Raw genomic sequence first — 144179 nt, forward strand, 5'->3', positions numbered from 1 at the left:
ATGCCACACCCAAATCATGCCCATGCTCCTCCCCTTTTTAGAATCTTTTCACTTGTGCGTGCAGTGGGAGATATGTACATCCATGGGTGGCTTATAAAATCCACTTGGTGTGTATCGGCCCAACTTGTGCGTGTATATCTCAGTTTTGGCAAGCACAGGGCTTTTAAAATGTTCCTTTTTTTGCGCAATTGCGTGCATGATTTAAAATTCCAGTGAATCTCCACTCACAAGCCTATACATGCATGTATGGGTGCACATGCACTCATTTTAAAATTGGCCTGAAAAGAATTTTGACACAGAGTAACAAAGTATGTATCTAACAAATGGAAACAGCAGAGCTAGTGCCCACCTCAATTTTCACTTCTCCTAATCTACCTTTTGTCAGTCTTTTCTCAAATTTTCTTCACCTCTTAGAATTTAAAATCCAACTGCCCTCTCTCATTCCACCCAAAGACAAAAGAGCTCAAAATTGTGTTGCCTGGCTGTTCTAACTTTCAGTATGAAAAAAAGAGGAAGTTACTGTCAATCATGTCAATTATGTAGATGCCAGCTAGAATAGGCTGGTTAAAAAAATGCCTCCTGACTTGTTCATTCTACCTTCCCTCCCAGGCTTTGATCAGTTTATAGTCAAGTGTGAAATTACTGGGTGCCTGCTGTCTTGAGAAGGCAAAAATCCCTGCAGTTTTGCTTGTCCCATAAACTTTATTGGGAAACAAAAATGAGTGGAAACATACTGTAAATGTTGGTTAATATTTGGGGCACTGGCCATTCGTATTTGTTTTCCACAAACTGAAACAAATCTGCCTGATTCGGTTTGGATTCCTTATTCATTTTAAAATAATGCTGATTCCTACTAAATATTCTCAATTTCACTAATAACATTAAAACAAAACTTGACTGTTCCCATCTGTTCTTGACATTACTTCTGAAAATGTCCTTATTGTGCTCTCAGCTCACCTTATATTTGTGTGCTACCTTTACTGCAGCAATAAGGTGAATACAATAAATGAAAAGAGCATTTCCTACTAGGATTACAGTTCATTTCATTAATATAATTCTGCTAACAGTAATCTCCAAAAACCTCTTGCTGTTATTAGGACACAATATGCAACGGACACTTACTTCTATGAGATTACAAGCCTGTTACTGCATTATCAAAACTTGCAGCTGCTTTACTCTGCCATGCCTATGCATTCTTTCCAAAATCTCAGACTCTCCCAGGGTTCTGGAATCTTCCTCCTTTTCTCACCTGGACCTGGTCCATTTTTTAAGGAGTGCTTCACAAAGTTCATTGAATACAAACTTACACAGACTTGCATCATCTGTATCTCCAAGTACATTTCTGGCTTAGAAATTCTCATTGGAAATCTTGGTGAACTGCACACACACTTCAACTCTAAACTTGTCTAAAGTTGTCTCAGTGGATAACAGATATTCTAAAAATATAATCCATATTTTGATTGGCATGCTCTCCAGCATATATTACAATGATTTTTTTTTCTAAATTGGCATCATCTGACTGACAATGAGCTCTTGTCAATCAGAGTTACTCTGTTTCCAGCTTCTGCAGTTTGCCTATCTCCCTGAACTCAACAGCCTCAGAAAGACAAAGCAAAGCCCTGAGAGGGGGAAGGAAATACATTTCAGTTCTTCTCTAACCTGAGAGAAAAACAGTTTCTATATAAAGGAAAATCCACACCCTAAAATGCAAGCCTTGATAGTGGACACAAATATTTGTTGGTATTGCTTGACATTTCATTGGTTTTTGATACTCTTGATCACAAGACCTTGTGGGTCTTTGTGCTGGTTATCGAACTGATGCAGATGATCTGCAGTTTTTCATTCACTTACGGTTGTCATGGGCTGAAACATCCGTTAGGCTGTGCCTTTGTTTGTCCACCATAAAATACTGGATGTTTCATAATAAAATTTCACCCAGTCTACAAAAAGATTGAAATCATGATATTATGCCACTGTAGTTCATTTCCAGTACCATTCTCTCTCTTTTTGTTGTTACCACCATCTTATAGATAGCACCTCATGTAAGAAATTTGGGAGTGTGAGTTGATAATAAACTTTAATTTTGCTATCACATTAAAACAGACATTAAGTTTGGTTTCTTCAAGCTAAAAGGTAGATTTTGAGAGTCGTGCGCGGCATACATGTGTGCGCATTAGCCGGCGCGCGTTCATGGACGTGAGCGGATGATTTTATATCGACGCGTGCTAGGCGCGCGAATGCTGTCTCGCGCGTAAGTGGGTGGATTTTAGTAGATGCGCGCAACGACACATTAGGGCCTAATTCCCAGTTCGCCCCTGTAAAGGAGTGGACTTCCTAAACCCCCTACCTAACCTGCCTCCCTTTTACCCTACTAGCCCCGACCAATAAAACCCTGCTGATTACCCTAGATTTTTTTATTTTACTACTTACCCGCAGTCCATAGCAGCAGCAACTTAGGTGGTTGTTGGATGTGCGAGAGTCTGACTTAATAGCGCTGTCCCGGCCCACCCTTGCCCTATCCAGACCCCGCCGCAGCCTGCTCCTTTTTGTGACATCCTTTCCAATGCGTGTACCGGGAGATAGGTACATGGCTGTGGGCCTTTTAAAATCTGTGCGGCCCGGTCACGGATTTGCCGCAAGTAGGGCTTTTAAAATTCGCCCTTAAGAGTTTTACATAGTCTGAACCCTTTATTATCATATAGTGACTTTCAGTCCTTATTCTTCCACTGTTATATTTCTGCAAAGCTGTATACTTGGACCTCCCAGACCATTATAACTACTCCAGAATTCGACAGCGCATCTTATTACAGGAAAGTTCATTAGGAAGCACATTACTCCTATTTTATCTGATCCTCATTGGCTGCCTGTCTTTTGGCGGATCCAGTATAAAAGAGCTATAACGGTACGTAATCTATTATGTCTTACCTCATCCCTTTGGGCTAATGCATTACTGAGAAAATATTGCCCCCCTCATGCATCGCGAGAACAGAATACAGGAAGTGCTAGCACAGCTAGTGTTGAATTACCACGGGCCTAGCATGCAGGAGGAGGTGTAGACAAAGAAGATTGAGGCTGACAGCGGAGGAGGAAAGACCCATGGACCCTGCCTGCCTGGTCTGCCTGTGTGTGTGTGTGGGGGGGGGGGGAGGCTGCCTGAGATGGGGTGTGTGTGTGAATGGGAGCTTGTCTGGGGCGTGTGGGTGTGAATGGGAGACTGCCTAGGGTGAGAGGGTGTGTGTGAATGGGATGCTGCCTGGGATGGGTGTGTGTATGTGAATGGGAGGATGCCTGGGACGCATGCATATGTGTGAATGGGAGCCTGCCTGGGATGGGTGTATGTGTTAGAGATGTGTATCGTGTGATCGATCGTCTTAACGATCTATTTCGGCTGGGGGGGGAGGGAATCGAATCGTCGCGGTTTTGTTTCTGTAAATATCGTGTAAATTATAAATCGGGGAGGGCGGGAAAACCGGTACACTAAAACATCCCTAAAACCCACCCCGACCCTTTAAAATAAATCCCCCACCCTCCCGAACCCCCCCCCACCCAAATGTCTTAAATTACCTGGGGTCCAGTGGGGGGGGTCCCGTTGTGATCTTCCACTCTCAGGCCACGGGTGCGTTGATAGAAAAATGGCGCCGGCGCTACCTTTGCCCTGTCATATGACAGGGCAAAGGTAGCGCCGGCGCCATTTTGGTTCCTATCCCCTGACGTCACGAGCGTAGGAGATCACTCTCGGACCCCCGCTGGACCCCCAGGGACTTTTGGCCAGCTTGGGGGGGCCTCCTGACCCCCACAAGACTTGCCAAAAGTCCAGCGGGGGTCCAGAAACGACCTCCTGCACTCGAATCGTGTTGCCGTACGGCCGGCGCCATTTTGCCGTACGGCAATATGGCCATATTGCAAAATCTGGCCCATTAGTTTTAATTTTGGGGTGTTATTTGCTGTTTTGAAATATTTTAAAGGTGTTTTGGACATTTAAAACAAATTGTATATTTTAATTATTGGATCTTTCATTCATCAGCTGTTTTGAAATATTCTTTTTATTAGTATGTTTATACTATTATGATTAATATATTTATTATATTTCTTGATTTTATTGTTTAATGGCTGAGGATTGAAGATAGTTCTGTTTTTTTCCATTGTTGCACTGCATACAGAATTTGATATAGGAGTGGGGAGGGGGGGGAGGGGGAGCAAAAAAGCTAGCACCTGCCCTAATGGGGACCTGCCTGGGATGTCTGTGTGCACATGCATGCATGGGCACTTTCCTTGGATGGCCTGGGGCTGTGTGTGACAATGGGAGCCTGCCTGGCTCCTGCCTGCGACCTACCTACTCTGCTCCGGACTTACTAGAGGTACCCGCTCCTCGGGGGCCTCGCTTTCTTCTTCTTGATTTCAGATTGCCAGAACACTTGGAAGACTCCTCATTCCCGGAAGCGATCGTGGACGTGAACACAGTGAGTTCTATTACATAGGAATCAGTACTCAAAATGGCGCCGATTGCCTTTGCCCTCACTGTGTCACAGGTACTGACGGTCTTGGGGGGTCAGGAGGGTGGGGGGTTGTAGTTAATTTTAATTTTAGCTGGGACATGAATAGAAATCGCCGTATTAATGCATCGGGGCGCCATACGGCCAAATGCAACGTATCTGCTCCCCGATGAATCCGAATCACAAATGCAATGTATGGTGTCCCTCTGCACATCCCTACTAAATATGTACACCTTGGAGGAAAGAAGGAGCAGGGGTGATATGATACAGACTTTCAGATACTTGAAAGGTTTTAATGATCCAAAGACAACAACAATGACAAACCTTTTCCGTTGCAAAAAAATCAGCAGAACCAGGGGTCATGATTTAAAACTCCAGGGAGGAAGACTCAGAACCAATGTCAGGAAATATTTCTTCATGGAGAGGGTGGTGGATGCCTGGAACGCCCTTCCGGAGGAAGTGGTGAAGACCAAAGGGGCGTGGGATAAATACTGTGGATCAATAAAGCCTAGAGGATGTGAATGAAGAGAAGAGGCATGGGGGTGGCTTGCGGGAATAACGGCTACTACCTGGAGATGAATATTCTTATTCAATAAACATATACACTGTTAATGTGACTCCAACATTGCTCTATGCTTCAACGGCAAGAGGAAATGTGGAAAAAAGGATTTGCATCCACACAAAAGCAGGGGAGTAGCTTGCTTGTTACAATCTTCAAAATGGCGCCGGCGCTACCTTTGCCCTCACTATGTTATATGGGCGACGGTCGCCCATATGACAAAATGGCGCCGGCGCTACCTTTGCCCTGTCACATGACAAGGGCAAAGGGCCACCGGCGCGATTTCTCAACGCAGCGGTGGCCAGAGAGCGGGAGGAGATCGCGTCGGGACCTCCCCACTGGACCCCAGGTAATTTAAAATATTTTGGGGGGGTTCGGGAGGGTGGGGGATTTGTTTTAAAGGTTCTGGTGGGTTTTAGGGTTTTTTTTGGTGTGCCGGTTTTCCCGCCCTCCCCAATTTACGATTTTTAACGATTTTTAGGAAAAAAACCTCGACGATCAGATTTCCCTCCCCCCCAGCCAAAATCGATCGTTAAGACGATCGATTACACGATTCACACCTCTACACAGCGCTACCACCCCCTATTTTACATTTATCCCGCCCACACTCCGCCCACTTTAATATTAATTTTCAATTTGCATACACATTTTGCAATGTGCTGTTTATCGTGTGTGTTACGGCATTATCGGCGTTATCCCTACTTGTTGGGAGAAAAGTCATTGTATCATCATCGCCCCTTACGTTTCATGCTACCAAGCAAACAAAAATTCGTTAAACTTTTTGGGGCTGATTTAAAAGCTCTACGAGTGCCGGGCCTATTTTATAAAGGCCTGGCGACATGCTTAATTTTAAAAGCCCACCCCAGTCATGCTCTGACTGGGAACCTTTTTAACTGGGTCATTTGCCAAGCAGCATTAGGCATTTACCTTGAGGTAAACACCTAGCGGAAGCGATAATGCACAGTATTTTAAGTACCACGTGCTGTTTTCCCCCCAATAACACTAAAATGGTAGTGAATTGCTTTCCATGCAAATGCATGCAAAGCAGCTCATTACTGGCTAACTGCATATAAATAAAATAATGCGGCTTGCCTGAAAAAGCACAAGCCGCATTATTTTCATGAAAGTAGCTACAACTCGGGAACTGTAGCTAACTTTCCCTGGGAGTATCGGAACGCTAATGCGGACCCCAATGCTCTCATGTCAGTGAGTTAAAGGATCCGATCAGCCCAAATTAACCACCCCCCCACCACCCCCGTATGTCTCAAAGACCCCAGAGGTGTCGCAAGACCCCCTGAATCCCCCCTTTGAGGTGTCTAAAGGTAAACAAATAAACCTTACAGGCCTTAAATTTGTGGTGCATCCACCCTCAAACTCCTCCCATTTCTTAAAAAAAAGCCCCCTGGAAGCTGACTCCTGTACCCCTCACCCGATTCTACCCTTAAACTTCCCCTAGAATTACCAAACATGTCCTTGGTGGGGGGGGGGAGGGGGGGTTAATCTAGACTGATTGTCCCCTTAAATTCATGGCAACCCCACAGTCCAGGGATGCTATCATATGATTTTTGGCTCAGCTTAAGCCGTAATATATTTCCACGTGGTATTTTACTGCCAGGCAAAATACTGTGGGGTTTTCTAAGATGCAGGACTGAAGTGACTACCACAGCTTAGTTTAAATCTCTTTATTTTTAAACAGAATGTCACATGCTTATCAAAGATGTAACTGAGAGGAATTGAAAGTACCATAGCTTAGCAAATCCTGTGGTATTTTCCTCTGGGGGAATACCGTGGCTTAGCAAATGACCCCTAAATTTGTCTACACGAGTGATTTTTGTATGTGAAAATTTAGCAGGTTGTCAGGGGGTATTTTAACCAGTTAGATTTATGCAGTTAAAAAAACAATTTTAAGCACATAAATGTTTTGAATATTGTCCCCTAAGTTGTTGGTCAAATCATGCATCAGAGTGAAAATGACCTGCTGTCTCCTGGCATGTAGTAGGCTTGTTTTTATTAATTCTGTAATACTCAAACAGTTGAGAATAAACTGATCTGCAGTACTGGATTGCCACAACCATTAGTAGAAAAGGATAATTATGCAGTGCTGCAAGACCCAGTTTGACCACGTGGACCATGTGAAGTTGGCTCTTGCTCAGTGCAAACATAAACCTGCACAAAGTGGATTACTCCCACACATTTGTTTGTGAAATTGTTTTGTTAATAATTACCTCCACTAATAGGAATCTCGTAACTGGCATGTTTTACAGTGTACTATGAAAAATAAAGTTAATCTTGAAGGGTGAGATCTGAGTACTATAGGTCACTGGCCATTCGTATCCCAAGGAAGGCTCCTCCCCAAAATCTCCAGCGGTTCCAGCTGAAGTTACGTGGCATCAAAAATTCATGGAGTCATCTTCTTTTAGAGAGCAGCTTAGGGAAAAAAAATAAAAAAGATTCAAAAATGGCTCAGGGAAAGGTACTGACAACTTAGAAAATGAGGGAATTGACAGGGCAGAGTTCTGAGAATGGAAAGTGGTAGAAATGCAGCATAAGTCACAATTGAGCAAGCTGACAGCTAGACACGCTGGGATTGTAAAGTGGAAAGATCACTGAACTGTTACTGTGACTGACACTGATGGAAAATATGACTATAGGAGATGTCCAGCATATTTGGCAGTTATAGCTTTAGGAAACTCTTGGATGGGGAGATAGCAGCTGGTGGAGCTCCAACAGTGAAATGAATCAAAGGGAAGAGAGAAATAGAGATGGTTGGAAAAATAATGAGTGATTCAGTAGGGAAGGAAAAAACATAAATAACACTGGAGAATACAGTAGGGAGATGAGAAATGAGATGCAGAACACAAAGCTAAATTATTATCAAATTCCTACAGTGTGCACTCCAAACAAAATATTATTTAAAATTCTAAACATACTTGTTATAATCAAAAAGAGATTAAGGTATCCTTGTTGTCTGTAGGTATATACTCGGGAAGTGCAATTGTTTTACCTGAATGGGTAAAATGCATTGAATGAGTCAATTTTAGCTTCATTACAAAGTGAAATGAAAATCAAGCCTTTCCAAACATTTTCAGATTTTGTTTTCTAATATTTTTGGGCATCCCCAGGTGAAAAGCTCCACGTGGATCTAGTGCCTCCTCCATCCTCTGAACTCCCTCCTGAGGTTTACCGTAGTATCTCTGGGATCTAGTTGGGACAGGGAGTGATCCCCACTTGCTCCCACCATACCAACCACAGCCACGCTATTTTTCTAAATGGCACTGGTTGACATCATATACTACTTTGATCCACTGCATGGGGTGAAAGTAAAATATGACACCCACGGCCTAATTTTTAAAATGCGCAAGCACAGCAGGAGCAAGTGGAGATCATTTCTGCCTCTGCTAGACCCCAGGGATACTATGGTAAGTCTTAGAGGGAGTTCAGGGGGTGGAGCACATTTTTTGTACCTGGTTGGTGGTAGTGGTGGGGGGGGGGGGGCGTTAGAACCCAGGGATTTTTTTTTAACTTTGGAGTGCAGAGTGAAGGTGCTGTGGTAGGGTCATGCGGCCCTTTAAAAAAAAATGGGTAAATAGTGCATCTATTTGCTAATAGGGTGTACTATTAGCAAATAGATTCACTATTTACTGCACATCCTTAGTATATATTTAAGCAGCCACCACTCTTGGGATGGAACACAGGAGACAACCCACTCACCACTTCCTCCCTCATATGACACATGACTCACCCCTTCCTCCCTCATATACTAAGGATATTCACAACAGCTGGAGGAATATTCGCAACAGCTGGGTGAAATCCTGGATATAAGCATTTCTTGATTTGTAATTTTATGACTAAGCTAAATCAAGTCTCAGGCACAGTATGCTACCCTATTCTACAATACTTAAGATGCATGTACTAGTTTCAAGGGAAAAACAGTAATATGGAATTTTATGTCACATCTGGTTAAGTTTAATAGGTTACTTTTTGAAGATCACACTAATGTCAAAGTAGCACCTGAGGCACATGATGCTGAAGAAGTCATCCATGGTTGATAAAGAGAGTCCTCTATTTTCCTATCATTCCCATCACTTCCTTGGCATCCCTCATCTAATGCACAAGACCTGTCCAAAGTACAGCCTTCAAGTCATTTCACTCTTTAAGTAATGAATGAGGAGGTTACAGATATAGTTCCAAGATAGCTCATTCTCTTTTCCTGCCCCAAACACAGCCACTGATGGAACCCATACAGGACTCTGGTGATAGAATGCTTCTCTTTTTGCCTATATTTCAATCTTATTCGTCTCCTAACCCAGTCGAAATGAGAAGGAGTTATCTCAAACAGGTTAATGTTAGACAGTCCTCCCTTTGAGCATAATCTGGAGCAATTGTTGAATCTTCATACATTATGTGACCAACATTTGCAGGGTCATTGAAAGCAACAAGCTGTGTTCATATGCATTTTATTGACTGCTCAAGAAAACCAGCAAGCTCAACATTAATTGGGTTGTGTGTTATAAATAAAGTACCTGAGGGTAATGAGGCATCTTACTGGTCAAATGGTTGAATGATATTTGACTGCCAAATCACAAATGTTAGTTGCAACATAATGGGAACAGCAAAGTATAGCCTTTCTTTGGATTTCTGCAATGAGAATTAGCATGAAATCATAATCAATGCTAATGAAATCATACTGGGCTGGGTTTTCAAAAGGTTACACGTGTAAATCCGGAGGAGTGCGCAAGTTATAAAATCGGGTGTACATGTGCGCCCGCGCGCAACCTTTTAAAATCTACCCCAAAGTCTTTAAGGCTTGCAATAACTGAGCATAGAACTGAGCTGAGCCTTTCATGATAATCATAACATTTGAATGCTTTCTTCATTTTAAGGTATTGAGTTCAACATGACCAAACATTTATTCAGTGGTAGAATAGAATAATATTTAATGGTATTTGAAATTCTATTTTTGTTGACACTAGCCAGTAGGGGTGTACAGGAATAAAAATTGTTTCGTTTTTTTGTTTTGTTTTTTTGGGGGGGGTTCCCCAGATTTTGTTTTGTTTAATAATGTTTTGTTTCTTTAGATTAAAAAAAAAGGAAATAAAAAAAAAAAGGAAAAAAAGAAACAGGGCCTCCTAAGTCCTCCCATACACACCACATATCCATCCCACCCGGAAAAATTCTGGGGTCAGGATGCACTCTGGCACCAACTTATTCAGTTTGGGGGGATCCACAGATGAGACTTAGGCCCAGGCCAAAGCTTCAGTTTTGCGCAGGCCTATGCCATGCTAAGTCGATACGACCTCGGCCTAGGCCTAGGCTATATGCAAGGCCTAAGCCAGAGCCCGGGCCAGACTTGATGACCAGACCCAACCTGGTTCCAAATCCTGTGTTTTAGCCTAGACCAGGGCCTTGGGCCCAGGCCCAAGTCCCAAAGCCTGGGCCTCCTCCCAAACCCAGGACCAATACCAGGGGCCCAAACTGGAGGCCAGGTCCTGATGCTTGGGCATAAGCATAGGCCACAGCCCAGGCCCAGGTCTGATGCTGGGGCCACAGCCCAGGCCTGGAGCCTGGGTCTCAGAGGTTCTGGCAACATTTTTGTTATTATTTCTTCTTACTTGAAATGATGGCATCCACTTGGAATGCTCCGGAGTTAATTAACTTCGGTGCATCCTCCCCAGCAAAGAGCACTATTTTGATGTATGGCAACTAACTGAACTGCCATACATCAAAATAGTGATTTCCGAGGCCTGAGCTCTCAGGGCCGAGGTCCAGGCTTCGGGACCCAGCCTCCAGACTGGTTGTCACATTGGGCCTGGGCCTAAGTGTTGGGAGCTGGCCTCTGGGCTGGGCCCAGGCCCTGGCTTAAGCCGAGGGCCAGGCATCACGACCAGGCCTCCAGGCTTGGCAATGGCATTGGGCCTGGGCTTGGGCTCTGGCCTAGACCGAGTTCCAAATGTCAGGACTGGACCTCTGAGCTGGACCCCAGCATCAGGCCTGATTTTGGATCCCTGATTGAGAAGGTAAGTGAGGGTTGGAAAATTAATCGACTCCAGAAAAATCTTTTGGACCTAGGCCTTTGATCAGGTCTCAGCTGAATCACCAGCATTGGGTCCCGGTCTAGGCCAAGACTCCGGTGTTGTGCTCGGGCATAGGTCATGGCCCCTGCTTTGGGTCTCGGTCTGTTCCCTAGGTGAGGTCCGAAGGATGAATTCGTTTTTTTATATTTTCATATATTGTGCTTCGTAAGCTGATTTAAATAGCCAGGTTTTTAGATATTTTTTTAAAGGCTTTAATATCTGATGATAATCGTTGGGAGTCAGGCATTGAATTCCATATTCTGGGCCTGGCAATAGCAATCATTTATTAGCAAATATAAGCACTCTCTGAGGTTTGTTCCTATCCAGTCCGTGTCTGTGCTATAAAAAATTTTATGAACTAAGATCACTAAATTTTCAAAAGAGAAACTTTGATAAAATGAGGAAAATTGTAAGAAAAAAACTGAAAGGTACAGCTGCAAAGATTAAAAATGTGGAACAGGCGTGAACATTATTTAAAAATACCATCTTAGAAGTGTAGTCCAGATGTATTCCATGCATTAAGGGGTAGATTTTCAAAAACATGTGCGTGCGTCCATGTGCACATGGTTCCCGGCATGCACACATGTATGTGCTGATTTTATAACATGCGCGCGACACTATCAAGCCATTCACGGTTCCCTCCCAGTCTGCTTCAATAAAGGAGTGGACTGGGAGGGATTGCAAACTGGCTAAAAGACAGGAAACAGAGAGTAGGATTAAATGGGCAATTTTCTCAGTGGAATGGAGTGGACAGTGGAGTGCCTCAGGGATCTGTATTGGGACCTTTACTTTTCAATATATTTATAAATGATCTGGAAAGAAATACGACGAGTGAGATAATCAAATTTGCAGATGACACAAAATTGTTCAGAGTAGTTAAATCACAAGCAGATTGTGATAAATTGCAGGAAGACCTTGTGAGACTGGAAAATTGGGCATCCAAATGGCAGATGAAATTTAATGTGGATAAGTGCAAGGTGATGCATATAGGGAAAAATAACCCATGCTATAATTACACAATGTTGGGTTCCATATTAGGTGCTACAACCCAAGAAAGAGATCTAGGTGTCATAGTGGATAACACATTGAAATCATCGGTACAGTGTGCTGCGGCAGTCAAAAAAGCAAACAGAATGTTGGGAATTATTAGAAAGGGAATGGTGAATAAAACGGAAAATGTCACAATGCCTCTGTATCGCTCCATGGTGAGACCGCACCTTGAATACTGTGTACAATTCTAGTCGCCGCATCTCAAAAAAGATATAATTGCGATGGAGAAGGTACAGAGAAGAGCTACCAAAATGATAAGGGGAATGGAACAACTCCCCTATGAGGAAAGACTAATGAGGTTAGGACTTTTCAGCTTGGAGAAGAGACGACTGAGGGGGGATATGATAGAGGTGTTTAAAATCATGAGAGGTCTAGAACGGGTAGATGTGAATCGGTTATTTACTCCTTCGGATAATAGAAAGACTAGGGGGCACTCCATGAAGTTAGCATGGGGCACATTTAAAACTAATCGGAGAAAGTTCTTTTTTACTCAACGCACAATTAAACTCTGGAATTTGTTGCCAGAGGATGTGGTTAATGCAGTTAGTATAGCTGTGTTTAAAAAAGGATTAGATAAGTTGTTGGAGGAGAAGTCCATTACCTGCTATTAATTAATTTGACAGCCACTGTTATTACTAGCAACAGTAACATGGAATAGACTTAGCTTTCGGGTACTTGCCAGGCTCTTATGGCCTGGATTGGCCACTGTTGGAAACAGGATGCTGGGCTTGATGGACCCTTGGTCTGACCCAGTATGGCATGTTCTTATGTTCTTATGTTCCCTATCCCCCTACCTACTTTAACCCCCCCCCCCCCCAACTATTCAAATTTTTTTTGTTCTAAAACTTACTTCCTCTTTGGAAGTGAAGTAAGTCCTGTGCGCCAGCCAGCTGCCAGTGCGTGCTTCCCCGGTAGAGGGCCTAATGGCTGCTGTCCGGGTCGGCCCCCACCCCGCCCCCGGCCTGCCCCTTTCACAGACCCCAGCACTTTCGCGTGTACCAGGAGATACACGTGTGGCTGGGCTGTTTCGAAAATATGCACGATACGTGCACGGCCTGACCACGCGCGTATCTGCTGGTATTTGCACATGCCTGGCTTTAAAGATTTACCCTTGTGAAAGGTAGAAGGAAGGCCAAACGAAAAGAAGCTATTTTAGCCTCTCAGTGCTCTCAAAAATTGAGAGCACTGAGAGGAGAGGAGAGGATCACCTTGCTGGTGGCTGAAAAGAATCAATACGTAATGCTTGGGGAAATTTTTTAAATTTGAAAGTATTGGGGAGAAGTAAAACTATTGGGCTATATTATTTAGTGTGTTTGTGTGTCTGTATTGAATAGCTAGTCAGAGGGGAGTTAAAAACCAGGAGTTTTGTGTGTTTTGTATTAAATAGGTAGTCAGAAAGGCCACACCTTATCAATAGTTTAATCATTCCCTTGCAGGTTACTACCTACAGTGAACACACTAATACATTTAAAGGACCCTAATTGAATGCAGTCCTACTCCCATAGCAACCTAAAACCTAACTAGGAACTGAACAAATTTAAGATGAAGGCAGCAGTCCAGAAGCAAGAGGGGGGGCCTCCCAGTCTTTTGCATCAAATGCCATGTATGATTTTTTACCCGCCGGAGAGAACTTGTAATTGTGAATTTGAAGCAAGGAGCTCCTGACTCTCAGAGAACGAGCCTGATCTTTGGAGACTATAATGGCAGACCTGGAGGAGCCGAGGCAGACAGAGAGGTATATAGATGAGACTTTCAGGGATATAGTAGCCAAGTCCCAACTCCAGTCTGGCATCCCTAGTGCTGCCTTGGAAGAGTAAGGTCTCATGATCAGAAAAGATCAACCTGGTGCAGCAGGAAATGATCCTGTAGTAATGACCTGCTCTTCAGGTGGTGCATCAACCTCTTGCACTGAGGAAGTGTCTCCCAGGGAATCTGCAAAGGAGGGAAGGGTTAAGTTGGCCATCATAGTTGGTGATTCGATTATTAGGAATGTAGATAGCTGGGTGGCAGGTGGGAGTGAGGATCGCCTGGTAACATGCCTGCCTGGTGCGAAGGTGGCGGACCTCACGCGTCACCTAGATAGGATTTTAGACAGTGCTGGGGAGGAGCCGACTGTCGTGGTACATGTGGGCACCAACGACATAGGAAAATGTGGGAGGGAGGTTCAGGAAGCCAAATTTAGGCTCTTAGGTAGAAAGCTTAAATCCAGAACCTCCAGGGTAGCATACTCTGAAATGCTCCCTGTTCCTCATGCAAGTCACCAGAGACAGGCAGAGCTCCGGAGTTTCAATGCGTGGATGAGACAATGGTGCAAGGAAGAGGGATTCAGTTTTGTTAGGAACTGGGGAACCTTTTGGGGAAGGGGGAGTCTCTTCCGAAGGGATGGGCTCCACCTTAACCAGGGTGGAACCAGACTGCTGGCGCTAACCTTTAAAAAGGAGATTGAGCAGCTTTTAAACTAGAACAAAGGGGAAAGCCGACAGTCACTCAGCAGTGCATGGTTCGGAGAGAGATATCTTCAAAGGATACTAATGATGCATTAGAATTAGGGCATCCCGACAGTGAGGTTCCAATAATAAGAAAAGTAGTCCAAGTGCCTGTAACTAAAAACTCACCTGAGCTAAAAAATTCTAACTTATCCCTATCAATTAAAAAGCAGAATGAAAATACAAACAAAAAACAAACTTTGAAATGTTTGTATGCTAATGCCAGAAGTCTAAGAAGTAAGATGGGAGAATTAGAATGTATAGCAGTGAATGATGACATAGACTTAATTGGCATCTCAGAGACATGGTGGAAAGAGGATAACCAATGGGACAGTGCTATACCGGGGTACAAATTATATCACAATGACAGAGAGGAGCACCCGGGAGGAGGTGTGGCGCTTTATGTCCGGGATGGCATAGAGTCCAACAGGATAAACATCCTGCATGAGACTAAATACAAAATTGAATCTTTATGGGTAGAAATCCCTTGTGTGTCGGGGAAGACTATAGTGATAGGGGTATACTACCGTCCACCTGGTCAAGATGGTGAGACGGACAGTGAAATGCTAAGAGAAATTAGGGAAGCTAACCAAATTGGTAGTGCAGTAATAATGGGAGACTTCAATTACCAAAAGTATATCAGAAGCACCTTGCACGTAAGGTAATCCACAAAGTCACAAGTGCAAGTAAAGAGATCAAAGTCCCATTCACTTAATATAACAATTTATTAACCATGAATAAAGTTCATATATTATTTAATTCGGCAACTCCATATCAGTAGTGACAAGCATGTAGTTTTCTATGTCCCCCGACACGGTCCCGTGTTTCGCGGAGGCTGCATCGGGAGGGACCCAGAGAAATCATTCTTATCTAGAATGTGATATAACATAGTGTAAGAAACGGAACACACACTGCCAAACAAGTAGTAACTTTAAAGTACACATACCCATTCCATTCTTCTCAGGAGCGCACTGACCCTGTAATCAGACAGCCATTTAAAGAAAAGGCGCGGAGACAAAATCTCGCGAGATACAACAATCAGCCGGCACCTGTCAATAAACACTGCCAAAAGAGGTTAGTAGAATAGGTGCCATTCGATATCTTTATTGAGGCCAGAAGGGGCTACTGTATTTAAAGTGTGGATCCATCGCTGCTCTCTCCGGCCCAGCGCACCGGAGAAGTCTCCTCCCCGTGGAGGGGGCGAGACCACCTCCAACACGGAGTACGAGAGCGAGTCAATTGAGTGTTCAGCTTGGAGCCAGTGGGACACCAGAGGTTCATCGATTCTAGAGGATCTTATATTCGAACAGTGTTCAATAACCCGTGTCTTTATCATTCGGGATGTTTTCCCCACGTATAACAATGAACAGGGACATCTTATCACATAGATCACTCCTTTTGTGCAGCAGTTTGATTGGGAATATAGTTTGAACACCCGTCCTGTCACAGGGTGTGTAAATGTGGTGGCCAATTGTGTGTGCCTGCACATAGTGCAGTGACCGCACGGAGTGTGTTGTCCGTTTGTTTTAACAGGAAATTGTATCACTGGTGATGTGTGCACTAGACGGTCTCTGAGATTGGTTGCACGTTTAAAAGTAAAACGCGGGGGGCCCTGCATTATGGTGTTCAAAGACAAAGATGACCAATGTCGTTTGACCATCTTAGCTATGGCCCTACCAACAATAGAGAAAGGAAGAATGCAATTGTGGGTAACCTCGTCTGATGACGTAGAAGATGTGAATAGCCACTCTCTTTGTGTGTATAGGGCACGTTTAAAAGCCCTTTTAATGACTCGCATGGGGTAACCTCTTTCTGTAAAACGGTCAACCAGCCCATTGGACTGAAAAAGGAATTCCTGGCGTGTGGAACATATCCGGCGGAGTCTCAAAAATTGACCCGTGGGGATATTGTCCCTTAATGCCCGCGGATGACAGCTGTTGTAGGCCAATAAAGTGTTGCGGTCAGTGTGTTTACGGAACAAAGTGGTTTCAAAATGGTCCACCACCCAGGATACATCAATATCTAAAAAAGATATTCGCGAGGGATGAATACAGTGATTGAACTGGATATTAGCATTAACTGTGTTAATCCAGTCCAGGAACAGATAAAACTGAATGTCTGTACCTGTCCAAACAATAAAAATATCATCAATATAGCGCAGCCATACATGGATGAACTGGGACCACATTGAAGAATGAATGTTTAAAGTCTCATATTCAGCCATGTATAGGCACGCCAGGCTGGGGGCCATAGTCGCCCCCATTGCAGTCCCCTTTATCTGCTGATAAACAGTATCCTGGAACTGAAAAAAGTTTTTTGTTAATGCTAATTCAGCAAGTTGAACTAGAAAAGCGGTGGTAATTCTCTGTGGAGCAGGACGTGTGTTCAAATATTTCTCAATCACTATGAGGGCCTCACTTTGGGGGATGTTTGAATACAGGGATACTACATCAAGTGTGATCAAAGAGATCATAGATTGAGGAACCTGCAAAGATGATAATATGGTCATAAAGTGGGATGAATCCCGTACATAGGAAGTGATCTGGGGTACCATAGGTTTCAGGAACACATCAACAAACTGTGATAAAGGCTCTAATAAAGAGCCAATCCCAGACACGATAGGGCGTCCCGGTGGTTTTTCAAGGGACTTGTGTATTTTTGGGAGAATGTAGAATAAGGGCATTACTGGATGTGTGGAGACCAAAAACTTGGACTCCTTCATAGTAATAATGTGCGCATCCATAGCAGATTGTACCACTGATTGGATATGTTTACGTAGTGTGTCAGTGGGATCAGAGGTAAGTGGGACATAGAACGAAGTGTCTCCCAATTGTCTAAGCACTTCTGCCACATAATCTGTTGTATTAAGTATAACTGTCCCTCCTCCCTTGTCCGCTGGTTTTATGACTATCGAGGGATCATGAGATAAAGCTATCAAAGCACTAGCCTCCTCCTTTGTCAGATTATATCTGATGTGCTGATAATGTGAACAGATCCGTGATACATCATCACATACAAGGCGCTCAAACGCCCCCAGCGTGACATCCCCCACTCCCGGTGGAGTCCATTTCGATTTCACGTATACCACGGAGGAATCACAGGCCGGGGGGAAATTCTGAAAGAAAAGTTTTAATTTCAAAGAGCGAAAGAATCGATGTAAATGAGTCAAAATATCAAAGGCATCACCCTTCTGGGTGGGAACGAACGATAGTCCACGATGTAAGACATTTAATTCAATGCTGGATAGGGTCCGTGATGACAAATTGAAGACTGTATCCTTCATTGCCACAGTTCTGTCTGGGTCCGAGGGGGGCGGGCCGGTCGCTGTTGTTGGCCGGTCTGAGACATTGAAGGGGCCTCTCGTGAGCGGGGTTGTCGTCCATCCTGCTTTGGTCGTGACTGTCCCGAGTCTAAAAAAGAGGCCGCTATTGAGGCATATCTGGAGGAAGAAAATGGCAATGCAAATGTAGAATCGCCAGACGTGGCAGCTGGGGCTTGTGCAGTATGTAAAGCGCGTCCCGAAGTTGCAGCAGCAGCCGCCCCACGGGCTCGGCGATTCTGACCCCTGGTACGTGGGCCACGGTTTTCCTCTCCTGAAGATTCCCCGGAAGAGGAGCTGTCGGCGAAAGTGACTTTCCTGGATGGCTTCTGCGCCATCCATTTGTACACGTACCCGGACTGGTAATCCCCGGCGTCTCTCTGGAATTTGCTGAATTTAAACCGCTTTCAAATCAGAACGAAATTTCTGTAAATTCTCCTGAAATTCCTCCAGCTGTAACTCAAACTGTTCCGCCGAGCAGGATTGTTTAATAACTTCCAACTTCTGTGAGACTTCGTGTTGCAGAGTGTCGTGAGTATCCTTGTTGGTTTCAATGATAAGGACCATAAGGTCCAAGGAACACTTATTGAGGATTTGGTTCCAGCGGTTAATGAAAGCCGGGTTTTCCGTATGTAGTCTCGGCTCTTTCTGAATTCGCAGCCCCCTTGGAATGCGACGAACGCGGCAGTATTCTATCAGTGTAGCCGAATGCAGTTCTGCCCTCGTAAGGCGTTTCTGAGTATTGATAAGTTCTGACCAAGACACAGGGGGAACCGAGTCCAAGGGCTCTTCTGAGAAGAACAGGGTATCGGTGAGGACTGCGTTTACCGCGTCTTCAGTGTAATTGAAGGTGTAGTCATTAGTGGCAGCCATTAAAAGCTTCAGTCGTGCGGAGAAATCCAAAAGTATATCAGAAGCACCTTGCACGTAAGGTAATCCACAAAGTCACAAGTGCAAGTAAAGAGATCAAAGTCCCATTCACTTAATATAACAATTTATTAACCATGAATAAAGTTCATATATTATTTAATTCGGCAACTCCATATCAGTAGTGACAAGCATGTAGTTTTCTATGTCCCCCGACACGGTCCCGTGTTTCGCGGAGGCTGCATCGGGAGGGACCCAGAGAAATCATTCATATCTAGAATGTGATATAACATAGTGTAAGAAACGGAACACACACTGCCAAACAAGTAGTAACTTTAAAGTACACATACCCATTCCATTCTTCTCAGGAGCGCACTGACCCTGTAATCAGACAGCCATTTAAAGAAAAGGCGCGGATATGGAGTTGCCGAATTAAATAATATATGAACTTTATTCATGGTTAATAAATTGTTATATTAAGTGAATGGGACATTGATCTCTTTACTTGCACTTGTGACTTTGTGGATTACCTTACGTGCAAGGTGCTTCTGATATACTTTTGGATTTCTCCGCACGACTGAAGCTTTTAATGGCTGCCACTAATGACTACACCTTCAGTTACACTGAAGACGCGGTAAACGCAGTCCTCACCGATACCCTGTTCTTCTCAGAAGAGCCCTTGGACTCGGTTCCCCCTGTGTCTTGGTCAGAACTTATCAATACTCAGAAACGCCTTACGAGGGCAGAACTGCATTCGGCTACACTGATAGAATACTGCCGCGTTCGTCGCATTCCAAGGGGGCTGCGAATTCAGAAAGAGCCGAGACTACATACGGAAAACCCGGCTTTCATTAACCGCTGGAACCAAATCCTCAATAAGTGTTCCTTGGACCTTATGGTCCTTATCATTGAAACCAACAAGGATACTCACGACACTCTGCAACACGAAGTCTCACAGAAGTTGGAAGTTATTAAACAATCCTGCTCGGCGGAACAGTTTGAGTTACAGCTGGTGGAATTTCAGGAGAATTTACAGAAATTTCGTTCTGATTTGAAAGCGGTTAAATTCAGCAAATTCCAGAGAGACGCCGGGGATTACCAGTCCGGGTACGTGTACAAATGGATGGCGCAGAAGCCGTCCAGGAAAGTCACTTTCGCCGACAGCTCCTCTTCCGGGGAATCTTCAGGAGAGGAAAACCGCAGCCCACGTACCAGGGGCCAGAATCGCCGAGCCCGTGGGGCGGCTGCTGCTGCAACTTCGGGACGCGCTTTACATACTGCACAAGCCCCAGCTGCCACGTCTGGCGATTCTACATTTGCATTGCCATTTTCTTCCTCCAGATATGCCTCAATAGCGGCCTCTTTTTTAGACTCGGGACAGTCACGACCAAAGCAGGATGGACGACAACCCCGCTCACGAGAGGCCCCTTCAATGTCTCAGACCGGCCAACAACAGCGACCGGCCCGCCCCCCTCGGACCCAGACAGAACTGTGGCAATGAAGGATACAGTCTTCAATTTGTCATCACGGACCCTATCCAGCATTGAATTAAATGTCTTACATCGTGGACTATCGTTCGTTCCCACCCAGAAGGGTGATGCCTTTGATATTTTGACTCATTTACATCGATTCTTTCGCTCTTTGAAATTAAAACTTTTCTTTCAGAATTTCCCCCCGGCCTGTGATTCCTCCGTGGTACACGTGAAATCGAAATGGACTCCACCGGGAGTGGGGGATGTCACGCTGGGGGCGTTTGAGCGCCTTGTATGTGATGATGTATCACGGATCTGTTCACATTATCAGCACATCAGATATAATCTGACAAAGGAGGAGGCTAGTGCTTTGATAGCTTTATCTCATGATCCCTCGATAGTCATAAAACCAGCGGACAAGGGAGGAGGGACAGTTATACTTAATACAACAGATTATGTGGCAGAAGTGCTTAGACAATTGGGAGACACTTCGTTCTATGTCCCACTTACCTCTGATCCCACTGACACACTACGTAAACATATCCAATCAGTGGTACAATCTGCTATGGATGCGCACATTATTACTATGAAGGAGTCCAAGTTTTTGGTCTCCACACATCCAGTAATGCCCTTATTCTACATTCTCCCAAAAATACACAAGTCCCTTGAAAAACCACCGGGACGCCCTATCGTGTCTGGGATTGGCTCTTTATTAGAGCCTTTATCACAGTTTGTTGATGTGTTCCTGAAACCTATGGTACCCCAGATCACTTCCTATGTACGGGATTCATCCCACTTTATGACCATATTATCATCTTTGCAGGTTCCTCAATCTATGATCTCTTTGATCACACTTGATGTAGTATCCCTGTATTCAAACATCCCCCAAAGTGAGGCCCTCATAGTGATTGAGAAATATTTGAACACACGTCCTGCTCCACAGAGAATTACCACCGCTTTTCTAGTTCAACTTGCTGAATTAGCATTAACAAAAAACTTTTTTCAGTTCCAGGATACTGTTTATCAGCAGATAAAGGGGACTGCAATGGGGGCGACTATGGCCCCCAGCCTGGCGTGCCTATACATGGCTGAATATGAGACTTTAAACATTCATTCTTCAATGTGGTCCCAGTTCATCCATGTATGGCTGCGCTATATTGATGATATTTTTATTGTTTGGACAGGTACAGACATTCAGTTTTATCTGTTCCTGGACTGGATTAACACAGTTAATGCTAATATCCAGTTCAATCACTGTATTCATCCCTCGCGAATATCTTTTTTAGATATTGATGTATCCTGGGTGGTGGACCATTTTGAAACCACTTTGTTCCGTAAACACACTGACCGCAACACTTTATTGGCCTACAACAGCTGTCATCCGCGGGCATTAAGGGACAATATCCCCACGGGTCAATTTTTGAGACTCCGCCGGATATGTTCCACACGCCAGGAATTCCTTTTTCAGTCCAATGGGCTGGTTGACCGTTTTACAGAAAGAGGTTACCCCATGCGAGTCATTAAAAGGGCTTTTAAACGTGCCCTATACACACAAAGAGAGTGGCTATTCACATCTTCTACGTCATCAGACGAGGTTACCCACAATTGCATTCTTCCTTTCTCTATTGTTGGTAGGGCCATAGCTAAGATGGTCAAACGACATTGGTCATCTTTGTCTTTGAACACCATAATGCAGGGCCCCCCGCGTTTTACTTTTAAACGTGCAACCAATCTCAGAGACCGTCTAGTGCACACATCACCAGTGATACAATTTCCTGTTAAAACAAACGGACAACACACTCCGTGCGGTCACTGCACTATGTGCAGGCACACACAATTGGCCACCACATTTACACACCCTGTGACAGGACGGGTGTTCAAACTATATTCCCAATCAAACTGCTGCACAAAAGGAGTGATCTATGTGATAAGATGTCCCTGTTCATTGTTATACGTGGGGAAAACATCCCGAATGATAAAGACACGGGTTATTGAACACTGTTCGAATATAAGATCCTCTAGAATCGATGAACCTCTGGTGTCCCACTGGCTCCAAGCTGAACACTCAATTGACTCGCTCTCGTACTCCGTGTTGGAGGTGGTCTCGCCCCCTCCACGGGGAGGAGACTTCTCCGGTGCGCTGGGCCGGAGAGAGCAGCGATGGATCCACACTTTAAATACAGTAGCCCCTTCTGGCCTCAATAAAGATATCGAATGGCACCTATTCTACTAACCTCTTTTGGCAGTGTTTATTGACAGGTGCCGGCTGATTGTTGTATCTCGCGAGATTTTGTCTCCGCGCCTTTTCTTTAAATGGCTGTCTGATTACAGGGTCAGTGCGCTCCTGAGAAGAATGGAATGGGTATGTGTACTTTAAAGTTACTACTTGTTTGGCAGTGTGTGTTCCGTTTCTTACACTATGTTATATCACATTCTAGATATGAATGATTTCTCTGGGTTCCTCCCGATGCAGCCTCCGCGAAACACGGGACCGTGTCGGGGGACATAGAAAACTACATGCTTGTCACTACTGATATGGAGTTGCCGAATTAAATAATATATGAACTTTATTCATGGTTAATAAATTGTTATATTAAGTGAATGGGACTTTGATCTCTTTACTTGCACTTGAGACTTCAATTACCCCAATATTGACTGGGTAAATGTATCATCAGGACACGCTAGAGAGATAACGTTCCTGGATGGAATAAATGATAGCTTTATGGAGCAATTGGTTCAGGAACCAACGAGAGAGGGAGCAATTTTAGATCTAATTCTCAGTGGAGCACAGGACTTGGTGAGAGAGGTAACGGTGGTGGGGATGCTTGGCAAAAGTGATCATAATATGATCAAATTTGATTTAATGACTGGAAGAGGAACAGTGTGCAAATCCAAGGCTCTCATGCTAAACTTTCAAAGGGAAACTTTGATAAAATGAGAAAAATAGAAAAAAACTGAAAAGAGCAGCTACAAAAGTAAAAAATGTCCAAGAGGCGTGGTCATTGTTAAAAAATACCATTCTAGAAGCTCAGTCTAGATGTATTCCACACATTGAGGGGTAGATTTTCAGACGAGCGCGAACAGCCTACTTTTGTTTGCGCTCCAGGCGCAAACAAAAGTACGCTGGATTTTAGTAGATACGCGTGTAGTCGCGCGTATCGGCTAAAATCCTGGATCGGCGCGCGCAAGGCTATCGATTTCGTATAGCCTGCGCGCGCCGAGCCGCGCAGCCTACCCCCGTTCCCTCCTAGGCCGCTCCGAAATCGGAGCGGCCTAGGAGGGAACTTTCCTTTGCCCTCCCCTCACCTTCCCCTCCCTTCCCCTACCTAACCCACCCGCCCGGCCCTGTCTAAACCCCCATCCTACCTTTGTCGGGGGATTTACGCCTCCCAGAGGGAGGCGTAAATCCCCGCGCGCCAGCGGGCCTCCTGCGCGCCGGGCCGCGACCTGGGGGCGGGTACGGAGGGCACGGCCATGCCCCCGGGCCGTAGCCACGCCCCCGTACCCGCCCCCAAAACGCTGCCGACACGCCCCCGCAACGCCGCGACGACCGGGCCCGCCCCCCGACACGCCCGACACGCCCCCCTCGGAGAACCCCGGGACTTACGCGAGTCCCGGGCTCTGCGCGCGCCGGGAGGCCTATGTAAAATAGGCTTCCCGGCGCGCAGGGCCCTGCTCGCGTAAATCCGCCCGGTTTTGGGCGGATTTACGCGAGCAGGGCTCTGAAAATCCGCCCCTAAGAAAGGTGGAAAGAAGGCAAAACGATTACCGGCATGGTTAAAAGGGGAGGTGAAAGAAGCTATTTTAGCCGAAAGATCTTCATTCAAAAATTGGAAGAAGGATCCAACAGAAGAAAATAGGATAAAGCATAAACGTTGGCAAGCTAAATGTAAGACATTGATAAGACAGGCTAAGAGAGAATTTGAAAAGAAGTTGGCTGTAGAGGCAAAAACTCACAGTAAAAACTTTTTAAAATATATCCGAAGCAGAAAGCCTGTGAGGGAGTCAGTTGGACCGTTAGATGATCGAGGGGTTAAAGGGGCACTTAGAGAAGATAAGGCTATCGCAGAAAGTTTAAATGATTTCTTTGGTTCGGTGTTTACTGAAGAGGATGTTGGGGAGGTACCCGTAATGGAGAAGGTTTTCATGGGTAATGATTCAGATGGACTGAATCAAATCACAGTGAACCTAGAAGATGTGGTAGGCATGATTGACAAACTGAAGAGTAGTAAATCACCTGGACTGGATGGTATACACCCCAGAGTTCTGAAGGAACTAAAAAAATGAAATGTAAACCTATTAGTAAAAATTTGTAACCTATCATTAAAATCATCCATTGTACCTGAAGACTGGAGGATAGTAAATGTAACCCCAATATTTAAAAAGGGCTCCAGGGGCGATCCGGGAAACTACAGACCGGTTAGCCTGACTTCAGTGCCAGGAAAAATAGTGGAAAGTGTTCTAAACATCAAAATCACAGAACACATAGAAAGACATGGTTTAATGGAACAAAGTCAGCATGGCTTTACCCAGGGCAAGTCTTGCCTCACAAATCTGCTTCACTTTTTTGAAGGAGTTAATAAACACGTGGATAAAGGTGAACCGGTAGATGTAGTATACTTGGATTTTCAGAAGACGTTTGACAAAGTTCCTCATGAGAGGCTTCTAGGAAAAGTAAAAAGTCATGGGATAGGTGGCGATATCCTTTCATGGATTGCAAACTGGCTAAAAGACAAGAAACAGAGAGTAGGATTAAATGGACAGTTTTCTCAGTGGAAGGGAGTGGACAGTGGAGTGCCTCAGGGATCTGTATTGGGACCCTTACTTTTCAATATATTTATAAATAATCTGGTAAGAAATACAACGAGTGAGATAATCAAATTTGCAGATGATACAAAATTGTTCAGAGTAGTTAAATCACAAGCAGATTGTGATAAATTGCAGGAAGACCTTGTGAGACTGGAAAATTGGGCATCCAAATGGTAGATGAAATTTAATGTGGATAAGTGCAAGGTGATGCATATAGGGAAAAATAACCCATGCTATAATTACACAATGTTGGGTTCCATATTAGGTGCTACAACCCAAGAAAGAGATCCAGGCGTCATAGTGGATAACACATTGAAATCGTCGGTTCAGTGTGCTGTGGCAGTCAAAAAAGCAAACAGAATGTTGGGAATTATTAGAAAGGGAATGGTGAATAAAACGGAAAATGTAATAATGCCTCTGTATCGTTCCATGCTGAGACCGCACCTTGAATACTGTATACAATTCTGGTCGCCGCATCTCAAAAAAGATATAATTGCGATGGAGAAGGTACAGAGAAGGGCTACCAAAATGATAAGAGGAATGGAACAGCTCCCCTATGAGGAAAGACTAAAGAGGTTAGGATTTTTCAGCTTGGAGAAGACACGGCTGAGGGGGGATATGATAGAGATGTTTAAAAATATGAGAGGTCTAGAATGGGTAGATGTGAATCGGTTATTTACTCTTTCAGATAGTAGAAAGACTAGGGGGCACTCCATGAAGTTGGCATGGGGCACATTTAAAACTAATCGGAGAAAGTTCTTTTTTACTCAACGCACAATTAAACTCTGGAATTTGTTGCCAGAGGATGTGGATAGTGCAGTTAGTATAGAGTTGTTTCTTGGAGGAGAAGTCCACTACCTGCTATTAAGTTCACTTAGGGGTAGATTTTTAAAAATGGCGCGTTTGCGTACTTTTGTTCGCGCTCCAGGCGCTAACAAAAGTATGCTGGATTTTAGTAGATACACGCGTATCTGCTAAAATCCAGGATCGGCACGCGCAAGGCTGCCGATTTTGGGCAACCGGCGCGCGCCAAGCCGCGCAGCCTGCCTCCGTTCCCTCCGAGGCCGCTCCGAAATCGGAGCGGCCTCGGAGGGAACTCTCTTTCGCCCTCCCCTCACCTTCCCCTCCCTTCCTCTACCTAACCCACCCCCCCGGCCCTATCTAAACCCCCTCCCCTACCTTTGTCCGTGGATTTACGCCTCCCGGAGGGAGAAGTAAATCCACACGAGCCAGCGGGCCGCTGGTGCGCCGAGACGCAACCCGGGGGCGATTCCGGAGGGCACGGCCACGCCCCTGGACCACCCCGGGCTGAAACCACGCCCCCGGGCCCACCCCCAAAACGCCGCGTCCCGCCCCCAAAACGCCGCGTCAATCGTCCCCGCCCCCAACACGCCCCCCGGGACTTACGCGAGTCCCGGGGCTCTGCGCGCGCCGGCAGGCCTATGGAAAATAGGCGCGCCGGCACGCAAGGCCCTGCTCGCGTAAATCCGGGTGGATTTACGCGAGCAGGGCTTTTAAAATCCGCCCCTTAGAGAATAGCCACTGCCATTAGCAATGGTAACATGGAATAGACTTAGTTTTTGGGTACTTGCCAGGTTCTTATAGCCTGGATTGGCCACTTTTGGAAACAGGATTCTGGGCTTGATGGACCCTTGGTCTGACCCAGTATGGCATTTTCTTATGTTCTTATGTTCATCTAGCCTGTGCATCTCCCTCTCTATCCCCCGCCCACCAACCTGTACCCCCCCCCCATCCATCTCCCTTCTCCATTCTCTGTTAGAGATGTGAATCGTGTGATCGATCGTCTTAACGATCGATTTCGGCTGGGGGGGGAGGGAATCAGATCGTCGCGGTTTTGTTTTTTTAAATATCGTGTAAATCGTAAATCGGGGGAGGGCGGGAAAACCGGCACACTAAAACATCCCTAAAACCCACCCTGACCCTTTAAAATAAATCCCCCATGCCCCCGAACCCCCCCAAAATGCCTTAAATTACCTGGGGTCCAGAGGGGGGGTCCCGGTGTGATCTTTTACTCTCGGGCCTCCGGTCATTGTAGAAATGGCGCCGGCGCTACCTTTGCCCTGTCATATGACAGGGCAAAGGTAGCGCTGGCGCCATTTTGTTTTTTGTCCCCCAACATCAGGAGCGTAGGAGATCGCTCCCGGACACCCGCTGGACCCCCAGGGACTTTTGGCCAGCTTGGGGGGGCCTCCTGACCCCCACAAGACTTGCCAAAAGTCCAGCGGGGGTCCGGGAGCGACCTCCTGCACTCGAATCGTTTTGCCGTACAAAATGGCGCCGGCCATACGGCGTATGAGAGTGGGGGAGGGTCGAGCCTCATAAACCCGCTGTTGCAGGTAACATTCAGTTTTGCCTGTCAGGTCGATGAGTTGTTCCAGAGTCGCCGGGAGATCTTGGGCTGCCAGTTTATCTTTGTTCCTGGGGGACACACCCTCCGGGAAAATGCTGTTGAGACAATACTCCCTCCAGTCGAGACACATCTCCAAGGTCTGGAATTCGATGGCATATTCCACTAGGCATCAGATGCCCTGGCATAGGTGAATAAGTTCAGAGCCCATAGTGAGCAACCGGCCTGGCTCCTCAAAGACCCTCTTGAAGGCAGTGATGAACTGCTGCTGGTCGTGTAGAAGTAGATCCGAGAACTCCCAGAGGTGGAAGGCCCAAGTCAGGGCCTTGCCATCTAGATGGTAAAGGATATAATTGGTCTTCATCATATCATCTGGGAAGATTGCAACTTGTAGTATGAAATGCATCTAGCACTGATTTAGGAACCCATGCATTGAGTGGCATTGACAGCTGCATAATGGGCGACTAGGTGCTGTGGGTAATGGTGGTACAGGTGGTCGAAGCATTGGGGTGGTCGAAGCCAAGGCTACATCCAGCTGGGTGGTGAGTCGCTCCATGCAGGTTGCCAAAAGTTCTAGGAACTATTCTTGCATCTTGTATGCGAAACCGGGAATGGCCTATACGGTCCATGGTCTTAGCAATCTGTTGTGAATCAGGACCTTTGGGCCAAGGTGCAATTGGCATAACCTGCAAGGAGGAACCCTGCAAGTCCCTACCATCAGCTGGCAAACTTAGGTGATAAAGAAGCCCAACTGGAGCTTCGTCTATATCAGCTCACAATCCCCTTAGGTTGAACCCTTGGGTGCTGGGGCCAGGTCTTGGGTGGAGGCCTCTGAAGAGCTGAAGAACTGTAGATATGGTCAGGTACAGGTCAGGGTCCAAGGTGGGCAAAGTTCAGGTGTGGACAAATAGCAGGCAGTGCTCAGTGGCAGGCAGAGTTCTGGCAAAATCCATGAAGCATGACGAGGTTAGTACTGAAGATCTGTCCAAGGGAAGGCCGGATGGACAGGCAGGCAGGGAGGCAAGGAATAGCACAGGTGGGCAGGTGAGAAGACAAGGGACAGATTAGCTGAAGACTGACTATACTAGGGGAGACGAAGACCATTGGAATGGATGACAAGAAGACCAGGAACTGAAGACAGGAGGACCAAGAACTGAAAACATGAAGACCAGGAACTGAAGATAAGAAGATCAGGATTTCAGGCAGGGAATGCTGAAGCAACTCGCTCTACAAAGTTGTAGTAGACCTATTGCTAAGGTGAAGACTGCACGGTAAATGTGCTTTTTCTAGGCCAAGGTTCCTGATGTTATCTGAGATCACCAGAGGGGATTCCTTGGCATTGGGAAGTCTCATGAACAGCTCAGGGCTGGAGGTAAGCATGATGGTTCGCAGGGTAGATGGTGGACTGCCAAATGCAACAGATAAATTGACTAGTTTGCTTATGACATGAGCAATTCATCACAAATAATTTTAATGGTACTTATAGGAATTGCATCTAAAGGATAGTTGGAAGGATTCATTTTAGATATTGTTTTATTTCTGTTTCAGCAATTTTGTCAAACAGCACCCAGGATTTACTGCCGATTTATTGGGGTATCTGAGATGACCTGTTGGGAAATTGAAGAGGTGGTCCGTTTCTTTTCGAGATTCTTTATGGGATCTCTTTTAGTGTTGTGTATTGGTGGGTCGATACAGTTATGATCGAGTGTCAGCTTTTAACAATGTAATATTTCCATATATTGGATTTCAACTATAATGTCAGTGCATATAAAATACAGTTTGGTTGGAGGTTTGAAGGATGCGCCGTCATTTCCGATGTGGGACCTGATAGAAGACTAGTGCGGTGAGGGAGTATTGGAAAGGTATGACCTGGTTGAAAACTAATATGACCCCGTTGGAAACGTAGGTGCCTGTCATCATTTCCGGGATTCCATCTATGCGTGACCTGATAGAAGACTAGTGAAGTGAGGGAGTAATGAGCGTGCACAACCTGGTTGAAAACAGTTACGTCCTCAATCTAGGCGTCTGTCGGAACTTCCGGTTTGAGTAGTTTAAAGGGTCCAGTTGGTTGCCGTGTTTTGAAACAGTGAGAATCTAAATGTAGACCACGAACATAGCCTTGGATTAAAGAATAGCTGTTGGTGATTATGAATTGAATTCTGATGGATGCTTTGCTGGATATCACGGATGAACAAGCGTGAAGGATTACTCCCCTGAAGCAGGACCCCGGTTTTGGGGGTCCGAAACGCGATCGTTTCGGGACTGGGACTGAGTGTAGATGAGTATCACCATTATAATCTTGTGCTTATATTTGAATGTGTGACATCATTATTATTTCATACTGTGACTGTGTTTACCAGGTCAGCTGGATTAAGGAACAATTAAGTTGTTTCAAATCTTGGAGTTTCCATCAGCTTTGGATTTCATATAAAGAAATAGAAAATTGATAATAATGATAAAATGATAAAAATGATAAAAAAAGATATATACAAAGGGACCCGATACCACAAGAAGAGTCTGGTTTATTCCATTGACTCTATGAGTAAGGGTCCTACAAAATTTGTATATTTTTGAAGCCGGACAGCTTGAATATGATTATATGAATGATATACCAGGTTTAACCTTACTTTGTGATACATTGTTTACAACTCTGGTTACTGGAATACACAGTTTGTGTTTGAGGGCCTTTTTGTGTAACTTTTCAGTTATCCATCTAAATGGCTTTTAAATATCGGCTTCACTATTACTTCTTAATGTAATACACCCATTGGAATTGGAATTGTCTTTGCAAATCTCACAATTAATGTTTGAATGAAGTTCTTTATCCCTCTAGGAGACCTTCAGTAGAGAGACTGATTCAATTAAATGAAACAAGTAAGAATATAAAACAGTGATATTTGACTTTTGTTACTCTGTAAGCCAATTTAGGAGCAAGCATCTAAGAGATATATCGAATTACAGAGTACTATATTATTTTACATAAATGAATCTTTCCTGTGTAAGAGGACCCAGTTCATAACATTGGCCTGCAAATCATCCTCACCCAAATACCTCACCTTGGAGTAAATCAGGGTTAATTTAGTGCTATCACTGATTCTCTTCAATATTTACATCCATCTGATCTGAGGTCTCATCCAGTCATTCAACATTGAGTGCTACTGTTTGATTGATGACATTCAACTCTGCATCAAAGCAGGATCAGAACAAACCTCATTTATCACAATATTAATCACTGTCTTATAGCAATAGACCAATGACTCCACAACCATAAACCTAAACTCAACCTCTTCAAATCAGACCTGCTCTGGCTAAGCTGACAAGGAAACCCCTTACTATCCTTCCCCTCTCTGTCAGGTAATCCCTTAAAATTGATTGAAGTCTGGGAATCCAACTTGACCACAACCTTACAATGGAAACCCACATCTCAAAGAACCTGCCTTATGCATCTGCAGGACCTGCCTTATGCATCTGCATTTTGTTTGATAAACACAACCTGGCTACTGTGATACATGCTTTAATCACCATCCAACATGACTACTACAATTTCTTACTACACGGAATCTCACAACATAATGTCAAATTCAATCACTTTCAACTTCTTCAAAATACAGCTGGCAGAATTTTAATGGGAGCCAAAGCATCTGATTGCATAAGCCCCATCTTAAGTCAGTTACACTGGTCCCCAGTCCAAAGCAGGATTCAGTTTGAAACTCTGTTTTGTCTTCAGGTGCATGAACAATATGGCCCCTGATTACCTCTTCCAGTTTCTGATTTCCTACACCGCCTCAAGAAGACATAATTTCACCCAAATGGTCCTTCTATCTTCCCCCCTCTGGCTACTGCCAGACCAAACCTCTCCAGACTATGTATTCATCTGCTTTGCCCCTAAACTCTGGAATAAGTTATCACTATCCTTACACCAAAAGACATCCTACCTCACCTTCAGGAAAAGAGCCAAGGAATAAACAGGCCTTCCCCCTAATTCCATCTATGAAATGATGACAAGCTGCAACAATGTTAGTAGACTCCCTTTATCCCTTGACTACCAGAAATTGATCTTGAGAAATTTATCTGGTTGTAATCCACCTTAAGACTAGCTTGAAAAAGGTGGAATATCAGATGTTTATAAATAAATAATACATTTTATTTTATCATATTTTTTTATTCTGTGTTATGTTAAAATCTGTATGGTGCAAAAGAGACATTGAGTGCTTTGATGAGCCATTAAGTGTTTTCTGAGTGACATACCTGAACATTACTACTAATAAAAAAAAATCTTGTATATTTATGTAAGAGGGTGTCCAATTCTGATCTTTACTAGCAGTGTTGCCCTTTTACAATATGGCCTCAACTGATCTAGGTTCCCTCAGTATATATCTCAGGTCTTAACCAGACCTGGCCCCTGAGGTGATTTTAGAGTAATAGGAGTGTTTAAGGAGGCGTGTCATTCCCCATTGGTAGAGATCATTGGAGTTAATAAAAACTCATGCTTCCATGTGAGCAAGAGGAGAAGAGGAAAATTGGCGAGCTGAGGATTAGAGAGCAGAAAAGGAGACTTGGAGAATTCTAGACCTTGGAGTCCTGTGTACCTGCCTTTCCACAAAGGGCCACCATTGGGTCTGTGACCCTCTATAGGGAAGGAGACTCTGCTACGAGAAGATTTTTGGAGAAGTGTGACAGTCTAGCCAAAGAGGAGTGGGGGAATCTGGTGCCAAAATCAGAGATGCTCAGATCCTACTGGACAGAGAAGCTTGAGAGCAGAGGTTAAGAGAAATACCTCATTCATCCCAGGAGAGAGTTTGATAGAAGAAACTGAAACCTGAGAAGAGTGGTTTGCATTGGGGAATTCTTGAAGGGAGAAGAAGTTGACCTGCCTTTTGGCAAAGAGAATCCTGAGAAAAGTTGTACAAAGAAGATAGCATGTTCTAGCAACCAGGTACTGGTGGGTCCAGGGAGGATGGGTACCTTCCACTAACAGCTGACTGTTTTTGAGAAATCTGTGAAATGTTTTGGAAAGAGACTGAATGTATGTTTTGAACTTTATTACTGTTGGTGAACTATCAACCTGCATACTGTTTTTGTACTTTTTTGTTACCTGTTCACCATCACCAGTAAAGACTTTATTTTTGAACAACAATCTGAGGGTCAGCTTGGTGATCTTTTTTTGAGTGACTGGGTGGACAATAGAAGAGCCCTAGTGTGAAGAAAAACCCCAAGGGCTTTGAAAGACTATTTTCTCCCCCCCCCCCCCCCAACCCTCATGTTGAAACCCCGGTTGGTCATGGGGCTATGCCTGGGCCTCCCTGTGTTCCTCCATGTCTAAGAACTGATCGGGATGGGGGCTACAGATAGAAAGTGCATTTAAAAAAATTTTTTTTTTTGTAATTCTTTTTATTAAGTGTTTTTTCCAATAACAGTACAAATATAAAGAGATATAAACATAGAAACAGGAATAACCAAGTACTCATATATCAAAAACAAAACCGATGGCATGTAAATTCCATCATATCGAACAAGTTTCTGACTTGCCATCTATCAAAACTTATGTTTATAAATAAGTAGCACTAAATAAATTTACTAACCCAACATTTAGTTATAAATATAACTCCTGTTGTCTACATGTCAACAAAATTAGAAAACCTGAAGGAAATATCAATATTTAAACTAGGATAGTTTTATTTCATTAAAGACAGAATATGATGGCAGACAAGGATCATGAGGCCCATCTATTCTTCATATTTTGCTTCTTGCTGAAATGCCATAGGCCCTAGGTGAATTCTGACGTTCCCTTCACTTCTTCACTTCTTCACTTCTTCACTCCTAAGTATCCTATGTGCTTATCCCATTCCTCCTTAAATTCAGTTACCATTTTTGCTGCCCTGTCCCTGTCCTATGCATTCCTCTCTTCTTCCACCCTATTTCCACTTTGTCTTCCTTTAACAGGCATCAATGTCTCTCCTTCTAAATTCACTTCCTGCTCACTGTCAGCAGATAGGCAAAGAATGAATGCGGCAAGGGAAATATTTCTGTAACTGATTGACAGTCTGGAAGCTTCTAAGTACAATCTAATGAGAAAGACCTGTAAAAACTATTTCTATTGCAGAAATTAATGCAAATCATATGCACCAAATCTGTTCTCTTGAGTTATGCAATGCCATGTGAATGTGTAATCTGTTTCTTCAAGTTCATTTTTTTCTTATCCAGGGAAAGAAGAATATCATTGACATGCTGATTACCATACTGAAGTTTGGTGCCTCTATTGGTGACCATCATTGTTTTGGTAATTTTGTTCAATGTAAAGAAATGTAATTATTATTTATTTATTTTTAATTTATAAATTTTCAATCTCTCTTCCATAAAATGCTCAGAGCAATAAGCAAGGCTGACAGGTCATCTCAGAAATATCTTTGGGTGAATGTGAAGGAAGAGAGCACGTGAATGAGACAGAGAAAACAAATAATGAAACTTTCCCAAGGTGAATTAGTTGTAAAATTTAGAACAAAAGATCAGACAAAATGGAGGTTATTTTTTATGCTTTTGTGTAATGCAGATTTCTTCAAACGTGCCTACTATCCCATGAAGTAATATGAGAAATATTGTATCTACCACTTCCTCAAAGACATGATTTACAATTAAAATATACATTTTAAAAAATGACCCATGTATAAGCATATTTATTTTTCATGGAAAGGGTGGAGGGGGGGGGGGAGGAGTGAAAGAAAGGGTGGTGATGGTGGCTGAAACAGTAACACAATTTAAGGTGGTGTGGGATGGAGGGGGTGAGGAGGGCCAGAACACAGAGATGAGAAGAAAAGATGGATGCCGAAAAAGGCATGGTGAGAGAGGAGGTTGCTGAGAGTGCTGGGGGAGGAAGGTTTATGAAGGAGAAGTAGAGGAAGAAAGAAAGTTGCAGAAGGAGGGAGATCAAATAGAATGGAGGGAGACAGAATATTATGAAGGGGGAAAGAAGCCTTGCAAAGGACAAACTCAAAGGGAGAGGAAATAAGAAGATGGGGGGAGTGATGAAGGGACAACAAGAAAGAAGATTGTCGAGGGAGGGAAGGTCAAGGAGTATGACAGACAGGATGTATGTGGGAATGAATGTGAAGCAGAGAGAAGGGGTTGATGAGTAGCTTGGTTGGAAATGACTCAGTGCTTGAGATGCTGGAGCTTTAACCATGTTTTAGAATTTTGATTGCATGTTATTTAAATTATGAATTTAATGTAATATTACTGATGTTCTCTACCTTAAGCTAAATCTGGGAAATGATAGAAGTCAAAAAGTAAATAAATAAATATAGAAAAGGATTATAGAAGGAAGAGAGCAAGAGAAAAATAGAAGGGAAGTTGGTTTGGGGAAGTGGAGAAAAAAAGGAAGCGAGATGACAGAAAATAATTAAACATGGGCGAAGACAGTCTTACTTTAGGACAGGTATCCGGCACAACCAGAGTTAGCCAGATAACTCATCTTCTCCCAGTTATGCCTCTGCCCCACCCACACTTAGGGGGTCATTTTCTATGCGGATCGCATGCGAAAAGTCCCTTTCCGCGTGCGCTAGCTAAATCGGGGCGGGTTCTGGGCAGCGTTCGCACCGGAAGGGGAGGAGTCAGGGCGGCACCGGGGCGGACGCCGCGAAGACACCACTGACGGCGAAAAGGTAAGGACCCTTTTCGCCGCCAGTTTCATGCCCAACAGCACCACCTTTTATGATGGCGCTATTGGGTGCGAAAGCCGGCAGGGATCGCAACGGGGAGGTGCGGATCACTGCTGGCTTTCGCAGGTCCGTCCCCTGTTTTGCCACCCCCCCCATTACCGCCGGATTTTCTAAGGTCTGTGACCTTATAAAATCCAGGTCTTAGTCAGCTAACTATTTAGCTGGATAAGTAGTTATTCAGCTAAGTGGCAGCCGCTGATCCTACGAAGGTATTCAGCTGCCACCACTTAGCTGGATAAGTCAAAACCTATCCAGTGTTGCTGAACATGTACCTCCAGATGCTGAAGAAATGTTTATTTAATCATGCTCTTATATTTCCAGTTTGCTACAAAATTTGGGTTACTGTCATACAAAATTCTTCGCATGATGTCACCCACTAGTGTATTTAAGCTATCCGGCTTATGCTTCCTACGAGTTTACAAGGACTGCTTTCCTGCTGAATTCCACTCCACTTGGAGATGCTTCACCATTGCTACTCTGAACTTGTTCCTGACTCTGGGACTTGAACGCCTTAGGTACCCGCTCCTCGGGGGCCTTGTCGCATTCTGGCTTTCTGCTCCTCGGAGGGCCTTCCTGCCTGGAGATACCATCTACTCTTGATTGGGACACAGCCTCGTTCAGCCTTGGAGTATGCTATCATCTTACTGACGGAACTCTGGTGTACCCTGTGCCTCGGGCCACTACCATGCTCGCCTCAGCAGACCACCTTCTACACTTCAGAGTGAGTACCTTCATCTTCCCAGTGATGCTCGGCGTATCCCGCACTGCGGGCCACTACCAGATCTACCCTGAGAAGTGTAACATCGGGAGGAGGAGTTCCCTGGCATACCCCGTTCCGCGGGCCACTACCAGGGATATCATCACTGGGCAACCTTACTACTCTGGACTGTGTCTATTCTTCCACTTGGTGGGTACTTCATCCACGTTCCAGTCTAATAAAGTCTTGTTACTCTCTGTGTCCATCTCAGCTAAGGCCACGCCTATCGTAGTGAGTCCCCACAGGGCTCCTCCCTGTGGGTGGAGTCAGCTCTCACTACGATCCAGGGTCCACAACCATACCAGAATATAACACAAACATTCCACAAACAGAAATTCATAAGGAAAAAACTCCCGAAAACAAAAATGAAAGCATTGGATTCCTTGATAGCCCCCATCTTCCATTACCTTTTTCATGGTGAAGACAACAATAGTAACAAAAGTCAAAGGGTGTGAGATAAACACAGAGGATCCCTAATGGTTAGCAGATGGAAAGGAAGAAACTGAGTAACCTCTGGTAAACAGAAGGCCTGGATGCAACCTGCATGGAGCAGCAGTTACAACTCTAAACATGTTTCTTGCCCTACTGGATGCACCATTTAGGTCTTTATCTGCCATCATTTATTATGTTACTATGTTATTGCCACTGTCTATAACAAAAAAAAACAAAACAGAAACAGTCATGTGTTTGTGGTCTAGCTGTCACTTCTCCATCATCCTCCTTATTGTAATTAAGATATGGACTGAAATATCATCTGAGAGTGCAACACATCTCAGCCTTACTGGTTTGCCCCCACTAGAGTTGCTCCTGATTCATCCAGCTACCACCACTGTACCATCAGGGAGAGGTGGGTTTACATAGTGTTCTGGCTGATCCCGATATTGCTAGTGAAATGGATGCTGCAATTATTCTCCTTCTTCTTGACCAGCTGTGCCTTCATGCAAGTGTGACACTGAGTATGAGGGTGAAATCCCATGCCTACTAAATGCTGTCCTGAGGGACACTTTGTAATTGATGACTAAGATAGTAGGGGCTGGTCATCCAGGAAAATCATTTCCCTATGTACCATGTCACTATCTTCAATGATGTCTGCCACTTATCCGAGGAAGGTGATGTGGAATAATAGGCCATCTGCTTCATGGTATCTTCCTGCTGATACAGGCATGGAGGCTACTGCCTGACAGCTCACTGGGAGCAGGAGCCTGAGAATCAGTGTTGGAGACAGACTTTTGTTTTCTCTGTCTTTTCTGCTGCTGCTGCTGCTGCTATTTTGCATGGAATACAAGGTCTCCAGACTGTTTCCAAGAGGCTCCCCTGAAACCAGTGCTAACAGGTATTGTTTGTGTAACTAACGCTGCATAATAACAGTTTAAAAGGGGGCCTGGTACCTTCCCTCCACTGATGGCCTTCTGACAGTGAATGCATTCTGCAAAACGCTGGTTCTCCACTCACAACTGTAAAGAGCTTGCACGCCTCTGATGACTTGTGGGATCCTCTCTCCCTCTCCTTAGCTGTTGCTATTGGGGCTAGGGTTTAGGCAGACCAGGAGGGAAAAGGCCAGAGACTTCGCTCATGCTCTCCAGCTCCACTACCTGCTCTTCCTGGGGTTTGCTCTTAGCCCTAGCAGTATCACTTGCTGCCACCTGTGGCTGTTTACTGGTGGATAGTATGCTAGTAACTAGATTCCCCAAATCGTTCCTAGCTATTAGAGCAAGGGCAGGCAACCTTTCTGAAGTGTTTCCTAAGATGTAAATCCTGGGTCAGCAAATCCGGTACTCAAATGCCGTAAGATGATTGGAAGGAGAAACATAGAAATGTGACAGCAGAAAAGGCAATATGGCCTATCTAGTCTGCATATCCACCTAATTCAGCTTTACAATCCCTACCACTCTCTCAGATATCCCCTGTGTTTATCCCATTTCTTGAATTCAGATACTATCCCTTTCTCCACCACATCCACATGGAGGATGTTCCATGCATCTACTACCCTCTCTAGAAAGAAACATTTCCTTAGATTATTCCTGAACCTATTCCCTTTCAACCTCATCCCATGAACCCTCATTCTAGAACATGGGTCGGGAACCCATGGCTCGCGAGCCAGATATGGCTCTTTTGAGGGCTGCATCTGGCTCGCAGACAGTCGCCACACTTTCCCGCTGACCCAGCTGCTCCCCGGTCCTCCTCCGCCCGGGCGGAACATGGCAGGACAGCTGGAGTCAGCAGCACCGGCGTGCTCTCTTCTTCCCGCGGCCCGGAAGAGGAAGTGGAGAGTATCGGGTGCGTGCGCGGCAAGAAGAGGCCCCGCTAGTGCGCTCGGCATCGGCCCGAAGAAAAGAAGACTGCAGCGCGGCTCGGAGGAAAATGAAGAGGTTCAACCGCAGCCGATGGGACTCCGCCTCCGCGAGGGCTGAAAATGAAGAGGTTAGCGTTGGGAGGAGAGAGAGAGTGAATGAGCGAGCAAACACACATGCTTGCTCGCTCATTCACTCTCTCTCTCCCCCACCCCCACCCCGGGAACTCGCCGCAGCAGCAGCCTCCTCCCAACGCTCACCTCTTCATTTTCAGCCCTCGCGGAGGCGGAGTCCCATCGGCCGCGGTTGAACCTCTTCATTTTCCTCCGAGCCGTGCTGCAGTCTTCTTTTCTTCGGGCCGATGCCGAGCGCACTAGCGTGGCCTCTTCTTGCCGCGCACGCACCCGATACTCTCCACTTCCTCTTCCGGGCCGCGGGGGGGGGGGGGGGGGGCGGCCTGTGTGTGTGTGTGTGTGTGTGTGTGTGTGAGAGATTGCATGTATGTGAATGATTGAGAGCCTGTACATGTGAAAGAGAGTATGTCTGTGATTGAGAGCCTGCCTGTGAGAGAGAGAGCCTGAATGTAAGTTTACCATTGGGAACCTGTATGTGTAAGTTTGTGATTGAAAACCTGTTTGTGTGAAAGAGTATGTGTGTATGATTGAGATCCTTTGTGTGTGAGAGAAATCATGTGTATGTATGATTAAGAACCTGTGTGTATAAGTAAGAGAGAGATCATGTGTGTCTGTGTGTGATTGAGAGCTGGTTTATGTGATTGAGAGCCTGTGTTTAAATGAGAGAGAGAGACCATGTGTGTCTGTGTGTGATTGAGAGCTGATTTAGGTGAGGGAGCATGTGAGTATGTGATTGAGAGCCTGTGTGTGAATGAGAGAAAGAGAGGACATGTTTGTAAGCATGTGAATGAGAGTCTGTGTGTGAGAGAAAAAGACAGCATGTATTTATGTGATTGAAAGCCTGTGTGTGTGTGTAAGCGTGAAAAGATAGACAGCATGTGTGTAAATGCGTAATTAAGAGCCTATATAAGTGAGAGAGAAAAAACATGTGTATATGTGAGTACTGAGAGCATGTGTGTATAGGTGTGTCATTGAGAGCCAGTGTGAGAGAGAGCGCTGGTATGTGACTGAGAGAGGAGAAAGTTCCAAGCAAACCACCCCGCCTCCTGCTAATTCAGAACAATCTCAGGACACCTGGATATCAAACGTTCCCAGGTATGCAGAGCAAAAAAATTTTTGTATCCTCATTATTTTTCATTACTGGGTCTTTGTGTCTGCTATTTTGAAATATTTTGTTGGTATCTGGAAATGTTTTATATGCGTTTTTAATTATTGGATATTCCACTCATCAGCTGTTTCGAAATATGTTCTTTTTGTTAGTACAGTTTTACTGCTGATGATTTTATATTTCTTGATTTGTTTTATAAGGATGGGTGATGTTTCTTTTTTCCTTTGTTACACTGCATACAGAGACTCTGGCTTGTTGCAGTTTCCAATTCATTTTTTTCTGCATGCTTCTTATTATGCGTTTTGGTCTCTTTATTCTATGTTAGGTGAGGGACAGCACGTGATTCAGGTGAGGTTTTCTGCTGGCGTGTAGTTTCTGTGTAGGACTCTATAGCAGCCTGACTTGGTCCGTTTTCCTAATAGGAGATGTATTGGTGTCTTAAGGCCTGGTGTAATATTTTCAGAGACTTATTGTACTTTAAAAGTGTGATCTTACATAAAATGCACACATTTACTTGTATTTAGTTTTAAACATATTGTATGGCTCTCATGGAATTACATTTTAAAATATGTGGCGTTTATGGCTCTCTCAGCCAAAAAGGTTCCTGACCCCTGTTCTAGAACCTCCTTTCTGTTGAAAAAGGCTCGCCTCCTGTGCATGGAAAACTTGGAGATATTTAAGAAGTAAGTTTTCAAAGCAATTTAGGTGGATAACTCACAAGTTATCCATCTAAATGGCAAGTTTTTAATACTGAGCTACTTCTTCAGCTAGATTTTAGCCAGATAAATCATTATCCGGCTAAAATCTAGCAGGATAAAAAAGATACATTCTGAGATGTGTCTACATAACCTAGATAGCGTTTCCAAATTTCAGTTTTATCAGGCTACCCCCTAGATTTATCAAAATGCTATATTTTTAGCAGAATAGCAAAGTTGTCATCACAAGCTAGGTAGAGAGTACATTATACAAATCAACTCCTCTTGTACCTTTCATTGATTCAAACAGCAGAAAATCTTCAGTGATGTCAACTTTGCTGTTCGTTCCTCCAACTGTGTATGTAAACCCACCTCCCCAAACCTACCCCACCCCTTCAAACCCCCACCCTGAGTTGCAAGTGCACCCCCTTACAGTGGAATAAATAGTAAAGTGACATTGTGGCCTCTCTCTATTTCTCTCTCTCTTTTGCCCAGGAATGCAGAGCCAACGCAGCCAGAGTGCACAGAAAAAAGGCGTAGTTATTTCTGGCATTAAATCCTGCGTTGCTGTGCATTCTCTATTGCATTTGATGTTAGGAGCTGCTCATTACCATTAACGCCACACAAACTCCTCCCACCTGCATAGCAAATGTCACATTTGCATACTGGCACATGCTGCGCTATTTAATGCACGTTTTGCAGCGTTATCACATGCATTAAGGCCCTAATGCGAAATAATAAATTGACACCCCCACAATAAAAGACCTGCCTGTCCCGCCCCAGATTTTCCCCTTTCTTGTTACCCTCCTCCTTTTTGCTGCTGGTAGTCCTTGAGCCTTCATATACCCCTATCATGAATCTCCTGTGGTCCTTGAGCTCCCCCCCTCCCCCAAGTCTCACCCCTCTCCAGTGTCAACAAATTACTCCCACCTGACACCCCAATTTCCCATTCCTATCCCCCATTCAAGTGGCAACATGGCTTCAATGGAAGGAAAGCAGAACCAGCACTGGCCCAGTGCTGCTCCACAGTCCTCTGAGTATCGTTTGATGTTTACCTCCCTTCCAATCCTGTTTGTATTTTTTTTCTTTGGGCCTACTCCTGGCCCTTTCTCAGTGAGCACCGAACAGAAATGTTTGTTAAGCAATTCCACTTTTTCCTCATCGGCCTCTACATATTCTTCCCCTTCACCTTGAGTCTCACAATACTGCTTCATTAACATATCTAAAAAAAAAAGTCTTGTTTCCCCCCCCCCCCCCCATTTTATTACATTTGCTGTTTTATCTTCCATTTGCATCTTCGCTCTCTTGACTGCTCCTCCACATATTGTTGATCTCAAGATTTCTTTTAGGATCTCATCTCTATTTATGGTCTTATTCATTTTGGGGGTCAAATTTCTATAATGCCAATCTTTGTTTACTGGCTTCAAGATATTCTTGTTGTATATGTGTTTAATTTGGGCCTTGACAAATTTTCCTTGGATCTAGAAGTCAGCAGCTGGGAGCTCTCTCCCACCAAAGTGTGTGCGGGAGGTGAGCATCTTCCCTCCAACACTGGGCTTCCCCTCTGAGGTCTATCACAGCTCCTTTAGGGCCCAATTTATTAAATCTGGTTTCCCATTCTGTGTTGATGGGGGTAGGTGAGGAAGCTTAGTAAATCAGGCCCTTTAATGTGCCCTTGCTTTTCCTGTCACCATGACCCTGGTCTGCAGCCGTCTCCCTCTCTCTCTCAACCTCTCCAAACTGTCCTCAATCACTGATCCTGACCCAAACCCCACCAACAAGGACGCCCCAGTGCTCCCCAACACAGCCAGCTTGAGTCATCTGTACCTCTCCCTCACTTTGCTGGCTGCCAGTGTTGTCCCCCTATCAGCTGACCTTTTCAGCTGGGCACGGCAATGGCTGTCATTAAGAATGATCCATGTGGGTGCCCAAACTCCCGTGCTGGTCTTATGGTTTCAAGTCTTATGACACTGTGAAACCAGCGCGGAAGTTTGGGCACTCGTGCAGCTCAAACTTGCTGACAGACACGCCGGGGCTGATGGAAGAGAACAGCTGTTACTGAGAGCGAAATGGCAGCTGCAGCCAGCAAAGAACATTCAGGGCAGGAACATCATGCGTGCCACAGTGCAGTTCCTAGGAGGGATTTGTGAGGTCAGGTTTAAACAGCTAGAAAGAAAATGAAGGAAAAGATGGGTTGGAAAACGAGGAGCAGGGAACACACTGGGGGAGTGCAGACGTGTGTTTGGGAGAGAGACAGCTCACGCCCAGCCCGGGCTCCGCCCATCACAGGTTACATCCGGTCCCGCCCCAGCCCCTGCCCCTGCCCACAGTTCCACTTCCTTTGTGTCTACAAATAAAGTCCTGATGGTTATCCGGGATGATAATATGGGAAAAGGAATCAAGGAGAGATCATGTGAAAAAGAGGAGTGAAAAAGAGAAGGGACAGGGAAAGGCAGGCAGACAGGAAAAATCTGAAGAGGAGACAAGGAGGAAGAGAAGAAAGGTGAGAAGCAGGAGAGGAGAACAGAAAAAGAGTAAAGAAAAAATATAAATATGTATTTTGAAGGAAAAAGAGAAAGAAGGGAGAGAATCTAAACAAAAAAAGGAAAAAAAGGACACCAGAGAGCGAGAGAGAGAGAGAACAAAACAATGAATAGAAACAAGAACAGATATATTTTTTTTAAAGACATACAGAGCAGAAAATTTAAACCAGCTGGAAAAATATTTTATTACCTGACAAAATATTATTAACTGTTGCGGAAGCGCGCCCTCAGGAGCTCGGGGACGCGGTCCCATCTAAAGTAGGAAGTGAGCCCTTGGGCCGCAGCACGGCTCAGGGAGGAGCCCCAGACACACCGAGGGAGGTGAGCTGGTATGAGCACGGGTGGAGCAGGAGCGAGGCTGGAGCAAAGAAAGGTGAGGATTATCCGGAACAGGAACTAGGCAGGCTCAGACCTCCACTGGACCTACATGCACCAATGAGATCCAGTAACGCAATGCTGATCTCGAGAGTAGCCCTCCGGCCACTCGATAGCCCTTCCGGACCCGTCGCTGGGGAACGATAAGTGTGTGAAGCCAGATGGAGGCTGAGGACAGGAACATGAAGACTTGGATGAAGACTCAGGATACTCAGGATTCAGACAAAGACTTGGATACCCAAGAGACTCGGACGAAGACTTGGATACTCAGACAAGGACTCAGGATACTCAGAAGCCTCGGAGGACTCAGACAAGGATTCAGGAAACTCAGAAGACTCGGAGGACTCAGACAAGGATTCAGGATACTCAGGAGACTCGGACAAGGATTCAAGATACTCAGAAAACTCAGGCAAGGATTCAAGTTGCTCGGAAGTTTCAGGCAAGGATTCAAGAGTCAGGTGAAAGTACTGGGTGAGAACTGCATTGCAGCACACCCTACACAGCCACCCATGGCTGGTCACAGACCACACTGAACGCGAAGCAGACTCCAGGCGAAAACATGGAAATTGAAACTGGAACATGGCAAAGATTCAGTAGATTCTCAGCCTAGTGCCGTACACAGCCGGCTGTGGCTGGTCGTGGACCACGCTGGAGTGAAGCAGGTTCTGGCAGAGTCTTAGGTATGGACGGAAGCAGGCACAAAGGAACTCCGTAGACCGGGAACAAGAAACTCAGGAACAAGGCTTTAAAAACAGAAGTCTCCCGGAGGCTTGTGCTGCAGACGAGAAGAAGGCCTTGTACCATGAGGCGCCCTACACAGCCATTCCATGGGCTGGTCACGGACCACGACATGGCACGTCAAGAGAGGTGGACAGACGAGGGACTGGGAACTGGACAAAGAGCTGAAGATGAGACAGACAAAGTCAAGACAGGAACATCGGACATCAGGAACAAGGAACATGGCTCCTCAGGACACAGGACATCAGGACATCTGGACACGGAACATCTGAAGATCAGGAATAGAAGACAGGCGACGAGGGACGAGACCAGGGGCATCAAGGAGATGAAGATCAGGAACACGAAGAACATGGAACGAAGATCCATCAAGGCACAGGAGACCACGGAAGACCTGGATCGGAAGGAAGAACACAGACACTGTGCAAACCCGATCCGAAGGCCCTGAGGAATGGAAACAGGGCCCTTTTATAGGGCTGAAGCAGGAACAAGTTGATGATGTCATTGATGAGGGCCGCGGGGCTTTTCCTGCTGCTGGCCCTTTAAATGCCAAAGAGAGGCATGCACCTGCACCTATGAAGAGGCCAGGAAGAGGACAGATACGCTGGTGGCGTCCCGCCATGTGGGAAGCCCGAGAAGGAGCAGCTCCCTGCCGCGAAGTGGGAGAGAAGGCACAGGCAGCGGCATGGACGGCCTCCATGCTGTCCAAATACCCCAGCAGCAGCTACAGCCACGAAGACAGAGCAGGAGCGGCAGCTTCAGTCGTGGAGGAAGGCTCCAGACGGCGGCACGGCCACCATGAGCAATGGCATCGGCAGCATCCTGGCTGGCCGCGTTGCTGGAGAAGGCAGGTAGGGAACTGTGGCTCGCGGGCAGGATCACAATAACATCAGTTTAAAATATCCTCTGACCCAGTTCAAAGTCTCTGACCTGGATTTGTCCCTTACAAAGAATTTAAATGTTGATAACAGCTGGATTTTTGTTGCCTGATTTGATTTTTTTTTTCTTGTGCATAATTCTTTTGTATACATGACATACCCATCAGTCCTAAGCTTTTGTGCTGGGTTTGAAATATTTTGCAGTGACAAAATTTAAAAAGAGGGCTTTTAGGTATATTTAGATAGTAGATTGCTACAATTTTTATAGTTACAGTCGAGACAACAACCCCTCTCACTCCCAAATGAACTGCTTGATCACCACTGGAACTACTACGAATAAGTGTCGCAGATACGCCTACCAGAAATCTAGCAACTTTACTCTAACCCCATCACAACTATAGTATCATACTGGTCGCCACATCTCAAAAAAGATATAATTGCGATGGAGAAGGTACAGAGAAGGGCAACCAAAATGATAAGGGAAATGGAACAGCTCCCCTATGAGGAAAGACTAAAGAAGTTAGGACTTTTCAGCTTGGAGAAGAGACAGCTGAGGGGGGATATGATAGAGGTGTTTAAAATTATGAGAGGTCTAGAACGGGTAGATGTGAATCGGTTATTTACTCTTTCGGATAATAGAAAGACTAGGGGGCACTCCATGAAGTTAGCATGTGGCACATTTAAAACTAATCGGAGAAAGTTCTTTTTCACTCAACGCACAATTAAACTCTGGAATTTGTTGCCAGAGGATGTGGTTAGTGCAGTTAGTATAGCTGTATTTAAGAAAGGATTGGATAAGTTCTTGGAGGAGAAGTCCATTACCTGCTATTAATTAAGTTGACTTAGAGAATAGCCACTGCTATTATCAATGGTAACATGGAATAGACTTAGTTTTTGGGTACTTGCCAGGTTCTTATGGCCTGGATTGGCCACTGTTGGAAACAGGATGCTGGGCTTGATGGACCCTTGGTCTGACCCAGTATGGCATGTTCTTATGTTCTTATGTTCTTAACACCCCCTCAGGAGCAGGGAAGGATCATAAGGATAGACTAGGGTTTATCTTCTGCCTAGCCAGTCCCTCCCCCACAGGTTGAGCCCTTGGGTTCTGGGGGCAGATAGAACTTGGCTTTAGCAACAGAACATCATAGTGTGGGCTAAGCAGGTTGAACAGGCTCAGGCTGGACCTGGATAAAGATGTAGGCTGGGCAGGATACCAAGCAGAGACTGAAACTGTATACAGACACAGGCTTAGGCAGGAAACTGTGCAGGGACAGGGACTGGATACAGACACAGACTTGGGCAGAATACTAAGCAGAACTGGAGACTGGATACAGACACAGGCTTGGACAAGATACTGAGCCAATACTAGGACTGGAGTTTAGGAACTGGACTGTGCAGGGCACAATAAGACCTGATAAGGGCAGGGCTGGACAAGGCAGACAAAGACAGGAGTAGACACAAAACAGGTGCAAAGGCAGCAATGTGTAAGGACTGAAGGCCACAAGCATGGTAAGGCTTAAGTAGGCCACAGAGCAAGGTCTAAGGTAAGAGTAGGCCCGGAGGTCACAAAACAAGGTGAGGCTTGAGTGAGCCTTAGAGCAAGGTATAAGGAACAGAAGGCCCAGAGACCATAATGCAAAGTAAGGCCTGAAAAGGCCACAAAGCAAGATGCAAGGTAGGAGCAGGCCCAAAGGCCACAAGGCAAGGTAAGGCCTGAGTAAGCTGTACAACAAGGTGCAAGGTAACAGAAAGCCTGGAGAGCACAAGGCAAGGAGAGGCCTCGACAAGCCGCAAGACAGATGGAAATCTACAAAATCATGAAAGGACTTGAATAACTTAATGTAAATCAGTTATTTACTCTCTCAGATAATAGAAAGATCAGGGGGCACTCCATGAAGTTAGCAAGTAGCTTTTTCCCTCTTCAGTGACAAACAACTTTCATATACAAGGCTTAGTTGTGCACCTCTTGTAAGCCAGCAGGAGAAACCATGAGGAAAAAAGAACTCAGCAGGCTCACATTGTATAGCATGCCCTCAGTAATTAACAAGTTCCCACTATTTAGCTAATGCATTTTCAAATTTCCATGCATGAGAATAGCCTGACAAACGATTTAGGGCATTTTTTTTTTTACTATGAGCAAGCAACATTTTTTTGCATAGTGCATTAAATAGCTTTTTAATGAGCCCATTAAATTATTTTTAAAATTTTCCAGCAGCTTGGTCACGTAAAAGGCCCATATGCGCGAGTATATGGCCAAGCACGAGCAACTCTTATTTTAAAACCAGAAAATTACACGCATGCGTGAGCGACAGAATGCACAGATAAAAGAGGTGGATCTGGGGCGGGTTAGGGGTGTTCCAGGATGGGACCAACATTTATGTTCTTAATTCTCAATTTTAAAACCAGGAATGCAGCGCGCATCGGCTGTTATCGGCACATATTTACTTCTGCTCTTTTTCAGGTGTAAGAATAAAATGCGTTATAGCCAAAAACTATAAGGGGTAAGGGATCTGGGTAAACGGGAGAGTGCAGGGTGAAGAACCAGAGGGGTCTTGATGACCTAGAGATAGTCCATCAATTTGCCCAGTCTAAGTGGTCAAATTGGTTATTTCCTTCATGTTTGCATTTTTAAAATGTGCTCAGATGTGCATGTAAAAGCTAACACATCCCAAGGAAAGATATGCGAACAATGTTTCCTCTCGTAACTGCTTAAAGTAAGCACTAGGCTTATTTTATATTTCATGCATACACTTGCGCGGACAATTTAAAATTCCAGCATTTGTGTGCTTGTACCAACATATATGTATATGTCAGCATGCATGCACACTCGTTTAAAAGTTACCGTCCAGTCTTGAAAAACACACTACCTCATGTCTTGCTTTGCACTTTTTTGGAGTTCTGTTTGATCTAGAGAGCATCATTTCTGATTTGCCTTTTTTTCCTATTTAGCCCCACCATGTCACATCGCTCCTCCACAATCTGAACCAGATGAAAAAAGGACTGGCATCTCCAGAAGAAAAGAAAGTGACAAGAGTCACAGAGAGGGATCAAGAAGCTTCAAAGAGGAAGTCAGATTCCTTGAGGGGGCAACTAAACACTAAAAAAAGTTTGTTTTTTTTTGCATTATTTATTTATTTATTTATTTATTTATTTGCTTGTTTATTTATTTATTTATTTATTTATTTGATTAAAGACTTTTATATACCGGTATTAGTAGGGACATCATACCGGTTCACATTTGAACAACAGGTTTGAAAGTACATGTTAACAGGGAGTTAGAACTGGGAGGGGGATAACACAAGTGCAGAGTAGAAATGTAACTTAACAACAGGCATTATTTTGCTTTATTTATGTTTTTCTTTTTTATTATTATTTTTTGTACTACTTGGGGTCGATTTTAAAAGAAGCGCGCACTTCCCGGCGCGCGCACGTGGACACGCCGATTTTATAATCTGCGCGCACATGTGCGCGTGGCACACGCAGGGGGTCCTAATATTACAAACATATGTGCGGCGACGAGATTGGGCCTCTCCCAGTTCCCTACCCCCCTACCTAATATCTCTTCCCCTTCCCCTCTCCTCCCCACCCCCTAATCCCTTTCTCCTTCCTTTAGTTTGTTTTATTTTGTTGCCTACTGCTCCAATGGAGCAGTAGCAACTCGTGCGCTCCAGCAGGCCCTTCCCCGGTACAGAGGCAAATGGCCGCTGTACCGGCCGCCTCCAGCCCCGCCAAGTCATTTTTAAAAGCAAGGGCCATGGTTTGCTCTGAAGAAAGTGGCACTGTCTCTTTGAAAGTATGTTCTGATGAGACTCCACCTCGCTTTTGCTGATGAGGGCCCGTGAAAACATCTGTTTCTGCTGTTCTTGTTCTCGGTTGAAGTTGCTCCATTAAGTATATCTTGCTTTCACTCATGCAGGCTGTGGAGCTGAAGAGGCACTGCCTTTCTTTAGAAAGCATATGAATAGCTTCTTTGTTTTCCTGATTTACTTGTCATTTTTAAACTGTTTGCAACAGAATGCCCTTAGTAACCCCTGCCATGCCATGGGATATCTGTGCTACTAATTTTAAAAGAGCACCACCCAAAAGTTTGGAAAGCTACTGTAACATATGCAAGGCGATTTTATATTCTTCATTCATTTTTGGAAAAAAGGAAATTTCTTTTAAAGACTTTTTTTTTCCCTTAAAAAACAGTGGAGAACAGGCACACATATATAATAACATTTTACAATTATTTCATCATGAATTGGTACATGGGAAAGGTAATATTCAATAATGTGCATAACTCAGCACATTCACACAGGAAGCCACATACTTTCTACACCTAATTTATAATAGTAATCACATATATTTTATGTGTAAATAATTGTAACAAGTGCATGGATTTACTGCAGTTTATTCACAGAGAGGTAGGTATTTTATAAAGCATGTGCATACTCCACTTATGAAAATACCTGTTCGATGACACTTCCACCAGCTCACCTATATCTTCCATCCCATCACCCTGCCCACCCCCACCACTTAATTCAGACCTCCCATCCAAAAACTGCAGACAAAAGACATGAGCGAGTTCGTTTCCACAGCTTAATGAGCGAGCTGGTAATTCATGCATGTCTATCGCTTACAAAATGTTACCTTGCGCGTGAACCACCAACCCCTGTCCTGGATTGCGTGACACTGCTAGTACGTGCGTACTTCAGGCTTTCACTAAATATTATTTGTGCATGTCCATGCCACTTACACATTTAACTTCCAATTTTACACGCTGAGACATTTTTGAAAATTACCCCCAAAATGGATGGTGGACAAGCAAGTAGAGAACTGTCCCCTCTGGAATCCATCTGGGATCCCAGTTTATAGACTATTTAAACAAGGCAGAAACACTGAAACCAAAAACATAGTCTAAACAACAATAATTAACTAAATGAAACAAGCACAAATGAATGGAGCTCAAAACCTATTTGCAGTCCAGCTGGCAAAGAAAGAGAAAATCTCTTTCCTAGTTATGAAGCTTTCCTAGCTGCCAAGAGACAAAAGAATACTGGAGAGTAAAAATTAACCTTCCAAGTGAAGTAGATAGTGAAAAAATGCACCTTATTCCCTTGGTATGAATACCCCCATAGGAGGCAGAAAAAAATATGGGGCAGATTTTCAAAGGCTACGTGAGTAACATACGTGCGTAACCCGAGAAAATCTCCCCCTGCGTGCGCCGAGCCTATTTTGCATAGGCTCTGTGGCGCACGCAAGCTCCGGGACACGTGTATGTCCCGGGGCTTGCAAAAAGGGGCAGTCCGGAGGCATGGCCAGGGGCATGGCAGCAGTTCGGGGGCGGGCCGGGGGTGTGGCAGCGATCTGGGGGCGGTCCGGGGGCGGGGTTGAGTGCTCTGGCATGCGCAAGTTACACCTGCCTCGGGCAGGTGTACCTTTTGGAGCAAAGGTGGGGGGGGGATTTAGTTAGGGATGGGGGGGGTTAGATAGGGGAAGGGAGGGGAAGGTGGGGGGGGGGGGCCGGAAAAAAAGTTCCCTCCAAGGCCGCTCCGATTTCGGAGCGGCCTTGGAGGGAACGAGGAAAGCCATCGGGACTCCCCCGGGCTCGGTGCACACAAGGTGCACATGTGTGCACCTCCTTGCATGCGCCGAGCACAGTTTTTAACATGCACACAGCAGCGCGCACCTGTTATAAAATCGGGCGTAGATTTGTAACTTGCGAATAAATTTTGACAAAGATATACGGCTCTGAAAAGGGTCGTGTTTTTGATGAGGAACTACCACACAAGAACAAGTTCTTAACCTTGGACTATCTTTTGTTCCTCATCAAAAACACGACCCTTTTCAGAGCCGTATATCTTTGGCAAAATTTATTCGCAAGTTACAAATTAAATTATACTGCAACATCAATGAGATTCTAGCGGACAATACCTCAATAGTACGGTCCAAATCTAAATGGACCCCCCCAGGTCCATTAGATTCTCATATCAGCACATTCCGGGACTTAGTTCTCAAAGATATGACAATCTTTGAAAATTCAAAAACCCACCCGTTTATAAATTTTTCTACTCAGTCTCACCAAGCTTTAAAGACACTAGCCCAGAACCCTCATATTATCGTCAACCGGCGAACAAAGGTGGGAGTGTCGTTGTACAGGACCGCAATCAATATGTCCAGTCTTTACTTCATCATCTTTTGGATCAAAAATATTATAAGCCCCTTACAGAGGACCCTACCAAAGAATTATCTTTGCTTATTGAAGAACTGTTAGAAGAAAAAACAACACCATTTTTGACACGTAAAGAAAGGAACTTTTTACAGGTCAAACATCCTCGTATACCTGTTATGTATGGTGTACCAAAAGTGCATAAATCCATGATTGATCCTCCATTGAGACCCATAGTATCGAGTAATGGGTCCATACTGGAACCACTAGCCATCTTTCTAGATTTTTTCTTAAAACCATTGGTACAGCATATGCGCTCGTACGTACAAGACACTACCCAGGTCCTGAAAAAATTAGAGCAACATTGTTTCCTGATGAGACCAACTGCATTAATGACCATGGATGTAATCTCTCTTTATACCAATGTATCTCATACCACCGCTTTGCTCACGATAGAAGAATGCTTAAAAGACACTATGCAGGATTCAAGAATTCCATTTTGGTTAATATTGTTAAACTAGTCATTCAAAAAAATTATTTTCAATTTTCAGAGCAATTCTTCTTGCAAGTCCATGGCATTGCAATGGGTTCATCTGCAGCTCCATCCATAGCGAATCTAGTCATGGATAGATTAGAAAGAATACACATACATGAGTCGAGATGGTTTAATATGATTTCCCTTTGGATCAGGTACATAGATGACCTATTAATATTTTGGATAGAGGATGTATCGTTGTTACATGAATTTTCACAATGGATCAATACTATTGATATGGATCTAAAATTTACAGTACAATATAGCTACGACAAAATAGCGTTTTTGGACATTTTAATTTTTATTCAAAATTCCCATTTGCACACAACAATTTATCGTAAGGATATCGAGAGAAACAACCTACTCATGTACCATAGCTTTCACCCCAGAGCCTTTAAACAGGGTCTTCCAGTCAGCCAATTTTTTAGGCTGCGACCCCTATGCTCTTCAGATAAGGATTTCCAAGCTCAAGCCAGTGTGTTAGCCGCTAGATTTTTCACTCGTGGCTATCCATATGCTCCGGTGTACAAAGCTTATAAAAGGGCTTGGCACTCTCCTCGCCAGGCCCTTTTAGAATACAAAACACGAGACCCAGTCTCTAAAGATATCTATGTATTGACCCACACTGAAAAATCTCATCTCATCATGCAAAGTATTAAAAGGCACTGGCATGTGCTTCAATTACATTCCATTTTTTCTGAACTCCCTCTTTTTGCATACCAGCGGAGCAAGAATCTCTGGGATTATGTAGTCCGAGCAGCTGTGAACCTGCAAGCCCCCAGCATAACACAAGGTTGTCATACTCAGTGTGGTAATTGTGACATGTGCACTGCCACTATTCAAGGCCAGTCTTGGCAACACCCTGTAACAGGTTACAGTTACAAGAAAAGAGTATTAACAACATGTGACTCATCCTGGGTTGTTTATTTAATTCAGTGTCCCTGTCAACTTTTATACGTGGGACGCACCAGCAGAAAAGTTAGAGTAAGACTATGTGAACACAGAAGTCGTCTCAATACAGTTAACTTAGAAGCACCCATGGTGAGTCATTGTATAGAACTCGGCCATACTTTTGATCAGATGCGATGGACAATCCTTGAACAAGTAACACCTAATCCACGGGGTGGTGATTTAAATCAATTTTTGAACTACCGTGAACAATGGTGGATATACACTTTAGCCACACAATCTTCGCAGGGACTTAACGATTTGTTCGAATGGTCCTCGCTCATCTAGTCTCTGATTGGCACTTTGCCAAAGATAATTGATTCATTAATTAGTTCCTTCCTAAACTTACAGGCAGGTATAAAAACAGCCTTACAAAATGGCGGATCCAGCTGTCAAGAGAAAAAACTGCAGCCAAGTAGCGGATTTGTTTGCAGGGCAGACTTGGGAACTGTATGTATACCGTAGCAAGCAGCTTTTACTATTTTTACTTGCATAAAGTTGGTGCTTAAATGTTTCTCTCTACCATAGAATTGGCACGTTTCGGCCCCTGAAGAAGCTGTCAGAAACACGAGCCGTGTCGGGCCACCGCCAGCTGTCTGGTTCTTTATGGAAGTACACTGGTAATTCAGAAAAAAAAAGAGAATTGCTAATGTTGTTGTTTCGATTTGCATTGAAATTGTCCACAGTTAGCTTGTTACAGATCCCTATAAGTGATGGCATCAGCGAACCTGTTGATCTCTGTCTCCCTTTGCTGGTCAGTAAGTAGAACATATTCATTTGGACTGGTCTGACTGGATTCAAGGAAATGAAATTATCAGATAAGCACTAATTTCACCATAGTGCATAGGGGGATATAAGCAAAACAGCTCTCTATCCCTTTCATTTAATTAATTAGAATGTGTGGCAGTGTTCACTTTTAGCATACATACACTCTAAGAATAACATATTTCAGTGACTCAGGCCTATAGATGGTAGAGTGTTAGACATCTAATACTGCTTGAAAAATGATTATGTTTTCTGTGCATATAAACATGTGCCTAAAATGTTGCTTAGATGCACAGCTGTCTTTGAAAATCTGCACCATAACATATAGTAATTGTGCTTTGTATATACTTGCCATGAAATATTGCAGAGACAAGAAGGGATGCTGGACAATTAATCTAGATAGTAGTTGGATTAGCATTCTGGCAAGGCCCTCTTTGCTAAATTCTTTTGTTGCTGGGTCCACAGGGCACAATTTGGTTTGAAAGGATATTGAGGTACTTATTTATTGAGTCTCACATAACACTAACAAATCCAGCTAGCTGAAAAATAGATATTGAAGTTGAATTATTTGAGGTAGTGGGAGAGGAATTATGCTCTCGTGTTAAAGAAAAAAAAATCATTGGGATGAGGGAGTATTAAGGAGGGAGATATAGAAACTCAGTAGTAGTTTTTTTGTCATATTAAAGGGGATTTATTTTCATAAACAGGGAGCACTGGCAATGCTGAAAACCTTATTTGAACATTTATGAAAGACAGTTTCTTTCACCACAAAAAATGTTTGAGGTGTCAGTACAAATGGGAATCATTTTTCTGGTCAAAACAGTCTACCATTACTGTATATATTACCCATATCCATGTCCTAAGTCTATTTAGGCCTCCCTTATCACCAACCACTACCGTACCATTAGCAAATCTGTATGAGGTAGTTGGCAGATTGGAGATGCCACCAGCATACACTTTTAGTTGAAAACAAATTGATTTTAATGAAAGCAGGGATACTGGCAAAAATATTTTAGATACATAGAAATACAAAATATGATGGCAAATAATAACTACAGGGTTCACCTAGTCTGCCATGTTCTCTTCTTATTCAAATTCTGTGGACCCTTCTTTATCACTGATTTTATATACCTCACATCCCCACTTTTAAGAACCCTCTGTGCTTTCTCAAGTCTTTCTTGAATTCTGACACCATTTTTGGATTCATCACTTCGGTTTTGGATCCATCACCTTTTCTGTGAAGAAATACTTTTTGCATCATCACTCCTCGAGCCCTTGTTCTAGACATTCCTTTCCATAGAAAAATTGATTGCTTTTTCTGCATTCGATAACTTAGTTCAGAAGTGGACTTTGGGGGTCAGCAAAATTAGCAACCAACTGAAGCCTCACATTTGGGGGGCCCGAAGCTTTGGCAACAAATATTTTTTCAACTGAAGAATTTGAGTTTTAACACTGAACTGTTTATCTAATTCCCCAAAGAACACTGAAAAGATCCAGAATACAACTGTCATTGCAGCTTGAGATAAACCAAAGTGAAAACCAAGAAAAACCAATGTGAAAGTGAAATGTTTTACTTGCTTCTAGGTCATCAAAATTAAGCCTCTTTGTGGGACACCATAGAGGGAGTGGGTACTATATTACTTTCTCATATTGTACCCCTTCAAGAGAAAAATGATATTTTGGAACAGTGTTTGCAGATAAATGAGACTAAGCCGGTCATTTTCTATAGCTTTCGCATGCGAAAAGTCCCTTTTCGCATGCAATAGCTAGATCGGGGCAGAGTCAGGGCGGAGTTGTCACCGGAAGGAGAGGAGTCGGGGCAGCACCGGGGCAGACGTGGTGAAGACATCGCTGACGGCGAAAAGGTAAGGCCCCTTATCGCTGCCAGTAACGCGCCCAATAGCACCACCTTTCACGGTGGCACTATTGCCACCGAGCAAGGCTTGACAATCATCTTAACCTAAAAAAGTTCGTAAACAATACCACGAAGGACTGCTTTTACAAACTGCAAGTCCTCAAAAAACTTAAACCCCTCCTTTACTTCTCCGACTTCAGGCTAGTACTTCAATCCATTATATTATCTAAGCTCGACTATTGCAACTCCCTGCTACTAGGTCTACCCAACAACACGATCAAACCATTACAGATGGTACAGAATTCTGCTGCCAGAATTCTAACAAGCACTAACAAAAAAGATCACATCACCCCAATCCTTAGTAACCTACATTGGCTTCCCATTAAACAAAGGATACTCTATAAGGTACTCACAATCATCCACAAAGCGACAAACAAAATAGCTCCCATCACATTAAGCTTTCAACTCCAACCGCACACATCTTTTAGACCAATCAGAAGCGCTTACAAAGGAACACTGCATGCCCAACAAGTAAAATCATCACTGAGCAAAAGAGCGCTATCCTTAGCAGGCCCCCACCAGTGGAACATGCTCCCCCAAAATCTAAGACTTGAACACAATCATCAAGAGTTCAAAAAAAGACTAAAGACTCTTCTTTTCCAACAAGCCTTCCCAGACTCACAATCCTACCAAGACGGAAAGACTTCCCAAATAAGAAGTATCCCCTAATTATGGTCACCATACCAAGTCCTACCTTCAGGTCTCTGCAACTGGACAACAATCTTTGAGTTCTAAAAATTAATCTTATTATTTATATTTTCCTCTGCAACTGGACTACAATTTCTAAGTTCAAAAATTCATTTTATATTATTATTTATATTTGGCATGGTTAATATGTCACTATATCCAAGTTAAATAGTTAAATTATACAGATTATATTACATAATTTTATTAATTACAATGTTAAACTATACCATATTATTTATTATCATTATGTTAAATTGTCATCCAGTTATATTGTTCCATATGTGCCACTGTTCTATGTAAAGCCCCTTATCTCTGTTGGGCAGTTTATCGTTATATGTAAACCGGAGTGATTTGTAGTCTCTATAAGAACCTCGGTATATAAAAATAAAAAATAAATAAATAAATAAATAAAGCCGGCAGCGTTAACACTATGGTGGTGCAATCAGTGCCGGCTTTCACAGGCTCGCCCCACGCTTCCCCCCCCCCCCCCACCCCCACCCCCCGGTACTGCGCAAATTTATGAAATTCATACAGAGGCTAAATAACTGAAGCTCATTCAAGACTGTGTCATCAAGGAGAGGACTTCCATTTGGGGAAAATTAGCGTCTTTGGAAAATTTTGCAAAAAGTACAAATTTTAATTTTATCAATTTTCCAAAGCTTCCATTGGTCTCACCAAATAAGATGTTTAAGATATATTTGACAGAAACCTTGAAACTGCCTGAACAGGCTATTCCATCCATACCTAACATATACTATTTCCCTCCTTTTAAGAAAAAAGAAGGGGCTGTTTCTGGTTTTGCAGAATTGGCTCTGACTATGGCTGTTGAAGATTAAATATTACCCAAATGTTGGCGACATCAGATACTGCCTTTGCTAGACCTTCCGCATTGATTATGTCATTAGTTTCAGAACCTAATAGAGCAGGGGTAAGTAATTCCAGTCCTTGAGGGCCGCAAACCAGTTGGGTTTTCAGGATATTACTAATGAATATGTATGAGAGAGATTTGCATGCATTCTGCCTCAGTTGTATGCAAATCTATTTCTTGCATATTCATTAGGAAAATCCTGAAAACCCGACTGGTTTGTGGCCCTCGAGGACTGGAATTGCCCACCCCTGTGATAGAGACTGGCTCCTGAGACCTATTTTTAGACATCACACTGAGATGTTTTTACAACTCAGGGTAAGAGTGTTTCCAGACGTAGCTAAGCAGACACAGAAGCATAAACAATTTCTCTTGATGAGACCGAGAGTTCAGCAACTTGGAGCATTGTTTTTCTTAAGTTTCCATGTAAGTGCTATGTTAAATATTTAGAGAATACATATATATTTTCCGAACCTAGTCAGCTGACTTCCTTTCTCAATAGAGGATTAATTCAAAAAGAGGCTTCTTCTTCTCTAGTTACTGCATCTGTCTGATATTCTGCTGAGATATGTTAGGTTCTGATAATTGTTAACTGAGAGCTACTGCCATAGGTCATATACTTTCTTTTTTGTTGTATTCTTGAAGTTGTAGCTTTGTATCCTTCTTTTTGAGGAATTGAATTGAACCAAAACATTTTTTCTTTTTTTCCTTAATTTTTGTTAAACTCTAAGGGGTAGATCTATAAAAAATACGCGATCGCGTACTTTTGTTCGCGCACCAGGCGAGAACAAAAGTACGCTGGATTTTATAAGATACGCGCGTAGCCGCGCATATCTTATAAAATCCGGGGTCGGCGCGCACAAGGGGGTGCACATTTGTGCAACCTGTGCGTGCCGAGCCCAGCGCGCGCTGCCTGTTCCCTCCGAGGCCGCTCCGATTTTGGAGCGGCCTCGGAGGGAACTTTCCTTCGCCCTCCCCCCACCTTCCCCTCCCTTCCCCACCTAACTCACCCCCCCGGCCCTATCTAAACCCCCCCCTACCTTTGTCGGCAAAGGTAGGGGGGGGTTTGCGCGCGCCGGCCGGCAGCCCCGCTCCGTCCTCCGGTCCCGGGGGCTGGTCCGGAGGCCTCGACCACGCCCCCGGGCCAGTGCCACGCCCCCAGGCCCGCCCCCGAAATGCCACGGCACGCCCCCGAAACGCTGTGTCGTTTCGGGAACGCCCCGGACACGCCCCCTCCCACCCCTTTATGAAAGCCCCGGGACTTACTCGCGTCCCGGGGCTTTAAGCGCGCCAGCGGCCTATGCAAAATAGGCGCGCCGGCGCACGAGGACCCTGCGCGTGTAAATCCAGAAGGATTTACACGTGCAGGCCTTTTAAAATCCACCCCTATATTGTGATTCTATGTTTCTATCAAGAATTTTGTTGTCTTGAATGTATTTAAAAATTGCATAAAGAAAAAGTTAAAAAAAAATTTAAGCCTCGGGCGCCAAATGATTATTTTAGCCTAAGCCCCAACAACCCTAAGGCCACTGCTGCTCAGATGATAGTTAAGCAAAATCACTAGGCTTCCCCTTTGTTCATTCCATCATCTGTTTCATTCCTGAAGAGAGCATGGTGTATTCTACGGATGTGCAGCCAAAAACATTTTGTTTCATTTCATTTCTTTTTCTTTTAGAATTATTTTGCTTTTGTTTTTAAATGTTCCTTTTTAATTAGTGCACACTAATTGTAAGTTAGCGTGCACTAACTTGCAATAGAGGACAGATTTTCGAAAGCACTTACACACCTAAAATGGGGTTTTACATGTGTAAATAAACTTTTCCCATGTAAGTGGGCTTTTCAAAATTGCATACAATACTATGTTACATTTAAATGCATAACACCATGTAAAATTCACCTGTTAGTGCACACTAAAATGAGTTAATGTACACTAGCTTGCATTAGTACACACTCATTTGTATTTTTATTTTATTTAAAAAAAAATGTATATGCCGCATTATCCTAGGTCTAAGCAGCTTATAGTAAAAAAAAAAAAGCAAAACAAAAAAACCATACATTATGGCATATGCAAATTTAAACAAATGATACATAAAACAAAAAAATAAGGCATTATTGGCTATCATGAATTATAAGAAAAACATTTCCCCCCCCCCACCCCCACCCTTTGGCGACAATATTTCATGCATAGCATGAGGTTATAAATAAAACACCTCCTGAAACAAATGAGCTTTCAAAATTTGAAACAAAATCAATGTGCATCCCTAGTGTTTACAGTGGTTGAAAGTTCCCTCTACCGATCCCCAGTTTTCACCACGAATCTCACTAAATCAGGGCATTGATATGTTCACCTCCTCATCCAAACTCTATGCAGATATTGCACTGACCCATCAGTACTGCTGCTTTCACTACGGATCTGGTACAGCATCAGGAAGTCAAGAACAGGGAGAGAAAAAAGCAAAAAACACCTTATGCAAACTACCCTGAATAAGTCACAAGACAGTCTTGCTACCATTGAACTTGAATACTTAATACTGAGCTGTGCAGCTGCAGATAGGGTTGTGGTTGACTCTGAGAAACTTTCACTGCTTTTGTTGGGTTTTCCTCCTTCACTACATCTGTACAGCCTGCTTTCTTTCAGTTTTTCTGCTGCCATCTTCTGCTAAGCAAATCACTGCCTTATCTATGTGTTGACTGCACTTCTTTCCATGCAAGGACCATGTTATTAATGTCAAAACAAAATGTAAATACATCTTATGTGCTATACTGAGAGTGACTGAAAGAGAGTTAACATATCCAGCTCTCTGAAGATGAATTATTTGCCAAGAAGTGTTGAGGCCACATTCAGTAAAGAATGACAGAAGGAAGCTCAGCAAATCCAGGAGTTAGCCAAGAGGGGCAAAAAGTAGCAAGTGAAAGGAAATAATCTTTGCCTTATCTAGGGTTGCCACCTGGCTTCATGTCATAAAGAACAAGCTAATCCAGCCCTGGCTTTACTCTAATGCGTTCATGGATTTGTAGCTCTGATATTTTTTAAAGTAAATCAATGGGACAATTAGAGCTACAAGTCCCTGTGTGTGTGTGTGTGTGTGTGTGTGTGTGTGTGCGTGCCATAGGGTAAAGCCAGGACTGGATTAGCCAGCCTGTCCCTTACAAGATGACATGGAACCAAGCGGCAAGCCTAGTCCCTTCAAATCTGTTTCACATCCTTCCTATATAAAAATGTACTTCAATAGTTATTTCTTGGTAAGGAGTAAGGACTGGATCCAGTTGCACTTTGAATAATAAAATCTGCATGTTTCCTGCCGAGTTAGGGTGGAATAGAGGAAGAGGGAGGGCAGATCTGAAGTGCCTTGTCTGTACATTGGAAGCTTGGGGCTGCAGGAAACCTCAATGCCAATTGCACTGTGTGCACGGCATGAACATGAGGCTGCTCTACATGTGAGTATAAATTCATCCAAACGTGCTTGCTGAATAGTAGCTTCATTTCTTCAGTTGTCTGAAGGGATATGATGGACAGGCAGACAGACATGTTTACAGGACATGTTTTCTTTCAGATAGAACATGATGGAAAGATGGGTAGCTCTAGAAGTAACTATTGTGCAAAATCATGAAGCCAGTTGGTAAACATCTCGAGGAAAGAAAGCTGCGGCAGTACTTTGCATTGATTTAAGTGTATTCAATCACTTTTCTAGAGAGTTAATAATTACTATTATTTGGCCATCTAATATATATCAATACTTCTTAGAAGTGTTAGTTATATAACATTCTGAACTCTGCGGTTTATTTATAAAAATGTTATGCCACTTCAACAGAACACCCAAGGCCATTTGTTAAAGTGCACCTAAGCGCCACATATCATATACATATACAATTGAAACTCTTCCCAGACAAGACATATTAATCTCTCATTATTCCCTCCACATAGTAAACGTCCTGACGCATTCCAACATCCATATCTCACCATTTATGATTATCTGCACTAATCACCCACAAAGAGCCAACACACAGTCAATTATTGGGAAGATCCTTTTTTCAAAGGACAGAATGCTTGACTTCTGCCTTATTTTCAGTGGGAAACTATTCCATAGTTCAGGCACTACAACAGAAAAGACTCTTGCTCTAAAGCGGGTCAATCTCATAGCCCAAACTGTGAAAGCTTCCAGTAGATATCCTTGGCATGAACACAGCTCTCTGCCAGGCAAATGTCACTTCAATCAATTCTGTAAATACAGTACGTCCCCCTCCCTCTTAAAATCTAAAAAGCAAGTGTCAAAAACTTAAACTTTGGCCATTTTGCCACCAGCAACAAGTGCAGCCTATGTATTTTGTATGTTTTAATTGTATGTTGTATGTAGGGACCTTCATTTTCAGTTTAAACCAATTTTCACCTGTAATTTTGTGTGTCTTGAGCAGCTGCGGAAGCAGCATTTCCAACCCTCCCGAAAGCCAGCATAGGCAGAATAGCCTGCTATATTCATGTCCATCCCTCCTCCCCCCCCCCCCCCCCCCCCAGGAGCCAGGAGAAGCCTTGTAGCTTCAGTTTGGCTAATCTCATCTCTGTGCACCTGGGAAAACACTGCTTAGGTAAAAGCTTTCCTGGCACGCGGAGATGAGGTCATGCAGGACTGAGGTGCATGGGTTCCTCTCAGCTCCTGTAGGAGAGCGTGGCTGCCACTGGAAGAAGGGCTGGATCACTGGTTTAGCTCCAGGGAAGGGCTGAAACTGAAGCATCAGCCAGCGCATGGCTTCACAGTCAACCATCCAAGGACAGATGAGCAGCAGCCCCCACCAGAAGGGAGGGGGAGACCGATGAGGATTCTGGGAGATGTGAGAGAAAGGAGCTTCGGCGGGAGGTATTTTCCGGAATATTTTGGGGGGGAGGGGGAAGGAAAGTTTTTTTGGGGAAAAAAAAGGGAGATAATGAAAGAGCGGAAGGAGCGTGAGGGGAAAATGCTGGGGGGAGGATAAAGGGATCGAGATCACCAGAATAATCATTTGAGGGGAGGTTATATAGGAGGGTTGGGAGGGAATGGGTCAGTGGGAGGTTTCCGACCACCCAAATAAATTCTGATATTCTCCCAGAAAAATTAAGAACATTTTTCCTGCTGATTTTCTCCTGTTTTAGTTCTTGTCAAAATAAACCCTGATAAATTTCCAGGAAAAGTAAAAAAATAAATACAAATTAAGATCCCTAGTTGTATGCTATGTTCTCACACAGAGCCCTAGATGGAGGGGCAATTTAATGAACATGAATTACAAATGTAGTTCATAGCAATACCCTCAAGAGGAAGCTGATACCCATGTTTTAGATACCATGTGTACTGCCTTCATTCCTTTTTTTTTTTTTTTTTAAATAATTTTTATTTGTTTTTTGATTGTTTCATTCATTTATTTAAAACAAAAAAAGCAAAGTGAAATTTATGTGACAGGGATCAGAGCCCGCACAAATATTTTCCCTATGGTTGTCTGGGATGTTTCAGAAAGACTTTCCGCATATCCTGTGCCTCCTGAGCTTCAGGGCCATCCTCGTGCACGTGCAGCAGTCAGAGGGAAGGAGAGGCTGCAGAGAGCAGAGGGAAGGAGTTCACCCCAGGGAAAGCGGATGGAAAGAGATCATCCCGGGATCTCAAACTGTAGAGGAGTGTTTCTGTAGGAGAAGAGTCGAATAGGTCCCCGAGGCCTAGTCATCTGAGAAGTCTTTTGAGATCTGAGAAGTGATTTTTGGAGATTCAATCTATTTTGAAGCTGGGAAAGTTTTCCATCACCCCTGGCGTATGTTGAAGCTGCAGGAGAACCTACCTACCCAGGGGCGGATTGGCCTATCGGGGGATCAGACATCCCCCGGTGGGCCGGTCGCTCCAGTCAAGTGGTCTGCCATGCACGGCCGTGACGGAGCCGCGCTCGGCAGACCACGTGATGCGTCCTGGACCGGCCTGGGCGGTGAATCCCCGGGCCAGTCTTCCTCGGGAATCCGCCGCTGTACCTACCCTTATTGGGGAAAGCATTTTGGACCTGGACACAATTAAGAGCAGAAGGGTCATCAAAAGAGGCACTATGGACAGAGAAACCTATTTTTTCTTGGTTTGTAATTTCCTCATTTTATTCATGATTCTTTGGAAGCACTGCCTAGATATTATTTTTCAAGCTTAAGTAAACTTTTTTATTATTTGTACACCACTTTTGGACTCTGAGCTTTTTATTCCAGTGTGCCCTTTTGGATCAGCAGTCCCCCCTCTCACTGTGAGTATTGAGCAAAGAGTGAGAGTGACCGTGCAGCCTGGTTACCCCACCGCAGTACCTAGGGTCTCCTCCCCGCCAGAGATCCCCGGCCCTCAGGGCTGGTGTTGAGAGTGACTTTTCTGTAGCCCCTGCATCAGGCATCCTCCACCAGAGAGGAGGTTACATTAAAAGAAAGAAAGAAAGAAAGAAATGAAAATCAAAACAAAATTTTAAAAAGTTAGGTCCATGTCCCAACCCCTCTCCCCACCACAAAAATAAACCTAGCCAAATGCCCTCCTCATCCCCATAATTGTCCCTCTACCCCCCCCCCCCCCCCTCCAACCTCAACCTCTTTTCCCATCCTTGTAGCTCCGTGAAGAATCCTTATGGGACAGTAGTGATCCCCAATCACTTCTGTCCTTCCAATGCAGTCATCTAAAATGGGGATGGCCATACTGTTTTGAACAACTGCCATGCAACGAAATGTCACCAGCCTCAGGTCAGCCAGTGCCATTTTCCTTTACTGCATCGGCAGGATAGGGGCAGCTGGGGATTGCTCCTGTCCCATGAAGAGCCTTCACTGGGTTTCTTGGATGGGGTAAGAGCTTGCAGGGCGGGGTTTCGTTTTAAAAAAGAAAGAAAATGAAAATGAACAAAATGAAGCTTGTTTTTCTTTCATTTGAAAAAAAACAAAGTAGGAAATGTTGAAATGCCCTATTTCATTTCAGATGAAAGTGCATCCCTTACTTCCTCATCAGCACCACACGTGCACACAGATAACACATTCACTGTTTGGGAATACAGTAATAATAATTATACTTTTTCAAATGAATTATGAAAATGAATCTTCTTCCCACAAACACACTCTCAATGTGCATGAGTGTTAGATTATGCTCAGGGCCAGCAATGTGTGCTCCCACGTGACAGCAGCACAGAGAAATTAGGAAATGGGATGCAACTGGAGCTGCTTCCTTCCAATCCACCTGGAACAGATCTAGCCTGGAGAACGCCTGCGGCATACAGTGCAGGCTTCCCCCACGAGAGATGAAAACAACATGAAAGACATTAGTGTAATTAGGCCACAATTTGTGCTAATCTCCCAAAGTTCTGTTTCAGTATGTCGGTATCTGCAGTGAAAGAGCCGCCTTTGAAGAGAGAAGTTCAGAGATGGGAGTCGGACCACCTGTCATTTAGTTTCCTCTGCACTGGCAAAAAAAGAAAAAAAAAAAAAAAAGAGAGAGAGAAAGTCTCCTTATAGATTTCTAATGCCAGCTTCAGGATGGTAGCAGCAGGCATGTCATTTTAATGAGCAGCAACAGTGCCAGGTTTTTTTTTTTTGTTCTCACAAGACAAAAAGGAATAATGGGAAAAGAACGAAAGAAAGAGGAGCTCTGAGTTAAGTCTGGACGGCTTGGGATTGTGCTAAATGTTGAAAAGTGTACCAATCTCTGCTGGCCAGTCACAACAAACACAAAACCCACTCCCTAGATAATTACCTCGGGGGGGGGGGAGAAGGGGGGGGAACTGGGGTTACAGCCAGCAAGCAGCAAACACCTATTTTACTTCAAAGATGATTTGGTGACTGGTCTGCAGAGAAGGATGAATGATCGGAATTAAATTAAAGGGAGCATTTTTTTTTTGGGGGGGGGGGAGGAGAGGGGTGGCAGAGGAAGAGAGCCAAACTTAAGTCTTAGCCGTGGCTGGCAAGGGAGGTGACTGTTTTATGGCACTGATTTGCAATGCCCTGTACGCTTGGCAGCGTGCCGCCCTCTCCCAGCAGAATGCTCAGGGCAGAGTTCTTAGCGGCTAGCGCAGTGCTGGGATGAAGGCTTTGTCAGTTTACCAAGGGGGTCAGCTTGCTCATGCCTCAGCACAGTTTGGTGAGTGGAATCTTTCGACTTTTTACAGGTCATATCTTAAGAGCATGGAGGGCAATGTATTAATATACTGCAGAGAGATAAGGGTTTTTTGTTTGGGTTTTTTTTATGTGGTGCAACACTTTTTGAAGAAAATTAATTTTTTAAGTATCTTTCATTTTAATCGAATGTTACTGTGCTTTAGATGTACGTCTAGAGCGAGCCACCTCCTTTGTAGATGACCCTTAGAGATGTGCAAAAATTTCTGCAGAGAAGGCATACTTGTTCCATTTCATCTCTGAAGGGAATTTTCACCTGATTTGCTGAAAAAAAATAAATGTTTAAAATGCAAAGGAGCACGTAAAAGTGTTTGTACTGCACTTCATAAAGGTATTCCATTGAAGCTCACCAGTTTCCACTGATTATTTTCTCTCCATGACTCTGTGGTGAAAATTCCACAAAACTGAGAAACTTGCAGATTTGCCACACAATTTTTCACAAACTTAAATTTGCAAGCTTTGTATATCCTTAAAGTTACACCAAAAAAAAATAAGTGCAGAAAGAGTTTATTGGTCCACATATAGAATTTCATCAATAACGGTTAAATATTTCATAAGGCGGCAACTCCACTGTATACAAATTCATCTTTAAAGGGTCGCCCGACATGGACCCCGTGTTTCGCCGATAGGCTGCGTCAGGAGGGACAGCGAGTTTTAACAACAGTCTGTAAATAAATATATAGAAACGAGTTACATTAGAATGGGACCAAACAAATAGGGCAAGCCGATGTAATGCATACAGAGTAACATAACAATATCCATAGTTGTGAAGATTCACAGGGAGCGCACTACTGGTAAAGGGAACAGAGGCACTTTAAACGCTGTCAGATTTGACACGAAAAACATAACCAATCAGCAACGAGGAGAAAGTTAGCCAATCAGATCACAACAAGCAAGCTCAGGTAAAAAAACTCCACTCCAACTCATTGTTTAAACCATCCTTAAAGACCATGATTACTGTAGTGTGGACTCTGAAGTTTATAATGATGCAGAGGATTTTGTGATTCTTTCTTTTGTGTGTGTGTGTGTGTGTGTGTGGCATGGAGGGGAGGGGGCGGGGGTGGTGTTAAAATGTTTATATTTCACAATGAACAACAATTCTGATACCAAACCATGATTTTTAAATAGAACTATAAAAATTCAGTGACAATCACATACTCATTTTATATTAATAATGAAAAAAAAAAAAGACAAAATACCGGATAAATAGTTTTGTTCAGTGTTCACAGAAATGTATTAGAAAAGGACCATTGATATCTGGCATAAGGATAAGAACATAAGAAGTGCCCCGCTGGGCTCGAGCCCAGCTTTCTGTCTCCAACAGTGGCCATTCCCCAAAAGGTAGAGCCAATTTCTTGCTGCTCATTCCTAGTGACAAGTGGATTTCTCATAACTGGCCAGAAAAATGCCTGTCCTAAAGTTAGTCAGGTAAAGTTATGCATCTGACTTAATTCAGGTATATGCAGCAGCAGATGTACTACCCAGGCATTAGTCCCACTGAATAACCAGATAAAGTTTGACGTATAACTTTACCTAGATAACTTACCTACTTTCCCGAGTATCAACCTGTTGGTATGCACCTTTCCAGTACACAACCTGTCTGGTAGGGTTGTCTCAAGGTTTCTGGTGATTCAATTTTGGAGTTTTTTTGTGAATCCCCCTAGTCCTGGCTGAGGGAGGGAAAGGATATGTTGCGCCGGAGGTGAACTCTTGGGCCGAGGTGGGGTTGACGCTACCTGTAGGAGGGATCCTACGGGTCCCCACCGTCGGCAGGCAGAGAGGGCTGACAGATGGAGGCCAGCTGGTGCTTCACCAATACCAGCCCTCGTTCTCCACGGGTTGAGCCTTTGGGTGCCGGGGCCGGCTGGATTTAGGTGGCCTCCGTCAGTGGTCGTCGAAGGGTGGACAGAGGTCATCCCAGAGGCAGCAACTGGTGTGGGTATCAGTCTGTACTGGACAAGGCAGAGTCCCGGAGACCTGGGCACCAATAAGAACACACAACACAGTCTGACAGAGGGCACCCGAGCAAGAGCAGGTCGAAGCCTGAATGAACCACGTCTGGGACAAAGGCTGAAGAGGCGTCTTTAAGCGAGCTGGGTTCTGGGCTGGCAGCAGTGGCAAGCAAAGCTGAGGATTAGATGAGGAGAGAGTCAAAGGATGGTCAGATGAAGTGGAAGACCAGGACTGGAGAGAAGCAACGGCCGGGTCAGGCAAAGCAGAGGTCCGGGGCTGGAGAGAGGCAACAGTGTCATCAGGCAATGCAGAGGTCAAACCAGGTTAGCAATCCGAAGGAGAGACGAAGGAACAGGAACAAGGAAACAGGAATGAAGGCAATCAGGATCGGGAACCAGGAACAGAAGAAGCAATGAGTACTTGACTAGCGAGGGGACCTGTTGCAAAGACAATTTGAGAGAGTGGAGCCTGGCCTTATATATCGGAGCTTAGCCGACGTCATCATCCGGGGCTGCAGCCAGGTTCCTGATGCGGGCCCTATTAAAGGATCAGCTGTGTGCGTGCGCCCGCCCCTAGGCAGGGGTGCAGCATTGGTCAGGATGGTGTCTCTCCGCGAGCCAAGCAGAGAGGCCCGACGTGGAGCATCAGGAACTGTAGCAGAGCCGGAGGTCCCAGGGGCAGCTCGAGGATGGAGCCGGCGGCCCACAGCCGCCAGATTTGAGGGAAATTAACGCCTGCCCAAAGGGCACCGGGAAAGTGTACAGAAAAGCAGAAAAAAACTGCTTTTCTGTACACCCTCTGACTTAATATCATAGCGATATTAAGTCGAAGGCCCCAAAAAAAAAAAAAAAATTAAAAATCAGCCTGCGGCCCGTGGGTTGGAAGACGGACGCTCAATTTTGCCGGTGTCTGTTTTCTGAACCTGTGGCTGTCAGTGGGTTCGAGAACCAACACTGGTAAAATTGAGCATCAGCTGTCAAACCCACTGACAGCCGCCGCTTCTGTCAAAAAGGAGGCGCTAGGGACGCGCTAGTATCCCTAGCGCCTCTTTTACTGCGGGCCCTCATTTGCATGCGGGCCGATACTGAATCGCATGCCCAGGACACTGTATCGGCCCGTAAGTTAGCCTGATACGTGCATCCTGCTAACTTAACAGAGATATTTAGTGGCGCGGTATATTCAGAAGCAAAGCTGAATATACCTGGCTATCTTAAAGTTAGCTGGATAAGAATATCCGGCTAACTTTAGGACAGTCCTATGGCGTGACCAGAGTTAGCCGAATAAGTTTACTTATGTAGCTAACTCTGTTCCTCCCAGAAATGCTTCCTGCCTGCCTCCAGTTTGCCCCCAATTTATGCACCTGTATTCTAGCCGCATAACTTGATATACAGCTAAAATGTAGCCGCATATGACGATAAATATCGCCATTTTTCCATTTAGACAGATAGCTGAATATTGATCTCTTCAACCTCATGCTAATTCAATGCCTATCTGTGTCTATTACCTAGGGCTTAATTTCTAGCAGAATGACCCAGAACGGTGTTCTGCCACCTTTTTTCTTGGACCTAAGGGAGCAGAGCTGATGGCATAAATCAGTTCTGGCACGTGACAAACAGCCGGAAGTTGAGCACTGGTGGAAGCTGAGGATGGAGGATCACTGGGGTAAAGAGGAGGAAGAGAGTGTTGAAATATGTGCTTGAAATAGCACTTGTGTGTGTGTGTGTGTTTGGGAGAGAGCATTCACAACCAGTCCTGGCTCCACACCCTCCTGGTACATATCAGTTGGCCCTGACCACTCATCCCATCTCACCCTAACCCCTGCAGCTTCACATTTCCACTTCCTTTTCATCTACAAATTAAGCCCTGCTTGTTAGAAACTGGTTGAATGATACACAACAGAGGTTAGTGATAAATGGAATTCACTCCAAGGCAAGAGGCATTATCAGTGGAGCATCTCCGTAATCAGTCCTGGAGCTGGTCCTGTTCAATAGTTTTGTAAGTGATATTGAAGAGAGGTTAGCAGTAAAGGTTTATCTTTTTTCAGAGAATACTAAGATCTGCAACAAAGTGGACACTCCTGGTGGAATAGACAAAATGAGTAGTGCTCTAAAAACATTTAAGGAGTGCTCAAGTGCTTAGCAGCTATGATTCAATACAAAACCAGTGCAGAATCATGCATGTGGGGGTGAAGAAATCTAAAAGAGTAGTTCACCAAACAGGACAGACATCTCAGGGTGATTATACTTCATGGTTTCAAGGTTGCAAAACGGTGTACCAGGCAGTGACCAAATCCAAAAGAATGCTAGGATAAATAGGAAGAGTTATTACCAATAGATAAAAGGGAAATGATAATGTCTCTATATAAATCTTTAGTGAGATTGGCGTATCCTGTCTATTTCTGTAGCCTGCACCTCCAAAAGGATATAGGTAGAGTGCAGACAGTCCAAAGAAAGAATACCAAAATAGTGCAGAGTCTATACCAAATGCCCTATGAAATAAGACTTACTGTAAGAATCTAGATACAGTCCTAGAAGAGAGAAGGAAAAAGGGGAATATGATGTAGCAACATCGCTATTAGTGATGTTGCTATGTCATGAAGGGATCACCATCCAGTGAAAACCTACTTGGTGTGATGGGAGTATTCCTTGACTAGTCCTTCTTCAGAGGAGGAAGAAATCTGACAAAATCTTGCCATACATTGATCCACAAGATACTCACTCAAAAATACAAACTTTGTAAGCATATTTTAAATTTGCAAGCCTGCTGTGCTAAGCTCATGCATTGTGAGTGGTGTGTTGGCAAGGATATCTCCTTGTACCATCATGAGGCAGCCACATACCTAGGAACTCTACAGTTCCGGATATTTAGGGATTTCAGTGAAACTTGAGGTCTCCAGAGACACCTGGGAAATCTCTGAGGACTAGCCCTCGGAGGACAGGGAAATACTTACAGTACTTAAATGTAATCTGCTTTACAGGGCCTAAAATAAATATTCTGTTCCCTGCAGACTGCTTGGGAGGGCATAAAAACAACAGGAGAGAAGAGACTGGATTAGGGAGCAGAGTAGTTCTTCTTTGCTTTACTTCCTCTATTTACTCCATCATCATCCCCCTCCCCTCCTGTCCCTGCATGACAGCAGGAGAGGGCTGAATTAGGGAACAGAATAACAGTTCTCTGCTCTGTTTTGTCTTCTCCGATCTCAGCCTCACTCTCCCCGTTCATTGCAGTTGCCTGGGAGGGAAGGGGCTGGAGCAGGAAGTAGAGGATTGTTCTCTGCTGAGTGGGATTTATTGCAGGAGCCCTGTGTGCTCATGCCTAGGGGAGGGGGGGAGCAGGGAGATCAGTGAAGGAGTAACACGATGAGATCAGGAAAGGGGGGCATGCTGGGATCAGACTTGGGAGAAAGGAAATAATACTGGGGGTCAGGCTTGGGAACAGAAGAGAGAGTGCCGGGGTCATCCCTAGAGGAGAAGAAAGCAATATAGAGAATTTGTGTTTGAGAGTGTTAAGGAGGAGGAGTGAAACAGAGAAAACTGGCACACGTCTCTTCCCCACCATCCTCTCGCTAGTCCACACTGAATATCAGGGTGACCACAACTCAAAAGTTCCCAGGTACAGACATCCATGTCAGGGGTTGCTGTCTCCTGTGAAACAGACATCCAAATATCTGAAAGGGAAATATAATGCACAAGAAGCAAACATTTTTTCAGTGAAAAGGAAATTCTAGAACAAGCAGATATGATATAATTTAAGTCTGAAAAAGGGCAGGCTCAGGAATAAGATTAGTAAAGATTTTTTTCACAGAAGGGATGATGGCTATATGGAACAGTCTTTCAGTGGAGCTGGTGGAGGCAAAACTAGAATTCAGGTTGTCAGGTTCCAAGTGATTTTTTTTTTTTTTAATTCAACAAATTTCTTTGGGATTCAAAACAGGATTAATTTCAAAACACTGAGTTAACAAATAGTAGGCATAAATGTTCCTTCACAACCCGGGATTCAAAACATAAATACACGCTCCCTTAGGGCATGGAGCCAGGAGTTCTTTTGTTTCTTTAGTTCAGAGTTGGCTTCAGTGCCAGTCTGGGTATAGCAGAGGAAAACATTTCAAGAGTTCAGTTTAGTTCAAGCACTCCTTTACAAGACAAGCAGGCAATTTTCATGTCAGGAACCAGAGCAGGAATCTAGGTAGCTCTTCAGGTACTGGGTAGCTTTATTGGTACACTTGGCACGAAACTAGGCAGCCTTTGAGATCCTGATTAGCCTTTCTGGAGCGTAGTGTGGGGATAGACAGCTCTCCGGACACTAGATAGGCTTCATACTACTCAATAGGTATTAAGTTGATAAGAACAAGGACCTGCTCCCAGAAATCCCTTTTCCAGGACTAGGACCCAATGCATTTCCTTTGGTGCATGTTCACTAGTCCCTGCATCAAATTCAATACCTGTTATTTTCCTTTACATAACATGGTTTTGCCAACACCACTCAGGGATTTGGGTGTCTCCAGCCTCCCAGCAAGGAGTGTCACTAGCTCAAATTTAGCCTTGATATCAAGAAAGAATGAGATAAGCACAGAGGATCCTTGGGTGTTTGACGGTAAAGGCAGAAATCACAGCTTGAAGAGCACAAATTAAAATTTAGATCCCACATGGCAACTGATCATCAAGCTATAATAGCTGCCAAAAAACAATATTTCTCCCAAATCATTGAACAAGCCACAGACACAACCAAACTATTCCAAGTAATAAACAACCTACTATAACCCCCACCACAGAAGAGCTAAGTCTACCGATCAACATTAATCTGTGAAGATTTTGCCTCCTGCTTTAATAACAAAATCAAGGGGCTTCATCAGACTCCAGAAAAACCTACCTAGCTCCTCTTCCCCCAGCCAAGAAAATGCAAGCTGCATCCTTTCCATCATAGATTCATGAACTCTTTTGATTCCATAACAGAAGGCAATCTCTTAAAGATACTACAGGGGTTGTGGCCAACTACTTGCATCCTTGACCCTGCCTATCAAATTTGGAGAAGAAAAGGCCTCATAGGATGGAGAACCAAAACTGCTATCTACTCCCTGTTAGAGGATTCAATGCCAGCAACACTGAAATGGGCCATGGTAAAACTTTTAGTGAAAAAATCCAACCTAAACCAGGATAAGCTTGAAAACTACTGCCCAGTCTTTAATATCCCTTTCTTGGGAAAACTGGTGGAGAAGGCCAAATGCAACCAATTGAATGACTGACCGAAAGAGAGAAACTTGTTAGATTCTTGCCAATCCAGCTTTAAATCCAGCTATGGGCAGAAACAAGTCTCATATCCTTACTAAATGATCTCCACAGGAACCATAATGGGACTTTGCCTCAGTACTGGTTCTAATAGACTTTTCAGCTGCATTTGATATAATCAATAACTCCATTATCTATTATGACTAAAAGACTCGAGCATTAATGGTAAAGTATTGACCTGCTTCAAAGCCAGGTAATAATCCATTCATTTCACCAAATTCTCTTTCCCACCCTGGACAGCAGACATGGAAGAAGCCAGGTGACATGTAGCAGTGGGGTGAGTACCCAGGAAGGGGTGACTCAATTTTCCGATAACCCTACTGCAGGGAAGGGAGCAAAGCAGGACATGCTGATCTTATTATAGTGGTTGAAGCAGAGTACTGAGAGGGAGAGGAGCTGTGCAAGCCACAGGAGGTGCCAGTGGCGAGTGCCTCAGACTCTGAAGGGGATACAGAGCCATGTGAGCCTTGGCACCCAGCAATGCAAGATTGAAGAGTAAAGGTTCACCTGCATGGGGTCATGGGGTAGAGGTTCTGGTAGGTCCTTGGACCTGTGAGTGGACCTCTCAGTTCAATTTAGCTCACTATAGCACATCAATAATTCTGAGTTAAGCCATCACAAGGCTACCAGTTTGGTATGTTTTCCAGTCCATGGGAACAAGCCTAGTTCAAGGTCTCTTATCTTTAATAGATATGCCAGGTATTGACATGTTACATAGCTTGAAGTAATAATCGAAACTTAAGACTTGAGACAGTTTGTGTAATCAAAACTTTGGGTGGAGAGACCCCCAGACTGGACCCTCTTTTGGTTTCTAGTTGTACAAGGTATTCTGAGTAGAGAAGACCCGGGTTGATTGTGTTTAACCTGTTTGGGAAATGTTTTGTATAGTTACAATTGTAGTATTATTAAATGATCATAGGACAGCATTTCAGAGTAGTGAGCATTGTAACATTATGTGTTAATATTGTTTTGCTTAAGGGGTGGTGGGCGTCCCCTTAAGAATACAGGTTATATGATTGGTTGAGGGAGGTTTAGGGGGAGGTATAAGTGTGGGAGCTTTTGGTGGCATTTTTACCCTTTTGTTCCCGCCCTTCTGGGATTTGGCAGGCATAGGAAGGGACCTCCAGGGTATAGTGGCCTGGGGTGGCCAGCCTGTTGGCCACTTCAGGCCCAAGAACCCTCTGACTGGGAAGCAGTGCCTTGCAGGGGCCCTTCACCTCAAGCAGAAAAACCCAAAGCTATGGGATTAGAACATTTTTTTTTTCCTCCGGAGGAAATAATCAGAGGTTGAGGTGAAGATGAGGCAGTTCTTCCTGTTGAGGAAAATAGCCAGGAGCAGTGGAAGGATGGGGTGACTCCAACATGAAAAGTGCCCTAAGGGGTCCATTGCATGGAGCAATGGCATAGATATGGGTGGTAGAAAAACAAAAGGAAACCGCTGATGAAATATTCAAACACAGCTCTACCATCAAAAAGAAGCTTTGTAATTTTGCTCAGTTTTAAAGGTGCCACATCAGCAAGCCTGACGACGTGTTCTTACCCACGGAAGAACCGTCCGGTCTAATAATCATTTGCGGCTTTTCAGCAAGAAGCTTGAAAGGATGTCAAAGTAATTTTTGTTAGGAAATTTGTACTATATCCGTCTGCCCGAATAGAAATAGCTAACACTCTTAACCCGACAACGGCTGGTGTTTCGCTACGAGGCATGTAGCTTCCTCAGGGGCAAGTATGATGTTTATCAAAAAAATATATCTTTTCTATTCGGATGCTAAGTCTCACAGGGTTGATAAACATCATACTTGCCCCAGAGGAAGCTACGTGCCTCGTAGCGAAACACCGGCTGTTGTCGAGTTAAGAGTGTTAGCTATTTCTATTCGGGCAGACGGACATAGTACAAATTTCCTAACAAAAATTACTTTGACATCCTTTCAAGCTTCTTGCTGAAAAGCCGCAAATGATTATTAGACTGGACGGTTCTTCCGTGGGTAAGAACACGTCGTCATGCTTGCTGATGCGGCACCTTTAAAATTGAGCAAAATTACAAAACTTCTTTTTGATGGTAGAGCTGTTTTTGAATATTTCATCAGCAGTTTCCTTTTGTTTTTCTACTGTTTGATATATAGGACCTTGGTAATGCTCTTTTTTGTTATTCTGTAGATATGGGTGGGCCATGGCCTACCCACTTTGGGCTCAGGCCCGCCCAATTAGGAGTTGAGAAGCAACAAAGGAACAGGGATGGATTAAGGGGCAAGCCAATAAGGTGCTGAGCTGAAAAGTGGCATGCAGTCAGGGCCTCGACATTTTTTTCCCAGAGGCAGGTAGTAAGCACCATGGTGTGCCGCACTGTCTGGGTTCCCAGCCCCCATTCAGTGATTAGAGGCATTGCGCGGTACCGATTTGTGACGTGCTGGTGGGGGTTCCCACTCCTGCCAGCAATTAGATGTCCCAACATGGCAGCACTTGATGTACAGTGGTGTCCTGCCAGCAGGCTTCTCAGACCTTGCCGGCAAGAAGGAGGACCACTTTGGGGAATAGTGAGTCACATGGCATTGTGACTGAAAGGGAAAGGGAGGGGTGAGAGTGAGGGATGGGAAGGGAAGGGGAGAGGGTGGTGAGTGACTGAGATGGAAGGAGAGGAGAGGGAGTGAGATGGAGGGGGTGAGTAACTGATAGGGAAGGGTTGGGAGGGAGTTACTGAGAGGGAAAGGAGGTGAGAGTGCAGGAAGGAGCTTTGAGTGAACTGAGAAGGAAAGGGAAGAAGGGGGTGAGTGATGGAAGGGGAGTGATAGTAAGGGAAGGGGTTTGAGTGATGGGGAGGGAAGGCAGTGAGTGGGAAGGAAGGGAAGTGAGAGTGGGGAAGGGGAAGGGGAATGAGTGACTGAAAGGGAAAGGGAGGGGGGATGAGTGGCTGAGAGGTGAGGGAGAGGGAGGGGGAAGGGAGAGTGAGGGAGAAGAGAGTGTAGAAGAGTGACATTCTCATGCTCATATATATATGTGGAGAAAGTTTGTGTGTGCCTCCATTAATCCATGCCAATCTCAGGGTTACTGGGAATCAAAAGTTCCCAGGTCTGGAGTGGGGGAAATCTTTTATCCTCACTACTTATAATTATTGGGTGTTATTTGATATGTGTGCTGTTTTCAAATATTTAATAGATTTTTGGGAATGTTTTAAGATGTTTTTTTATCTTTATTTTTATTTATTAGGTATTCTATTCATTTGTTTTGAAATATGTTTATTAGTATAATTTACTATTATGATTGATTTATACTCCTTTATTTGATTTTATGAGGAATGATGTTTCTGTTTTTGCATTATTGCACTGAATATGAGTCTGGCTTAAAGGGAAGGGGGCCTGGAAAGCAAGACTCGGGGACAGGGGAGAGGGGGCTAGGGAGAGGGGGCTAGGGGAGAGGGGACAGGGGAGAGGGGAGAGGGGGCTAGGGAGGGGGCTAGGGAGGAACAAGACTGCTGGGGACTAGGATGAGTAGAAGAGTGAGATTACTATTGCTTCTGTTTCTCTGAGATGGGAAGTGGGAATAATTTGATTTTCTCTGTGTCATTTTGGGAAATGTGCATCTCGATATTTCTATTTTTTACAGTACAGGGAGGGAAAATGCAAGTGTTTCTATTTCTTTGGTGTTATACCACAGGAAGAGCTTGGCTTTTTGGGTTTCCAGTCCAGCATTTGTCTCAGTGTTTCTCTTTTAAATTTGTGGTCAATTCTAAATTTGGTGAGTGCCTGTTTGTGTTTTGCATGTGGGACCGAGATGTTTTTCTAGCATGAAGTTTCTGTGTCAGGATCTGCAGCCATTCAGCTTGCTCTTTTTTCAGTCTGTACCTTCTAGTACAAAGGTGTATTATGTGGTATAGCAGTAAGCATGTGTGAGCGTGAGGGAGAGCAGATGTGTGTATATGTAAATGAGCATATATGTAAGCCTGAAAGAGAATCATGAGTCAGTGAGCATATATGTGAGCCTGATAGAGTTCCTAGGAATGGAGAGCAGGGTAATTTTCTAACCCTTATTAGTTTTACTTATTGGGTGTTATTTGGTGCATGCTGTTTTGAAACATTATATTGGTGCTTCGTAAAATTTAAAAAATTTGCAAGAGTTTTAAATTATTGGATATTCTATTTTTCAGCTGTTTTGAAATATTTATTCTTTGTATTAGTATTAGAATTTAAAGAAAAAGTTATGCTATTCTGTTGTGAGTTGAAGGATATATACTAAATTCTAATTCTTTTATCATAACACCAGGTGGAGTTTTAGAATATGTTGCAGGATATCATGATGTGTGTTGAGATGATTGTCTTTTTAATACACTTGTGTCTGGTCAATTTTAAATTAAGTTCTGAGGTATTGTTTCTTGAGACAACTTTAAATATAACTGAATTGTATCCATAAGTGTGTTTATGGTTTAGTGTTGGGAAGCAGGGGCGGCTCAAGGCAATCTCCTGCCTGAAGCGAAAGATGAAATGGTTGGGATAAACGCGACTCCTGCTGCCCAGGGTTAGGGACGTGTGTTGCCATTGAGTGGGTCAGGCAGGGGTTTGGTTTAATCCTGCCTGATCCAATGCTTATCTCTGGAGGTAGGATGAGGCAGCGGCTGCGGTAGGCAGGGTGAGGCGGCGGCTGTGGTAGAGGTGTTTTGGAGGGGCACTTTATGCCACTTTCAAATTTAGCCGCCTGAGGCTGCCACCTCTCCCTGCCTCATGATAGAACCGCTCCTGTTGGGAAGTGCTTGAAATAATTGAGTTAAAATATTTTAAAGTGTCACTCATGATACATGACAAATGTTGCAAGCTATTTAGATATAAGAACATAAGATATGCCATACTGGGTCAGACCAAAGGTCCAGCAAGCCCAGTATCCTGTTTCCAACAGTGGCCAAGACAGGTCACAAGTACCTGGCAGTTCAATGGGTAGATAGATTCCAAGCTGCTTATATCAAGAAAATGCAGTAGATTTCTTCAACTCTGTTTTAATAATGATTAATGGACTTTTCCTCCATTGTTGGATACACTCTAAGGCATCATTTATTGATAAGAGTACAACTAGTAGGGTTCAGACTTGAATGGCTACAGCCCACTCATGTTAACCTTGGGCTCCTCCAAAAAAAACAGTCTGGCAATGTCACTGGCATGGAGGATGCCAAGAAACCATGTACATTGTGGAAAATGGAGAAGTGCAGAGACCAAATGGGAAATTGTGGTCCAAGGAGTGATGAGTAATTCTGGAAAATGAAATCACATGTTTCCTTTGGATGTGATTTTTTGGTGTGGTATGCCTGTGGTAGACCAAGGGTGAAAATTGAGTGCATCAAGAATCTGGAATAAAGCTTAAAGGAGTGAACCTCATTCCTTTATTAGAGTGCTGAGACCTCGGTAAACTTGAAGAGGTAGCTTGGAGTTGAGTCTGACCCTTGTAGTTCAATGTAGCTTGACAGAGGAAGGAAACAATGTACTTTGTAGAATGGAAATCTTAGGTTCCTGAGAACTAATGTGGGAGAGGAAATGTTTAATCCTGACTGTTGTATCCCATGAATTCTGATGACTAAATATTAATGATTTTTCCCTATGCTAATGTGTATATAGTTGCTGGCTGGATGACCCATAAATACATTTTTAAGAGCTGGTATTTTGACAGGGAAATCTGCTTATGATTTATTTGGGCCAGCACAAATGGGTGGCATAAGGCCAGAGTTCATGGAAGAGAGGAGGAAGGTGTCCTCCCTGTCCAGTCAATAGAAGAGGTGGGAGTTATCCCTGTTGTTTCTATTCTGGTACATTTCACCATTTGCATGACCAACACCTTGAACCCAATAAATAAATTTGGGAGAACAATCCTTCCACCAATAGGGGGGGTCTCCCCATTATTTTATACACTCCGTTAGGAGAAGAGTTATATTTGCATAATGTCTTTTCTGTGTAAAAACAGTATATAAGTCTGATAAATTGCAATGAAAACCAGAATGCCCATAGAGAGCTTGTTCTCCCTGTAATATTATTTGCAAAATAAATATAATGGCATTGTATTTGAATGGAATTCTGTCCAATTTTTGGAAGTGAGCCAAGAGAGAATCATCCCAGTCTCAACAGTTGACAAGGGCAGGTCATGCAAATACTATACGAAGAGACACTGGGAGCCCATGTCTCATGTGGGCATGAAGGTGTGGGAGGGTCGGAGCATTATGGCTTCTGAGTTGACTTTAGTAGCCAGCAGTTGCATCCGGGCAATCAAGAAGGATCCTTGAACTGGATTACCCCAACTAAAGATTATACAGGACTACACTGACCTAGAATTAGGCACTCTAGTTATGAATTTGTCTACATTTGGTATCTCACCAGAATGGTCTATAGCCAGTTCAGAGCCTGGCCAAGCTTTCAGTAGAAGCAGCTTGCAAAAATATGCAAACAGCTTGGCAAACACAAGGGAATTAACAATGATTAGGAGGATGGCCCTGAATTAGATCTGAAAACATCCTCATTCCAAAAGATCTGTTATTAACAAAATCCTAGATCAAATATCAGTGTCCCAGCTGAAAGAAATTTGCAAATTGGTCTTGAGAAGAGACATGGATTAATTGACTGGTAAGTGAGATAGCAGAGTTGCTTACAACTCCCAGGACAGCAGGATGTAGTCCTCACATGTGGGTGATGTCACTAGACGGAGCCCTATCATGGAAAAATTTTCTGTCAAAGTTTCTAGAACTTTTGACTGGCACACTGAGCATGCCCAGCATGCCATGATCCCTCGAGTCACAGGGAATCTCCCTTCAGTCTCGTTTGTAGCAAAAGATGAGAGTGAAAAAATAAAATAATAAAACCTTTCGGACCCAACTCCGTGGGGTGGCGGGTGGGTTTCGTGAGGACTACATCCTGCTGTCCTGGGAGAACACCTGTTACAGGTAAGCAACTCTGCTTTCTCCCAGGACAAGCAGGATGGTAGTCCTCACATGTGGGTGATTAGCAAGATAAAGGCTGACTCATATTTAATGTGGCCCAACAGCGTACAACTTGTGCAACAGGCACAACAACTGGAGTACTGTTGGTAAAAATGAGGCAGCCTGAAAATCACAGGAGACTGGATGTGAAAGGAGTTGGGATTGTACTGGAAATAAGTTCTTCAAGACGGATTGGCCAAAGGCAGAGTCTTGACGTCCTTCCTTGTCGAGGCAGTAATGTGCTGCAAATGTGTGAAGAGAACTCCATGTTGCAGCTTTGCAGATGTCAGCAATCAGTACTGAATGATAGTGGGCTACTGAGGTTGCCATGGCTCGTACTGAGTGCACCTTCACTCGTCCCTGGAGAGGAAGGCCTGCTTTTTCATAGCAGAATTTGATACAGTCTGTTAGCTAGCCTTCAAGTGGAAGTCAGTAACCACCTTGGGAAGGAATTTAGAGTGAGTACGGAGGACCACTCGGTCATGTAGGAACCTTGTATAGGGTGAGTATGAGACAATTGCTTGTAACTCACTAACCCTTCCAGCAGATGTAATGGCTACTAGGAAGAGAACTTTCCATGAAAGAAATTTAACATCGCAGGAGTGCAAAGGCTCAAACTGGGAGCGCATGAGCCTTGTAAGTACTACATTCAGGTCCCACTTGGTGACTGATGGGCGTATAGGGGGTTTAAGTTGTAATAGGCCCCTCATGAATCTACTCACAAGGGGTGGGCTGTTACCAAACATTGCCAACTCCTTTGTGATGGAGATGGCATTCAGGAAGTGAGATGGCATTCAGGTGTACCCTCACTGAAGAAGTCTGGAGATGGCATTCAGGTGTACCCTCACTGAGATGGCATTCAGGTATACCCTCACTGAAGAAGTCTGGAGACCAGACTCTGAAAGGAGCCAGAGATAGTCTAATAGAGATGACGTGGGGCAGGAAAAGGGATCGATACCTTTTTGCATGCACCTCGTGGGGAACCTTTTCCACTTAGAATGATAGGATTTTCATGTGGAAAGCTTTCATGAGGCTACAAGCACTTGAGAGACATCAGTTGAAAGGTTGAGCGGTTGGAAGATCAAGCTTTCAACATGCAGGCTGTGAGGGATAGGGTCTGAAGGTTTGGATGGCATAACATGCCTTGGTTCTGAGTTATGAGAGTGGGCGCTGTGCCCAGGCGAATGGGTTCTCTGATCGAGAGGTCGAGAAGCATGGGAAACCATACTTGTCGAGGCCAATACGGGGCTATGAGTATCATTGACCCTTTGTCCTGGTGTAGCTTCATGAGAGTTTTGGCTATCAGAGGTATCGGGGGATACGTGTATAGGAGGCCTGTGTTCCAGGGGCGAGCAAAGGCGTCCATGGTGAACTTTTGTTGCCTGTGTAGAGAGCAGAATCTGCCCACTTTGAGATTCAGTTCAGATTCAAAGAGGTCTATTGTTGGTTGACCCCAGCATTGGAAGATTCTGGTCATTTCCACAGGATCCAGAGACCACTCGTGGGGATGGAACTGTTGGCTGAGGCGATCTGCTACTACATTCTGCATGCCTGCCAGATAAGTGGCCCGTAGATACATGGAGTGTGCAAGGGCCCAGTCCCAGATCTGCGCGGCTTCCTGGCAGAGGAGATAAGAGCCTGTGCCACCCTACTTGTTCAAATACCACATTGCAACTGTGTTGTCTGTTTGTATGAGGATAGTCTTGTGTGAATGGCAATCCTTGAATGCATATAGAGCATAACGTATAGCTCGAAGCTCTAGGAAGAGGATCTGAAACATTGCTTCGAGCTGTGTCCAAGTACCTTCAGTTTGCAGATTGTTCACATGAGCTCCCCAACCCAAGGTGGATGCGTCTGTGGTCAAAGTTATCTGTGGAACTGGTTGCTGAAAAGGTAGACCTGTTAGCAAGTTGATTTTGTTCATCCACCAGAGAAGCGATAAACGTAACTGGTGGGTTATTTGGATCTGGGATGAGAGCGGTTGAGTGGCCTGGAGCCACTGAGTTTTCAAAGTCCATTGAGTTATTCTCATGGTCAGCCTGGCCATAGGAGTGAAGTGGACCGTGGAAGCCATGTGGCCCAGCAACTTTAGGAATTAATGGGCTGAGGCTGTTTTCTTCGTGAGCAGGGATACAGCTAGTCTGGAGAGTGCGTCTGCTTGGTTGTTGGGCAGGAAGGCCTTTGCCACTGTGGTATCTAAATCTGCTCCGATGAACGTCAGCAGGTGAGATGAAGTTAGGTGGGATTTTTGTAGTTGATGAGAAATCCAAACGAGGGCAGTAGAATGATAGTGAACCTGAGAGCATCGAGAGCTCCTTGCTTGGATTGGCTCTTGATGAGCCAGTCGTCCAGGTAAGGAAAGATGTGTATTGTTTCTTGCGTAGGTGGGCCACAGCCACTGCCAGGCACTTTGTAAATACACGGACCTAAAAGGTTTGGGGGAGAAGGGAAATAGTGGGGCATATTCATTAATGTATATGTGTGCGTATAATAAAAACCAAGCCTAAAGTAAGTAATCCTAATGTCTGTATTTCCCCTCCCTCCTACCCTTAACTCATTCTTTGACTTATAGGCAAGAAACAATTTCAGATTAAAAATCAATTATGTTTTTATATATAACTCAGGATTACCCCAACCCTTATCAAGAGTTTAATTATCCCCTTAGGGATCACTCTCAGATTAATAGAGACTATATCAGTAAATTTAAAGGACTCTAATTTATACATTCCTACTCCCTTAGCAACTTAAACTTAACTAAGAACTCAACAAAATTCACATGAAGTATGAAGTCTAGCAGCAAGGGGGGGGGGGGGGGGCTTCCTGTCTTTTGCATCGAGTGCCACATATATAATTTTGTACCCATTGCTGAGAAGATGTATGTGTGCATCCAGTCCTAGCTCTCAGAGGGAACAAGTCCGACCTCTGGAGGTTAGAGTGGCAGACCTGGAGGAGCTGAGGCAGACAGAGAGGTATATAGATGAGACCTTCAGGGACATAGTAGCCAAGACCCAACTCCAGTCTGGCAGTCCTGGTACTATCTTAGAGGAAGAAGGTCTTCTGGTCAGAGAGCATCACCCTGGTGTAGAAGGGAGTGATTCTGTAGCAAAGACCTGCTCTCCAGGTGAAGCATTGTCCTCTCACACCAAGGACATGTCTCCCAATGTTACTGCTCAGGAGAGAAGGGTTAGGTCATATGTCATAGTTGGTGATTTGATTATTAGGAATGTAGATAGCTGGGTGGCTGGTGGATGTGAGGATCACCTAGTAACTTGCCTGCCTGGTGCAAAGATGGCAAACCTCACATGTCACCTAGATAGGATTTTAGACAGTGCTGTGCAGGACCCATCTGTCATGGTACACATGGGCACCAACAACATAGGAAGCTGTGGAATTGAGTTTCTGGAAGCCAAATCTAGGCTTTTAGGTAGAAAGCTGAAATCCAGAACCTCTAGGGTAGCATTTTTTTAAAATGCTCCCTGTTCCACGCGCAGATTCCCAGAGGTAGGCAAAGTTCTGGAGTCTCAATGTGTGGATGAGATGATGGTTCAGGGAAGAGGATTTCAGTTTTGTAAGGAACTGGTCAACCTTTTGGGGAAGGGGGAGTCTTTTTCAAAAGAATGGGCTCCAACTTAACCAGGGAGGAAACAGGCTGCTGATGCTAGCCTTTAAAAATGAGAAAGAACAGCTTTTAAACTAGTGCAAAGGGGAAAGCTGACAGTTGCTCAGTAGTGCATGCATAGTTCAGATGGAGGTATCTTTGAAGGACACTTATGAAACAGGAGAGTTAAGGCATATCAACAGAGTGGTTCCAATAAAAGCAAAAGCAGTTAATGGGCTTATAAGTTAAAAACCACCTGAGTTAAATGATTCCAAATGATTCCCGTCAACTGATAAGCAGGTTGTTAATACCAAAAAAAACCATACTTTGAAATATCTATATGCCAATGCCAGTCTAAGAAGTAAAATAGGAGAGTTAGAGTATATAGCTCTGAAGAGGTAGACATAATTGGCATCTCAGAGACCTGGTGGAAAGAAGCTAACCAATGAGACAGTGCTATGCCAGAGTACAAATTATATCACAATGATAAGGTGGATCAGCTTGAAGATGGGGAGGCGCTTTATGTTCGGGATGGTATAGCATCCAACAGGATAAAGATTGGGCAAGCGACTAAATGCACAGTAGAATCTTTATAGACAGATATCCCATGTGTGTATGGGAAGAGTATAGCAATAGGAGTATACCACCTTCCACGTGGCCAAAATAATAAGACGGATGATGAAATGCTAAGAGAAATCAGAGAAGCTAACCAATTTGGCAATGCAGTAATAATGGGAGATTTCAATTGTCCCAATATTGACTAGGTAAATATAACATCAGGAGATGCAACAGAGGCAAAGATGGAATAAGTGATTGCTTTATGGAGCAATTGGTTCAGGAACAAATAAGAGAGCGAGCTATTTTAGATCTAGTTCTTAGCGGAACACAGGATTTATTGAGAGAAGTAATGGTGGTGGGACCACTTGGCAATAGTGATCATAACATGATACAGTTTGAATTAATGATTGAAAGGGGTCAATAAATAAATCTACAGCTCTAGCACTAAACTTTCAAAAAGGAGACTTTAAAAAATGAAGACAGAAAAAAACTGAAAGGTGCAGTTACAAAGGTTAAGGGTGTACAGCAGGTGTGGACATTGTTCAAAAATACCATCTTAGAAGCACAGTCCAGATGTATTCTATGCATTAAAAAAGGTAGAAGGAAGGCAAAAAACCTGCCTGTTTGGTTAAAAGGTGAAGGGAAAGAGGCTATTTTAGCCAAAAAAACTACCTTCAAAAATTTGAAGAAGGATCCATGTGAAAAAAAATAGGATAAAGCATAAGCTTTTGCAAGTTAAATGTAAGACATTGATAAGACAGGCTAAGAGAAAATTTGAAAAGAAGTTGGCCATATAGGCAAAAATTCATAATAAAATCTCTTTAAAATATTTCTAAAGCAGGAAGACTATGAAGGAGTCAGTTGGACTGTTAGATGATCGATGGGTTAAAGAGGCACTTAAGGAAAACAAGGCCATTGCAGAAAGACTAAATTCATTCTTTGCTTCGGTGCATACTAATAGAGATGGGGAGATACCCATTCTGCAGATATTTTTCAAGGTGATAATTTAGATGAACTGAACCAAATCACAGTGAACCTGGAATATGTAATAGGCCAGATTGACAACTGAAGAATAGCAAATTACCCCAGGGTTCCAAAAGAACTAATTGAAATTTCATATATATGACTAGTAATTTATAACCTATCATTAAAATTGTCCATTGAATCTGAAGACTGGAAGGTGTTCAGCGTAACTCTGATATTTAAAAAAGTGTCCAGGGGTCATCCACGAAACTGTAGATTGGTAAGCCTGACTTCAGTGCTGGGAAAGATTGTGGAGACTATTCTAAAAAACAAAATTGCAGAACATCATAGTAGATAGACATGGTTTAATGGGACATTGCCAGTATGGATTTACTCAGGGGAAGTTGTGATTCACAAATCTGCTATATTTTCTTTGAAGGGGTTAACAAACATGTGGATAAAGGTAAGCCAATAGATGTGGTGTATATGGATTTTCAGAAGGGTTTTGATAAAACCCCCATGAGAGGTTTCTAAGAAAATTAAAAAGTCATGGGGTAGGAGGCAATGCACTTTTGTGAATTGTAAACTCGTTAAAAGACAGGAAACAGAGTAGAATTAAAAGGCCAGTTTTCTCAGTGGAGAGAGGTAAAAACAATGGACTGCCTCAGGATCTGTACTTGGACTGATGCTTTTTAATATATTTGTAAATTATCTGGAAAGGGGTATGATGAATATGGTGATCAAATTTGTACATGACACAAACTTATTCATGGTAGTTAAATCACAGGAGGACAGTGATAAATTGCAGGAGGATCTTGTGAGACTGGAAGCTTGGACATCCAAATGGCAGAATAAATTTAATGTGGGCAAGTGTAAGGTGATGCATATAGTGAAAAATGACCCATGCTTTAGTTATATGATGTTAGTTTTCATGTTAGGATTTACTAACCAGGAAAAAGATCTAGGCGTCAAAGTGAACAATACATTGAAATTGTCAGATCATTGTGCTACGATGGTTAAAAAGCAAACAGAATGCTAGGAATTATTAGGAAGGGAATGGTGAATAAAATGGAGAATACATAATGCCTCTGTATCGCTCCATAGTGAGACCACACCTTGAGTACTGTGTTCAGTTCTGGTTGCCGCCTCTCAAAAAAGATATAGTTGCACTGGAGAAGATACAAAGAAGGGTGACCAAAATCATAAAGGGGATGGAACGGTTCCCCTATGAGGAAAGACTAAAGAGATTAGGGCTGTTCAACTTGGAGAAGAGATGGCTGAGAGGGGATATAATGGATGTCTATAAAATCTTGAGAGGACCTGAACTGGTAAATATGAATTGGTTGTTTACTCTTTCAGATAATACAAGGACTAGGGGGCATGACAAGAAGTTAGCAAGTAGCACATTTAAAACAAATCGAAGTAAATTCTTTTTGACTCATCGCATAATTAAGCTCTGGAATTCATTGCCAGAAGATGTGGTTAAGGCAGTTAGCTTATTTGAGTTTAAAAAAGATTTAGTCAAGCTCCTGAAGAAGTCCATAAATTGCTTAGTCAAGTTGGCTTAGCAAATAGCCACTGTTTATTCTTGGCATTAGTATTTAATGTTTGGTTACTGGCCAGCTACTGCTGAAATCAGAATGCTGGACTTGATGGACCCTCGGTCTGACCCAGTATGGCAACTTCTTATGTTCTTATGTACACTGTTTTCTATTTCCTGTCTCTCTTGTGACTTTAACCTTGTGTGTGCTTGCTGGGTAACACAATACAGCATAGCATCTGTTCATCAGCAGCTTTCAGTTAACTATTTCTACATAGGAAACAGGTTCCTCCCAATGCTGGTACTATTGTACTGAAACAATATCATTGTTGGGTTATGTTTCATTTCATCTTCCATTAGTCTCATATCCTGTCCTGTTAATGTAAGTGTTATTTTATTTATATATATTTTTTCTGTTTGGCATTTGTTTTACTCCATTTGGCACATTCTCACATGCATATATTATTTTTCCTGGTCCATCCCTGTTATACAGTATCATTTCTTATCTTGTCATAGGGATGATAATTTTCTAAAATCCCTTATAAAGCCTACAATCTGAGGATACAAAGTACAAAGCGGACTGTTGAAAATTATCCTTCCTAAACCAAGATAAGCTATTTCATATTAGGGATAGACCAACAAAAACAATGCATACATATACAAGAGTGTTTGTCTAATGGAGTAAAACAAATACCAAACATGTTACACGTCTCAGCCGTGGTAGGCCCACGCCCGGGTCTACTCACCCCAGGAATCTAGCTGCCAGCTCTGGTTCACCCTCACTCGCAGCTGCCTCTGTCGCCAAGCGTCTGCAGCCACCTCTGCCACTTTTGACTCCTGCATGGTTCCTCCTTGTGCCCGGCGGGCCTCCCTGCGCAGGCCGTGGAGTGACGCCGCCGTCCTGCTGCCTCTGGGCCCTGGCTTAGGCACGCGCATGCTTGACTCACTCACTCTTAAAGGGGCCACGGCGAGAAAGTAGCCTGCGGCCCCGGATGATGACATCACTGGGCCTCTGTATAAAGGCAGGGCCCAGCCACTTGTTCCCTGCTTTGGCAACAGGTCTCCATGATTACTCGTGTGCTCGTTGCTTGTTCCTGGTTCCTGTTCCAGTCATCATTCCTGCCTCCTGTTCTTGTCGTTATTCCTGGCTCCTGTTCCTGCTTGATCCCTCATCTGCTCCTCTTACTCTTGGACTGATTCTCTGGTATTGACCCCTGTTCATCTGGACTAAGTTTGATCTGATCTCCTGGTTCTGACCTCAACTCTGCTTCTGGTACTTCACCTCCTGCCGCTTGCCCTGACTCCAGCTTGCCTTGGACTCCTTTCTTGTATCCTATGGACCTGGCCTCTCAGGCTTCGGCCTATCTTTGCCTGGACGCCCCCTGTCTTCCATTGTTCCTGTTGGCGTCCGGGTCTCTGGAACCCTGCCTCGTCTGGACTGTCCTCAGCCCTCCAATACCTCTGCTGGTTTCTGGCATTCCCTTGTCTACATCAACTGGGAGTTGTCACACGGAGGCCCGCATAAGTCCAGCCGGCCCCAGCACCCAAGAACTCAACCTAAGGGGAATGTACGCTGATACTGGCGAAGCTCCAGTCAGCCTCCGTCTCCTAGCCTGCTCCACCTCCCGACGGTGGGGACCTGTAGGGCTTGCCCTGCGGGTAGCGTCAACCCCACCTCGGGCCAAGGGTCCACCATCAGTGCAACAAAACAAAAATGTACATACATAGATAGATAGATAGATAGATAGATAGATAAGAATACTAAAACAATATAATAACTGTTTTACATTAACAAGCCATGATATGAGATTAATGGTTGATGGAACTCGACAAGGACATTGTTTCAGTACAATAATAGCAGTGTCAGAAGGAACTGGTCTCTTACACGGACAATCAATATAAAAAAAATGTATCTAAACAAATATAGATACGTGGAAAGAGCTAAAACTCACCAACAAAGATATTTAAAAAATAATTCTAAGACAGCAAGTTAATCAAACAAGGATTTACAAAACTCAACAGCAAGGAAACAATGTTTAAGTGCATAGTTGAGTATAAAAAATGAAAAAAAAAATTAAGGAGAACAAAAAGGAAGACCACACGTCAAAAAATGAGGAGGGAAAAAATGATATTGGTGTAGAGCATTTTTCAAGGCACTGTTGATGGAGAATGAGTAAAGGAACTAAAGCACCTATATATATACACATAAGTCTGCATAAGGTCCTACCTTATGCTCATAAGTACGCTTTGAAAATTTGTACCCTTTACGTACACCAACAAAGGCACATGAAGTTACACTTCCTCCTGGGTAACTGTGTCTTCATGCATGTACAATTATGCTCATGCTTTCGAAAATCAAAGGAATGTGGTTTAAATCCTATCCTCATCCCCAAGTCCACTCCTCTCAATGCCTCTTGTGAGCTTACATAAAAGAGCGCGTGGAATCAGGTTACATGCGTACTTTCACATAAGCTGCCTCTGCTTGATTTTCAAAAGGAAATTTACATACATAAGCCAGAGTTTATGCATGTAAATCCTTTTCAAAATCGACCCCAGGGTATGCATAAATATTTTTGTGATTTATTTAATTAAATTGGTCTTTATTTATTTACTTATTTGGCAGGTTTGTGCTACACATTATCGTTGGTCTATCCCTAATATGAAACACTCATTGTTAGGTTACAAGGATAAACATGCACAATCCAATACATAAAAAAAATAACTTGTCAGTTTCTCAAAATAAGCTTTATTTGCAGTTTTATTTGGTGTTTCTAAAGCACTCAGAACTTTTTTAATTCAACCAAAAGTATCTCATTCAAAAGCACAGGGTGCAGTTTGTCTCACCCTCTCCCTCCCATTGGCACGGACAACATTTGCTTGCAAAATCAGTTTATATATACTCCCTGGTATGTCATCCCATGATTTTATATAAATTTTGATTCTTAAATTATCATCTGATAGTTTTTTTTATTTTTTTGCATGCTGAATCATGTTGTGACACAATGAAGGTATTTAGCAGATTTGTTTTAGAAGTAATATTTCTCCATAACTAGTTCTTAATGAATAAGGCAAATGTTTGGGGTTTGTTTTTTTTTAATCTCATCTTATGGTTTTGTGACATTGCATGATTAGGTGCGATGTTTATCAAAATTTAATAAATAGAGTCCCATGACTAGTTGGGCAACAATAAATAGACTTTAACTATTATTTGTCCATTTTCATGGTCCAGTTTTCACCTCCTTGGCATGATTCACTACATTGCCCCCAAACAAATGGGAGCTGCAATGTTCTGTCTGCCATAAAGAAGGATCAATGGGTTTCATGAAAGAACAGGAAGCCGAAGGTTATTGTTTGTGACTAGTCTGTAATCACTGCTTGACAAATAGACTTCTTTATGAACAATCAGATGAGCCATCAACATCACATACTATCAGGGCTTTTGCAGGTTCCTTTTGTATTACCTCTTTCGCTTTATTGCAGGGAGAAAATGTTTAAATTGGAAGTCGAAATTTTACAAGGGTTGTCAATATCTGGCTACAGAAAAGAGAGAAAAAAGTATCAAAGTGGGAGAATTAAGATGCTTTGCTTCCTTTGTCAAGATTATTACAACAGACCCTATTACACAATGCACCACCTATTGAGAAGTACAGATTAGACAACAAAACAAGCTAGAGTGCTATAGAACACTGCAGAGAAACTGCACTATCAAAATATCATCCATTGGGGTCAATATAATAAGCTGAGTATTACAACTGTACAATGAAATTCAGTCCACAGTTTCTTAATACACAAGCTAAAAATATTTTTACTGCCAAAGCAGTAAGCTAACGGAATGCTACTGCATCAGGAGTTAAAAATTCACACAAGCCTGAAAATGTGCATGAAGAACATGCTTAGCATGCATAGAAACATGATTTATGCTCATAAACCATGTTTTCGGTGCATAGAATGACTTATGTGCACAAAAAATGCTTTCTGCATACAATATATTATTTATGTGCACAAAAAAATGTTTTCAGCATAGAAAATATTTTTTGTGCTTATAAATCATATTTTATTTATACACAATCCACTATCGGCGATAAGGGCAAGTGGTCACGTGTCTGCCGATTTTCGATTATATAGAGGAACAAGGCAAGGATGCCCACTATCGGCTCTCCTTTATATATTATCAATAGACCCTCTCCTTCGAACGATAGAGGCGGATCCTTTCATTAGGGGGATTTCCTGGGGAACACAAGAGGTTAAAGTATCTGTGTTCGCAGACGATGTTTTGGTCTTTCTCACCTTCCCTCAGAGATCGTTAGAGCGAGTCCTGTTGCATCAATAGCTTTTTGGGTCCTTTGCAGGCCTGAAAATAAATGTTGATAAATCGGAAGCTTTGGACCTGGGGGACTCAGTAAGGGTGGAATGGGATGGGGATTTCCCATTAAGATGGGCACATGGACTATGCGTTACTTGGGCATACAATTGACCCGGGATACTACTAAGATCCATGACACAAATATAAGACCATTACTTAGTAATATAGCCCAAAAATTGAAAGTTGGGGGGCCTTACCACCATCTCTAACGGGAAAGATCTGCTTAGTTAAAATGCTTGAACTCCCCAGATGGCTTTATATCTTACAGCAAATTCCAATATGGCTCACCAAGTCCGAAGTTGAGGGCATTAACCGTTTGTTATGCTGATACTTATGAAGGGCCATAAGGCCAGGTTTCCGCTCAATACATTACAGAGGGACAAAACGCAGGGGGGTTTGGTGTGCCCCAGCTGGAGACATTATAACTTAGTGTGTCTATTACGGCATATCCAAGATTAGCTAGATGGCACAGGAAGGTATACAACCCTTGAGTTCCTGCTAGGGTGGCTACACCCTTATAAACCTGAAACCTTAATACCATTGTTGGGCTCCCAAGTTCCGACCACTTGTAAACTGAATCTGATCATTGCCTCGGTGAGGAAGGCTTGGCGCATAATGTGCCTTAATATCCTGCACCTTGGAAATTCTTTGACACCATAGGTATCCCTGGGTGGTAATCCCTAGTTTCCGTCGGGTATGGATAGCTCAATCTTTTAGGGATGTGAATCGTTTTTTGACGATTTAAAATATCGTCCGATATATTTTAAATTTTCAAAAATCGTTAGAGCCGCGATACAATAACAATTCCCCCGATTTATCGTCAAAAAATCGTAAATCGGGGGAAGGGGGAGGGGAAGGGGGAGGGCGGGAAAACCGGCACACTAAAACAACCCTAAAACCCACCCCGACCCTTTAAAATAAATCCCCCACCCTCCCGAACCCCCACAAAATGCCTTAAATTACCTGGGGTCCAGAGGAAGGGTCCCGGTGTGATCTTTTACTCTCGGACCTCTGGGTGCATTGTAGAAATGGCGCCGGCGCTACCTTTGCCTTGTCATATGACAGGTCAAAGGTAGCGCCGGCGCCATTTTGTTTTTTGTCCCCCGACGTCAGGAGCGTAGGAGATCGCTCCCAGACCCCCGCTGGACCCACAGGGACTTTTGGCCAGCTTGGGGGGGCCTCCTGACCCCCACAAGACTTGCCAAAAGTCCAGCGGGGGTCCGGGAACGACTTCCTGCACGCGAATCGTTTTTCCGTACGGCCGGCGCCATTTTGCGCAAAATGGCGCCGGCCGTAAGGCAACATGAATCGACTGCAGGAGGTCATTCCGGACCCCCGCTGGACTTTTGGCAAGTCTTGTGGGGGTCAGGAGGCCCCCCCAAGCTGGCCAAAAGTCCCTGGGGGTCCAGCGGGGGTCCAGGAGCGATCTCCTACCGCGAATCGTTTTTCCGTACGGAAAAACGATTCGCGTGCAGGAAGTCCCCGTTAAGACGATCGATCACACGATTCACATCTCTACAATCTTTCAAGGCTTGGCCAAAAGAGGGTTGAAGAACGCCTATCAATTATATCACCCAGGGACGGGAAAGATGTTAAGTTTTAAAGATGTACAGGATTTGTATAATCTACACAAAAACGAGTTTTTCGCCTTCCTGCAAGCGAGGCACTATACTAGGGCATTGTTTGGGGCGCAACTACAGGGGGCCACATGGGATCGCCTATGGGAACTCTTCACTCCCAGTAGTAGGAGAGGCCAAATATGCGCAACCTTCTCCAAAGCCCTGAAAGGTATAAGGGACCAATCTGCTCTGTTGTCTATTCAAAATAAGTGGGTTCAGTATTCTGATATATATTTGTCACTGGAGGAGATAGAAACAGTATTGCGAGGTTGTTTTCAGATCCCAGAAAATGTTAATCTTCGAGAAGTGGGGTTTAAGCTGGTACATTGTATGTATATCTCCCAATCCAGATTGTATGCTGTGAAACTTTGTGATTCTGAAATCTGTATCAAATGCACAGCATATGGGAGTGTGACAAAGTAGTATTATTTTGGGAGGAAGTTGTCGAGAGTTTGGGAAGAGTGTTACATTTAAGGATACCAAGGGACCCTAAGTTATGTCTGCTGCGCCTCGCCACAGCGTCCCTGGACTGCTTGTCAGATCATGGTTGGAAATTTCTGCAGAAGACACTGCTTACCGCGGTGCAAACCCTTATGTCCATGTGGATTACAAATGATAGGCCAACTGGAGGTCAGTGGCATGCATGCCTGGTTACCCTACTGCAGAATGAGTTACTGAATGTGCAGACTAAGAAGAAGGAGGCACAGATGTCTGCTTCGCTACATGGCACCAATTCTGATGGTCACTTTCACCGGAAAAAAGGGACTTCATTCTAAGTACCACAACTTACAGATACCGGGACTCAGCTGAGACCTAATTTCCAAATCCTTAGCTAGAAGAAGTGATCTCTCTCTATTCTTGCTGGGTGGAAGGGGTGGGGATATTCCAAATTCCTCCAGGAATACTCGAGGCAGACCCCTCCCCCATCATCGAACTCGCCGCAAAACACCTTAATGCCGGAAAACCAGCCATCCTGATGGGAGACTTTAACCTTTACGTGGACGCTCAACCATACTCCACAAACTGCGAAACCCTACTCACCACACTCAGCCACATGGGATTCAGACAAATCGTCAACAATCCTACTCACAAAGCAGGTCACACGTTAGACCTTATTTTCATAAACGAAGGAATATCGCCCCACACCTACCCAACATGCTTACCAGTCCCATGGACGGACCACCAAATCATCTCCACGGTTCTAGAGATCAAGGAGCACCCTCCCCAAGCAACCCATTTAACTTCAGTATCCGTTAGGAAACCCTGCACCGGAGAACTCCTCAACTCGCATCTTTCCAAGGAACTAGTTCACCTTGACATCTCTGACATCAACACTGCCACTACATCTTGGATTTACATCATCAACAATGTTGCAGATCAAGTGTGCCCCATGACCACGAAAACACTCCATCCAGATAAGGACAACAGGAAACCCTGGTTCACCCCCAAGCTGAAGTCGCTCAAACAGGAGCTCAGATGTAAAGAACACAGGTGGCATAAAAACCCTTCCACAACAACCCTCTCGGCCTACAAATCCTGCCTAAACTCCTACAGAAATGTCATCAACAGAACCAAGAAAGAATTCTTCTCCAAAAAGATCCACCACTTTATCTTTGACTCGAGAGCATTGTTTTCTTACGTATCAGCCCTCACAAAACCAACTACGCCCCTCATCCCAGACGAACAAGCTACCAACAAGGCCAGTGAACTGGCGGACTACTTCGAGAAAAAAATGCCACCCTCGTTGCACCCCTCAAGGGGCCCTCTCCTTATCCTATTTACTCATCCACCACCGGTTCCCAACTCTCGCACTCAACCCTCCAGCAACAAAATTCTACCCCAGCTTCTCTTGCCACCTTCGAGCTGACATCTGCATTAGAAATAGAAAACATCCTTAAGAAGATGAAACCTTCATCTCATCCTTTAGATCACATACCGTCTAACCTGCTGTTCTTCATTCCAAACATCATCGCTAAACCAGTAGCAGACATCATAAACTGCTCACTGTCCCAAGGACAAGTCCCAGACCAACTCAAGCTTGCAATGCTTAAGCCTCTCCTCAAAAAACCCAACCTGCCACCCTCAGACCCAGCCAACTTCCGCCCCATAGCTAACCTTCCAATGATCGCCAAACTTATGGAGAAGATTGTAAACAGACAACTGTCCGAATTCTTAGAAGAAAATGACATCCTCACCCCAAATCAATTCGGATTCCGAAAATCCCTGAACACCGAATCATTATTAGCCTCGCTCTCGGACAACATCCTCCTTAACCTGGAAAAAGGTCAACCTTTCCTCCTCGCACTTCTGGATCTCTCCTCAGCGTTCGACACCGTGAACCACACGTTCCTTCTTCAGCGTCTAGCAGACATCGGCATAACAGGTTCGGCGTTCAACTGGTTCAAATCATTCCTTGAAAACACGTTCTACAACGTCAGGATCAACAACAAAGAGTCACACCCAATCAGATCAAATCTGGGGGTACCCCAAGGATCATCCCTATCACCCACACTATTCAATATTTACCTCCTCCCATTCTGCCATCTACTGACCAACCTCAAGCTAACGCACTTCCTATACGCGGATGACATACAGATCCTCATCCCTATATCTGAATCACTCCACAAAACATGGTCTTACTGGAATAGCTGCCTTACAGCAATCAACAACCTACTCACCAGCCTCAACCTCGTACTAAACACTAACAAAACCGAAATCCTCCTAATAGCCCCAGACAACTACATTCTGCTCAACCCTCCAATCTCCTCCCAACTCCCCATCACATCTATCGACCACATAACGCATGTAAGAGACCTTGGTGTGCTACTAGACAACCAACTCAACCTAAGCAAATTCGTAAACAATATCACCAAGGAATGCTTCTTTAAATTGCAAGTATTAAAAAAAATTAAAACCACTTCTGCACTTCCGAGATTTCCGCCTGGTACTACAATCTATCATCCTCCCAAAACTGGATTACTGCAACTCTCTCCTTCTGGGCCTTCCCGCCAGCACTATCAAACCACTTCAGATGGTCCAGAACGCGACGGCCAGGATCCTCACAAACACCAACAAAAGGGAACACATCACCCCTATCCTCCAGAACCTTCACTGGCTGCCTATTAAATTCAGGATATTCTTTAAAGCCCTCATGATGATACACAAGGCCTTACACAACATCTCCCCCCTCAACCTAACTTTCCAACTTCAACAGCACATTTCCAAGAGACCCATCAGAAGTGCGTACAAGGATATGCTACACACCCAGCCGGCAAAAACCTCACTGAGGAAATGCGCCCTTTCCACTGCGGGTCCCCCACTTTGGAATTCGCTCCCTCCGGACCTCCACCAAGAACCCTGCCTTCTGGTATTCAAAAAGAAGCTAAAGACTTGGCTATTCAGCCAAGCGTTCCCTGAGAGCTAAGATCTGATTAATCGAACTTTATAGACGCTGGTCCACCTATCCCACTGTATATATGTTTTGAATTGTACTTTATTTTAGCTAATCGTGTTTGGAATTGTAGTCCATCTGTTTCACTGTAAGTTCATTTTCTACCTGTTCCAATGTATCCGCCCCAGAGGCGACAGTTCAGTTCTCTGTAAACCGGTGCGATATGTATGCTATACAGGAACATCGGTATATAAAAATTAAAAATAAATAAATAAATAAATGTTCTTCTTGTTGTTTTGTCAAAATAATAAAATTCAATAAAGAAATGTTAAAAAAAATCATATTTTATGCACAGAAAGTATGCTTTTTATGCACAATAAAATCTCAACTTCAGTTCCCAGCTGCTGTTCATAGACTAACATTAGCCTTGGAAGCTTTTCTCCACTTCTAGGAGGTGCTAATGTTAGTCTATGAACGGAAGCTGGAGTTCCAGTGCCTGGACCTGTAGTTGGGATTTTATGTGCAGAAAGACTAAACAAATGTGAGTTAAGCCAGCCAACGGCATGGCCAGAACTGAGTTTTGGGGGGATCCGAAGTGGGTGGGCACTGTGGGCTGTATGGCCTGTCCTCTTTCCTATCCCATCCTCATACTTTACCCCATCCTATGTGGGTCTTCATGGCAGTGACTACAAAACCTTTTTAATTTCTGGCAACACTCTGAATCTATCTATTTACCTTCTCCCTGCCTGTCTGCTGTTTCTCCCTCTCCCTCTGTGATTAATGCAACTACTTTATACAAGTGTTAATCTCTCAGGTTGCTACTAAGCAATTATCAGGCCAATACTATAAAGTGTGCTCAGCTAAGCGCACTGTTTAAGACGCTGTTGGATCCGCGTTTTGGACGTGCATCCACAATCCCTTATACAATAATGGTTTTAGCACCTCCATAACATGCATCTAAACCCCCCCCCCCCAAAAAAAAAACAACTAATAGCGCTCATCATATGCAAATGCATGTTGATGAGGCTATTAGTAATTCACTCCAGATACCGTAAAAAAAGTGCTCCCGATCCACACGTTAATTTCTGAGCAGCCTGAAAAATTGTGCAGAAAAGCAGAAAATACTGCTTTTCTGTACATTGTCTGACTTGCTATCCTAGCGATATTAAGTCAGAGGAACCAAAAAGGTTAAAAAAAAATTTTTTTTAATTAAAATAAAGTGCAGGCGGGTCAGGTTAAGAAAACGGACACTCATAAAATTGAACGTCTGTTTTCTGAACCCGCTGACAGCCACATCTCCTGGGTTTCCACTGCTAAGAAGGCGCTAGGGACGTGGTATTGTCCCTAGCACCTCCTTTTTAGCACATCCCCTCATTTAAATACAGTGTGGCATGCCCAGGAGAGGTGGCTGGACGCAGTTGGGAAAGCGGGCGCTCAACTCTGAGCGCCTGTTTTCCCGCACACTCTACAGTATCGGCCTGTATATAAATAATCTTCCACCTGTCCCAGGCATTCCTGAACTTTTAAAGTGTTGAGAGGAGAGTGGATAAATAATTATCTGACAAAAGTAAACAAAGCTCAAAGGTCTAGCCCAAGGGCAGTGGTGTTTTCCATTCTAGTCAGGCCTCCTTAAAGGCACAGGGGTTCATGGACTAGCAGCAATTCCAATGCCTCCAGACCCTCTAACTACTGCACTTTTAAGGGGCTGACTCAGATGGGAAATGACTCTGTTGCTAGAGATGGGGACCTGAACCAAAAGAAAGGGAGCACAGGCCCCAGAGACCCACCCATGGCTATGCCTCTGAAGCCAACGCTCCTCTCTGCATTGGAGGTGGGGTGGGGGGTGGTAATAGCTAATGACATCATTAAGAACGGGATTTGCATGAGAGAGTGCCAACCCATCCACACATTGTTGTGCGCACATTTCTGGTGTCTAAAACTCTTTCCTGCATCGGCAGTAAAGTTTGTGCACAAAAACATGCACGCAACCAAAGGTTAAACTATGCGCTCTGCTGAGCGTACCTTATTACAGTGGTCCCCTAGATTGCTCACAAGAAATAACAAAAAAACAGGCAGGCTCTCACCAAACATAATAATTGACCACTGATTAAAAACAGAAACACGCAGACAAAAGCTGAAATAGAAACAAGTCACACTCTGCATGTAATGCAGCATTAAACAAAAAGAAACAGAACTGTATTTTCTTCTATATTGAACAAAGATAAAGATGCACATTTCTCAAAGCTGAGAGAAAAAAAAAAGTAAAAAACTTCCTACAAAAGAATGATCAGGATAAACACCATACACAATTCTTAAGTAAGTAGGCATAATAGCAGCAGCAGCAGCGGAAAAATACATTGCATGCTGCCATGCAGTGTGAGCTATAAGTAGCAGATACAAAGTCACATCATGACACTGTAGATAGCAGAAGATAAGGATAATTAGGGCCCTCTTAGAGCCTGATGAAATAAAACACAAGTAAAAAAGTGTTTGTTGAACTTCAGCACACATTTTCTTTACTCGCTCACAAAGAAAAAGTTAACCAGCAATGCAGGAAACATAAAAGATGCAAAACATGGCGGCATTAAAAAAGTCTACACAAAAAAAGGAAAAATTCATTCAAACATTTGTTCAAAATCATGCCAAATCCTCCTTTGCACATTTTATATAGGTAAAGAATTTCTGCATGCAGAAATACATATACAAGAAAAAAAAGATGCAAAATTATCTATGTGCACATAATTATGCTGTTACGCTCACTGCTCACAAGGCCTAACCTGCAAGCAGCTTTTCTCACCTCTGGCCCAATCCTGCCTGGCCTGCCTTGCGGCTCAGAGCTGCTGCTGCTACTCCTAAAGGATGCTGCTGATGCTGAGGCCCTGCTTCCTGCGGTGTGGAAGCCGCTGTTGTCTGCCTCTCTTTGCGGCGAAGTGCCAATGCCATGCTCAGCGACAGGGAGTCACTGTTGGAGTCTCTTCTTCGTGACAAGGAAGCTCCTCTCTTCATTGCTTGGGTAGCCGCCGCTGTTGCTTATCCTTGCGGCATGGAACCATTGCTGTCTTCTTCTCCTTCATGACGGGGATGCCGCCGACGCTGAGGGTCCTGCCTGTTTTCGGTCCCAGCATAGGCACGCGCGCACACCTCTCTTGAATATTTAAAGGGCCAGCGGTGGGAAAAGCCCCGTGGCCCCAACTGATGATGTCATCGCCTCGTTCTGCCTTCAGCCCTACAAAAGGGCTCTCCTCCAGTTCCTCGGGGCCTTCACATCGGATCTTCATGGTTGTCCATGGTCTCTTCATCTGGCAAGGTCCTCCGTGGTCTTCTTGTGTCTAGATGGCTCTATGTTCTTCGTTGGATGTTCCTGATCCTCCTGTTCCTGTTCCAGTCCTTCCTTGTCCCTTCAGAGCTCCGACATGTTGCCCATTTGGTGTTCCTGGTATCTCATTGGTTTCTCATCCAGTTGTCTGAATCTTCATCTCGTCTGACTCTTCAATCAAGTTCCTGATGTTCCGGTCTTCTGGATTTTCCTTCATCTTTCCTCCAAATGTGCCAGCACTGTGGTCCATGACCAGCCAAGGGTGGCTGTGTAGGGCGCATCCTGGCACAGGGCCTGCTTCTAAGTCCATCTTCGCTGGATCAAGGTCCTCAGAGTCCATCCTTGTTAGAGTTCCAAGTTTCTAGTTCCAAGTCAAGTCTTGAGTTCCTGTCCATGTTTCTAGTTCCGGGCTCATGGAGCTTGACCAGCCAGCAGATCATCTTTTCCTTGTTCCGAGTTCCAAGTGATGTCCTGACTCCTGTCCCCATCCGAAACTCAGTCCTGAGCCTGTCCCACTCCCAGTATGGTCCGCGACCAACCTGTGGTGGGTTGGGTAGGGCACGCCGTGGGACAGCATTGTCAGCGACCAGCCCATGGGGCGCTGAGTAGGGCACGCTGAAGCATAGTGCCCTGGAAGGCTGACCTCCTCCTGTTTTAGACTCTCTCCAGTTCCAAGTCCTCCAAGTCTTTGTCTCCAGTTACAAGTCCTCTGAGTCTTTGTCTCTAGTGCCAAGTCTCCAAAGTCTCCATCTCTAGTTCCAAGTCTTAGTGTCAATTTCCAAGTCCTCTGAGTGTCCTGAATCTTCATCCGAGTTCCATGTCATGCCATGTCCTGACTTTGGCCTTCGTCTGACATGACGCACTCATCGTTCCCAAGTTGGGTCTCACTCTGTGTGTTCAAGTTCAGCGGAGGTTCAAGTTAGACGTGTTCCAAGATCCAAGTTATGTTCCAAGACTCAGCTATGTTCCAAGACCCTAGCTACGTTCCAAGTTTCGAGTCCAGCCCATGCCCAAACCGCTCGTCTCCCACAGTTCCTTGGAGTCTCGCTCTGGGGTCACGCCGTGGTCCAAGGGCTCTCTCTCCTCGAGCAAGTGACCACATCCTCCACGTTCGCAACATATGCATACAGTTTGTCAGGAAAAAAATCCATTTCACACATAAATATCAGCATTCTATTATGTTTTATGCGTTCATCTCTATTTTATGCAATCAAAAATAAATTCACAGGAGAATAATGCATATTTTAAGTTCATACATTCAAAAAATATGGAGGAAAGTGAGAAGCTTTTCTTTTCTTGTAACATACAAGGCATGCCAGTGTTGCAAATGTTTGAGGGGGCATAAAAGGGCCAGTAAAAGGTACATTTTATCAGTGTTGTTGGGAGGGAGTTTAACATGGTCATCAGAGGAAGCCTTATTCTTGTTTTTTTTTAATTATTTTATTATTTCTTGCAGATTGATAGTATGGTGTGTGTTTAACTTGTTTGTTTGTTTTTTTTAGTGTTTGTGTTAAGTTATTGGTGGTGTAGTATGGCAGTATTTGTTGTTCTATGCTTGTGTGGGTTTGGTTTCCTGGAGGTAGAATTCTACAAGGAAAAGAGGGACCTTTTAATCTAGCATATGTGTGAGAAGTACTTTCCAAGGCGCACCCACATTGGTGGGTCACAAAAAGAGAATTTGGGAGACCACAGCAGGAGAGTTTAGCAGCTTAGGAGTAAAGACCCAGGCGGTGAAGCAGGTCCAGCATCAGAAGTGTGAATCACCCAAGGAAATAAAAGAATAGGTCACAAAACTTGAACAGAGAAGCCTCTTTTTCCTCTTACCTTTTGAACCTTCATAACAAAATACATTAAATCAAATAAAATCAATACACATAATAAAATATATATATACACCATCATCAGAATAAAATCATATATATTATATATGCCTTCACAAAAGGCCAAGATATCAATCTCTTCCTAAACAATTTGATGTCTCTTTCCATATGTAATTCAGTAGGAAGGTCATTCTATAACTTTGGGGCTATATATAAAAAAAGCTCTCGAGTTCCTTGGGTGGCCATTAAGGTAAAAAAATGCACTCCTGTATATCTTAGCAATCGGGATTCATACCAGGTTAAAGAATGTGCCACTACACATTCAATGTCTGAGTATATAAGCTTGTGCACAGTAATTAATAATCTAAACCGCAACCTCCATTTAACCAGCAACCAGTGCAAGGAATATAAAATGGTGTACTATGCTCTAACATATTGGCTCCTGTAATAAGCCATGCAGTAGCATGCTGGTTCAGTTGTAACAAATGTATTAAAACACCTGACACTCCAACAAGAAGGGTACTGCAATAATCCAAATTAGATAAAATGAATGCTTGTGCAACAGTTCTAAATAGCTCAGAATCCAAGAAATGCCAGAGGGGTCTCAATAGTTTCAATTTATAAAAGGACATTTTCACTAAATGCTGAATAAGAACTTTAAGTGTTAAAGCGGAATCCAAATAAATACCAAGATTCCAAACTTGGGAAAGCAGCGAAAATGAAATCTCAGCATAGCTCACCTCAGAGACTCCATTTAACTGAGAGGCTTTATCAATGCACAACACCTTGGTCTGGATAACATTTAACAGGAAGCCATTTTTACAAAGCCAACTATGTACTACATTCATGGTTTCCTGTATTTTAACTGCTGGAACCAGACCATTAACCTCACTTGGAATATAGATTTGTATGTCGTCAGCATACAAGTAGTAATACACATCCAAAGATTTAATCACAGCTCCCAATGGAGCTAAATATAAATTAAAAAGAGCTGATGACAATGAAAACCCCTGGGGCACCTCCACTATAATCTCTCTCCACGTGGAGGCCAATGAACCAATGTGCACACTCTGCATCCTATTACGTAAAAATGAAATAAATCATCTAAGCACCACTCCCCCAACACCAAAACCCTGCAACCATCCAACCAATTTTTCATGTGATATGGAATCAAAGGTGGAAGCAAAATCAAGGTGTATTAATACACCTGTCTGATTAGAATCCGACCTTTGATGTATCAAGTCTGTCAATAACAGAAGGAGAAGCTCCATATTGTGATTTTTTTGAAATCTGAATTGTCTGTCATCTAATACGGAAAGGTCATCCACGAAGTCCTTCAGCTGTAATAACACTCAATTTTCTATTATCTTGGACAAAGTAGGAAAATGTACTGGTCTAAAATTTGCCAGATCATGTAATGGTTTCTTCTCATCTTTGAACCTAGGTTTTATTGTAGCTAATTTTAATTGGTCTGGTAACTCAATTTCCATTAAGGAGGAATTTACAATTGATCTAATTATAGCATAAAACATTTACTTAGCACCTCTAATTAAATAAAATGGACAAGGATCCAAAGGGGAGTAAGAAGATCTCACATTGTCAATTGAATTTGTAACCTCTTTAAGAATCTTCTGCCTAAACTATAACCATTTGGTATTGACTCTGAGCAATCTTTTGTTTCCTTTGCATTAGCATCTAAAACAATCTCTGAATATATTTTATCAATTTTTGATGTGAAATAATCTGCAATTTCATTGCTAGATGGATACTCACATACTTCTGACCTTTGCTAACTGGTCAGCATCCATACAGTAGCAAATAACGCCACTGGGTGATTAATGGGCATCTTAACTTTCTGCGCATAATAGTCACCTCTTGCTTTTTTGCAATTTACTCAGTCATATAAGCTAATTTACTTTCATCCCCAGATGCTTTATGCCATCTTCTTTCCATTCTCCTTAACCTTTGACGTTCTATCAATAAATCATGTGTAAATCATGGTGCCCTCTTCATGAAATCACACATCTGAATTACCTTAATAGGCACCACTTTATTATATATATATATTGGCAAGACTAAATTACCATTTTGCTACTGATGTATTAACCAAATTATTTTCTCAATTATACCCATCTGTTGATTCCAATGCTCTATAAGAATATCTTGAGTAATACTTGGACGAACCAACTTAGGAACATGGCGAGAAGATTTACTTTTGCTAAATACACACTACAACTTAAATGAACATAGGAAATTATCTGACCAAAAAAGTTTCTGAATTTCTAAATCTTTAACAAATCCTTTCCTATCATCTAAACAAAACAAAATGTCAAATGTATGACCATTCACATGAGTTAAATCATGAACCAATTGAGAATAATTGTCTGCAGCCATTAAAGAAAGTAACTCTTTAGTGAATGGGGAGTTGGCATCTTCTGTATGTATATTAAAATCCCCTACAAATAATACTTTGTTATGTTGCAGATGGGTAGATATAAAAAATTCTGCTAAATTCTGTATTTGGCTTACTGTATGTCCGAGAAGATTATATAATACACACATATTCCATTATTATACTTGTATCAGCAAAGATTCAATTGGTGAAGGAACAATATATTCAAGCCATTCTACTCTGAAGCCATTTGGTAACTTATTAAAATGCCATCACCTCTTCTGATGGGAAACTGGTATAAATCATAATAAAAATCAACCGGACAAAACTGACGCAAATAAAAAATGTCACGGTCCTTCAACCAAACCTCTGTAATAGGTAACATATCTACATTAAATTGTTTAAAATCATTTTAAACATAACAATCTTTTCCCTTTGCTGACATACCCAATATAAAAAATAGTGGGTTCACATCTCTTACGGCCTAAATCCTGGTTAGTTTCTTTGGGTACTGGTACCAACAATCTGTTTTGTGTTCTTATAGTTCTTTTAATCGGTAGCTCTGCATATCTTCCGCAATTATATATAACAGGATTAACTTCAGCCATTTGCCACAAAAGTAACTACAAATATAACATTCGACCTAAAAATTATACAGGCATAATAAGCCTGTATAACCCTTGGCTGAGATAATCAACTGCTCCCTTTCATGCGGTAAAATCTCCCAAGCCTTAAAGCAAGCAGTAAAAAAATTTATCCTAAAAAAACCTAATCTTGACCCCACTGACTCATCAAACTATCAGCCCATATCTAATCTCCCTTTCATCACCAAAGTCATGGAAAAAATTGTCAACATGCAACTCACAGGACACTTAGAAAACCACAACATCTTATCCTCCTCACAATATGGAAACCCTTTTACTCTCCCTTACTGATACGATTCTCAAAGGTCTTGACCATGGTCAATCTTACATCCTCGCCTTACTCGACATCTCTTCCGCCTTCGATACCGTTAACCACAACATCCTTATCAGCCGCCTCTCAGAAATCGGCATTTCAGGAACAGCCTTATATTGGTTCAAGTCCTACCTCGAAGACAGAACTACACAGTGAAGATTTGTAACTCAGAATCCACACCCAGGCATTCCCCAAGGATTCTCGCTTTCCTCCACCCTCTTCAACATATACCTCCTTCCTCTCTGCCAACTCCTATCAGACCTTGACCTCCCCCACTACATCTATGCCGACGATGTGCAAATCATCATCCCCATCCAAGAATCCCTCTCCAAGTCTCTCAGGACCTGTGAAAACTGCCTCAATGAAATAAACCACCTACTCACCAACCTATACCTTGCCCTTAACACAGCAAAAACTGAGCTCCTATTCATCACCACACATAATAACACAGCATCCCTCCCTCCATTGACCCCCTTCAAGGCCAATGCACGCAACCTCTGTGTAATCATCGATAACCAAATGAACCTAAAAAAATTTATCAATTCCACCTTAAAAGACTGCTTCTTCAAGCCTAAAAATTGAAACCCTTCCTCCACATTCACGACTTCTGCACAGTGCTTCAAGCCACAATTTTCTCAAAAATTGACTACTGCAATTCCCTGCTTCTAGGCCTCCCTGCCTCAACCCTTAAACCACTCCAATTGCTCCAAAATGCCGCAGCCAGAATACTAACTAACACTCATAAATCAGAACACATCACCCCAGTCCTCAAGGAACTCCACTGGCTGCCAATATCCTTCCGAATTTCTTACAAGATCCTGTCCTTACTACATAAAATCTTACACACTTGTAACATACAATGGCTTGGCAATGGTAATTGCTTTACCACTCCTAATCACCCAACCAGGGCAGCATACCTAGGAACAATACACATTCCCTCTCCCAAAGCAGTCCGTCTTAGCTCTGTGAAAGAACAAGCCCTGTCGATTGCAGGACCTACCCTCTGGAACACCATGCCCTCAGACCTTCGCCTAGAGCCATCCTCCCAAAAATTCAAAAAAAAGCTAGAGACATGGCTCTTTAAACAAGTGTTTCCAGAATAACCTCATCCAATTTCAAACCTTAACCATCCTCGTCTCCCCCTCCCCTAAACCGATATGTTCAATCAATGCTCCATTTATGTTCAATCAATGCTCCATTTATGCTCCCGTCCCCCTCTCCCATCTCCTCCTGCTCCATTAATGTTTTCTATTTGCTCAAAGACAGCTATATCCATGCTCCAATAATGTTATGTATATACTCAATAATGTTATATAAATTCCCCACTCTACCTCCCCTACCCCTCTCTCTCCAATAATATTATATATGCTCAATAATGTAATGTATATGCTCCCCCCCACCTCCCCATTCCCCCTCGCTCCAATTATGTTATATATATGTCCAAATAATTTCCAGCACCTCGCCCACCTTCAAGAATGTTATGTATATGCCTATATAATCCCCCCTCCTTCTCCCTTCTCCCTCTCCCTCCCTGCCTGCCCCTTAATGTTATTTGTATACCCAATCAATCCACTGTATATCGCATAAATCTAGTTATCTGTAAACTGTTATGTTATGTTATCCCCCCAAAAGTTTTTGCACCCTGTTCTTTGTACATTGTTTCAAGTTCATTGTAAACCGATATGATGTACCCAAGAATAACGATATAAAAAAGCCTTAAATAAATAAATTAAATAAATGAGCCCAAAGCACTTACATTAAAATAACCAAAATCTCTTGCCCAGCAACCAGTGACCAGTGGCTCACTAAGAGGTGTAGAAAGGGGCAGGTGGTGGGCTACCTGCAGGCCCAGCCTTTAATACGGGGCAATGGTGACACTGAATAACATCACTTTCAGTTGACGGGACTCACCAGCTTCCAAGAACAGCTTGGGTGCCCAGTCTTTTGAACACAACTGACATCAATGATGGGATTCAGGGCAGGTAGCAGCAAGGCATTAAAGTGCAATGTGCAGAAATTTACAATGTTACATGTCTCCTTGATTAAAGCCCCTTGCGGGGACATCTTTGGGTGTAAAAGCACATGAAATTGACTGAGAGGACATTTTACTACATCTGTCGGAATGTCATCACGAAACATCATCATTTGCTAATTGCTAGCCAATCTGATCTAAGAGGTTAGGGTGCCACATCATCATGCCTACCACGTTAATGCTGTTGACCCTCGAGCTTGTGGCTTAGACCAAGCAAAAGAGGAGTGTTCTGAGCTGTGCTGCTGGCCATTTTGAGGAAAAAAGACTGTTTCCGTGAAACCTGACTTTAAATTGTGTAGTGGAATCCCTGAATCGGGATCACTAAAGGGAATAACTACTACCCCATGTGCAACAAGGCACTGAAGGTGCCACTGGGTGCTGTGTTTCAAAGGCTTAATTGCCAACACGAGAGATGCCTTCAATTTACCTGCAGGTATGGCTAACCTTTGTGAAAATCCCAACACTTGTCAAGGGCTAGGGTGAGCTTGGCTGGTACTTGATGATGCCATCTCCCATATCAGCTATGAATGCAGCTGTTGCCACATGCGACAGTGTTGGCTGGCTGCCAGTTATCCTTCAATGCAAGGGCTGCCAATCTAGACTGTTTATGCAAGAGTGTCCAGATTAGTCATGCCCTCCCAGTGGGCTTCCTGCACTGCAGACCCCGTTTCCATGCTCTCTCTACTCTATAATCATATGTAAGGTTAGTTTTCCTCTTGTAAATGCTATTTCAGATATGGAATTGTTTAAAAAAATTTGGCGGAATGCTTGTTAATACCACAGGAAAATTGACTTCCTCTTGCAAACATATTTTTTTGTCTCCTGCCTGTGCAGTTCCCACTGGACAACGTTTATCTTTAATGCAAGATTGGAAGCATCCCTTGATGTAATCACTTCCCCAAGGACCCAGTTGATTACTTGTGTTTTGGAACCAGATAAAAAATGGATTAATAAAGTCTTCTTTAGAAGTCTTTCTAAAATCTTATTGGGCCGCAAGGCTCCCAGATGATTTGCATCTGATGCAGTCGAAAAGAAAGAAGTTGGGTGCTAATTTATCTTTATATTACTCTGCCAAGTGTAAGATTGTATATAAATATATACACCCCTTGGGATCTCCACTACTAGTTGCCCTAGTCTAGGACCTGTAAAGAGTATAGGAGCTGGAGCATACCACTTTGCTATAGCAACCCCTGTATGGTTGCTGTACTGATAATAATCTCCTGCAAAATCAACAGCAGGTGAGTTAGAGATTTGTATGGCATTTTAGTTCAGTTTTTGAAGGAGACAGTTCTTATGTTGTTTCCCCATTCTTGTGCACCTCTCGTTATTAGAGATGTGAATCGTGTCCTCGATCGTCTTAAATATCGATTTCGGCTGGGAGGGGGAGGGAATCGTATTGTTGCCGTTTGGGGGGGTAAAATATCGTGAAAAATCGTGAAAAATCGTGAAAAATCGAAAAATCGTAAAATCGCAAAACTGGCACATTAAAACCCCCTAAAACCCACCCCGACCCTTTAAATTAAATCTCCCACCCTCCCGAACCCCCCCCCCAAATGACTTAAATAACCTGCGGGTCCAGCGGCGGTCCGGAACGGCAGCGGTCCGGAACGGGCTCCTGCTACTGAATCTTGTTGTCTTCAGCCGGCGCCATTTTCCAAAATGGCGCCAAAAAATGGCGGCGGCCATAGACGAACACGATTGGACGGCAGGAGGTCCTTCCGGACCCCCGCTGGACTTTTGGCAAGTCTTGTGGGGGTCAGGAGGCCCCCCCCCCAAGCTGGCCAAAAGTTCCTGGAGGTCCAGCGGGGGTCAGGGAGAGATTTCCCGCCGCGAATCGTTTTCCGTACGGAAAATGGCGCCGGCAGGAGATCGACTGCAGGAGGTCGTTCAGCGAGGCGCCGGAACCCTCGCTGAACGACCTCCTGCAGTCGATCTCCTGCCGGCGCCATTTTCCGTATGGAAAACGATTCGCGGCGGGAAATCGCTCCCTGACCCCCGCTGGACCTCCAGGAACTTTTGGCCAGCTTGGGGGGGGCCTCCTGACCCCCACAAGACTTGCCAAAAGTCCAGCGGGGGTCCGGAAGGACCTCCTGCCATCCAATCGTGTTCGTCTATGGCCGCCGCCATTTTTCGGCGCCATTTTGGAAAATGGCGCCGGCTGAAGACAACAAGATTCAGTAGCAGGAGCCCGTTCCGGACCGCTGCCGTTCCGGACCGCCGCTGGACCCCCAGGTTATTTAAGTCATTTGGGGGGGGTTCGGGAGGGTGGGAGATTTAATTTAAAGGGTCGGGGGTGGGTTTTAGGGGGTTTTAGTGTGCCGGCTCACGATTCTAACGATTTATAACGATAAATCGTTAGAATCTCTATTGTATTGTGTTCCATAACGGTTTAAGACGATATTAAAATTATCGGACGATAATTTTAATCGTCCTAAAACGATTCACATCCCTACTCGTTATACAAAACCTGGCTGGTAAGTGTGTCTCAGTGTTTCTGATTGCTTAAAGACTCTATTTTTGGAGATTTTACCAGAATTCCTAGACCTGGATCAGGGATATATATCACTCCCCTGCCAGGCTCCCCGCCTTGGAAGAGTAAGAAGGAAGAAGATATGCTGATTCCATCTCACACTCAGTGGTTGGGCAATGCTGACTTCATGCTATTGATGCTCCTTATGAGTATTTTTAAATGTTTTGCCTTTTTGATTTTGGTAGAAAGATTTTGCCCACCTTTCCTGCCCAGTAGTGGGGAGAGAGAAGTTTTCCCTGTTGTGTTGATCTTTAGGACTTTCAACCAGAAAGATCCAGCTAACATCTGAGGAGAGATTGAAGACTTGCAAAGGATTTCATCTGAAGACCCCACCCCAGAGGAAAAAAAGGGCTCGCAGAAATGGAGTTTTGAGAACATTTGTGACCTCAGGTACTGTTTAAGCTTTTGTTTTGAAACACCCTAGTCAAGTGTCCAACCTGGTTATTTGGAAATGGTCTACAGAATCCCCAAGAGACTGTAAGTATAACCAGAGATATGATTTTCCCCCTGCATCTTGAACTCTGGATGTCTATTCTACCCCCCTTTCAGAGAATCTACACCCTAGGGCTGTTGGGACTGTGTAAGAACGTAGCCCCAAGACTGAGTGTCACCCCTGGTTTCCTAGTTAAGTACCAGAAGAGGAGCTACATTATATATAGAATATATTTTTCTGGAGCCCAACCGTTTGCCTTCCTTGCTAAGAAAATTGCTCCACTTTTAGATTCTGTCCCTTTAAATGACAATAATTTCAAATAACCTTGTATGAACTGCTTACTATTTTTTTTCTTTTCTGTAATAATATTTGGTTTTGACTTGTTGGATGGAATTAGTGAATATATCTGGGTTCCTATTTATTTCTTGTGCTGTTAGTCTATGTCCATTATCTCCTCCAGTTTTGTAGAGATCTTTCTAAAGCTTTTTTCTTTTCTTTTCATTTATTTGATTGCTTGGATCTTTATTGATGATGTGATATTTTTCTGAAAATTGAAAATATTAATAAAGTTAAAAAATGACATCATCATCGGATGCCTACCTTGAGTCTGCTCAGAGCTTTCTCAATCTGCCATGGACACCTGCCTGCATGCTTCCAACAGACACAAAGCATTATAAATGCATGCAGTTTAATTATATGCAATGTGAACAGCCATTCACAAATCTCCGCACCTACACAGCTCTGTGGGTTGAAAACAAAGACTGAAATATGGCAGAGACATTCACACATACGGAAAGGAAAATAAACCAAACATACACTTAAATCACAAAAGCTATAAACATGCAGAAGCAAGATGTGAATATAAAGAAAGTGGCAAGACAGAGAGCGTTTGTAATGAGGCAAGCTACATGCTATTCTGCAATTTGTGCCTGTGTATCTCTGAAAGCCCAGTAAGGCATGGCTGCAATCTTACTACTCTGGCAAGAGCCAATTACTGGACACCTGATGCTCTGTTATACATGGAAACCTGCTGGTAACAAAGGTATCATAAGTTTTGTACTGGAGCCTCCTTCTAATGTTCTGACTACAAACAGCAATAAATAGCTGCCGCCCCCCCACCCCCCCACCATCACAGTGATAAAGTAGAGGACCTAGTGAGCTATGTCTTTATGCCCCAAGCCAAGACCTATGTAGAGACAAATGAACTGTGTATTGATAAAATGAGATTTGAAGGCTTTCCAGGGTCAAGACATCCCTATTGTGCAAGGAATGCTTTTTGTGAATGTTTCTGATTGTTTGTGGGGGACCAAAGAAAGTTTACCTAAGGTAAAACAGAACAAGCTATTTCCGATTCGGTCCAGCTCACCGAAGTAGCAAACAGGAATTATTTTATAACATGTAACTCTTTGTTAATCCTAGGGATGTCTGTAAAGCCGAAACACAAAATGTTTCCTGCCCTATACCTCAGAGTAATGTGGAGCTGGAGCCTAGTATGCTCTGGATGTCTGCCCAGTATTCAAGGATGCACACATTTTTTTTTTTTACTTTTTGACATGTGTTTTCTGCAGCCTGAACAATGTAGGCATTATAGGCTGCCTTGCCCCTTTTGGGGAGATACTGTTATCTTTAGGAGAATGGAATTCTCCTTACTGCAGAAAATGCCTTGATGAGACTATGTTTCCTCAGATTGAACTGGATCCTCAGGCAGACTCCTAAGGTAGGTAAAAGAAATATTCTGTCCAAGGCTTCAGCCTGCAAAATTTGTGCAGACCTGTTATTATTATTTTGTTTTTATTTCAGACTGACATTGTGCACTGGGCAATAGTCTGTAAGCATGGATAATTCAATACAAGAACACACAGAATTGATTAATATGGAGCTTGCAATCTAAATGGGAAGAAAGGAAGATACGCAGGCCATATGAGGATGGTGCGCAATTTCGGACTTGCTGTGGTGACAAATCATAGAAACATATAGTATAATGGCAGAAAAGGACCATAAGACACATCTAGTCTGCCAGTGCCTAATTGAATTCCTCGTGCAATGCCATAGATCCATAGCCATTGATCTCTGGCCTTCTCATAACTTATGGTAATTGTCACAGAAACTTATAGAGTTCCTACCTGAAGAAGATTTTAAAGCAGAGAAAGAAAGAGAGAGAGAGAGAGAGAGACTGACATATTAGAATCGGGAGGGAGTTCCAGTGATAAAGGATGGCAAGAAAAAAAGGCTTGAAGAGGATGGTAAACAGAGGAGAGACAAAGGGGAAAGAAAAGAAAGAGTGTATTGTCCAGTGTTAGGATGAGGTATAATGATTCTCCCATGATATCTCCCACCCTCTTTTAATACCTTGTTTACATGTTTTAATCGTTCAATGTAAAGCACCACGCCTGGCGCATGTTTATGTTACAATGTGAACCGATATGATATCCTGGATGAATGTCGGTATATAAAAAATTTAAATAAATAAATAAATTAAATAAATAATGAGGGCTAAGATGCAGAGCAAAGCAAATCTTCAAATCCCAGTATGGATGATGTAACCGCCCTCTTTGGGGACTTCCCAGAATACAGGGGCTCACTGTTGTCCCCTGGGCCACTTCTGCTCCCAACTCTCTGTTTCCTCTCAGTTCTCACCAACCCAATTAACAGCAGGCCACTGGGGTGCCGGGGTTCATTCCAATGGGGAAGGATAAATCTCTGGGCTCCTGGGGTCATAGGGGTGGGGACCTTCTATGGGCTACAGTACTCATGCTTGAGCACCTCTAGCACTAACAAACCATGCTGGACACTTTGGTGTGGTGTTCAACAAAATTTTACCACAACAAAAAATACTTAAAAGTTCAATTCACAGCAAAAATTCTCCAGTTTATCTTCACACAAAAATAAATTATCCAAATGTGCTTCTTTCTTAGTTTTAAGAGAAGAGTCAGTGTTTCTTTGGATGGCAAACGAAAGGACAAACTAACCTTCCAGTGCGTAGAAGGAAGGCAGCCCCCGTGAGAACTGTTATCACTTCCGGCCGTGGTGGTCCGCGACCAAGGCTGGGTGTCATGGCCGCCGGCCGCGGCGGGCCGCGACCAGGCCCGGGCCGTCGGCCACGGCGATTCTGAACCTAGGAGCTTACCCGAGGCGTTGGGCGGTGTTAGAGGCTCCTGCTGAGGCAGGCAGCCTTCCTTTTGGTTTTCTTCGCAGCCGCTGCTGCTGCCAAGCCCGGCCATATGGTTCCTCTCGGCCGGGCTGACTCCTCCCCCTCCAGCTCCACCTAGAGCTGCACGCGCGGCTGATGAGATTATTTAAAGGAGCCTTGACAGGAAATAGTCATGGCTCCTCCTGGGACTCCTCTCTTGAGTTCCTGTATTTAAGGCAAGGTCTGATCCTCAGACCTTGCCTTGGTATTAAGGCACCTTGCTGTGTATATTCCTGAGCTCCATGATCGTGGTTCTGTTTTGCTCTTCTTCCTGCTCTGCTCCTCCTCCCTGTTGGATTGATTCTTGGCTTTTTGACCTTCGGAACGGCTTTCGTGCTTCCTGTGCTTTGACCCTTGTATGGCTTCGGATCCTTCTCCTGATTTGCTCCTGGACTGGCTTATGACCCTCTTCTGGTATTGGACCCTTGGACTGGCTCTCGACTACTCTTCGACTCCCACTTCAGGGCTGACTATAACCTGCTGGAGGCGCCAGCCGTCTGGAACCCCTGACCTGCAGGAGGCACCTGCATCCAGACCTATCTACAGTCTTCAGGGAGTCTCCTAAGTCCCAGCAGCTGGGTTCCTACGGGCTCCTCCTGGGGGAATCGCGAGCTTCCAGGGTGAAGTCTTCAATCAACATCTACATCCTCAGGCCTTGCCCTCTGACGGTAGGGACCTAAGAGGGCTGTCTCCCTTTTGGGTAGCGCTGACTCTACCTTGGAACAGGGGTCCACTTTCGGATTCATAACAGAACTGGGATCTCTTATCTTTTTCTCTGGTGACAAAACTTGAACATCTGGTGGTAGAAAGTCCTAAAAAGATGTTCAAAAATCCAAAATCTTTCTATCCTTCTCAGAGGGCAAGAGTTGATAGAAAAATAATTCCTAAAACAACTGGAACAAACGTTCTGCAAAAATACTTCTCTCTGTCAGTACTCTGTCAGGTCACTGCTATCCCTTCTTAGCTGGGCAAAAGGAGTCACAGCACTTTCCTGACCTTCCAAGGTAGGGGTATGATTCCAAAAAGCTAAACTTTCAGTAAAAAAACAAAACAGCTTTCCTCAAAACTCCTCTTTCACTCTGCGCAGCCACACTCCTTCCAGACCAGGAAAAACACCTCTTCTCTGGAACTGGCTGGGTGACCAGAAATGGTAGAACTCCCCCACCTTCTCTGCTTCTTCATACTCCAACTCAAAGAACCAGAACTCAAATAATGTTTCTCCTAGTACTAGGCTGGGGACCCAACAATGGGGAGCTCTCCAAACGTACTCAAAGGACTAGAAACTATAAACCTCAAAGCGCACTAAAACACATGCAGAACTTCCTTTTACTGGAAGCTGCTGACTAATCTAGGCAAGGCTCTAGGAAGGTGCCTGCTGGGATGATCTGCAAGCTATCTCTCTCTCTCTCTCTCTCAATCTCAGGTGGGGAGGAAGCTAGGGACAATTTAGTAAGTAAGGGTCCTAGAGGGTCCCTTATATAAGATGTGTGGAATTAAGGCTCAATAAACAAGTTGACTAACTTAATACGTTTGTGACAAGCTTTCAAGCGTTATCCTCTCTTCATCAGATAGCTCTCAAAGGCTCGCACACATGTATTAAGTTAGTCCAATAAAATGGTATAATCTAAAACGTGCTTGTTGACTCTTAATTCTATATATCCAAGTGGACTAACACAGCAACCAAAATACTTTGCTCTTTCTAAGATAATTAATTATCAATTACAAATGGACCCAAAAAATGTAATTTATGATCACAACCGTGAGCCTTCCCCCAAATCTGGGAATTTCAATTGGATATGAATCATAGATCATGATAACAAGGACCCTGGAAATTGAGGAAAAATGGTAAAGTCATAATTCTTTCAACAGAACCAGGACATTTCTATCTTATTTCCTCATGTCTGCACATATTTGTTATCTTTAGCTTGCCCTCCTTCTTTTTATCCTTCATAGATGTTTTGTTGCCATATTAGAATGTGTGAACTAGAGATGTGAATCGTGTCCTCGATCGTCTTAACGATCGATTTCGTCTGGGAGGGGGAGGGAATCGTATTGTTGCCATTTGGGTGGGTAAAGTATCGTGAAAATCGTTAAAATCGTGAGCCGGCACATTAAAACCCCCTAAAACCCACCCCGACCCTTTAAATTAAATCCCCCACCCTCCCGAACCCCCCCCCCCCAAATGCTTTAAATTACCTGGGGATCCAGCGGCGGTCCGGAACGGCGGCGGTCCAAAACGGCCTCCTGCTATTGAATCGTATTGTCTTCAGCCGGCGCCATTTTGCAAAATGGCCGCCGCCATTTTGCGGCAGGAGATCGACTGCAGGAGGTCATTCAGCGAGGGTTCGGGACCCCCGCTGAACGACCTCCTGCAGTCGATCTCCTGCCGGCGCCATTTTCCGTACGGAAAACGATTCGCGGCAGGAAATCGCTCCCAGACCCCCGCTGGACCCCCAGGAACTTTTGGCCAGCTTGGGGGGGCCTCCTGACCCCCACAAGACTTGCCAAAAGTCCAGCGGGGGTCTGGAACGACCTCCTGCAGTCGAATCGTGTTGGTCTATGGCCGCCGCCATTTTGCGGCGGCCATTTTGCAAAATGGCGCTGGCTGAAGACAACACGATTCAATAGCAGGAGGCCGTTTTGGACCGCCGCTCTACCCAGGGTAATTTAAGGCATTGGGGGGGGGGGGGGGTTCGGGAGGGTGGGGGATTTAATTTAAAGGGTCGGGGGTGGGTTTTAGGGGGTTTTAGTGTGCCGGTTTTCCTGCCCTCCCCCTTCTCCCGATTTACGATTTTTTGACGATAAATCTGGGGAATTGGTATTGTATCATGGCCCTAACGGTTTTTGACGATTTAAAATATATCGGACGATATTTTAAATCGTCAAAAAACGATTCACATCCCTAGTGTGAACATCATATCACAATGCTTCTGTCTAGACAGATGTCCTGATCGACAGTACTGGTTCAGTGTGAAAGGTGTCTGCAGGTCAACTCTCTCAGGAAACAAGTGGCAGAACTGAGAGAGGAGGTGGCAAGATTAAAAAGCATCCAAGACAATGAAGACTACATTGATCAAATGCTTATTGAGGTATCAAAGATAGAAAACTCAGACAGGGGGAAAGGTGAAACTGGACCACAAGATGACAGTTAGACCCTAATTCCTACAGCTAGTAAATCCTACACCCCAACTTCAATTTCCCTCAAGCTGAAGAACCGGTATGCTGCTCTGGAAGCAGAGGAGGAGAAACCATCCCACGAAGAGGAGGAACCAAAACTTGCATACCTCAAAGTTTCAGGCTCAACAACTATTGCACATAGGAGGCAGAGAGTAGTGGAGGTTGGTGACTTGCTTCTGAGGGACACAGAGGCATCCATCTGCTGACTACACACTATGGGGTAGATCTTAAAAAAGTACACGCACGTACTTTTGTTCGTACAACCGGCGCAAACAAAAGTACGCCGGATTTTATAAGATACGCTCGTAGCCACGCGTATCTTATAAAATCCAGGGTCGGCGCGTGCAAGGCTGCACAAAATCGGCAGCCTGCATGCACCGAGCCGCGCAGCCTGCCTCCGTTCCCTTCCCCTAACCCACCCCCCTGCCCTTACTAAATCCCCCCCCCTACCTTTGTTGTGCAAGTTACGCATGCTTGAAGCAGTCGTAACTTGCGCGTGCCGCCTCGCCATCCCCCGGCACAGGCCGCAGTGCCAGGGGACTCGGGACCACCCTCCCGGCCCGCCCCCGAACCATCACCATACCTCCGGACCTGCCTCGGACCGCCCCCTGACCCCGGACATGCTCCCTCCCGCTCCTTTTACGAAGCCCCAGGACTTACGCGTGTCCCGGGGCTTTGCGCGCGCCGGCGGCCTATGCAAAATAGGCATGCCGGCATAGGGCTTTTAAAATCTACCCCTATATGTTTTTCTGGAGACTGTGCTGACTGCTGGGTGCCAAAATCCAAAACATTATGGAGAGATTGCTGAAAATCCTTAAGCCTACTAACTAGTAAACTACTATCCAAAGATGCTCATCCATGTTGGTACAAATGACATTGCTAAGTACCACACAGATCATATCAAAATTGGCATCATTGATCTGGAAGAGAGTGTAATACAGATAGGCCCATGAAGAGGAGCTTGCATTTTGGAGATCAAAAATGCATAGATGATATTGACAAAAGAGTTTTGAATTCTTGGACCATGAGATGATGTTTCAAGAACTTCCGGGCAACGATGCAGTCCACCTTTTGAGGAAGGGTACAGCATCTTCCAGAACAAAATGAACAACTTACTGAGGAGGGCTTTAATTAGGATCATCAAAGATGCATTAAAACCAGTCCTCAGACAAGTAAAGCATTTAACACAAATACAAATGGGGGAAAAGGGGCAACATCTAGAAAGCTGTGTACACTAATGCACAATGTATGGGATTAAAGTCCCTGATGTAGAGGCAGTCATGGAAGAGGCTGACTTGGATGTAATGGCTGTTAGGGTGTGCAGGGCAAAAAATGTCATTTCATGTTGTGTCGTTTGAGGGTCAGTTTTCATTGTCATTAAATTTTTCCCATTTTTTTCAATTTTTTAACATTTTGGAAACAGTGTACAATATTTTTGAACAGTGAACGCAATTTAGAAACAGTGCATACTATTTCGTACTTAGTGCACACTGTTTCCAAATAGTATGCACTAGGGATGTGAATCGTTTTTGAACGATTAAAATTATCGTCAGATCATTTTTAAATCGTCCAAAATCATTAGAGTGCACGATACAATACAAATGTCCCCGATTTATCGTCATGGGCATTTGTATTGTATCGTTAAATAGGGCGCGGGAAAACCGGCACACCAAAAAACCCTAAAACCCACCCCGAACCTTTAAAACAAATCCCCCACCCTCCCGAACCCCCCCCAAAATGTTTTAAATTACCTGGGGTCCAGTGGGGGGGGTCCCAACGCGATCTCCCTCTCTCTGGCCATGACTGCGTTGAGAGAAATGGCGCCGGTGGCCCTTTGCCCTTATCATGTGACAGGGCAAAGGTAGCACCGGCGCCATTTTGGTTCCTGGTTCCCGACGTCACGCGTCCAGGAGATCGCCCCCGGACCCCTGCTGGACCCCCAGGTACTTTTGGCCAGCTTGGGGGGGCCTCCTGACCCCCACAAGACTTGCCAAAAGTTCAGCGGGGGTCCGGGAGTGACCTCCTGCACGCGGGCCGTATTGCCAATCTTCAAAATGGCGCCGGCACTACCTTTGCCCTCACTATGTCATACGGGCGCCATTTCTCTCAACGCAGTCGTGGCCAGAGAGAGGGAGATCGCGTCGGGACCCCCCCCACTGGACCCCAGGTAATTTAAAACATTTTGGGGGGTTCAGGAGGGTGGTGGATTTGTTTTAAAGGTTCGGGGTGGGTTTTAGGGTTTTTTGGTGTGCCGGTTTTCCCGCCCTCCCCCAATTTACGATTTTTAATGATTTTAAAAAAAAAAACACGATGTTAAGATTTCCCTCCCCCCCCCAGCCAAAATCGATCGTTAAGACGATCGATCACACGATTCACACCCCTAGTATGCACCATTCAGAAATAGTACGCACTTAAAACAAGAGAAGAAAAATACATAATTTTGTATTTTGTTTTCTAACATTTGGTTTTGAAAACAACAAGAGATGACATTCACAGTGCTGTTGACATTGTCTATGTCATTTCAAATGAATGCACATACCTAATGGTTATCATGGAGACATGGTACACAGAAATGTAGCTATACCCATACACAATCTTTTCAGGAAGGATAGTGTAGAAAGAAAGGGAGGAGCAGCATCTTTATCTTTATTACAATTTGTTACTTGCTTAACACAATGGCCTAAGTGATGTACATAACAAAACATACATAATTCATTATTTAGTGCAAACAGAAAATACTACAAAACAAGTACATGTAAATTAGGCAGGCTCAATTCTGCTCGCACCTTGGAATACAAAGCTGATCAAAATCAAAACTCACCATGCTTCAGATTATAGGCTCGCTTACACAAATAGATTTTTAATAAAGATTTGAATGTTTTGAAACATTTGCATAGCCACATCTTCACCATGAAGGAATGAGTGGCTATTGAAAAAGCACAGTCCCTGGTTTCAGAAAGATGTGCACATCTCTTCGATGGAATATCCAGCATGCCTCTTTGGAAGCACCTACATGAACATGTAGGTTGATGCAATTTCACAGGGCATTTGACCAAGGGCAAGAATCAAATTTGAACATAATTTTACTAATTTTATATTCAATCCGTTGTGAATGTGGAAGCCAATGTAAATCCATGAAAATGTGTTCCTGATATTACACATGCAGCTGCAATCCAAAACAATTGCAGGGTTCTCAATGTAATGGGGAGACCTAGATAGATTACATTACAGTAATGAAATGAGTGGCAAAATAGAAGACTGAACTACTGTTTGGAAGTCTGCCTTTTCTAAGTGATGTTTCAATCCTGAACCTGCATACAGCATGTAAAAGCCAGCCCTGATAAGGGATTTGATATGCGTGAGGAAGGTAAAATTGGAGTCTATCCAAACCCCAAGACTTTTAATGCCTTTCTTAACTGGAAAAGTAATGTAGTCACCTCTTAATTGTTGAAAGACAAATGTGTAGATACTCCTTTGTGTCATGCCATGTTGGTTGGGTGCAGATGAAGAACTGGATATCATCCATGTATATCTTATACCCATCAAACAAACCTGCCAAGATTTTGCAGACAGTAGATAGGTAAATATTAAAGAGAGTTGATGACAAGGCCAACCCTTGTGGAACACTTGTAGTAATAGCAAACCATTGTGAACACTGGATAGCACTATATATAAAAAATAATATTAAAGCAACAGAACCGCAGCAAAGAGGCCTTATGTTCTACTCGCTATGCCATAGAAAGCATCTTGGGAGTTCTCAAAAGTAGATTTTGCTGTTTGGACAAAACGGGAAACTTTAATCTATGCCCCACCGAGAATAGCAGAGATAGTGCTGCTCAACTGTGTATTCCATAATCTCGCTCTATGCCATGGGATACCAATAGAGATACTTCCTGAGCTACATGAGGATCCTCCATGTGCACCCGCAGAAACTGAGAACACCACGCTGAGTGGCAGCCAGCTTCGGCAAAGCCTCATACAATGCTATTTTGCCTGATAGGTCTCAACTACCCCTTCCCCTTCCATGGAAGGGAGCCCAGTAGAGTCTTTCCAGCTGCTCTCCTTTCTATCATCTTTCTTTTACTCACTGGTCCTCTGTCTGGGTTAGTGTGTAACAGAAACCACGTATGCCTAGTTAGGCTTCATCTTGACAATGGAGCACAAGACTGTAGTGGAAAAATTGTAGTCAAAGTAAAGATAACACCAAATACCTGTGGCTGGCATAATGTTTTCTGACTAATAGTGAGTCTAAAAGAGGCATGTGTCGCAATAGTGTTCGTGTAGGACCTACAACACAGTGTACATAGTTTGACTTAGCTTGCAGCGTTTTGCTTGGTGACCCTACCCCTTGGACCCTGTCCTAGCCCTCACATGTGGGTGAGATAGGGCCATAGATCTGATGGAACTCCAGCAGGGCCTTGAACATGGAGACCAACTGCTCTAGAAATCCTTTAAATCACAAGTAGTTCTGAAGTTTAAAGGCACAGCCTAGAGCAACAGGTTGACAGTTAAAAGTATCAATCACAGAGTTGTCATTTTACAGCCTCATCCCATAGTGACATCCATGTGCATCTGAAGTTATGCACTTGTATATGGGATGCTTTGTGTCACATGGGTCTACAAAGACACTGCTGACAACAATGCCTCAGTTGTTTCAGAGCAGTGCTGACAACAAAGTGCTCACCTAGCAGGCCTTCAGTTACAGGCTTTAGTAAAGCTCCTGTCAAAGATTATGGCATTCCCACAATGCTCAAAGGTCTTTGCAAACTAGCATACCTCTTTGTGGTTGCAGGCACCCATACACAGATGCACTCTGCTACACCTACCTAGGCGAAATATCAACTGTCATGTACAGATGGTGATGGCCTGGCCTTTGCCATTGAGATGTCACGTTGGTTATATTAGCTTCTCAAGGAGGCTAGACAAGGATGCTGGTCAGACTGTGTGAAGGCAAGATTAGGAATCAGATGGTGTCATGCCTTCACTTGTATTTGAAAGTCAACTCTGAAATGTCAAGGTCAGAGTCTACTTTCTAATGACTTTAATAGCCCATGTTTCCTAAGAAAAGGTTCACCTCAATGAACCCAACGCAATGGTGTGTTAATAGCTATTTGCTTGCCTGTCAAATATGGAGATGTCACAATGCTGCAAAGCTCAGGGCTAGTCATGTGATGCTACTGTATGTATGTACCTAGAAAATATGCAGAGTAGTTTGTTTGTTGTGATAGCTAGAATTAGTTACACTCCTTATGCTATCTGCAGCCACCCTTAAAGCACATAGGCTGAAGACTCCTGGGGCGAACAACTTGCAGATTGGTCAGTTTCCAAAGTGAGTCACTACCTTTCCAGTGTTTTATGGTTGGAGGCCTTTGCTGGTCCACATGGCTGCCATGACTTATGGCTAACATGAAAAAGTTGCTGTACTATAGGCTGTGTCTCATGTAGTGTTTGTCAGTTTTACAGTTTGTAGTCAGCAAGGCAGGGGTGCTGAGAGACTCTCAATCAACAGCTCCATGTATAGTATAAAGGCTATTGAAAGTGTTTTCATCTGATGAACTCAGGAGCCTACATCCTGCCTCATTGTTAAACCTGTCACTGTGCTGAATGTATAGGCCAATTGCTCCCAGAGGTCTCATGTGGTTGGCATGATGACTTATGCACTTTCTGTGTTGGTCTCTTGCAAGACAAGCATTTAGTGCCATCTGAGGGCTTGCAGGGCCCATGTCAGTACCTCTGACAAAGTGCTTATCATATATGCTTCTCACAGATGTGTGTCATGCCGGCAGGTGTAGATAATCTTCTGTGGGTAGTTACGACTATGACTCCCTCATTAGATTTAGGGACCAGGCTGCCACAGATATCAATGATGGTTGATTAGGAACAGGGCAGGAACATACATATTGACCATGTGTAGGTGCACAAAGTGCAGGAGGTAGTCTGTACTCAACTATGGGCCAACAGATATCTGTCACTCTGTGCATCTGGGTGAGTAATGTGCTTTGTAAGTCTCTGTCTGGAGGTGATGTTGGCCTCGTTGTTCCCTCCATTACCACACCTATTCATATCCCAGAGCATGCAGTGTGTGTGCATCCATTTTGCATACACTGCCTTTTGACACCAGTGATCCTGTGTTTCCACTCTTTACAAGGGGTGCCTCAGAGATATGATTGTATCGGATGGGGAGAAAATAGCCTGATGCTTAGTCAAATAACATTCCATCTAGGGCTCACACAGTTTATTCCATGTGTCAAGAGGGGAAGGATTGTGAACCTTGCCAGGCTCAAACCTCAGATATGGTGTGTCACATTTTTGGATGAGTAGATATCTGCCTGTAGTGTACACCTTCTGTCACGTCCGCTCCCCCAGACCCCTAGGTTCTTCCAGCTAGTACCTGGAGTGGGCCTAATTGTCCTGTTATTTAGGGGTGTGCATGGTTCTAAGAATTACATCTGCTAAGGAGGGTTACCTATTTTGGGGGTGAAAGGCCCTGAGACCTGCCAGCACTCCTATTAGAGGATCCATTTTTCAAGACAGTGGCCTATGTACTGTAGAATATCCTGAAGGAAAAAATACCAGAGGCCTCAAAATGAATTAAGGCTCTGAAGAAAGAAGAAGAAGCTATGGTGAACTATGGCCTAGTTTTGCAAAGCAACATATGAACTATGGCCTAGTAACACACACATTAGCAGAATCCAGGTGAAACGTCAACAAGTGAAGTCACAGGATGAGCATAAGATAAGAAGATGACAGGTCTGAGAAAGGGTATCTGTGAAGATAACAGATCTGAAAAAGGGTATCTGTGAAGAAAGTTTGTGCATATGAAGTAAGATAAGATTAAACGGGAACAAAGAGTAGCTGCACTTAGCAGCAAGGTTAACTGAAATCTTGTGGTTTTGGAACAAATAGTAGTTATCAATTAGCTTACAGAAAATGTATATAAAAAGAGCTTGCAAAAAGAAAAAATTAAGCAAATGTTCCAGACCATAGATGTGCTATGTACATTGTTGTAAGTATACCTTTGCTTCCTGCGTATACCATTGCTTATACTCAGTATAATAAATATATTATTGTGTGATTTAAGACTTGGTCAGAGTTGTTTATTTGCAAACAATCAGAGTTGTTATTACAAACAATTGGTGGAGAATGCGGGCATTCGTCACATGTTTGTGGAAGCAGCTCTGATTATTTCTTGGGAAGAGTAGAAGATTTACGTTCTCCTGGTGTGATCCCCTAGGGCCCAGCTTGATCAACTGGTCCAGGAGTGATCGGTAATTAAAGCCAGGAGTCCTGTGTAAATCGTGGTGATAGTTTTGAGAAAAGGCGCCTGAGGTTTTAACGCTGCAGCAATTGTTGTTTTTCTTGTATTTACTGTGTGGGTTGATATTAGCGTGTATATATTTTGTGTTCTTATTTTGTTTTGGTTACTATATACAGTTATATGTGCGTAGACTAAGTAAACGACAGTTTAAAATGGTTAAAACACACCCCACCCCTAAAAGGGTCCCAGAAGGACAATTAGGAAAGCCTAACACGGTACGTACATTATATGTTAACAGTGATGATACATGTACGGCTGTCCAGCATGTAATTAATTTATTTCCATTTGAAAAAGACCTTATTAAGAAAACAAATGACAAATGGGGTAAATACTCTGCTAAAGATTCCTTTTCCTGGCCCATGGAAGGATCTTTGAAACTTAGTCATTTATTGCCATTGTTAACATTCCTACAAGATAATAAAAAGAAAAATAGTCTAGAGAAACATCTGCATGTGTGGAATTTATTTTCAGTGACAGGTGACTTATATACAGCTGATAAAGAAATAAAAAAGAAAAATAAGGTTATAGGTGAGATAGGATCAAAAACCCTAAATCCGCCCCCATATGTGACTACATGTCCCCTGCTGGAAGACAGTGATCACGAAATTTTAATGCCTATACCAGCAGGCTATGGTCCGTTGAAAGGTCCTGTACAAAAGCCTAAACCCTTATATCCGGACTTAGAACAAGCAGCTAAATTTGAACGGGAAGCTGCTGAGCTTTTCCCTGGAACAGATAACTTTAAAATTAAGGGATTAGTGCACCTGACACCTGCCGATGGCAAGGACTGTCAGCAATTACGGGCTAATGTGTTATCAGAAACCCCACAGAGTCGGTCAACAGAAACGGCTCAAGGGTCATCCTTGACACCAGAGATGATTAAAGAAAGGATTAAAACGAATGAGGAAGGTTCATATGGGGCTCCATGGTGGACCACTGTTAAGACAGGATTAAGCAATGCAAATATAAACATTCCTTGCCACCCAGAAGGGCCAGTAAATGAAGCACAGCTTGCAGAAATAAGGGAATTAATCGGCAAATATTGTACGGAGTCAGAAGATTGGGAATATATTCAGAAAGGTCTAGACATATGGTTAAAATGTATACAAGATTTAAACTCGCCACCTTTTAAGGGAGTAAGAAACAAGAAAGATAATGTGGAATTGAAAGAATTTCCTATCTTCCTAAGAGATAATGGGCAACAGCCACCCATTGCAGCTTATAAACCATATACACCAGTAGATATTAGTACGATTATACAAAAATTGCCTAGTATACATAAAGGAGCAAGGCTCTGGCTCGAGGCAATAGATACTAATACGGCCGGAACACATTTAGCCATAGGGGATTTTAAGGCGCTATGTGCAGCTTGCGGCATTAGTTTACCACAACTCTCAGCAGTAAGCGCACGTCCGAGACTTATCACCCATATTGCTGACGGAATTCCTTTCCAAGGCCAAGATAGGATAGATTTGGTAAATGCTTTAAATGTCCTGTATCCTACAAGCATAGATTTTACAGCTATCACCGCAGCCAAATGGGATGGCTTAACTGATTTTGCAATGCACTTGACAAAATGTATGGACATGTATAAGGCACAAACCGGGCAGGATGCTGATATACAGCCAAACATCCCTGTATTTTTACATTTATTCTATGCTACTTTGCCTGCAAATATGCAGACTAATTTGAATAATGTTGTGGCACTTTCAACAAAAACATGGCCAGAGGTGAGAAACACTTTAATGCATTTCGCCTCAGTGCATTGCAAAATGATAAGAACTTCTAATAAAGAGCAACAGAAAATGGCTAGCAAATTAATGACATTACAGATAGCGGACTTAGAGGAGAAAAAGACTATGAAAACACAAAGAAATCAGGATACAGTAAACCTACAAGGCAGTGATATACAGGATTGTTATGTGATACAGGGTCCTCCGCGTACCCCGTATGAAGGAATATATCAGGGAGCATATCCCTCCTATATCCCCCGAGGTCGAGGGATGAGAAGGGGAAGGGGAGGAAGAGGTTTTGCACAAGGGATAATGAATAGACCGTCCCCTGATAGAAGAGCTCATGTGCAGTGCTGGAATTGCCAGTCATTTGGACACTATGCAACTGAATGCAGGCGATCAGGAGTCCCTGATCAACAAACAGTTTTACAGACACCGCCGCCGCTTAACCAAACATTACAGACACCGCCGCCGCTTAACCAAACATTGCAGACACCGCCGTTATCTGCACCAGCTCAGTTACAGGCTGGCCAACAGCCCTCACAATTCCCTGTGTGGGACCAAGGTAATTATTGACAGACTGCAGGGAATAGAGGAATGATCCAGGGAGATACTGTATTCTTACATAATTCAGAGCCATTTATTCAATTATTAGTAGGTCCTCAGCAGGTTCCAATGCAATTTTTGATTGATACAGGCGCTACATCATCTGTTATTTGTGTTAAACCAAGCGCTGTAAAAAGATCCATTGAAACAAACACCACTATTGGCTTTGATGGCAAGCCCAGTAAAAAACATTTAACTGAATTAACCCCAGTAGTAATTAACACTACACAAGGTAAAAGAGAAGCTTCAGTTAAATTCTTAATTGCTGAACATTGCCCTGTAAATTTACTAGGACGAGACCTACTTACTCAATTTGGATTAACTCTCACCTTTAAAATCCCAGCATCTAAGAGCCTCCTTTCCTTACTCACTTCAATAGGAAGTGAGGAGGAGAATGAAATCCCAGATGAATGGAAATGGGATCAACTACCTTTAGATTTGTGGAGCACTGAAGAGTCTCCTTATGGTAGGGCAAAAACAGCTCCAGCTTATCGAATTAAAACAGTACCATTTGAGCTGGGACCAAATGTGAGCCCTTATCCAGTAAAAGAAAAATTAATGGAACCTACTATGAAACATATTGCTAGATTGTTAAAACATGGTATTATTGAAGAATCACAGTCACCCTATAATACTCCTTTATTCCCTGTGCCAAAAGGAGAAAATGATGTCAGAATTGTTCATGATTTACGTGCATTGAATGATATAGTGATTCCACAATATCCAGTTTGTGCTAATCCTCTGACATTATTACAAACACAGCCCATATATAAGTTCAACTCTGTCATTGATTTATCTAATGCATTCTTTGCAATTCCTCTACATACTGCTTCTCGTGATCTAACATCTTTTGTATTAGGCACAAAGGCTTATCGATGGGCACGGATGCCCCAAGGTTTTACAGATAGCCCGACTGTATTTTCAAAACAATTGAACAAGGATCTAGAGCAGTTCAGAAGTATTTTACCTAAATCAGTATCTTTATTTACATATGTTGATGACATATTGCTTTCTGCTGAAACTAAAATAGAATGTTGTGAATGGACATTTAAATTATTACAAAGGCTTGGTGAGGCAGGATATAAATGTAATCAACAGAAATGTGTATTAGCTAAGACTCAAGTAAATTTTCTAGGTCAAATAATATCCTCAGCTACTAAACACATAACAAAGGACCTATTGTTAGAACTACAGAAACAGGAGTTTCCCCAGAATTTAAAGCAATTACGAGGTTTATTGGGAACTTTTAATTACTGTCGACAATGGATACCAAGTTATTCAGCGCGCATTTCTCCTCTACTGAGGCATTTACAGGTACCGGCTGGTACTGGGTCTTATGCGCAAATAAAATTGACTGAAGATGACGAAATGGTAATACAAGATGTATTACAGACTTTACTACAGGCTGAACCCTTAGGTACTGTAGACCCCAGGCTGAAAGTGCATATATGGGTCCGAGACATGGGAAACACATGGGCTGCTTTTGTAAATCAAGAAGATACACCGAAACAAGCAGTGGCATTTCTATCTGGATCCTATAGTCCAGTGGAAATGGCTCTACCTGAAATTCCAAAGTTATTAACTGCTATTGTCGCCGCTATTGGTAAATGGCGAGCTATGATGCCATATAGCTCGTTAATTTTACACTGTGCTCATTCAATACATCATTTGCTAACGACTAGTCAGGCTGCATTGACAGCAACCAGATTTGGTAAATATCAAACAATATTGACTGGCCAAGATATAGTAACAGCACCTCTCACGAAAGCTCAGAATAAGTTACTAGATTGTTTTTTTCCTAGTAATGTACAGAGACAAATTGAAAGAAAAGACATCCCGGACCTTTTACTGACCCAGTTTGATCCCCTTGACAAGGGACTAATATGGTTTACAGATGGGGCACAGAAAGACCAGCAAGCAGCGTTTGCAGCATTAAGTGTTACACCCAGTTTAGATATTATTACCAAAATACAGTATCAAACAGAGAAAGGTGTAACAGCACAAGAAGCTGAACTCCTTGCTGTAATAGCAGCTTTGAAATCTTCAGGAATAAAAGAGCACTGCACGATCTATACTGATAGTTCATATGTAGTTAGTTCTCTACAATACCATTTATTGAAATGGAAAAGAAGGGGAATGATTACTGCCACGGGTCAGCCCTTACAACATATCAACAACTGGAAACAAATACTGAATTTATTATCGAAAAGGGAAGGGGTTGGTTCTAAAACTGCTATAGTATGGACGCCAGCACATACTGGACACATGAGTTTTGAGGCACAAGGAAATGACCTAGCAGATAAAGCTGCTACAGAAGTGCTTACTGTGAAACTAATGACTATGCAAACACGGTTTAGCTCAGAATTAATGCATACTCCATATCCCATGCCACTTGACATACTCCATGAACAACCTAGTGGTGAGGAATTACAGAAATGGGTGACAATTGGATGTTATAAAAAAGGGAAAGAATGGCTCCACCCTAATGGAAAAAAATGTTTGACAACATCAGAAGTGTTGCGATACTTCTTTGCATGGCATGCAACCATGCATCTGTCTGCCACTGCACTATTAGCAGGCATACAAAGTAATCATTGGAACCAGAATCTTTATGCTTTAGCTGTACAGATAATTCATAACTGTTTAGTCTGTTCTACTCATATAGCTCGTCGAGGCCCAGCTGTGAGTCCTGGGAACTTGCCTATCCCCCAGGGACCAGGTTTGGAATGGCACATTGATTACACTGATATGATTGAAGCAGTTAAAGGAAAACGGTATGTATTGGTATGGGTGGATAGCTTTTCACATTGGATAGAAGCTTTCCCATGTACAAAGGAAACAGCTCATGTAGTTATTGATACCTTTTTACATAGAATTTTACCAGCCCATGGATGTCCGATCAAAATTGTATCTGATAATGGGACACACTTTAATAATCAAATTATGAATGAATTACAAGAGATCTGTAATATTATCCATCGACGTGTGTCAGTCTATAAGCCAACCTCGAATGGTTTGGTAGAACGATATAATGGAATATTGAAAACCAAATTGAGGGTATTGCTAGCAGCATTAAATAAAAACAAAACAAACAAATTATATACCTGGTTGGATGTATTACCATTGGCCTTAATGAATATACGGAATACGCCAGGTACAATCCATGAGATCACTCCATTTCAATTACAGACAGGACGGATTATGAATCCGGTGAGAATAAGACAAACTGATACTCAAGTAGAGTATTGGAAAAAAGTTCAGCCCCTAGTAGCCATGGCAGCAGATCTAATACAGACTGAATCGAAAAAGGTTCCTAAACAATCTTTTTGCGCTTCCTTTTCAGTAGGTGATCAAGTACTACGAAAGAATTACACCCACAAGACTTGGAAGGATCCGATATACGTTGGACCTTTCACTATCACAGACCTCAGCCATACTGCTGCTAAACTATCTGAACATTCCACTTGGGTACATTTGTCGGATATACGGACATTTAATCCGATACTATAATTGGACTGTTGCATTATCTTTTCTCTCTGAAATAGACTGACGACTGAAGGAAATGAAAATGTTATGTTTACTAACCTGTTTATATGTACTAACGTATACATGGCCACTTGTTATTTCTTTCCCTCTCCAACAGGCCCCTGTTTCAGGTTTAACAAATTTGTGGGTACAGACAATACAAGAATTAGTAAAGACTCTTCCAGCAGATGTTACTGATTGTATTGTCTGCACTCCACATCAAAAAGCCCATTCACATGTCCCAGCCATTTCCTTTCCAGTTCCATTACACCATATTTTAGGATTTAAAGATAATGGACAACACAATATAACCATAGATCCATTAGCAGGACAAACATGGACACAATATTTGGGTAATGCCAAACCTCCCCCACTTACAGCTGATTTACCAAAAAATGGTTTTCTTTGCCTTAGTAATGTTACTTCCCCGAACCCTATTCCTTGCAACTATACTTACTCCACATACAATACAACATGGATTATTCGTAAGGGAACCATCTTACCCAGCACCCCTTTCACTGACATTGTAATAAGCTGTAATTGCACATTTTCACATATTACTGCATCTCCTCCACCAGGTTGCCTCCCATGTATAGCAAATCTGTCCAAGATTGTACATGTAGCCACCGACACCCAATACATACGCACTTTCAATTCCACATACACTGTCTGTCCACGTCTGTGTGACCTCTTCAACATAGCAGACAATAACTGTTCATCTGAAAATGACTTATCTTTGGTTCCTTGTAGTGTATTAGGAAAATATAAATCTCCTTTTGTTTATGGCCCTTATGACAATAGCAATGATACCGTAATACAAAACTTTGCAAATCTTTATGTTGGACATTATTGGTTGTGTGATGGAATAGTCTTCCTCAAACTCCCAGCATACTATGAATTTTGTGTGTTAGTTACATTTAACTATTTTTCTCGAATTATTCCATTAAATCACCCTATGCATACCCGCTCCCGAAGGAGTGTTCCCTCAGCTGTCCCTGAAGATCAAGCAATCCAACTCTCATTGGATTATATTAACTCCACCTACCCTTTAACTAAAACTAGATTAGATGCATTAAGCTATACCTCATGGTTACCATTTGCCCAACCTGCAGTTGCAGCTGAATTGGGAATGGCCATTCGGCGACTACAATCTGTTCTCCATGTAGTCACGCATGAATTAGAAATCGCCCTTAAAGCCCTTCAAGACACGGTAGATGAATTAACTACTGTTTCTACATATAATCGACATGGTCTGGACTATATATTGGCTGCCCAAGGCGGATTGTGTACAGTACTTAATAGCTCTGAATGTTGTACAGTAGTGGTTAATCGCTCTTATATAGTTTACAACGCAATGCAAAAGATACAAGAACTGGCTAGACTTCAAGTTAGCGATTTTGAGGGAGGAATCTCAGTAACTTGGTGGGATTCCATAACCTCCTGGTTTTCTAACTTATCTAGTCATTTGAAGGGGATAGTAGGAGTTTTTCTTGGATTACTAGTTTTAGGCATAATGTTATGTTTTTGTATTCCATGTATTTGTTCAGTATTACAATATTGTCGACCAAAGATGCCAACACCAAAACCAGTAACCAATATGATAGCGTATAGCAATATAAACTTGAGAACTACTAGAATGGTCCAAACCACAATCAGTACAGATGATAGCTGGGAAACGGAAAGTGAGAGCAGTTAAAAAAGGGAGGTCCTAGGGAGGTGTCCACAGATACAAAGAAGAAAACCCTAGTCTCTATGCTGTTCCCCTGTGTGAAGAATGAAGATACCTAATGTGAGCCAGAGTCAATCTGGCTCAAGGGAGGATTGTAGAATATCCTGAAGGAAAAAATACCAGAGGCCTCAAAATGAATTAAGGCTCTGAAGAAAGAAGAAGAAGCTATGGTGAACTATGGCCTAGTTTTGCAAAGCAACATATGAACTATGGCCTAGTAACACACACATTAGCAGAATCCAGGTGAAACGTCAACAAGTGAAGTCACAGGATGAGCATAAGATAAGAAGATGACAGGTCTGAGAAAGGGTATCTGTGAAGATAACAGATCTGAAAAAGGGTATCTGTGAAGAAAGTTTGTGCATATGAAGTAAGATAAGATTAAACGGGAACAAAGAGTAGCTGCACTTAGCAGCAAGGTTAACTGAAATCTTGTGGTTTTGGAACAAATAGTAGTTATCAATTAGCTTACAGAAAATGTATATAAAAAGAGCTTGCAAAAAGAAAAAATTAAGCAAATGTTCCAGACCATAGATGTGCTATGTACATTGTTGTAAGTATACCTTTGCTTCCTGCGTATACCATTGCTTATACTCAGTATAATAAATATATTATTGTGTGATTTAAGACTTGGTCAGAGTTGTTTATTTGCAAACAATCAGAGTTGTTATTACAAACAGTACCCTCCTTTCTGTAGAACATATCCTGCAAACTTGACATAGAGGCTGCTATACCAGGCCACATCATTTGACATTCTGCCATATGTATAAGCTGGAAGGTTTGGCCTCCAAACATTCTGCCATATGTAGCTCAATATGTTTTATGTGCACACATAGACGTGGTTGCATATTTCTCCTGTTGATTTTAAGGGTCAGGTTTAGCTGAAAACCTTTGCAGCATCACTTGTCCACTACACAACCTTTGCTTTAGGCACTTCTGTCTACTTGTAGGCTGCTCTAACACCATGTCAGAAGCTGTGTGACAACTGAGGAGAAGTGAGGGAGTTGTGTAGGATAGAGAATCCCCACAGCCTCAGAGCAGACAGCCTTGAGGCCTGATGTTGCTTGGGACCAGGCAGACCTCCACATACTGGCTTCCATCTCTGTACTGGCCTGGAATGTGGATCTGCATAATATCTGTTCAAATACATACATTGCTCCAAATGGCAACATTACATATAGAGTGTTAGCATCTTATCATTTTGTACAATCATGATTATAGCAAAGAACATAGAAAGCAGAAGTGGCACCCCTCTATTGTTAGATCTGATAGCAGCACAACTATATGATGCTAACAAGAAAGCCCCAGACAGTTCACATTAAAAGAGTGCACTCAAGGGGGCAACCTAAGGGCCAAGGCAGCAGAGTTCAAGAAGAAGGCCCCAGACAGTCTGTTGCATGCCCGCAACCGGGCCTACTCACTTCCGGTACCTAGCTCCTGGTCCTGGCCCGTCTTCCCTCGTGGCTGTGGGCAGCCGCTTACGATCCTGAGCTCCTGCCTCCTCGGGCGTCTCTGGCTCCACTACAGACCTCCCCAGCTCCTGGCGGGTCTTCCCACATGTTCCACAGGGAGACACCGCAGTCCAGCATCCTGCTGCTCTCTAGGCACACGCGCGTCTTTTAAAGGGGCCACGGCGGGAATCCAACCCGCGGCCCCGGATGATGACATCATTAGGCCCTGCTATATATAGGCAGGGCCCGCCACTAGTTCCTTGCCTTGGCAATAGGTCTCCACGCTTGTCGTGTGCTTGTTGCTTGTTCCTGACTTCGTTCCTGGTTCCTGTTCCTGACTTCGTTTCTGGTTCCTGTTCCTGACTTCGTTTCTGGTTCCTGGTCCCTTCCTAGTCTAATTTGGACTGACCTCTGGCTTTGACCCTTGCTATGCTTTGGACCATGCTCAGGACTGACCTCTGGCTTTGACCCTTGCTATGCTTCGGACTACTCTCAGGACTGACCTCTGGCTTCGACCCTCGTTCTACATGACCTCTGTACCTTGCCTTGCCCACTGCCTGCCCAGATACCCTTGTCTCCTGGTTTCTTCCTGGACTTGGCCTTCTCAGCCTCTGGCCTATTACAACCTGGGCACCACTTGTTCTTGTTCCTGGCCTTCTTGACACTCGGGTCTCTGGTTCCCTGCCTAGTCCGGATCCACTGCAGTCCTCCTGTTACCTCTTCAGGTTCCTGGCTCACTACCACCTCTCCAACCAGGAGTCATCTGACGGAGGCCCACCTAAGACCAGCCCGCCCTGGCACCCAAGGGTTCAACCTGCGGGGAACGCAGGCTGGCATTGGCGAAGCTCCAGTTGGCCTCCGTTTCCCAACCAGCTCCGCCTCCCGATGGTGGGGACCCATAGGGCTTGCCCTGCAAGTAGTGTCAACCCCACCTATGGCCAAGGGTCCACCTCTGACGCAACAAGTTGCCAAGGCCATGGACTCGGCGGAGCCTTCTGCCCTCCAAGCCATGCCAGGCCTGGCCCTGAAAATCCAGGAACAGCAGCGGTTCCTGGAGACAGTGGCTTCCTCTGTTGAGCACCTCCATGCCCGGCTTGATATCCACACGAACTCTGCAGCACCATGTGCACCAGTCAGCCCTCAGCCATTGCCCTTGCCCTCTAGGGCTCTGTTGGCCCTACCCGCTGCTCCACCCCATTTTAATAGGGATTCCAGACTCTGCAGAGGGTTTATCAATCAGTGCTATATGCAGTTTGCTCTGCAGCCTTCTATCTTCCAGGATGAACTCACGAAGGTCACCTTCATTCTGTCTCATCTGGAAGGCATGTCGCTGGCATGGGCTTCTCCCTTGTGGGAGTGTTCAGACTCTCTCCTTCAGGAACTGTCACGCTTCATGGCAGTCTTCCATTGAAACTTCGACGATCTTGGGATGCAGGCAATGGCTAGCTCCAGCCTTCTACGTTTATGGCAAGGTCAACAAGCTCTCAATGATTATACATTAGAATTTTGGACCCTAGCCACAGAATTGGCTTGGCAAGAGGATTGCCTCCGAGCCATTTATTTGTATGGTTTGTCAACCCAGCTTAAAGATGAGCTCACAGCCCACGAGCTACCCTTCTCCTGTGAGGACCTTATTGATCTGGCAGGCCGCATAGACCATCACCTTCAAGAGCGTCACCATGAAGTTTGGACACCCCAACGATCCACTGCGGAGTGTTCCCTTTCGCCACCAGCGTTCCCTTCCGCTGTTAGCGTAACTCCGCCATCTACTAAAATGGAAGAAAGAATGCAGCTAGGTCGAGGACGTCTCTCTCCAGAGGAGCGCCTCAGATGGAGGTATTTGGATCTGTGCCTGTACTGCGGGGCTTCTGACCACTGCCTCCAGTCTTCTCCAGTTCATCCGGGAAACTCCCGGGCCTAAGTTCAGTCGGCCTTGACCTCCGTACCTTGCTTCGCCCACTGCCTGCCCAGACACCCTTGTCTCCTGGTATCTTCCTGGACTTGGCCTTCTCAGGCTCCGGCCTACTACTACCAAGGCGCCACTTGTTTTTGTTCCTGACCTTCTTGATGCTCGGGCCTCTGGTTCCCTGCCTAGTTCAGTGTTTATTTTACTCCCGCAAGTTTTTGCCCACTGAGCAAAACTACAGCATTGGTGATAAAGAGTTGCTTGTGATTAAACTCGCCCTCGAAGAGTAGCGCCCCTGGTTGGAGGGTACTTAGTTCAAGTTTACCATTTTCACTGACCATAAAAACCTCGAGCACCTCAGATATGTCCAGCATCTCAATGCTTGCCAGGCCCACTTGGGCACTGTTTTTCTCCCCTTTAACTTCAAGCTCCGCTATCATCCGGTGGAGAAGAACCTCCAAGCGGACACCTTATCCCGCTCTTTTGAACCTGATGACACTCCGGACAAGCCGTGTCATGTCATTGACCCTGCCTGTATCTGTCTGTCTGCCACCATCACAGTTCCAGCCAGGAAGACTATAGTACCTCTCCGACGGTCTTGCATAGGGCGCATGACTCTAAGTTTTCCGGTCATCCAGAACGCCCCCGAACTCTGTCTCTCCTCCAATGTTACTATTGAGGGCCTACCATGTCTACCGATGTCTGTGCCTACGTGGACTCGTGTCCAACATGTGCCCAGTAGAAGTCACCAGTAGGAAGAGCCTGGGGACTCCTTCAGCAATTACCTGCACCCAAGGAGCCATTTATCCACAGACTTTATGGTGGACCTTCCACCTTCCAAAGAGAATACGGTCATTTGGGTCATTGTAGACTGATTTTCTAAAATGGCGCATTTTCTCCCCTTGCCTACCTTACCAGCAGCTCCGGAGCTAGCATGTCTTTTCTTCCTGCATGTCTTCCGTCTGCATGGCCTACCTACGGATATTGCTTCAGATAGAGGTCCCCAGTTTGTTGCCCGCTATTGGCGTACGCAAGAAATTTGGCATCACCATCAGCCTGACCACAGCATATCACCCTCAGGCCAATGGTCAGGCTGAGTGGATGAATCGCTCACTCAAGAGTTTCCTTCGTGCCTACTCCAACGATCAGCAAGCCAACTGGGCAGAGTTACTTCCATGGGCGGAGTTTTCCCACAACTCCCATATTGCAGCAGCCACCGGTGTCTCACCATTCTCCATCATATACGGCAGACAACCCCTGCTCCCCTTTCTACTTCCACTCTCTGTGCCCTTGCCGGCAGCTCAGGCCACAGCAGACACCCTCTAGGCTCTTTAAGCCCAGACTAATCTTTGTTTGCATCAGGCCACGGCTCAGGCCAAGAAATCCATGGATGCTCATCATCGTCCAGCTCCAGAGTTCCAGCCAGGCCAAAAGGCTTAGCTAAGCACACGCTATATTCGACTCAAGTTACCTTCACAGAGATTCATGCCAGATTCAGTGAGTCCTTTTCTATTACCAAGCATATTGGGCCAGTCACGTACCAACTCCGATTACCACCAACTCTGGGAATACACAACTCCTTTCATATATCATTGCTTAAACCGGTGGTATTCTCCTGGCCTTCACGCAAGACTCCTGTATCTTCCCAGGTTGCCGCCGAGACTGATATCACGTATCAAGTATGTCGAATCCTGCTGTTGCTCCTTGTGAGCTTGGGCAAGTCACTTTACCCTCCATTGCCTCAGGTACAAACTTAGATTGTAAGCCCTCTGGGGATAGGGAAATACCTACAGTACCTGAATGTGATCCACTTTGAAGTGCTGAAAAAAAGTGCGTAAAGCGGAATATAAATCTAAATAAATAAACAAATAAATGTGAAGCTCTGGATGTTCACAGAAGAGGCTGTTGTTGGGAGAATTTTCTCTCTTGGGAAGGTTATGGTCCCGAGGAGAACTCATGGGAGCCTGCTAGCAACATTCTGAACAAGGGTCTCCTCCTCCGATTCCATCGTGCCCATCTGGGCAAACCCAGGCCTCCAAGAGGGGGGCATAAAGGGGGGGAACTGTTGTGTGCCCCATCCACAGCAGGCCCGTGACCGGGCCTACTCACCTCTGGTGCCTAGTTCCCGGTCTTGGCCCATCTTCCCTTGCAGCTGTGGGCAGCCGCCTATGCTCTTGAGCTTCCCCTGCCTCCTCAGCTGTCTCTGGCTTCACTATGGACCTCCCCAGCTCCCAGCGGGTCTCCCCACGTGTACCACAGGCAGATGGCACCTTCCAGTGTCCTGCTGCTCTCTAGGCATGTACACGCACATCTTGCCATCTTTTAAAGGGGCCACGGTGGGAATCCAACCCGCGGCCCCAGATGATGATGTCACTAGGCCCTGCTATATATAGGCAAGGCCCACCACTAGTTCCTTACCTTGGCAACAGGTCTCCATGCTTGTCGTGTGCTCATTTCTTGTTCTTGACTTTGTTCCTGGTTCCTGTTCCTGACTTCATTCCTGGTCCCTTCCTAGTCTAGTTTGGACTGACCTCTAGCTTTGACCCTTGCTACGCTTCTAATTATGTTCAGGACTGACCTCCGGCTTCGACCCTCGCTCTACTTGACCTCCGTACCTTGCTTCGCCCACTGCCTGCCCAGACACCCTTGTCTCCTGGTATCTTCCTGGACTTGGCCTTCTCAGGCTCCGGCCTACTACTACCCGGGCGCCACATGTTCTTGTTCCTGACCTTCTTGATGATCGGGTCACTGGTTCCCTGCCTAGTCTGGATCCGCTCCAGACCTCCTGTTACCTCTTCGGGTTCCTGGCTCACTACCACCTCTCCAACCGGGAGTCATCTCACGAAGGCCCACCTAAGACCAGCCAGCTCCGGCACCCAAGGTCTCAAACTGCAGGGAACGTGGGCTGTTATTGATGAAGCTCCAGTTGGCCTCCATCTCCCGACCAGCTCCATCGCCCGACGTTGGGGACCCATAGGGCTTGCTCTGCGGGTAGTGTCAACCCCACCTCGGGCTAAGGGTCCACCTCCGATGCAACACAATCCATGTTGAAAGAGTGCACTCAAGGGGACTGGCTAAGGGCCAAGGTAGCAGAGTTCAACAAGAAGACAGCAGGACCAGAAGAAGACACAGCACATGGAGGCTGAGGACCAGGAGTAGACAGCAGCATGGAGGCAGAAGCAGGATGACATGAGATGAGATGACATGAGATGAGATGAGATACCAGCATGGAGGCAGCAGCAGGATCAGAAGAGTTGAGATCAGATGAGATACCAGCATGGAGGTAGCAGCAGGATGACATGAGATGAGACAGACACCAGTATCAGGAACAGGAGATGAGACATGATGAGAAGAGACAGCAGCTGAACCGTGACTGAAGACCACAGCAAGGAGGCTGGAGTATGGGCAGAACATTGAGGAGAGCTTTAGAAGTTGACAGCAGGACAACACTGGCAGACAGATTATCCCATCAGCAAGCCTGCACAGGAATTCTGTAGTCAGGATAGGCCCAGCAGGCTTCTTCCATCTAGCCGGTACAGAGGCCCAGCCAAGCTTCATTGGACAAGTCTTTTTAGTTTAGAAAAAAATGAAACTGAATAAAGTATGGCAATAAATATGAAAATGTATCAAAAAGCCATATATCAAAAAATTCAATTAGATGCAAAGAATTGAAGAGACCTTCATAAAAATATATAATTGAGCAAAAAGAAAAAAATCACTTGTATGTGGTTATAGAGACACTGGTGAGACTCTTTGAATCACTAAAATGAATTTATGGTCAACAATTTTCTAATCAGCCTCGCTGAACGACCTCCTGCAGTCGATCTCCTGCCGGCGCCATTTTCCGTACGGGAAACGATTCGCGGCGGGAAATCGTTCCCTGACCCCCGCTGGACCTCCAGGAACTTTTGGCCAGCTTGGGGGGGGGGCCTCCTGACCCCCACAAGACTTGCCAAAAGTCCAGCGGGGGTCCGGAAGGATCTCCTGCCGTGGAATCGTGTTGTTCTATGGCCGCCGCCATTTTTCGGCGCCATTTTGGAAAATGGCGCCGGCTGAAGACAACAAGATTCAATAGCAGGAGCCCGTTCCGGACCGCTGCCGTTCCGGACCACCGCTGGACACCCAGGTTATTTAAGTCATTTGGGGGGGGTTCGGGAGGGTGGGAGATTTAATTTAAAGGGTCGGGGGTGGGTTTTACGGGGTTTTAATGTGCCGGCTCACGATTTAACGATTTTTCACGATATTTACCCCCCCCAAACGGCAACAATACGATTCCCTCCCCCTCCCAGCCGAAATCGATCGTTAAGACGATCGAGGACACGATTCACATCTCTACCAAGGACCCCTGCGATAATCATTTCATTGTCCTCAATGCTGAACTTCAAAACCCTCAGATGAGCATGCCCTGCTGTCTGGCTGCTAGAATGGGGTCCACTTCTGCTTCCGGTGTCCTCCCTTTCCTCAGTCTTGCTCCCACTCTCCTCTCCCCTCCCTTCCTCCCTCTTTCCTGCCCCTGCCCTACAAATTCCCTTCCCCTCTGCCGATTCCTAGCCTGCCATCCTCCTCTCTCCATACTTGCCTATCTATCCCCTTCCCCCTCCTGCCTCCTCCTATCCCTTCCTTCTTGCCTATCTCTCCTCCTGTCTCTGTCCCTACTCCTACTCCACCTAGAATTCCTGCCCTCCTCATCCTCCCTCCCCCTCTCCTCCATCCTCTCCCTCTTCTCCTGACACCGGTCCTCTCCTCTCTCTCCATGCCTTTCATGCTCCATCCTCTCCACTCCTCAACACCACCACGCCTCACCACTCCTATTCTACCTCATCACCATGCCTCACCTTCATACCTCACAACTCCTCCTCCACCTCACCACCATGCCTCACCACTCCTCCTCTGCCTCACCTTCACGCCTCACCACCATGCCTCACTACTCCTCCTCCAGTTCATCACTATGCCTTCTCCAAACACAAAGACAGACAGACAAAGAGGACAAGCTAACAAAAATTTTCACTCCAACAAAGACAAAAAACCAAGGGAAAGAAGAACAGAGGACATCAAAAAGCAAGACAACTCACTCAGGTAATCAGAAAAAAGCTCCTCCCACTAAACCACTAGACTACTCACCTACTTTCCTCTCCTCTCTCCAAAAGCCTGACATACTCTCCAAGAGGCAGCTGCAGGAAACCAGGATATATAAACCAGAAAAATAATGCGCCATGCATAAATCAATGCGCGCCATGTAAAATGACATGCAACAGGCTGATGCTATGCGTAACACATGATGTGGTAACGTATCGCACTTCGCGAAAATTGCCTATGCAATGCGGTAGACAGGAAATTATCCTAACCATGCCCATTTTTTATTGCGGACACTATTTCTGCTATATTTATAGCAATTTGATGAATCTAGGCCTAAGTTTGTTAAGATGGAGGCGTACCTCAAGAAATCATTAGCTGGTTGTCAAAATCTAGAGGAAGTAGAAAAACAGTGGGCAAAACTAAAAGGAGATATTGTAAGGGCAACTGAATCAAGGAAACAGGACAAAGAAGTCACTATGTTTCCTAAAAATGTAGCTGAAAGGGTAAGAAAAAAAGATTACAGGAAGAGGAGGACAGGAAATAATATCTGGAAAAGCTAAGAGAAGCTGGGAAAATAGTTAGGAATGTAAATATGGGAAATGGAAGAAAAAATAGCAAAAATTGTGAAAACCAAGGAACAAGACTTTTTTTTTTTTATTTAGATATTTTATGATAGGAGTAAGTGCAGAAGAGGCATTATAAGACTCAGAGGTGAAGGGGAGGAAAATGAAGATGCTGACAATGAAAAAGCAGAATAGTTTAACAAATATTTCTGTTCAGTTTTCACTGAAGAAGGGTCAGGCATAGGAACACAGAAAATGGACACAAACAGGATTGGAAGTGAGGTAAACCTCAAATAAATGTCAGGAAGGTGTCAGTGATAAGCTAGCTAAATGTAAAGGAGATAAACTTAAAGTAGTTAAATTGATGGAGCAGATAAGTTACATCAGAGGGCATTAAGGGAACTTAGAGAAGTTTTGGCAGCTCTGCTGGCCGACCTTTTCAATGTTTCTTTAGAATCAGGAGTGGTTCCAGAGGACTAGAGATAGCCAAATGAGGTTCCCCTTCAGAAAAGTAGAGACAAGGAAGGAGGCTGGGAACTACAGGCCAGTTAGTTTAACCTCTGTGGTAAGCAAATTAATGGAATTGCTGCTAAAATAGTGCAGTTTTGGGAATTCAATGGATTGTAAGAAATGAGTCTGCATGGTTTTACTAGAGATAGGTCTTCAGATAAATCTGATCAATTTCTTTGATTTAGTGACTAGGGAGTTGGTTCAGGAAAGAGAGCTAGATGTAATGTACTTGGATTTCAGTAAGATCTTTGACATAGTTCTGCTAGGGGTGTGCATTAGTTCCCTACCAATTGGGAAGCCAAGCCACAACGTATAGGGTCATATTCGTTGTATTCATGGGGAAGCGAAACATATTGCAATTCCCCACGAATACAACGAATCTTTGCCGAATTATTCGGCCGCCTAAAGGAGCCAATTAAAACAAACCCCCCACCCTCCTGACCCCCCCAAGACTTACCAAAACTCCCTGGTGGTCCAGCTGGGAGTCCGGGAGCCATCTCCTGCACTCACACCCTCGGCTGCCGTATTCAAAATGGAGCCGATAGCCTTTGACCTACTATGTCACAGGGGCTACCGGTGCCATTGGTCAGCCCCTGTCACATGGCCATCGGTGCCATCTTGTGCTCCTACCATGTGACAGGGACTGACCAATGGCACCGGTAGCCCCTGTGACATAGTAAGGGCAAAGGCTATCGGCACCATTTTGATTACTGGCAGCCGACGGCCCGAGTGCAGGAGATCTCTCCCGGACCCCCGCTGGGCCACCGGGGACTTTTGGCAAGTCTTAGGGGACTCTCCCGACCCCCAAAAGACTTGCCAAAAGTCCAGCGGGGGTCCAGGAGTGACCTCCTGCACTCCGGCCGTCGGCTTCCAGTATTGAAAATGGCACCGATAGCCTTTGCCCTCACTATGTCACAGGGGCCGATGGTCCCTGTGACATAGCGGGGAAATGAATAGGAATTAATGTATAAACGTATCGGGGGCCCCCTTGCCGAATGCAATGTATCTGCCTCCCGACGAATATGAATCCCGAATGCAACGTATGGCGTCCCTCTGCACATCCCTAGGTTCTGCATAGGCCACTTATAAATAAACTGAAGTGACTGACTAGGTTAGAAGCTGTTGTGTGGGAGAGGACAAAGTGGTAATTGGAGTTCACTACGAAAAAAGAGGGGCATTTCTAGTGGTGTTCCTCAGGGAACGGTCCTTGGAATGGTTCTTTGCAACATTTTTGTAAGCGATATTGTGGAGGGATTGTCGGGAAAGTTTTGTCTTTTTACCAATGATAGCAAAATCTGTAACAGGGTAGACAGCCAGGTAGATGAGGAAAACATGAGAAGGGAAGATCAAGGAATGGTCTAGAGACTGGCAGGTAAGATTTAATGCTAAAAGTTACACGGTCATGAATTTACCAGGCAAAAACCTCAGGGAGTGGAATAAAATAGGAGATTAAATTATTCTAAGTACAAAAGAAAAGTAATATCAGGGAGTAATTGTATCTGATGATCTTAAGGTGGCCAGACAGGTGGATAAGGCAACAGAAAAACCCAAAAGAAATGTTTGGATGCATACGGAGAGAATTGGTCAGCAGAAAAATGTGTTATTGCCCCTATATAAGTCCCTAGTGAGACCACTTTTGGAATATTGCATACAATTCTGGAAACTGTACCTTCAAAAGGATATAAACTGGTTGGAGTCAGTCCAGAGGGTGGCTACTAAAATGGTCAACAGTCTTCATCATAAAGCATATGGGGATAGACTTAAAGATCTAAACATGCCATCAAATGTTTTTCAGCTTTAATACTCTAACCAAATTTTCCACTTGTTATCCCCATTTGTTGGTTCCAAGTTGTGATATCCCTGTTCTATGTAATGCATCCCTCTGCAAAGGTTATTGTTAATATGTAAACCGAGGTGATTTGTAACTTGTTTACAAGAATATCGGTATATAAAAATGGCAAGTAAATACATAAATAAATAAATATATATATATATATATATATCCTAGAAGAAAGGCAGGAGAAGGAAGATATAATAGAGACATTTAAATACCCCCTAGGTTTCCATGCACAGGAGGTGGGCTTCTTCAAATGAAAGGAGGCTGTAGAATGAGGGGTCATGGGAAGAGGGTGAAAGGAGATAGACTACAGTAATCTAAGGAAATATTTCTTTTTGGAGAGGGAAGTGAATGCATGGAACAGCTTCTCATTGTTGGTAGTAGAGTCAAGGACAGTATCTGAATTCAAGAAAGTATGGGATAAGCAAAGGGGATCTCTGAGGGAGTGGTATGGATTATAAAGTTGAGTAATTGGGTGTGGAGAGGCAGACTAGATAGGCCATATGGTCTGCTGTCAGGTTTCTATGTATTGCTATGAAATCGATGCATGTTTTTATACATTAATCTTAAAATTTTACAAAAATCAATTAATAAATAGAGGACTGTTTCTCATATTATATTTCTTTGTTTTATTGGTTTTGTAGGCTATTTTTGCCAATGAGAGCAAAATCTTTGAATGCGCCAATTTGAAACATTAAAACTAACCCAATAGAACCAGGACTTCTGAATTTTTCCCCAATTTGAAAGGTTCTTATTACTGCAATTTCCTATGGCAATTCAAAGCCGTTAGGTATACACTTAATGCCCCAGGCAATTTCCTGTTTAATTGTTAAATTGTTAAACTGAGACTTACTGTTTTTAATCGTTATATGTAAATGTAATTGTTTTATGTAAAAGCCTTGGGCGGTTATTTAAACCCCGGGTGATTAGCCGTTCCATGTAAACCGGATTGATTTGTATTTCATATAGGAATTTCGGTATATAAAAATTAAAAATAAATAAAATAAATAAATTACGATGACCCTGATAGTGATCGTGTTTTTTTAGCCCATGATCCCCCAAAAGCAAAAAGATGGACAAGGTGTGGCACAACTTGTGAGCGGACAAGGCTTTTCTCAGCACTTTATATATCCAGTGCTTACACAAGTATTCTTGGTCACAAAACATGTAAGTATTTCACTCTCAAGGTTGCTTCTCTTTCTTTACTCACTGTTCTGGGAAGGAAATGGCTTCTCTTCTAATTCCCTGAGCCTCTCTCTTGCTCCAGTCTGAGCCTGCACTATATCTTATTCTGGGAGCCACCTGGTACACATAATGCCCTGTCTTAAGGTGGACCGAGCCGAGATGGTTGGAGCTGGTCCTTTACACTGTTATGGGGTTCTCTCAGGAATGCACCTTCATGGAGGGATTAATAAGAAGGGGTAGAAGCAGAGCTAGGGAGGACTGAAATTTTCACAGGAAACAGACTTTTATGGCATAGTACTTAGGCACATGATCCAAAATATGTTTCAGAGAAGTTTGAAGCTCAGGGAATGCATTCTAAGCTCAAGGATATTTTAAGCATCAAAATTTCATTAATGGATTGCCTATTGCTTTCTTCATGCATTAAAAACACATTCCTGTGGAGATAAAATCATGAGAGCCTTGGGCTGCAGGAGTGTGCCTGCTCCTTGACATCCAATCTACCTTTGCTTAGCATAATGGTTAATGGAAATATTTTATTTTGTATGCTCACAGGTGCAGTAGAGGGGAATGTCATCTGAAAATCAAGCCTCATTTACCCTGCTGATGAGATCATAAAATAATTCCCCAGCAGGTTGGCTGATGATGTCAAAGCAGAGATAGCAAAATAAAACTGTTTTAGTATCATAATGCCAAAGGAACAGGGATATATAATTACAATCCTTCAAAGACTGTCTCTCCCCCCAGTAGCATTATTTACAAGATGACTGGTAGATAGTCTTCTATGTTGCAGAGGTGCTAACATCTCCCATGTTTTTTGGACCTGAATCTTCACTTAAGCTTTTCTTGCAGGGGATCTGTAACAGGATAAAAGGTGAATTTTAAAAGCCTGATGCGCCTATCAATTAGGGGATATGCAAATATGTCAGGCTCGTGTGCTGAGCAGATATTAAAAGCTGCCTAGATAGGTGCGCAAATGCTGCTGCACGCACATCTCGGAACTTCTCAACAAGGAACGAGACGTGGGCATGGTCTAAGCGGAGCATGGGTGATGCACAGGTTTTTCAGGACTTTAACCAGAAATTTGAGCATAAATACTTATGTGATCCAGCGTGTGCTGAGGCCCCCCCTGCCGTGTAATATTACTTCTGCTATGGATGACGTGTAAGTAAAAAAAAAAAAAGAGCCATTTTGGAGGGGTTTAAAGGTCTGGGGTAACTGGAGGCTGTATAGGCTATCAAACCAGGGGGAGTTAGAGGACCAGTCTGGTAACTGGGAGAACTGGGAACGAACTGGCAAATGTGTCTGTGAGCATCCCTTTTTAAATTCTCCCCCCCCCCCCCCATTTATGCGGCAGAAGTGGGATTTGTGCCTACAGGATTGCGCCCACTTAAAAGTCAGCGCAGTGGTACACGCGGCCAGGCTATTTTATAGCATGCGTGCATATCCGTACGTATGTTATAAAATAGCCGCATCCCTGGACACGGGCCCACAAACTCACGCACATGTACTCCAGCATGCCGGTTTAAAAGCTACCATACCAGTGGATTGATTAATAAAAAAAACCCACTCTTGCTTGACCCTACTCTTCCACCTGTGTATCTTTGAGGAAAGCGTGCAGGTCAGGAAATTCTTGACCTGCACAGTTTATCGTTCGTCACCCAAAAGGTAGTCTTCCCCTCCAACAGAAGGCCTTTGCTATATATAGGGCTGTTACGCTCAAAAAGGCAGAACTGGCAGCCTAGTGGGGCAGACTAAAAGCCCATAAGCATAAACACTATCAGGGATGTAGGTAATTTGTAGAGCCCATATGGTTTCTGTTGGGAACTCCTTTTTTAAAAGCATAGACCCTCATTTATTAAGGCTTTTCTCCAATTCTCCAACTATGGGAAGAACAAGCTCAGTAAATCAGGCCCTTAAATGTTTCAAGGCAGTCATCAGAGCCATGCCAGACT

The sequence above is a fragment of the Rhinatrema bivittatum genome, chromosome 2 (assembly GCF_901001135.1).
Source record: "Rhinatrema bivittatum chromosome 2, aRhiBiv1.1, whole genome shotgun sequence".
NCBI classification, from domain to species: domain Eukaryota; kingdom Metazoa; phylum Chordata; class Amphibia; order Gymnophiona; family Rhinatrematidae; genus Rhinatrema; species Rhinatrema bivittatum.